This window comes from Chroicocephalus ridibundus, chromosome 8, assembly GCF_963924245.1.
Source record: "Chroicocephalus ridibundus chromosome 8, bChrRid1.1, whole genome shotgun sequence".
Lineage (NCBI taxonomy): Eukaryota > Metazoa > Chordata > Aves > Charadriiformes > Laridae > Chroicocephalus > Chroicocephalus ridibundus.
Window position 1 is genome coordinate 14,658,211 of NC_086291.1, and position 144,179 is coordinate 14,802,389.

The window sequence follows — 144,179 nt, forward strand, 5'->3', positions numbered from 1 at the left end:
TATCTTCAAGCAGAACAAGTTCATACACCTGTAAGAGTTCCTCTTGGGGATGTTATTTTTTCACACCAGAACAATGGTAACTGATCATTGGTGTGTATGCAGTTAAAGAGCATATCTAAAATCAACGAAAAGTTACATGACCCTTGTAGCAAATACAAATTTGTCTTGATAGCCAGTGGAAGCTGTTGGGCATCCACTGCAAGGTCACAGATGCTGTCACCTCGCTAGGGACCTTGGTGAAAGAAATAAAATTATAAACATGAAAATCTGTCATTAAATCTTAGCTATATTTTTAAGTCGACTGAAGTGGAAAATACTTCAAGAATATACTCTTTTAATAATCCAAAAGAATAGAAAACGATGACTTCTATCTTCATCTGTCCGTGCCAAGTGTCATTAATGCCTGCATTTACCAGTGGAAGCATCGCCCAGAGCATATAGACTTACTAAAGGGGCAAATGCCAGAATAATTCTCCAACCACCTGCTTGCCTGGGACTGGCGTAGGAAATGTGGCCAAACCTGCACTCTGCCCTGAGATTACTGGTTACCGTAATGGCTGTTTGGCACAATTAGTAGCCAAAGTAATTTGGAAAAGCATTCAGACTTCTCTATCTGATGCCAAGAATCTGGCCCAACACATATCTGGAGTAAGACTGGAAGTGTGAAGGTGACGCACAGCTAACTTTGAAGCCTACTGTCAAGTTGAGCTGTGTGTATGTCAGCAGCTGATAACCAGACCCTCTATCAACCTTGTACACTCAACACAAACAAATATTCCTCTTCTGCAGGTGGTTATGGTTGGAAGGAAATTAATCGTATTCAAAGACTTAATTACTTAAATACTATATTCTTCATTTTATCTGTAAAGATTAGAACTCTTCTGTGCTAGGGTTAGAGAAATTAATCTGAATTGAAAAACTACCCCCAGAGCATATATGCTACAATAGCCCTTTGAATGTTGAGGTCTGGTCACAGAAGTAATGCACCATTAAAAAGTAAGAGTTCACAGTAAATGTTTTAAGAAAAAATTGGAAACCGTATCTTTTTTTATGGACAGTTTATAATTTTACGTACTAAGATCTGAGAAATCTTTCTTCCCTAAAATCAATGCCAACACCATCTTTGTGAGTTAAATATCCATCTACCACAACGTTCCCTAATTGTGTAGCTCTGGTTACACAACTTTTCTTCCACTTGTGCGTGGGGTACAGACTCCCTCCTTGATTTGCAATCTGTAAATTTCATATTCATGTTATAACAGGAGCAGTTCCACCTCCAACACTGTAATGCCCTAGAATGAGGACGTACGCTTCAGCATTTCACTTGTATTTGTATTGCAGAATGTAGTGCCTGAATGGGAACTCTTCTCAAAAGCTAAGTAAAAATAAAGTTCTTAATGCATTCCAACCTCAGCAGATGATGGACGCTATTCAGCTCTGTGTTAGCAGGAAAACTTATGTCAATAGTTTCCCGATTTGGAATCTTGGTGGGTAACAGTATTCATTTTTAATTGGAAAGAAAATCAGTTGGCTGGTTTTCTAAAAGAAATTACTGAAGAAAAATACAAGACTTCTCCTCTAACAAGGCCCTAACTGAAAGCACCATTTCTACCTTTTCATATACAAATTGGTAGGAGGTGATTCACTAGTCAAGAATTTAAAACCTGAATAACACCATCCCTTTCTGCCACCAGACTGGCTTTTAATGTATTAGTCAAATGCTTATTTATGAATGTGATGCTTAGCATTGTGGTATTCTTACAAAGGAAATGTTTTATGAGTTGTAGAATATATAGTACCATCCCTAATTAGCTATGTACTATTTCCCTAGTTTGCTGTTATTACGTTATACACATGTATGTCTCATGCATGAGAATAAGAACTGAAATTCATCTCTGCCAGGGTGTGTGTATAGATATACACATATGTATATATCTGCATATATATTTATGTATACATATATACCTATGTATACATTTTGAAAACTGTATAAGTAATACACAGACTTCAGCTGAGATTTTATAACAATTCTTGGTGGAATATGTCTCCAGTGGCAATCACTTTGAGAGGTTACAGGGTCAGTACAAATCAAAGATACGGAGGTTAAGAACAGGAAATAAGACTGAACAATTGTTCAAAGAGTATCCTAAGGTGATGGAATGGTTTATGTGGTAGCATACAACAATATTAATGGTGCCATTACATTGTCCTATTAAAGGCATAAAACACAGTAGCCACTGTAAAGCAGAATAATATCATCTGTTTTTTTACTGAAAGGATTTACTCAACGATTACGATAAAAATATACTTGAAAAAGATATCTCTGTCCTATGCGAGCAATAAAAAATTTAGATAGTTCACTCATCCAGCATCGTCCTTAGGAACAGCTCAAACTCTTGGCAACATAAACTATCCCCATTTCCTAGGGAGTAGGAAATGTCTTTATTTCGCAGAAGAAGAAACTGAGGAATGAGTGAAAGCTGATGTCTTCAAATTTGATAATTTAAAATGAAGGACTTACTTTGGTAATCAAACACCTTCTTCATTTTTGTAGGTTTTTTAATGCACTGACCATCATCGTTTCTGACAAAGTTTGTAATGTGGAGATATATTATTTTTATTCCTTCTTTATGATTTTAAAGAACAGACAACCAGTGAATATATATATGTATTTAAACGGTGTGTATATATATATATATAAAAAGATATACTTTTCAAAAAAGCACCTGGTAATTGCTTGCAAATCAGGTATTATTTTGAGGTTGACAGTTCACTAAGATTTAAAAAGTGATTAAGTATTAATTCAAATAATTAATTATATCAGGTAATGCACCAGATATGTAATACAGCACTCACTTTCTAGGACATCAGATTAACTGGAGGAGACTAGAGACAGTTTCCCTGTTGTGCTGTGGTATTTCATTATGCAATTTTGTTCACCTTTCTCTAAAAGGGAAGACCACATATTTATTTACAAGTGTAAAGATAACTGAGGAGGAGAATTGCATGAGGGTTATTGATTGCATTATTTCTATCTTATCATTCTAAACTGAATAGTTGTATTCCTTCATTATTATATTTCACGTTGTCTGTGTCTCTAAGACATTTGCATTCCAAGAATGTGTTTCTGAAGAGTATCCTTAAAATAGACATGCTTTCCCAATTTTTGAAGAAAAATCTTTGAGTTTTTTTCAGTTTCAAACCATGATAATGTGGGTGTGCTTTTCAGAAGATATATGTGGCTAGCAAGACAACAGGTCCATATAAGAATAATTAAATTAAAGCTGCGAAATTTGTATTGAGAGCTTCAGTTTCTCAAACAGAATTTTATCTAGATTTGGGAGTATTGTAACACATGTATACAAAAGGAGTCAGGCAGAGTTGGAAACGCATAGATATTTTTAGTGCATCATTATAATTTCAATAACATTTGTATCACTTTCAGTGGTAGTACCATCATATATCAAGTACAGAAGCAAAAGCAAGGCTATCAGTCTCACTCAAAATTCAAGCCTTGAATACAGCACATAGATCAGGATGTAAACTTACTTCTCGTAATACATAGTGAAATAGCAAATGCATCAGCAGAAGAATAGATGAATATTGAGAAACCAGTCTTTACATATTAGTAAACAATTGTTTATTATTTGCTCAATGGTTCTTAACCATATTCATGACTTGGGTGTCTCTATTGAAAGAAGATATGGGGGACAGAGAGGAAGAATGCAGGAAAGTGGCTTGTTTCTCTTTCCTTTTTCTGTCTTTCTGAGTCTCCTCTCTTGTTTCCTTTGATTCACTTCCCTACCTCAACCCATTTCTCAACCACTTCATAATGAGTTCATAAGAGGTTCGTAACCCAGTGGATAATGCACTACATTGCTAACGTGGTTTTTCCTATCCTTTTACAAGAAAATTCACCCGCTTTGTCACTGTTTAATGTTTCACGGCTGCAATATCTTTATTTCCAATGTTGCTGAATGCAACCATGACCAATCATCAGCGACCAGAAGACTGTTACTTTATTTACCCAACCATTTACTTACTCTCTTTGCTCCTTTTCTCCATTCTCCTGCATATGAACTAGTTCACTTTCCCAGCTGTTACTGTCTGTCTGCATTGTACCTATTCTCATGTGGCAACTTAACTCTGTGATTGTCAGTTCACATTTTCAGATGAGCTTTCTTGGTATTGGAATACTATAATCTCCCTCTGATCAGACCAGATACCACGTATATATAAACAAGCACCTTTATTCCTTTTCCCATGCAACCATCTATATTTAGATGTAATTAATTAGAAATTTTTTCAATACAAATGCATAACTTTCCCTCATTTTACTTTTTTTTTGTGTTGTTGTTCACTGAAAATTTACAATGCAACTCTGCAGTAAGGCCATCGCCTGCCTTGCTGTTTTCTAACCTTTTTTGTCTCTTCCATCCTATAGTGTTACCCCTGTTCATAAGAAATATTACAATAATAATTGCAATAATCACAGAGGTAAGTATTTAGTATGTAAATGCCATGATCAAAATTATGGCATAGATGAAATGCCATAGATCAAAATTGCAACCCACCACAGCATCTCTTCCAGAGAAGACCGCTGCTGACTACACCAGGACTGCTGCTAATGACCTTTCCGCTCCCTTTTGCTGTGGGGAGGACAAATGACTTAATTTTGTGACATTTGGCTAAACATCTGAGTAATGAAGTAGTATGAGGTGAAAAACTTCATTCATTTTAAGTGAAACAATGCTTGGCAGCATGGCAAGTTTGGATACTTATGGTCTGTGGAGAATCAAATACATACAATTGATATGCTCCTCAATTAAATTGTGGCAGGTGAAAGTTTCTCACAATACTACTTACACTGTAAGCTTCATATCTGAAGCTAAACTTTACGCACCAGGTAAAATGCGAATGTTAACTAGACTTAATAGAAGCCTAGCTGTTTGGCTAGCCATGCTTCCAGGACAAGTGAGAAACTCAGGGGATGGCAAACACAAGAGAAGAAGAGGAGGTCTGTACAGACGTTTGAAATGTGTGCTGCTGTGTCTGCTTTCCAGTGAACGTTTCATCTCAGTCCACTGCGGAGCAGCTGTTGTGCACAGCATGCCCCACATTGGGATCTTACTCGTCTACACCTCAGTGCCTCTGGCTGGTACCAGGCTACATACCATTCCTTAGAAGTGTGATGGAGTGTGTGGAGTGTGGGGCAGCCAGGGACCAGGGCATGTTGTGGAGAGCCACCTTCCTACGTTCGGGGCACGATTGGTGTGTCTGCACTGGGGGACGACCAGGCTGTCTGGTCTGGAATGAGCACTTTGGGTCAGAGCACACAACACCGCTGCCCCACAGTGTGCACATAGCTCTCAGTTGCTCAGACTGCTGGTGACACAAAATCTTTATACCAAAGACATTAATTTAAATAATTTTCTGTGAGTGATTCATTTTAACTTGGAGCCAGATAGTACTGATGTTTGCAAGATGGCCTTATTAGATGCTATTTATTTCTGCATTGGAAGGAACAATGTGGACTGAAGTCACAAAAAGAATTACAAAACCTAATTTATGGTTTGCTCCAACTGGAATCCGCATTTCTTCCAGGCAGACAGACTTTTTTGTTGTTGTTGTTATTAGCTTAATGAGGAGCATAGTCTTATTTCATCTCCTTTGGAACTCACTTCTTACAGCTCGGTCAGTTTGTTTTCATAATGCTGGGTCTCATCCAGCTGGATTTGGGCCCATTCAGGCATCATATTGCTCAACTAGTTTTATGGCAGTTTATGGGTCTTACAGTTAAAAGTGCCACCTCTTCTTTAGGCGCTATAATTTATGATACTTAACTTGTTAACGTGGCTTCTAAATGTGCCATCATTCATCCTCTTAAGAATACAGCAACGCAAAACACCACTAATGTATACCTATCCATATGCACACTCACATATTCGGTATTTGTATTTTGACTAGTGTGCTTTGCAGTATTTTGAAAGTTTATTCAGCTGCATGAAGCTGGGCAGAGGGTGTTCTCTATAAAATTGTCTTTCCCTTTATGGATGTTTAATCCAAAATTCTTCTACCAGAATCGTCCTTGACTCTTTCTTGCTACCAGATGCTTATCACTAGGGAAAAAGAAGTCTCTTAGCTGCACTCATATAAACCTTAACTGAAGGTGTAACTTAAAGCAAAATTTGGCCCTTAATGCTTAATTCTCTTTCTTGGCTCTAAATACCTAGTTGCTCCCAGGTCTCTCATCTGATTCCCAGTTATTTCGCTTTCACACACATTTTCTCTCTTCCTCCAGGGCTTTCTCTTTTCTAGGCCACCTCCTCTAAATACTGTTTTCTAATTCTTGACTCTTGTCCTCATCATCATGACTTGTCCCCACCAGACCTGACTGAACAGCATTCTGCACAACCGTGATTTAAGAGAACGAAGCACTAGGGACTGTAATTACTGGTGTTCTCAGCATGTTGAGATGTGCTGGCACGTGTCCTGGCAGCCCCTAAAACGGTTAACCCACTACATACATGCCGTACAATTTAAGCAACTTAGATCACAGGCAGAGTCTGTCAAACAACTAATTTGCATAACTAATTTGAATAACCAGGATATTTGATTAAATATGAAATGTACACAGAAGTATTTTCTATTTTAAAAAATAAAAGATTAAGACATTCTCTCAAATGTCAAGGAGAGTTTCACATCAGGGACAGAGGTACATTAGCAAACTGTGCAGAGACATTTACAAAGCAGCAGTTATTCACACTAAAGCTATGAGAATATGCCTCAAATAAAACTGTATGTGATATAAATGACACGTATCAGGAGAAAAAGAAAGAAACCTCTTAAGCAGTGCATAGGTGTGAGCAGAAAACACTTAAAGATTGTGAGGAAACCTGTGCTGGTTTTGTTCGAATGACTTAACTTAGATTGTACACAATCTGGATCAGGGCAAATACTAGTGATAACTTTAAAAGAATATACTTTAGTAAAATTACGTCTAAAGGACATAAGAAGAACATATCAGTAAAACAAAAATGTATAGAAACGGCAGTCTTTACTCCGAATTGTTTTGCCTAAGTGGCGTCAAGATATGATCCATAAGTGAATGACAAGGATAGAAATAGGAGAGAATATAAAAAAATAGGAGATAAGGCTGTGATTTACTGAGGCTATGTATAAATTGATTGAGAAGGGTACTTTTGAGATTTCGGTCCAAATTTTGATATTAAAATAGCCCTTCAAGATATACATCACCACAATGAACTCTGTGTATAGATTATGCTGGAAAGGATAACCATCAAACCAGGACAGAAAACAGCTGCAGTGGGAGTCCTGCTTGGACACGATTCTGGGCAACGGAGGAACCTGTTGGGCACCCATCTCTTAATACAGAAACAGCCCAAGTGACTGCAATTTTGTCCATATTATCCTGTTTCTGTTAATATTTTTCAGTTCTTGTGATATTATCCCATGCAAATCAACTTGAATTAATGTTTTCAAGCAAAAATCTCATGAGAAACATTATTAAATATTCTAAGAAAATATCCAAAATATATTTACTGAGCTTCTTTCAACTATTTAGCATGGATGCTTTATTAAATAGCAACAGTCTGCTTAGTGCTGGAAGCATATAACACTGTTAGATGATCCTCTACCTCAAGAATCTTGAGATAGCAGTGCCCCAGTATTTGCTCATTTATATACTATTAATGTCTAGGGATTGTTGAAACAGTGTCTCAGTTACAGAGAAAAATATGTATGTCACTTTGTAGCAGGAGTAATCTACAAAAACTATTTTATAATCTTGGAATTTAAGTAATAAAATATCCGAAGAACAGATGAAGTTAACCTAACCTGCAGCAAGGTTGTAATTCTTCATTCTGTTTGTCTCCTTTCCATCAGATCTTGATTTTCAGTTAAAGTATAACATTTAACAGCTGGTTCATCACCAGTTCATGAGAATGCCTGATCAGCTCCCCCCTACATATTAGAAAATTAACTTAATCTTCTTGAGCACTCAGTGAACAGGCAAGAAATAAGTCAAACAAATAGGTTAACCCAAGCAGCACTGTATTGTCACACCTATTTTCAGCTAGCTGATCTGTCAGTCTATTTTAGGCTGATGAGAGGAAGGAGCCCTTACCAGCTTCATAGGAAACTCCAATTCTTTGAGCCCCCTTTGCTACTAGGTTCGTCTGTATAAGCCACTACTGTCACCTCCTTAATAACTCCCGTTCCGTAACAGGGAAACAATTATATGCAGGATTTGCACACGGTCGTTAGAGAAGAAATATTTTCCAGACAGTCTTGTTGCCCCTGAATTTCTGAAGCAGGAGATACTGAAGAGCTAGCATGTCAACAAGCAACTGAGCTCTTCAGGTGTGCATTTCACTATATAAGTGCCATACATCCCTCCGCTTCCTGACACAACTATATTTTTAACAAATTGACCCAAATTTTCTATGCATGCGATGTAAACCGAACATATTTAAGCCTGATGTTGTCTTTCAGCACTTCTCTTTACCTAATACAGATTGTGAGCTCTTATCAGGCTTTCAAAGGGAATGGGCCTTTTAGGCTTATGCATGCAATAGGCTTCTTCACCATGTGTAAAAAGGCTGCTAATTTCTGTTCAGTTCAGTCAGACCTTTCCAACTAGGGAGTATTGACAGTTAACAAGTACAATGTAGCCAGCAAAATTATGTAGCTAGAAAAGTACAGTATCTAACACTCTAAAAGCTCATATATTCTAACTTCATGTATGTATGACTTGCAGCATAGTTAACATTTCAATTTTGAATCTCTTTAGCTCTGTAGATACTTTCTGCTGGTTCCTCTAGAGATGTGTTCTGTATTAATTCAGGGACAGCCGTATCAGTGATTCCCTGGTGGAGAACTCTCTGTTGGACTAAAGGTCTGTGTAACCAAGACAATTCTGAAAGAGTATTTTTATTTACAGAAATGCTTTGTTTGCCTGATCGGAGCTTGTAATTGCTTATGGTAATCTTTTAGAAGTTTTAATAGGGAACAGTATATTTTTTACAAACATTTGGAACAACCCAAACATTTTAGGTAAGCTCGCTCTTAGGCATGCTTCAGAATATTTCTACAGCTCACATTGAGGGGGAGGTTCTCTTTTCATTTACTGTGTAATATACCCAGAAGTCATATGGAATCATGCAGACATTACAATAGCTTTACACATTTGTACAGAAACCTCATATTTGCGGTAGTGGCAATTGTTTGGGGCTTGTAATAATGAATTTTTAACTTTAAACTTGGGTGGCTGTGATGAACACTCTTACATTTGCTGAAAGAAAAAAATCGAAAGAATGACAAAATGTTCTATATTCTTCTAATATGCCCTCATTCTTTTTACTTTAAAAGAGTCCTTCTTTTTAGAACTGAGATTACAATAGGGGCAGAGATTAGGTTACTGGCTGTAATGCTATGGACTGAATACCTACAGGGCAATTTACAAAAAGGCTGGAGTAAACTTGTTACCTCTGCCTGCCAAAGTGTACACACAGGACAATGACTTGTGTTATGGAACAACACAAATGATGAGATTGGACCAGGAAATTTACAGACGACCAGAACCGTTAGGTCAGTTTTCCATCCTGAGCTTATTGAACAAACATAGGAGACTTCTGTTTTTCCAAGGGGACCTAGAGGGTCTAGTCTGGCAGCAACTGGATCTCAGACAGCCAGGCAGTTCCTTTCTCCCCTCTGCACTTGCCATATGAGTAGAAGTAGTACTTAACTGCTTTGTGCTTGGTGAAGAAGATAACTGACTTGTTTGAAAAGGAGATCTATTAAACTGCTAGAATGAAACTGGAATATTACATACACCTATAAAGACTTTTGAATTTACTGTCGTATTGAATACTGATTTACACACAGTCCTTGGATGCCACTTCTACATGCTATACCTTCAGTGCATCCTGCACTACTCTGTTGATTCTTAAACAGTGGGATCCCAATAAATAATGATCAGATGGATATCATGAAAATTGATTTTTCTTATATTTATTAGCATACTGAAACTAAATAGACTATAAATATTTTAATGAGTATATTTTATACAAGTGTGGCTTTCAATAAATTTTAGATTTTTTTATTCCTATTTTGCCTTCTATTGACACACAAAGAAATTCATTTGATTCTTGAACAATAAATTTATAAAACTTAGTGTTTATATGCATATTTCAGTGTTGGCTGAGATTGTCAGAAGTAACAGCTAATCTTCTTTATGTAGCGGGGTGCTGAGTAGGCTTAAAAGTCCTTTGCTTCCAGAATGCAATGTAATTATAAGACGTGATTACAACTGATTATAATCAATCAGCATAGTCTTAAGTGTAATTTATATTGCTGCAGCTGTGGTTAGATGAAATCATCATATAAAATACAATTTCTCCAAGATATGTAAAATTATTTGAACAAACCCAAATACAGTAAACTCATAATGCCATAAATATAGAGTAAATGATGCCAATTACATAATAGTTGAGGGCTGTGTGTATCACAAAATAAGTTTTCCCTCACAGAGGATATTCCTGATTTGAGACACAAAATTGTCCTTTTGTTATAGTGACAGGACAAACTTTCTAGCCTTCTGAACTCTTTCTTACACCACCTGTCACATATAATGTGTCGCTACCAGCACCAGAACTACCGTGGACAGTAAGAGCTCTTTCGAAACAATAATAGAAACTAGGTATAGGGCTTTAGAGAACAACATGTTTTAGTAGGATAACTCCCATGCTAGCTGTCAAAAACCACTGAGTTCTCATTGCAGATGTGCCAAATGGCTTTGTTTGGTTTCTTACCCACCATCTATAAGTCCACGTTGTAGCTGGGAAGCATGACTGCAGATAGGTGTCAGCCAGCTTTGCTGCAGCTGGTCTGGAGGGCCCCAGCAGTGACCCAGGGCTGAGCAGGAGTCAGGGCTTGCTGCAAAGGGCTGGTGCTCCCATGGGCCAGCCAGCACAACTCACCATGGCTCTGTTTTAATCCAAACGCAAGCAACTTTTCACTATCTGTATTTCGGTTGTGTTTCTGATATTGCTGAGAGTTAACGTCAGTTTTGCAGTCTGCAAAGCAGCAGTAAACAATACTTAGTGCCTTTGTTAGGACCATGTGTTCAGGGATAATGGAACGGTTTCTCACTTCTTTCATTTTTCCACACAATTTCATGTCAAAGAAAATCTCACCAAAGAATGTCTTGTCTGGCAATCTGAGATTAGAAAAACTACAGCAGTCTAGACTGATCAGAATATACACACACACACACAAAAAGAAAAGAAGCCAATTTACTGTTCTTTTTAAAGATACAACTTCAGCTTTTGTCTTTAATGTCAGAGGAAGGTAATCAACAGTTTCCTCCCAAAAATGCCATAGTATGAAATTTATAATAACTTAAACAACTGGTGCTCAGAATAAAGCTCTTCTCTGTTAGCTCCTAAGATTCTGCATTCTTGCCTGGAAGCCCCTTTGCCCAGTTTACTGAGAATCTGAAATAAACATGGTATTTTCTGTTTATAACATGAAACCTGATTCAGATCTGCCTAAACCAAAGTATACTTCTCCCAAAATTTTCTCAACTGAAAGGAAAATGCATCTGTTCCCACTTGAAAAAAAACAACCAAACAACAAACCAAACCAAACAACCCCCCCCAAAACCCTGTGGCTTCTAGTAGGAGATATTTTATTGCTCACTTTCCTCCAGAACTAGTGTGTCATGACATCAGTATAAAATTTAAGAGTGGCACCCTACAGCAGTAGGTTAGTTAAAACAGAATCTAACCCATTTTTAACATTGAGGATTTTTATGTTTTACGTATGAGCTTCAAATTTCCCTAGCAATTAACTTCCTTAGAAATAAATTGATATTCTTGCAATTATGATACATCATTAAGATTCTGTACCCTAATTTTTTATGGTTAATGAAGGCACATTGAAAAGAGTTTACAAAAATGTGTGCTTAATAATCTGGAAACTGAGCCTATTTAACCCATATATGTCTTAACAGAAGAACAAAGGGTCTGTGAATCATAAAAATGTATAAAATAGTATAAAAATGTATTGTTTATATATAGATCATTTTTTAAACTAGTGAAATAATTCAGCAGCTGGTAGTATGTTTCGTCTGTATTTCTGTTGATGCTCTCACTGTACCCATAAGTTGTTTATTGACATCTTTAGTTCATGGACTTGATCCTTACAATGAATTCCTGTGACGCTAAATAATTTTACTTTGAAACTTAGTGATTGCTTTAAATCTTCGCTATTCTATTTTGATTTGTTCATAATACTTCTCAGAGCAGTATCTGAGAATGACCAGTAGTGTATCGAGGAGCATAAAAAATATCTGTTTGACATGTTTGTTGTTAAGATCATAAATATTACAGAAAAACAGATACAAAATTAGAAGGTAGGTCCCTAACCTATGACGAATTTTATCAAAACATATATAGTCCATCAAAAAACAACAAAAGCCAAAGAACTGAGGATGTTAGCTGACATTGAAAGAATTAATCCATGTGTTTAAATATGAATGGTCTGTACCCAAATGGTATTTTTCATTCAAATGAAGTATTATTCTACATTCCACAAATTTCATGATCACCAGCCCCCGTATGATTGTATTTTAAAATAGTTTTAATCTAAATATTTTTTAACCTGCCACTTTCAAACTCAAATGCCTCACTATGTTTTTTTTTAATTTAACTACACAGTACCAAATATGGCATAATTTCAACATCTAAATTTGAGTGTTCTTCAAATTTCCAGTTATAAAAGTTGTTTTTCTTATTCAGTAATGAGTCTGCATTTGAGCCAAGCAGCTGCATATGAAGGCTGCCAGAGTTGCTCTTCACACACTTTTTGGTTAGCTGACTTTAAATTACTTTAGGTACGGAAAAATCTATTTTACTGCTTTAAAAGGGGAGGTCAGTATGATGTCAGCCAATAGTCAGAACCCTTATATATGAAATTGTTTTTTGATGCTTTGCATTTTTAATATTTATGGGTTTATATTTAAGATATTTACTTTGATAAGAGCCTAAACAGGAAAATTCAAAAATTTCTCTCATTTATTGTGAAAGCTAATTTAGCTATTGCAAATCTCTTTACCTGCCATTTTAAAACAAATTCTGGTCAAATTAAAGAACTTTAAAGTACATACCGTTCCCACATGACTTTCCTACTCAAAATGATCTCATAGGACCCCAAAAATACAGCAGTTTTTGAACCAGATGCTACCTTTAAGCATGTTCTTTTCAGCAAGGGGGCACAAGTACGTGCTAAGGCCAAATTGTCAAAGTTTTGTAGGCAGTTAAGAATGCACATAGGCTGCTAAGAGCACCTTCAAGAGCAGATGGCAGGCAGGGTGCAGGAGCAGACATGGGTCCACTACTGATAACAATGGTCAAAATAAGGATAAAGGACATATGGCCATAGCCTACTTATTTCACTTTGCCTATTTGGATCTTCAGTTATCTAAATACCTTTTAAATCTAATATCAAGAGATGCATTGCTGGATTGGAGCGGGATGTATCTCTTGACTATCAGTACTCAAATATTTATCAAAATTGAGTCAAGAAGTACCATTCACTACATCTATTTGTAAATATTCGACTGGGGACATATTTATTAAATGTACTCACTAAGCTGCTAGTTTTTCCAAAAAAATAGCCCAAGTTAATCTTCAAATAATTTAACTGATCTCAAATATGGACTTGCCTGCTGTAATTATAATAATGACATAAAATAGATTATTTCCCTTTAAGCATTAATATTCTGAGTGCAAGTCACAAGTTAACGTGACTGCAGTAGGTGGTTGGTGAATTTTAGGCTTAATATACCTCACTTACTAAGAAGTAATAAATGCCTAATAATAAAATTCACAGTGAATTATTTCAGAAGTTTTTTTGCCTAAATCAACACAAAATATTAGAAACCAGATACTTCTGTCGTTTAAAAAGGATAAATGACAAAACAATGAAACAACAACGGAGAAGAACAATGTAATTTTAGAATTGTTGAAATACTCTTAGCTAAAAGTACATCTTCAGTTATCTTAAAACAATTCCTATTTATCCATAATAGGGTCAGAACCTCCTACTTATTAATTATATTAAAAATCCCTTAATTATCTTTCACTCAATTATCTGAACAGTTTCAATGTCCAGCATGACATTTAGATAATGAACATAGCATTTTAACGGTATCAGTAATACCCACGTGGATTTATTTAGCGTGTGCTTAAATTTCTAATTTTCAGGGGGTTTTAGAACCTTAAAATCAGCAGGAGCTATGCATTATCAGTATCGCCTAAACCAGAAGTAGAAGGAAGTTTTCAAAGCGTAATAGTTAAATTCTCGTAACCAGTTTGTAGACCAGTAGACCTTATATTAAAATGTGAGGAGCCAGATACAAAGTCCATTTGCATTGACCCAGACTTCTGTTAAACATCATAACATTTAGGTCAGCCCTTCACACCCAATTATCTTCAGAAAACTGATCAAGAGCAGAAATTATAAAAGTCTTAGTTTCCTTAATGCATCATCTGTATTTTTGTTCCCAAGAACTGCTAACCAGTAGGAATACTATGAGCACCTTAGATTTTGATTAACCCATATGCAGTAAACTCTGTGATAATCAATACTCCAGCTCACAATTCTACATGTAAATCTGAAGTCATGCGCCATTGAATTAATTGTGAAGTTGTATAGTTGCAAAGGTCTTTCCTGGTGAAGAAGACTGCAGATCAGTGGGCTTGTTGTTGATTTCGATAGTTATGCATAATGTGTGTCCAACAAATGTAAAATAAAAAATAATCCTCGTATTTCAATATGTGCAGATAACTAATGAAATGCTTGTAAATGTTTCAATGATTGAAAGTTTTAAAGGAAACATTAAAAAAGTAAAAAAATATTTTAAATTATGGGAATATTTTTTAAAAAAGAAAAATATTTTAAAATACAGGAAAACATACAGATTATTATGCAAATATGTGGCATACAATGTGTTGTAATTTCAGAGAAGTGCCAACACTTCAAAGATTTAGTAAAATACTATTTTATTAGTTTAAAATACTATTTTCTCATTTAATTATAAATTAGTGTGATTTTTTTATCATTACTCTGTTTCATCCAGAGTACCACAATACTTAACACGTGAGAACTTAACCAATAGTTCTGTTTTCTTCAAAGGACCTGTTCTGATATCATGGTTGGTTGGGACACAAAACAATGAAACTAGAAACATGACATTTCTCTCAGCAGCATAATGGTGAATTGTGCTCATTATCTTAGTTTTGAGCTTGATGACAGTTATTTTATGCCAATAATCAGCTAAAGTTAAGAAAATCCACTCGTCATGATTTTCATGGCATAAAAGTAGAATTGCGAATTCCAGAAATGGGTATCTTCATCTCCTCTGCCAAATGTGGAAAATTAACAGACTTGGTCAATTAATTTAATTTTCTGTATTTACTTCTTTTTTTAGAAATACTCCATGTAAATGTTAAACTTCATCTTTTCTAGTTTAAACATTAGTTTATTAAGTTTGTCTAGTACTTATAAGCCCTCTCTACGGTTATTTAGGATTGGTACCAGTCTTATGACTTACATACATGATTATTAGATATCTAAAAGAGATGTCAATGATCAGTAAGAAAATTTACATTGTTAGACCACTAATTCACATCAAGAATGAAAAAGAGGGAAAGTTAGACAAAAAGACTCTTAACGTATGTGTTGTTCGTCATCAGACGTGCCTATTGCTAAACCAAAGAAATGATACAATGAAAAACATGGCAATCTGATTTTAAGAATATAATAATCAAAAGGATTATTCTGAAACTTTGCGTTGTAAGAAGGTGTAAAAACATGATGCCTCACACAGGTATAATGCAGTCCAGATTTATAGATGAGGATCTGTACATTTTTAATATACATTTAAATTAATTTAATTTTTTTTAAGTACATATATGAAAACATAGGCAAACAGAAGTAGATTTTTGTATGCTTTGTATTTAACTTTAATTTTAATTAAAAAAATTCATATCAGGAAGTCCGATTTTATTTAAAACAATGTTGAAAAATATGGTGCTTTACAAAAAATAAAAGTAACCCACTGTGTGGTATTTTCCAAACAGTCAGTATTTTTTCTACAAGTTCCTCTATTCCTTATTATAAAGGTCTTTTTCCAAAGTGCATGAATCATGGGATATAATGTAAAACTTGACTTCCATTTCTTTGTAATTAAAGCATTGTCTGCCATCGTCACCATGATGGACTGGTGACTGCTTTATTTACAGTGCAAACAGCCCTAAATCCTCAAGCCATAAGATTGAACAAAAACAGAATTAAAAAGCGGTTGGGGGAGATATTACTTAACCTAGGGAGGCAATGCCACTTCAAAACATATTCAGACCAAACTAACTCCATGTTTAGTTTATCTGTCTTACATAATTAAGTGTATAAAGCAGTTTTGTTTTCATGAACATGAGTATGAAGATGATGGGTGATGATAATTGAGGTCATAAAAGGCTTTCCATTCCACTGCTGTTTTATAGTTCAGACAAGTGTAACAGTCACAGTTAAACTTTCCACTCAAAGGTGTTTGACCAGTGATACTAATTTATCTTGAGGAGCATCTTCAGATTATTTATGATTATTTGTTATTTGCAACACATCAACAGTGGAATGCTACAAATATAGCAACTTTCCTCTTTGTGTATGTAGTCTTAATTACTATGATGAGTTTTCTCTACAAATCAAACTCAAAGATGCGTAGCCTTCATTCCTGTCTTTTCCATGCTCTAGTGTTTGTTGATAACAATTAAACAACTGATGCGTAGCTACATATTTCCCTAAATCCCAAACTGCAAATGTGACAAGTGCATGTAACTTCTTAGTCTATTTTTCCTTCCTTGTACAAGAAGTGTTTCCCACCAAGCACTAAGGCTCCTCACCAGCCCTTTAAATTCAAATCAAATTGTTATTTTCTGAACTGTAGCAACTTATTTTTAAAAGAAGTATTTTTGAGCTCCTTCAAAATGATTCATGAGCGTCTTTCACTAAATACGAACATTTGCTTTTAAGTCTCTTCAAACACTACAACTTTACCACCCCTTGTAAGAAGAAAGAAAGAAAAAAACCTGAACTTTGTAATTTCATATAAAACAAATCTAAAAATACCTGTAGATTTTAAATCAGATAGATAGACTGATTTGTGTGAGGAGCTGGTTGTACATGGCCTAATTCTCTGTAATGTTTGTTTCCAGTTATTTCCTAACAAGTATCTTTTCCATCAGCTATTCACTTGCAATAAAAGTTCTTGAAGACTGTTTTCCACAAATGTAGATCTTTAAGGACCAAAAGTATCATAGATTCTCTTATATGAAGGATGTGGTTACCACTTCAACTTCATAGCTGGCTTCCTTGTTTCATTTACAGCCACCATCCAATACACAAACATGGTATAATGGAGAATAAATAACACATTGATTGCATTTCACTTCCTAATTAATCTTCAGCCGGTGATGGGCATTCCCATGAACATGTTTTCCATGCTTTCCTGAAGAATATAGACAAGCATTGGATGGCATAGCTGGAAGAGTCACTGGAAGGTTGGGGAAGGCAACATTAAACTCCCAGTGTGTCCCTAGATTTCGTGTAAAAGCGGCAAGCTAAGTGAGGCTGTTTTATCTGCAAATTCATGGGGCTTAAATCAGATGAAAGCCTTTAAAAAAGCTGTGGATTAAGATGAAAGGAATAAGTAAGAATGAAAAATAGTAATGCAGTAAGAACGGAAGTATAGTATTAGCAAATTAGTTATTTCTACCTATGGTTCTTAGGAACTTCTCTATTCTCAACTCTTTTCTCTGTTGAGGAGCTCAGTTTTTCTCTAAACCACAAACAACTTTTGAAGTGAAGCATCGTCTTCACTTTATGGCTGCCAACTCGTACATTGTTGCAAAAGTATAGGCCAGCTTGCTCCCCTGAGGTGGAACCGTTTTATAGCCCAGTGTGCTGAATATTTATTACTGAGCTAAATTATTTTGTGGAAAGGCTTCAGATTAACTCTTTATGTTAACGCTACATTTAGGAATAGTGGAAATCTACATCAGAGTGTACATTCAGGCATGATAATTTATTTTAATCCCCATACCAACCATATTAGGAGATTTTGTTTCAGCAGCTTTCTTGTCTGAAAATGAACAGCACTGAGGTCAGTAATTGCTGGAGTAGCAGAAGGTTTCTGAATCTTAGGGTATCGAATGAAGGCTTTGCATGACAGAGGATATAGATCATGAGAAAAATGAAATGAGAAGATATTTTTTTTTGCTTTTTGAGGGAAGCTTGTATCATTTAAGGTGGTTTTGTCTGTAGAGTAATTCTGGAACATCAATTTGATGTCTCAGAGCTCTCTGTTTAAAGACTGGCACCGTCTGTTTGAAGATGTCTGAGGCTGTAGTCATTAATTTTAAGGAAGATAGCATTTGAAAAGATATGGCTGGTGAAACTGAATTAAAGCTCTGTTACTAGTTGTTCAGAAAACAGCCTGAGTCAAATGTGTAATCAAACCTTCATTTCAGCATTGTAGGTAGTGACAAGATTTATGTTTTTTTAAATATGTAACATTTCTACAGGATTATCCCGCTTTTTTTTTTTTCTTGGAAAGATCCTCCTGACTCACGTCTTCCTCCTGCTCTGCTAAGGGGTGGCCGTCTCTCTGCTAGGCGCTGACTGGAAAGCAACGTGAAAAAAGGACAGGCTTTTCAGAAGGACAGCTTAAGAGCGCAGCACTGTGAAAGGGGCATTGAAAAATCAAGTTTGCTAAGGAAGCAGCCTTTCTTTGCCCTCTGTCATTTGTGGCACAAATCTGTTTACAGGAGGTATCAAGAATAAATTGAAGGGATGGAGACATTGAGTTCCATTTCTGAGCTACTAATGGTGAAGAATTTTTGACTTCCATGCTTGTGCTTAGTTAAATATTTGAATCATACTAATCCTCATTATTTCGATTAAAATTAAATTTGCTATTGCATGGATTACCTTTTAGTTCCCTTATTTATGTAATTTGAAATTAAATAATTTGTTATTTAAGAAGTCACTAAAGAGAAGAGAAATGTTTCATTTATATAGGTCTGGAACAATGAAAATTCTGGTAAAAAATTAACTTTGTACTGATAGTACCCACTTGTGCTATTATCTGTATTGCTACTTCTACTTCTTTAATACCACCCAGTCCTAAAATAAGACATAGCCAAACAATATGCTTATTGTCATTATACTTTGAATTTCTAAAAGTGAAACATTGCTGTGTAGGGTATGTGATTCTTTGATAATGCCTCTTACTTTAACAGCAAATTTGTCCTGGCTAATCAGCAAATCCAGCAGGATGACTTCTTTATAAAAGAAAAAAAAAAACAAAAATTGAAACTCTCTCTCCTCTGTGTATCTATAGGAAATGCATTACTGATGCTCATAAAACTATGCACTAGATAACAGTGTTGTTCTATGGTAGAATTCTGTTAAAAAACCAGAGTTGTCAGGGAGAAATGGATTTAAAGGATATGGCTTAAATATTAAATATAAAACCATTTTGTATCTGCTTCCCTAACAATAAGTGGTTGGATTGGAATGAACAGTAAAGAGTAACAGTGAATGGTAAACAAATATCAACTGAGAAGACTAATTCAAGTACCAAGCCAAAGATAGTCCCTTCTCATAATTTCTGAAAGGTGTGATTATTTCACATTATGATATATTCTGTATCTTCTCTATATATTTTATACGTATTTTATACATATATAATATAAAATACATATTTCTGTGATTATATCCTATTGTTGGAATTCTAGGTTGAGGCTACATACTGAGGCTTATCTGGGGAGGGGAGGTGTCAGAATGTCTCTATTCTTCACCTGTGACCTGAAAGAAATTAATTGTTGTTATGAAGAAGGCTGAGTTTGTAAAAATACGCAATTACAATTCAGTATTTCTCTTTACTGGACAGCTTAGTTGATTTCTGATTATTTTATGTTTTCTTTTAACTCTTAAATATTACTTCTGAACTAAGCTGCTTATGTGCATGTGGACATCTAGTTCATTATACTTTTTCCCAGACCAGGTGAATTTGAAGTGATCATACATATTTGAACACAGAAGATCCTATGAGAACATGAGCTAGTATTACATGAATGAGGATAGCAGAGTGCACTAAAAACACAAGCATTTCTCAATGATGAATGCTTCCAAAATGTAAACAACTTCTCACAGAGACCAGTCCCGCAGCCTCCTCACCCCACTACCTAAACCTTGCCACATACACCCAATACAATATTGCATACACAAATCTCACTTGATAGTAAGAGGAAGATAAAAACATGCATGGCAGATATCAGTCATACCAATTCATGTTCCGATGGAACATTATTGAAAGTGATAGTAATTAGAACATTATGAAAAGTAAACTAGAATAGAAAATTTGCCAGTGTAGATTTATCTTCTTGGTTAGACACATGCACTGACATAACTTCTTTTTAAATTTTCTCGGACTTCTTACATGTAACTGCAGGTGAGAAAAAAAATCAGGATGTTACTGTATCCATATATGTCATGTGAAAAAAAAGACAGATAGATGAGTTGAAACAAGTTTTCACCTAGGTTGTGCTGTTTCTTTTCTATATATTTTGTCTATTTGTTGGGTTTTTAATCTTTCCCATCTTTTGGAACAGAGACCTTTTTCAGTGTTCGTATGTTATCTGCTGTACCATGCATGTGACTAAAACGTGCACATAAATACCTAAAGTCTTAATGCCTTAGCCAAAGCAATATTAATGTTTAAATGATCACTACATGTACAAAATGGGGCAAAGCTGTAGATAATTGTGTTCATGAGGCAGAGTGGGATAAGGAAGCCAATAATTTTTTTATCTCTTTTTTTTTGTGCGTGTTTTTTATGATTAGGTTGCTGCAATTCATGGGCTTGTCATCTACCTTCCAGATTCAATACATAGTCCCCAAGAAAGTGGAAAAAGAGCAGATTGTAACAATTGGCCCCTGCAAGCAGGTAGGCAATTCAATGAGAGTATACGTAGTTTTTGTGAATACACTTCAACACAAACTCAGAGCTTTTGTGGTCTTTGAAATGCCTGAAAAGAGAAGAACTGCAGAAGAAAGACGCTGTAAGCCACAGTCACCTGAGATGGACCAGGCATTTAAGAAATGCGACCCCTGACCAAAGAGATAATCCCTATTTCCCAGGTGTCAAGGACAAAAAAAATCAAAAAAGAAGCAAAAATCGTGCTCTTATAAACTCAGGAAACAAAAATTAACAAGTAGGGTGAATTGTTTTATGTTGATTACTGGATGTAATGTTTTAATTTTTGACCCTCAAAAGAGAGGTATAGCAAAGACTGGCAATTTTTTAAATTTTAGCATAAAATGCATCATATATCATCATGCACACATTTTTATAGATATATTTCCTTGTAAATAACTGTAGACGAATAATGGTGCTATCTTGCTCTGAAAATGAAAAATCTTACTGGGGCTGTAATTCAGACTCTGGTTTAAGAATATGCTGTAGTGGCTGTCTGGGGTGTTTAGAGGTCATGCATTTAGTGGCCAGCTTTGACCACTGATTCTAATGCAAACAAAACAGCACGATTCATTACTAGCAGCCCCTTTTGCTACTCTGACAGTTAATTTTCCAGCAGACATACTTAAGTAAAATAAAAGTAATTTTACTGCCCCTGACACAGTTCAAATTATCAATGGAGTGTTTTTAGCCCTCAAACAATGTCCTATCAATAGAATATACTAACCACAAGTCATAAAATATTTGAAAAGTCATTGAGGCTGTATCTTATAAAATTTTAATGTGAAATGTGCTGTCACATATTTTGTTTAGATTAACATTGATCTAAATTGCAAAATAGCATAGACAGTAAAATATAATTTGTATTTATGTTAATTTAATTTATTTAAAAACACTGAAGCTTACGGGACAGAATCAGCGTGGGTAGAAAAGCAAATTACCCGAGATGAAAAAGAAAAACATTCAGCATTTAAAATGTTAAGAAAAAAAGACAGAACACATTGGTGCTTCTTATTATTTTTGGATAAGATACCATTTCAAAGGAAACATCAAAATACCTCTATGGGCTAGTATGCTAAGGTAAGATGACAGCTGCTCTTGATTTCTAATGCCTGAAGTCAGGTCAGGAATACCAGCTGTGATAAATTGTAAAGCAAGTATGTATAGTTTGACAAGCCAAGCAAGGATTTGCTTTCTGGAGTGTTTTAAATCTTTTGTTCTTTAGTTCTGTCCCTCAAAATCTCAAAGTTAGCTAAACAGAGCCCAAGATCAGGCGTGGGGATTGTAGCAACACTAGAGCTCGTGCTGCACTTTGTGTGCACGTTATTCTCATCCTAAATCTTTAGCTGCTGAAGCTAAGCAGAAACTGTTGAAAACCATAATCCTGATTAGGGAGGAGGAATATGAATGCAGCTCAGCAGTAACACTGTATTACCAGTAACTAAAACATGCTTTTCTCTCAAAAATGTTTTTAATATCTGCAGATAGATTACAATAATTACAGTCTATTAAGATTCTTTTATTATTTAAATCTTGCACTATGATAAAAGAATAGAGTCATTAAATGTAATTATGAAGAATTTAGATAAAGAAATTATTCGGAAGATATGTGTTTCTGAGAACAAAAACAGTAGTTTGTCTGAGTATTTTCCATATAAAAAGAAAGCATTTGTGTTATTACTATATTTACTCGTGTACTACATTATTGTTATTGCCAGTATTATTTTTAATTCTGTAATGTAATGGTACCTTTTCCTTTTGAAAGGACAATACATTAGGAAAGATGGCTTCTAAAAAGTTTAAAGTTTTCAAAATACATATATAGTTGCACTTAAAGAATATCTATCTCATCTTCTTGTGGGAGATCTGTAGAACCATATACAAGGTATTGTTTGCTGTGTTAACCACATCTGGCTCCAGGCGCTCGGCAAGTACATCTGTCCAAATATAAAGGGCCACAACTGACAGGTATAAGAGTTCTGAATGTTGGGGAGAGAGGAGGTGGGACCTACGCAGGAACTGAGTGTCCCACACATCAAAAATCACAGTCACAAAGTTCAGCTACTGGAGAAGAGGCTGAGAGAAAGCTCTGCCACAGCATTGATGAGTTATCTTAGGCAATCAGTGTATGGGAAAACCTGAAAGAGAGTTTGAAAAGCATTGACACGTAGACAGGATTCCTAATTTTAGCATCAGGGTTTTGCTGCAGAACATTGGCATCATTTTTTTGAATAACCTCTGTAAGCTCCTTCTTCATATACACGCTTTTGAAAATTCACTCATAGATCTATAGGAAAAGCAAAATCGTCTGCAAGTAGTAAGCCTTTATGACACATTGTTATTTTTGCAACATTGGGTTTAAAAATATCAGTATCGTAAGGTGGTTTAGAACTATAATGTTTGGGCTACACCCTGGACTTTTTAAGTCATTGTCAGATAACATATTGTTCTTTTAATGGTACCAGAATTTGACTCAAGTTTGAGAAGATGGTCTAGGCCTCTATAGTTTTTATATAAAAATATGAGTAACAAAGTGTATCCAGATTGCTATTCAAGAAATGAAATAACTTCTGGAAGATGGAAATAAGCCATTCCCTTCTCTCCCCTATTGCTTTGCCTTTAATGTTGAAGCTATGTTCCGTGCAAAATAATTTAAAAAATGAATGCATCTTTTGCTTGGTGTTCACTTCATCCACTTATGTATTTATCATTTTCTCTTGTGCAGTACAAACAACAGAGTATTTTAGAGAGGCTATTGTTTGATGACAGTGTGCGTGCATAGCTCTGGGAAAACATTTATAATGTTCTACATATTATTGCAACGGTTGGAAAATCTTAAAAAAAAATCATATTGAAAAGGCTGCAGAGTCCTAGGACCTGAAATATATTAATGAAATACTGTTTCTTGTAGAGTCAGGTCTTCCCATGTCTGTACCTTATTCACCCCCTAAGTAAGTGTCTGTGAAAAAGACTATAGTAGTCTGAGGAAAGCACTGAGCCGTCCTGGCTATATGTACCTACCTCTCTTCCGTATGCTGATTTTACTTTCCATGCAAAATAAATTTGATTATTTGGGAACACTTAGGTTTTTACCTCTGAAAGGCTTCAGTGAACTTGCTTGGACATGAAAGAGATATAAAACTTTCCCTTGCGTGGTTTGGAGGAAATTCCTGGAGGCTGAGCTCAGTGCAAATCAGGAGTAAAAGTGGTTTATTAGTGGAGCTGGTGGAAGTGAAGCATGTGGCCACTGATTTGGATAGCTGACATAAGGCAAAATCCTTTTGCCTTCCCTAGACGTGCACTTCTGCTGCAATCAGCAGGAATTATTTATGTGATTATTATTGCATTTAGATTTGTACTGCTTAAATTCGTGCGTGTAAGCACATTTGGAAGCTCCTTGTGGCAATGCAGCATTTTGCCACCTTTCTTTCAGTGCTGTTTTGGTTGTGTTACTTTGATTGCTTTCTTAAAGATCAGTCATTCTTAATCAACTGTATTTATATGATTATTTAAATGATTCCTAGTTATGCAATTAGTAAAAGTGTTTAGTCATCATCTGTTTTGAGCATTGAATTACAATTTGAAAATTGAACTTGTTTATCTTATGGATATTTAAACATCTTTCTTAGGTACATGTCCCCCTTTTTTTCTGGTTCTGCTAAACCATGACAAAAATGACAAAAATGACAAAAATTCTTGAGGGAGTTTTGATGAAAATATATCTACATAGAAAACAAACTTACAGAATGGGTCTGGGCCAGAATGCTCAGATGTATATTGCACTTTCCACCTAGACACCATGATTCAAAATCATGCTGCAGGAACTCCTGCCAAATTGATTTTGTTTCAGAACTGCATAGAAGTGCCCTTATAATGAGTCAAAAATTAAAGTCTAAATATTTTGATGAGGATAGTTTCATTACATTAGGCACAGTTTAACTTATCCTACTCAGTGCAAATGAGACTAGGATAAGATAAGATGAACCCACTCTATTTCCACTGTTTATTACAGTCTTGAATCCGATAAAATACTTAGCATTGATCACTGGGGACGTTGAAAAGCACACAAAGGAATACAGGCAGTAGATGCTAAATGATTAGAAATTTTTCTGCAAATGTATTACATTTCAGAGGTTAAGTGGGTAAGGGAAAAAATGCACTGAATATTCACCTTTGAGAGTAGATAGCAAATTTTGTTCTCAATGTAATCATGTCCAAAAATCATTCTATTTTCACAGCTGCATGCCACTGCACACCATTTTAAACTTTACATTTTGGCACTGGGAAGAAACAGGAGGTTAAAACGTGTGGAACAAAGAGATTCTCTCACCTCCTTGCCAATATTGGAATTGAAAGAGGCCTCACAGTGGCTGGACTGTGAATTTAATTAAGCATCCTTTTAAAGGGGATCATAAGAGGGAAGAATTTCCTTTCTATTCCTGTGACAACTTCTTGGACTAAAGGCATTAAATATTGGTTGGGAAAGGAAGGAAGTTGAGAGTGAGTGGATATATGTGTAGTTCCATTCTTACTGCTAGCTGACCACAGCATCTAACCCAGAGAAGGAAAAGGTGGAAAAAAAGTAATTTATTGGTGGTATAACCCAGCTACAAATCACTGTTTCCCAGAACTCAGAAGGAGATCGGGATGATTCATATCCACAGCTCTTCTTGGGACTGCTTCTACAATGATGCAGTCCAAATCCCTGTGCTTTATGGCTGGGATGAAAGTCTCGGTCTAGCCCTAAGCCATCATCGATAAGTTATTGAAAACCTGACAGTGAAGAAGTCACTACTGTTTCTGAGTTGGCCCTTGTTCTGTAGGAAGAGCTGTCAAGGTTTTACAAAGATTAGCATACAAACGTAAGATTAAAATGGCTCTGTCTTTGCTGCTGTTCAAAAGTCCAGCTGACAAAACAATTGCTTCTTTTCAACTTTATTTCCAGCAATATTTTGTAAGTCAACTTGACCATTTCCCCTTTTGATATGAAAGTAATTCTGTAAAGGGAAGTCACTGAACCAGAAAACATACATTTGGTCTCTCTGATTTCTAGTATTTACGACCAATTGAATGCTTATAGAAGTCAGTGAAAAATAATCCCATTTGATTCACTCCTCATTTTAAGTTATTTACAATACAGAGTATGCTGACTAGCACTTTCTTCTGCTGTGTGAAAGTATTAGGTTTTGACTCACAAAGATAGCTGTGGGAAAAAACGCTGTAAATATTATTGAAAATGTGTGCCTTTGCTCCCTTTCTAAAGAGGAATAAAGAATTTAGTTCACACCAGAGATGATACAAAGAATATTCTTCCAATTCATTTTTTATTTGTTTGTAAACTAAGATTTTGAAAGAAGAATGTCCTGTGTAAACTCCTCTTGTCACAAGACATTACATTTTTTGCAGGTTCCATTGCAGAGAACACTATTTGAAGTATTTGTTTTTCTATGCTTACACTAATTTGTTCAAAATACTGACTTTTAAACTTATTTTCTGGGTCACATAGTATCTCTTTTCAAAGCAAATCTGATCTTCCTCTGTGTGCAAAGCTAATGTACATGAAGTCAAATTCTGTGGCATCAGTAACGGCCAGGCATCAGTTGGGAAAGGGAAATTATCCCTTGATTCTGATGCTTTTCTTGCAGCTTACATAGATTTCTCATTGAACTCAAAGATTGATTTCAAACAGAGCAGAATATCTTTGAGAAGTACAACTATGAATTGAGTCAGAGAAGAAAACTAAGATCTAAACATGACAGATATTTGAACAAATTAACTTCAGAACATTGGCACAAAGATATAAGAATGTATGGAAATGTTTTCCAGGAACTGCTAAAAGATAGAGACAGCAGACAAAATCATCTCCGCATTAACTTTTATATTGTTGTAGCCAGCCTGCCCTAAGACAAGTTTTTGGATCAGAGCATATTCATGTTCATTCCAGGATACATTTTTAAAATTATGTTCTTCTATGTTACCCCTTCTATTTCTGCTAAACAAGTTTCTTCTTTCCCAGACATCCCAGGGAGAACCAGAAAGCCTAACTGATCCTGATATTGTGCAAAGGAAGTTGGTTTTTTTAATTTGACATAGAAGTGTCCTGTGTTCAGTTAATGCACAAAGGCTGTAAGAAATTATGAACCTAGCCCATAGCATCTTTTAAAAAAGTAATTTAACTCAGGAGATCTTTGCTGTAATTTTCTGATACACAGTCACAGTTGGAGAGATTGCAGTTGCAGAGAAGATCATGAAGACTATTTTTTAATTCAATCGTGTTCTTCTGTATTGATATCTTCTTTGAGTTTTATCTTTCCTCAGAATTATTTTGATGTTTTGCACGTTTTGTATGGGTAACTATTTCTCAATCTTGTTACTTTTTTTAACATGTTTTTCCTAGAAATTGCAGAATTGAAACTTTTAATATCCCCATTTAAAATTGGAATATGGATTTTGGAAGATTTTGGAAAATATTTGTAAGGAGTTGGCAATAATGATCATGGTAAACCACAAAGCAAAATATTAAAGCAAATACGAATTAGAGTCATAAGAACTTGGAAAACCTGCCCAGCAAGCCAGTGTTTAACTTTCAGAACTCATAAACTCAAGTAGGAGCTTAAATAGAATTCCATAGCATTTATTACTTTGTCTTTAATTTTATTCTTTGTGTAGTTTTAAAATAGCAACAACAAGGGTCCAATGTTTCCTTTGCAATTGTAAATCATATGCTGAATTATATCAATGTACATCAGATGAAGATCTGTCAGTTATCCTAAAGTAGTATAAACAGTTAATCCTAGGGATTCTCAATGCAAAGATATTGGGGGGGGGTTCTTCTTTTTTGGTATGTGTTTTGTTTTGTTTTATATCTTTCAGATATATATATATAAACCAACCTGCTAATTAGATTTTTATAAGATTTTAAGATTTGTTCATATTTGCATTGTGAAGCTGCCTGCTTTTCATTTACCCTGCACACACACATTATTAAGTGTAGCATTGGTGATTTCAGCAAAGTTGATGTACATTTTCATGGAAAAAAAAGTTCCAGTAGTGGCAACTGATACCTTTTTTGTTGTCTCTGCCTGTCTGCTTGCCATTTTTACACAGGATGAAGTGGAAAATTATTCTTCTGAAATCCTTAGTTTACTATGATTGCTGTTAAACTTCCAGAACTTGTCTTCTCGCTATTAATGATACAGTATTCATCAACTGAAACTTGTTTCTAAGGGAACCTGTCAGGACTTTTTCTTTCATTGAACAGCACCATTGGTTTAATTTGAACCAAGAACAGACATAGCCATTTTGTTCCCCAAGCCACAATGTGATGACTATTTTTGAAAACCTTCCATTAGTTGTTACAGCCTGTTACCCAAAAGACACATACTATGCTCTCTCGTTTTTTTCTTACTGTTATCATTCTTGGTCTAAAATAAAAACAGTTTTAGGCTGAAAGTGTGTGGATGGTTTTTGTGCAGGAAGAAACAAAAATCCAAGTACTCTTGCACCCGGTCAAGGTGATTGCTTGGTGATACTGGCTTCTAACTGAAATTTAGTCAAAAACCATTTATTGCTTACCAATAGCAAAAATAGCTATATATATTCAAAACAGCAAGAAAGTTTGAAAAGCTTTCAGATCAGGAATGCTTAGATTCTTTTTTCTTTTTTATAAAATATTTTTTTCTTTCAGCACTTTTTTTTACTTTAGTCAGAAGCATTAGGCAAAATATTACAGATAACGGAAAACTGAGTAAGAATTAAAGGCCAAAGCGTAAGCATTGCTTTCATTCTTTTTAACTTCTTTGTTTTGAGGATGAATAATTGGATATTCATACAAATAATGAAAAGAACCTGTGATAAGAATACTTGAAGAAAAAAAATAGAAAAAAACCACAATTTAGATTATTCCAGTTTGTGACGGGAAAATTTTGTGTGTGATTTTGTACTAGTGTCATTTGAGAAGCTGTGCAAAAGCATAGCCACACATACTGACATAGTGATAGTTTTCTCTCTCTTATACTGACAACAGACCCAGTATCAACTACATGACAGTAGGGAAAAAGATCACCTTAAATCTGAAATTATTCTTTTTGGAATAACTGTGACAATTATAATGCCAAAATTAGCCAGAGGTAGAGTGGCATAGCAATGCTCTTTACAGAGATGAAGCCTGTTCTTCAATTATTTTTTGATGTCTTTTTTTTCTAAGATTTACTACATATAGAGCTATAATTGCTAACAGCTTGGTTATGAAAGCAAACTAAATTATCTACAGCTGTGTAAATAACAGTGACTGAACCAAAAAATTAGGGGGAAAAGCAAGTTTGGGTCAAGCAGAAATGGAAATTTTAAAAATCTAGATTAATTTAAACAGAAGCCAAAAATATTTCAGTGGGTTTGATGGAAACACAGTATTTCATTCAAAAATATATTTAACTCTTTAAAATGTTCCTAGCTATTTTCAAATTTAACCAAAATTGTATAGGCATGGTCTATTTGCCAAAAAATAAGTAAATTCACTCTTCATATTTAGTTCAGACCATTTTGAATCATGCTGTAGCGAAAGCACATCTTTTGCACGCAATCTTATTTCCAGTTCCTTCAGAAATAGGAATTTCTGTCTTCTTATGGAATAATACAATTCCAAACATCATCTGTCTCCTGTCAGAAGGTATTTCCCTTAACAGTTAGACATTGCTACAGTTGTCCATTATGTTGGCATTTCATTTTCTTTTGAACTGTATGATGCTTCCAGTTGCTACAACTGTTTCCAAATCATCAGACAGTTTTCTTGATTAATGTGGTCCATGGAGGGCAGGAATCAATTATCCTGGTTCAGAGGTCCTGCATGTATCTGCATTGCAGGATTGTCAGGTGCAGATTCGTAGTTGTTCAACATTACATCCAAAAGGCATGCAGAAATTGGAGAGCTGAAAATGACAGGGACAAAATGTAAATACCGTGGTAGCAATGGTGGTTATGAAAAAGAGGACTGTCGTCCCATAGGAAAATATCCTCCAAGTCTCCTACAATACATCCTAGCCTGCATTAGATAGGTGAACGGAGAGGGACACAATGCAAGCTGGGTTGTGTCACTGCTGTCTCTAATTGTCGCCTTCCTGTGTTCAGCAATATGTAGTTCTAAGAGATCTTGGACTGCATAAATCTAATATTAGTAAACTCAGAATGATGACCAAAGAAAACCTTCCAGGGGATGAAAAATCTTTTGACAGAGCTTAAAACCTAGCATGTAGACTCTGCACAGGTTCAGGAGCTTAAAACCTCATGCATCCAAGCACGCGGGACGTATTAGTAGAGACTGAATGAAGGTTCTCTGCAGGGGAAGCCAGGCTGGAGCTCAGACACGGGAATTTGGTATTGTCTGGGATGGAATCAGGGTCTTAGTCTTTACCCTGTTGACTGAATCCCATGACTTCGATCCTCTCCAAAGATAGTGTCTATTTTTATAGAAAAATAAAGTATTCATTTCCCTTCCTAAGAACTCAGCTATTAAATACTTCAAGAAAACATTTCACCTTAAGCACTAACTTTCCAGTTTACTATGAAAAACCTCCATTTATGTTTCTTCTTTAATTTTTTTTTTTAGTAGTTGCAAACTAGTGCCTGATATCATAGAACTGTAAGGTATTTAAGGGAACAGAAGAGTTATGAGTGAATGAAATGTCACCAAATTTTATTTAAACAGCTTTTGCTAAACTTTTACTAAGACTTAATGTTTTTCTATCCAAGCCCTAGCACATAGGAAAAGGATAGTAAACCTAACTGTAATACTAAATATAGGTGTTCCTTGCAGGCATTCAGGATGTCAGTTAAATTTCACAAAGTTTACTTATTCTACCATGAATTCATAGGATTTCCACAATATCCTGTTTTATCTGCGACTTTGCATCCAAGAGAAAAATAAACCTAATTTAACAAGCATGTTTGATCCTCCAGAGTACTTGTGCCATGGTAGTTAATTCACAAATATATTTGCATTCTCCTGCATAAGTTTATGATATTGTATCAGACTTTGCCTTTAAAATTAATGAGCTAAGTATTTCCAAGAGATAACCTTCTAGAATTTTATCATATCATCTAATAATGTCTCTATGGCCTACATAAGATCTCTTTGGATTAGTCAGTCTTTGTTCAATAAGATCAGCTTGATGAGAGTGGACAATACATTCGAGGCAAAAGGATACACTGAGGGACAGTTCCTCAAAACTACTGACTATAAATATAAATACCTTTGAGTTTGTATTAGCCAATTAGGGAAATATTTTATCAAAACTGGATAAACTTGTAATTTTCAGTAGAATGAACATTTAATGACATTGAACAAAAGTGTTTGCCTTTTTAATAGTTTCATTCTTTAACTACTTACTTTTTTAGAATATATAAATGATTGTGTAAAACATGGTAGCATACTTAAAAGTCTTCTTCTAAATACCTGCAATACTGCATCCACTTTCAGTCTTGGAAACACTTCTTTTGTAAAGACATTTCTTTGCCATCTGTTGAACAAAAGACTAAAGTATACATTTGGTCTGGTTTTTTGGAGTTAGATTTTTTTATATTCTTCTAGCTTAAACTGTACTGAGGTGGTCACCAGGGTTTTATGCATGGTAGTATCAACTTGCCTTTGTAATCAAGAACAGAATCATATGCTATGTACTACACACCAGAAGCTGCCTTTGAAAACAAATATTATAAAATTTTAAGAGCTGATAGAATTCTACAAGGTATGGAGCAATGTGGACAACTTAACACGTCACAACATCAACAATGAAAACTGCATGTATTATATTCTACATGTGCGCTTTTACCTTCTGGAACTTTTGAGACCCAGAAGAAAATTTAGACATAAGCTACTATGTAGGTAAAATTCAAGATATCTGACACTCATTTGGAATCAGTGTTTTCTGTTGAAATTTGCTGTACAAAATTCAGATCATGTCCAATATTCTTACACAAAATTCTGGTATTAAGCTTTTATATTCACATTTCTGTTAACACCTATGTTTTTTATCAAAAGCTTGTTATCATTCAGTTCCACAGAAACAGTGATCTAACGCCTGTCCCTCCTCCGCTTTCTCAAGCTATCAAGAATCTCTTGCATTTCGCCTAGAATTTTTTCGATTTCCCTGACAGAATATTTTTCAGTGCTTTGGCAGTCTGAAAAAGTGAGATTTTATTATAGAAAACACTACTTACTTTGAATAAATTTTATTTTATAATATAAATAACTTTTACTTTAGCCCCAAAGTTCCACCTCCCGATTTACACCAAGGAGCTCATCTGCCTGGTGGAAAATGCTTTGTGGGGATGGAGACCTAACAGATTTCCTACTACAATTTTAGAGTTATGATCACGTAGAAATCTATGTTCAGGAAAGGCAACTCTTGCAGAAGATGTTTGTATAGGTGAATATTGATAGCTTGCTGTGAACTACAGAAAAGGGATGCATATTTCCACTTTTTCAAGTATTTATGTGAAACAGAAAGTAGACAGCCCAGGGAGGTCCAGGAAAACATGGGACATAAGAAAACACAAGGGACTTCAGGGCACTGAGAAACCTGGACAGCTAGTCAGACTTCATTTGGGGTTTTTTATTACGTTTTCTGTGTCTGCCTGACATTTCTTCAAAGTCCTCTTGTGCATCCCTAAGGTCTGCTTTATGTTTTGTTGGATTGCCTTCTTGCCTTTATACAGAGAATACATGGGTTTTGTTTTGTTTTGTTTGTTTTATTTTTAATGAAGTTTTAAATATCTATTATATAGTGTACATTATTTATCTAAAATATAAAATAATCTGTTAAGCCATCCTTAACCACTCAGTATGTCTTTACTAAACCTAATGAATAATTTGAAACTTTGATATGATATGACAGGAACGAAAAGCGGCAGTAAATTGATGAATGAAGTTGGGGTAGCAGGATTTTAGATGCTTATGTATAGAAGTAAATTCACATATTGAAAAAATAAGGGCTGTGCAACAGAACACCAAGAAAAAGGCCCTTACTGCAGTGCAATTCTCTTTTTGTTATTGTTTTCCTCCTCTCACCTTTAGAGAGTTATAAGGGAAGCTGCCACATGTTTCTACTATATGTCTTGTTCTGTTCTGCCTTAATTCAGTGGGTAACACATCAGCCAGTCTTCATTTTTACTGTGTTTGTACATCAACAACAATGTATGGAAAATAGGTTTATGAATTTTCTGACTTTCATAGTATTACCAGTGCCACTGGCTGCACATTTCTGTAGCTAGTAGACGAGCCCTGAAAGTGCTGAAAAACATAGAAATAGGCAGCAGTAGTGTCAACACACGGTGGTTTGTTATGGGAACACATTCTCTTCAGTGCGGTATCTAAATTCTTCGGATCAATACGTGATTTGTGGTTCTTCAAATACTCAATTATCTCAGGTTTTGAAGATCTTGCCTGAAGATAGCAGAAAGAGTATTGATTTGTCTTTAATATAATACTTTTTGAAAGTGGTGCTTGAAACAATTTCAACTTTAAATGTCATGTTTTCCTGTAATTATTTTGATCAAATAAGTATAGCATTTGATCATTATAGGCATGGGTAATTTTGCCAGTTTTTACAGAAAACATTGCAGGATCTTTCAAGAAAATACTTGTTTAATCCTTTCTATTTTCTCCCTTGCTTACAATGTAAGACAAGTGATAGTTACACTACAATGATCTAACGTAGCCCTAACACACCGATACATTTTGAACTTTTGTGTTGTATGTTTAACTCCAGCAAAGATCAGGGTGGTGAAACACTGAAGAGCACAGTCAATAAAGGACACTAAAAACTGGGCATTAAATCACTGATAGTAGTTAAATATATGGCAGTGTTCATTGTTTCCATTTTGAGAATGAGAAATACTACAAATGTTGCAGTAAATTGAAGCGTACGTGCTGTGATAAATAGCCATTTTTCAGTTCTGCTTATTCCATGACAAGTGCAGTAAAAAATACTCTGAAAGAGTTTCTTTAAGATGATTTGGGAGATGGGGGATCAGAAGATGAAACAGTGTTTCATTATTCCTTTCTTCAAATACAGCAGGAGCAAACATGACTGTAATTATGAACCCTTTAAATAAAACGTAATTCATTGTACACTGGTACATACATAGAAGTCTACTGCTATTTTTTAAAGATCTCCTTCCTTAGATTCTTTACTTTTATTTCTAGTTGGAAAAATCAATAAAAGATTTTAAAAAGCCAGGTCAGTGACACTTGGACTATGTTTTCTGCAGAGACCTGCTGCTCCCTAACTGGTCCGTGACATGTGAGTCTCATGGCCAAAGTGTATTACGTGAATTGTGACATATAGTCAGGTTAAGGGATCTTGTAAATCAAGTTTTTCAGAACGGCTTGTCCATTCTAGACAACAAAAAATATATTAGCTTAAATATCCCAAGTATTTTTTACAAATGGAAACAAATTTGTGTGGGACTGAAAAAGGCAATCATTAGCAAACTGCAATCTGCAAGAGCGTCCCATTCAGTGTTACCATATTTCAACAAAAAGGTCTTACCTAAAAAAGAAAAGATTCCTACCTCATTTATTTTATTTGTATAATATCACATGCAAGTGAACACTTGCCCTCATCATACCTTGTGCTGAAGTTATAGCTACTTAGGGAAGTGGGTAACACCACTCAAATTGTGAAAAAGGATTAACATTGTTTAACACTACAAATTATTTTCCTTGGTTGAAACTTCCCTCAGCCACTTTTTTGAATGGCGTTCGGTTTTCCTTCAAGTCTCAGAGGAAAACTGGAACTGATAGCATTTTTGTTCCTGCTCTGCTGGAGATAAGCCAGCGCAAGGTTGAAGACGTAGAAGGATACTTCACTGCCTTGGAAAGGCAGCTGCAAGTAATGATGCAGACAGAACAGCATAGCAGGAAAAGATTTCACCTATGACCTACTCAGTTTTGGACCCTATTCAGGAAAACACTTAAGCACACATTTCCTGCTCCTTATTATGTCCCACTAGAACTTAAGCACGTGCTTAAGTGTCACTTGGTGCAGGAATGCTTTCCTGAACAAACACATCAGAGAAACAGACTTTCCTCCCACCACCCAGCTCCTTTCTGCCTTCCTGCCTGGTGCCTCTGTCAGCACAGCTGCAAGGATGGAGTTCATCTAAACACACGGGCAATTACCTGCACCTGAGGATCACCACATCAGACAACACAAAAAATGTGTTTCCCACAGTTTTGCTTAATGACTGTGCAGTCTACTCAGGGCTTAATGAGGTAAAAGAGAAAAGCTGTTGGGAGCTTCTGCTTATTTTATATCAACAATTAACTTCCATGGTTCTTGATCTATGCGGATGGGTTGAATCTTATGGATTTAAAGGTATCCTCATTTGGCAGTAATGACTGAAATTTCATCCATGCTATTAGATTATTTTCATGCTGAACAGAGGTTATTTGCAAACATGCTCCTTTCCATTTTGCATCTTCTGTTCTCAGAATCTGAACTGCATGCATATTGAGCTAAATACTGTATATTCCACATTACTAAGCATTCCTGTCTTGATTGTATGCAATAATACGAAGTAAGGGCAGCTCCATTGCTACTCTTTGCTAGAGGGCTAGTTCCACTGGAGATGCTAAAATGATTTAACTACTATACATATAATTCATTGAAATGTTTTAGTGGTCAAAGGGAAATGGGAAAATGGGCTGTACAGTCTAGATGTCTAAGTGTAAGTTCGTTACTTTTTTTCTTGTCCAGTTTTGTCTCCATAGTTTTTTCTGTGCACACAAAGATTGTCGTAGGAAGAAGCTTAATTTCCAAATCTGATTCCTTCTGTTCATAATAAAGTCTTTATTAGAGGAGCACTGGAATAAAGCTAAATTAATCATGAGCAGCTAGATCCACCAAAGCATTTATGTGCAACAACGCCGAGCCGAAAACTGCAGCACATAACAGTTAGGCATCTGCTCCCTGTAGCTGCTCCATGCCCTGAGCAAGATGCCCGGGCTCCTGCTGGATTTTATGGAAGCAGTTGGACCTTTTGGAGTGAGGCTTATAACGGGTTGACTGCTGAGGGGGAACAGGCTAATGTTAGCGGTGAGAAATTGCTGGGGACAGCAAAATGAATCTTAACCCAGTCCTTCTCTGAGATCAGGGAGATCTAACAGAGTAATGGATGATAAACGCGGCAGGGAGGGTGGAGCACATCTGTAACCCTTCAGACGCGGAAGGGATTCTCATGACACCTGCTTGAGAGCTTCTTACTGCTTCACCTTGTACCAAGTGTGTGGTAGATGATAAATAAAAAAGCCCCTTTCCTTACTGGCGGCTGCAGAGTCTGTGCACAACAGCCTCGCTCATGTAGAGAGCAGCGAGGTGCAGCGAGAGCAGGAATTGTCCTGCTGCTAGGTTGTAAGATCAGGTGACAGAGTGTGTGCTGACAGCTTCGTCAGAGATTTCTTCCTTAGGACTGGGCAGTGACCTAAATTCTACATTTACTCCTCTGAAAAAATGAAAATAATGATTGCATTTACCTCAAATGCTAACTAAATGCAAATTATTGTTTTCCTGAGGATTGTACTCACCATACCATAAAATAAAACCACACCTGATTTTACCTTCCTGTCAGCTCTCTCCAGTAAACACCTGAAGGTTTGTTTTGCTCAACTATTCATCACTTTTCTTCTCTTACACATTTTTGGGGTTTTGGCTTAATTGTGGATTAAATTGAACTGTATCAGTCATCTGTCCTTGAACAACTCAGAGAATAATTTGCATAATCAAATTCAAAATGCATATTCAAATCACTAGGAATTAACAGACCAAGTATTAATTACTGATTTCTGTGTAGATGTATATTTGTATATATTTACACCTATTTACCTACATACATTTCTATATATGTATGTGTATATATCTATAATATGACTATCTGCTCTTAAAATACTTATCTGCAAGCAGAAATTCGCAATCAATCAATATTATCAAATAAAATTAAGCACATTAATTAAATAAATTAATATAAAAGCAGCCACTGCATCATCACAAATGCATTTTGCTTTCATTTTAATAAATACAAATTATTTTTACTTCGATACACCTATGATGGGAAAATAGAGCCATGGCTTTAAGCCAGTAATCCATTTAAGAACATGGGTGATTTTAGTTTGTGACAGGTGACAAACAGGTGACATCCTGCAAAAAATGAGGCCCATGTGCTTAAATTTAAGCACTTGTTAAAATAATTTACAAACTAGGAACTGAACTCATGTTTTCATCCATCTCCTTTTCAAAAATTATTAAATTTTATTTAAATTAAGCAAATGTATAAAATTTAGAAATCAACTTAGTTGTGCAAACTTCAAGACCCGACCTTACTGAAAATCAAGTATTTCAGTTTTGAGGGTTTTTTGTTAGAAGGATGTCAGAGAGTCTGAATCATTTCTGTGTAAAGAAGAAAGTTTTCATGTTAGTTGTCTTATTTTACTCAATGGAAATGTTTGTGTTAGAGTAATGTGACAGACGTTTGTGGAATTACATCTAATATTGAAGCGTTTCGTATTTTTGGCACTGTGGACGTTGATGTAAAATATTAAACACTAGTATTTAGAGCAATGGTAATTTTGCTACATGCAAGGTGTTAAATAATTATTATATGATTTTAAAAAATATGGTTAAGAACAGCACAATTCTCATGCTAAGACATTTTGCAAAAAGAAAAAAACCACAAAGCTGTTATGAGACTATTCCATCACCAAGCTACAAAACCCACCCAAAATATGTTTTTTAATAGAAATGGAAGCAAGTATAATAGACGAAGGACCTCAAAATGTAATCACAAACCCTATTACTGCTAGGAGTGTTATACTACCAGGAAAAGAAAAACAATATGCACACAAATACAGGTCTAAAATTCAGCTTCCTTAGTCTAGTCACCAAGGCAGGAGGTAAAGATCATACTGCAAAAACTTTATAACCAGACAACAGTTGTTGGTTGGTTTGTGTTTTGGTTTGGGGTTTTTTTGTTGGTTTTTTTTTTTAAAGAGGAAATAGGATGAAACAATATTTTTTGGTCTATTTTACATTTATAAAAATGACTAATGGTAATGATGATGAAGTTGTTCCATGAAAGGAGAACTTCAGCTTGAAGGTGTTTAAGGATCACTAGTTCATGTGCAAGGAAATGCAGCTGCCATTTACCTAAATCGAAGGAGATACCAGAGGAGGAGTTTTCCTGAACCCAAGAAACACCTCGAGCTCTGAGCTCTTTCTGCTCCAAGACGGGCAGCTGTGGGCAGGACAGGATTAAAAGATGAGCACAAAAGGCAATTTTTTGACTGTAGGTTAAAACACATGGCGTACCCTTCTTCCCCCTGGGTTTTCTCTGGAGGCTTCATGGGATCAAGAGCGGGATGGGGCAGCACTGTCAGGCCGGGAAGTGGATGGAGGGTGGCTGTGCCAGAGCTCAGGGAGAGATGGGCTTTTGTAAGGGGCTCCTACTGCGAACACAGTACCCATGGGTTCGACTTAGGCTGAGGTTGGTGTTGCTGTGCATGACCAGTGAAAGTGGAGGTGCAAAGACCACGACCCCTGTTACCCTAGTGGCACCACTTGCCCTGGGGCAATGGACCGCTCAACTGGTCTGGTGGCCTCTGTTCTCATACTGGCAAGTGTTAATTCCTGGCAGACACCTGGTGGATGTTTCAGTTAAAATCCTTTAAGTGGATGGAAGCAAACTGGAGACATGCTGAATGTTCAGCCTGCTACCAGGCATTGATTTGTCCTCATTCTGCAGTGACTTACAAAAAAAAAAATATGTTTTTCTGCACAAAACTTCACCAGAAGTTCACAAACTGATCTTTCTGCTGCAACAAAGGCAGTTTTCATATTTAGTATTGCACTTTTAGTATTATTATCAGCACCTATATTACAGGGCAAGAGAAATAAAAATATTGAAAAAGAGAAAAAACAATAATAGCAAACATAAGCTGTTTTTTCTGTATACTTAGAAAAAAATTGAAGTTTTTTATTAAGCTTCACCTTCCTTTTTAGTACCCTGTTTATGCCATGTTTAAACATATGTTTTAAATAGACTCTAATGAAAAGCCACAACAGTTTTCTCTGTTGCTCTTATATTTCACTCTGTAAACCATTGTATCTGTTGAAGGGTAGAAAAGGAAAAAGAAGAGAGATGTTTCCTCAAATGAAGAATAGAAAGAGCTACTGTATTTTTTTGATTTTTTTTCTCATTAAGATTGATCTTTGTTGTGGCTTGTACAACACACTAAATTACAAAATGAGAGAGACATGTTAATCCCTAGAAATACTGGAACTTGCTTTTCACTTCTTTTCCAGTTTTACACTAAGTGAACTACAGTGGATTTGAAAGAATACGGAGTTAATAGGCATGGTATTATACTTTGAAGAACCAGGTCCATCCTGCCCACCGTATCACTTAAAACCGCCCCCCAAACTTGCCGTTGTCTGAGAATGTAAAAAGCAGCAGCACTAGTTTACACAGATTTTGTCTATCTATTACTGAGAATGTAAAAAGCAGCAGGACTAGTTTACACGGATTTTGTCTAACCTCTTCTAACTGCTTTTGAGAAGATGCAGAAATAGAGACTCAAGAGCAATTGTAAGATCAAGATACTGGCTAGTCATGGAATTCTCATAGGTGATGATAAAGGCTAACAGTAAAAGAAGAGTTTGTTCCCAAACATCAAGACTATACTGAATGAATTTTTAAAAGGGTAGACTAACATTACTGGAATTTAAAAGGAAGTTTGTCAATAAAAGGGAAAATTAAATGAGGCTTAATTAAAAGATCACAAACAGAACTGATGGCAGCTTCTCTTGAAAATTTCTTAACTACAGTTTTACAGGGATCAGTTGCTAGGGTGTGATCAAAAGTAACCAAGCGTTTGGATCAAATATTTTTGAAAAATGATAACAAAAATATTTCTGTTTTTTTTCAGCTCATATCTGTAGCTCAGGCTTGCAGATGTATTTTTAATGATGAGGAATAGTGGTGTCAAAACATATCCAGAGAGCATAATCTCAGCAAAGTGTTCCTTCAAGACATTGTTTCTCTGCATGGACCGCATTAGGCTGAATGAGTCTGAGTACTGTATACCCTCACACAGGCTGAGGGGAGAGTTGTGTGTTTCACCAGTGACATGTGGAAAAGCAATCAGACACTGGATTACATGGCTGTCACTGTCCATTTGCCTTCTTTATCTCTACTCACTCTAAGCTCTTGCAAGGCCTCACTGATAATGACATTGCTGCATACAGCAAGACAAAAATGTGCAAGAAATAATGGTTTTGGCATATTTGGACTTCGTGTTCGCCATTTATTTGCAAAGCAGTTGATTTTTTTTATTCTTGATAAAATTCTTCAATTATATACTTGAAGAAATATTTGCTAAGTATAAAGGTTACTCCTGTACTGTTGGAAGGTTTTTGTTATTCATGAATCACTCTTTGCTGAAGGTGACTGGCAACCTCTATGTATCCCATTGCTTCATTTTCCAGTCCCTATCTTTGTATACAGTCTTTGTATTTATAAATACAAGGGACATCTAAATAAATTCGAGGAACTGGGATCTTTAAAGAAGTGGAATGCCTGCTGGCTGGGGGACGCAGATTTCCTGCGCACGCTTTGCTGCAGAATCTAGGTGTGAACCTGCCAATTCGCCTGCCTGCAGTCTACACCTTCATACAATGATTCATAGAACACAGATTAATGCTAGTCTCCGTATGTTCGTTTATGTTCCTTCAGCAGCAAAGTAGATGTATCCCATAGTGAGAAAGCAAATAGCTGAAGAATTTTAGGTAATCTGTGCACTTTTCATACTCCCATCTGCACAAGAAAAAACATTGTTTTGGCTACACCCTTAGATGTCTTACCTTACTGAAGAACTAGAAAAACATAAGCCCCTATGTATTATATTCAGAACAGATTTTTCCTCACAGTCAAAATATGTCATATAATAATCAATTTTCATACCTGTAGATGCAAACCCTGAAACTGATTGGTTGAATTTTAGTGTTTTGGGGACAGAATTCTGCCATTGTTTATCATTACTTCTATCCATAAGTAGGTAGCGCTATCTTTGGAGAACATGGGGGGTGGCTTCTTTTGTTTTATTTTGTTTTACTGTGACCACGAACAACCATGAATAGGTCTAGTTTCTGTTTAGAACAGAATAAAACTCTGTGTATCACTGTAATTAATTTAGATTCTGTGAGTCATTTTACATTAATTTTAATAAAGATGACATACGCACTGGAGGGGGCCTTCAGAGTAGCAACAAATACAATAAAAGAAGAGAAAACTAACATGCTTGTAACATACAGAATCTGTTGTGTCTCCTTTTTTCTTACTGAGCTTGTAAAGTTTATAACTTTAACTATAGAATACTCATTAGAATGACTTTAATGGTCATTAAATTGGATATCCAAACACGCAGAAATAATTGCATAAATATCTAGCTGTGTCTTTTAGCCTGTTCTATAGAAAATACCATAAGCTGCAAACACTGGTTGGTAAACACTCCAGCTTAAGAGTCAAACAGCTGACCTTTCTCAAAGCTTTTCCCATTGACAGCACAGCATTTGATGGAATAAGTCATAATGATTTTAGCTTTGTATTCATAAAGGAGTAAAAGATAATTACTTTCTGTGGAAATAAGCAGATAAGCACTCAGTGTCCTCTGCAGCTGATGAACAACCCCCCAAACTGTATAGCACTCCGGGGACTGTAAAAAAAGACAGGATTATCTGTTTCAGCCTCTTTCCTTGTACTTTCTTTACTGACCCTTAACTAGTAAGGACCTTTGACTGCAATATAGGGAGCAGCTTAGTAATGTATCTTTCAGCGCCAAATCTGCTACTTTGATCTTTTCCATTTATGCTTTGCAAGTTCAAGGTAACAAAAACCCAACCAACAACAAACCAAAACAAAAAACACTCAACAAACCCTCTAAGAAAGTTATCCAAAGCAAGTAACGTCTGTTTAATATAATGTTTTCCCTTCTTTAATTAAAACATGATACATTGCTAACTTAATTAACAAACCAAGAAACAGGGTATTTGAAAGAAATGCTTTTTCTCAGGGTGCATCTGAAATTATGCAGTGGAAAGTTCCTTACTGGAGAGATAATAAAGCTCCAATATGGATTTTTAATATCTTAGACTGAGGAGGAGCAGAGAATAAAATATATCTTAAGCGATATATCTAAAGACTTTGTATCTTCTATGTATGTGTCAAGAGAAAAAAAAAGGAAAAGTCCCACGAGGAGAGAGCCTGTAAAACAGTCAGTTTGCTTGTCAAAGTAAAGTTTTCTACGATGCTTTTTCTAATGCTTTATTTAATCTCATTTTCATTATCTTAACTGAATGTGCTTCTTCATTTTGCTGGGAGGATTCACGTTGCAGTAAATCACACAGCTCATTTTTATTTTTCCTCCTGATTCTTATTCTACATTTTTTTTCTTTTTAAAGTGACCATTTTTCTTACATTTCGCAGGCCAAATCCAACTCCCATTTAAATCAAAGCCTCCCACTGACGTTAGTGAGAACTGAATCAAACCTATATTCCTAATGCCATGTCAAATTATTAATCTTTCTCCTTAAAATTTTCATCCTTCTGACACTTGCAAGACCACTCTTTAGTTATTCCTTTTTGTTCATACACATCTTCCCGTGAAAACACCTGCTGTCATTCTAAATACAGTACTTAGCTCTTCATGTAGAAGACATTGTGGCAACAAATTAAAAACCAAGGAAGTAGTTTTCGAGCTACGTGCATCTTTGGTCTCATCTAAGTTATTCGTTCTGTAGTTTACATGATTAGAAAGCTTGTTAAAAAAAGGAATTAAAATAATTGTCATTTGTAATTACGTAGGAGAACATGCACTCAGGAAAACTTCAAACTCACTTTGTGGTACCAACATCGGCAACACAATGATGAAGAGGAAGTCTTTCACAACCAGACATTACCCCATCAATCAGTTTGCAGTCAGGAGAAAAATTGACTTTGTCATGATATGGTTCTTAAAGCAAAAGTAATAAATTCTATACAAACGGCAAGCCTACAGCGTAGCTAATTTATTCATTATCCACACCAGAAAAATAATTAAGTCATGCTTTCTTTCCTGGCTCTTCATTACAGTTTAGCCTTTTTCTGCAGCAGTCAGTGACTGAATGCTTATTAAAATAAATTAGCTGCAAAACTTTTAACTCTGTCTTAAAGAAAAACTAATCCACTTTTCTCGTGGAAGCAACATTGATTAAATAAACCTAGTTTCATGCCGAGCCAACTAATTCCTTTAACCACAGTTTCCAATCTTAAATCATGTTGTATCTGTATTAGTTTGAGAAGTATATAATGAGCTGTGAGTTTATAATTGGTATTAACCTCTTTCTGTATGCATTTTGGTTTTTTAGTCTGGGTGATTTTAGTGATGGAACGAAACCACCGTGCAGCCTATAGGTATTATTGTACTCATGTATTTTTTCCAGCATGCACACTTACACTCACTCAGACATACTCTGTTATTCCTCTGATCCAGCTGTTTCAGGCAGGCTGCCTTGACATGAAGTCACTTCAGCTGTATCAAACTGCTTCACAGTTACTAAATAGGAAGATCACTTTAAGAAAGAAGTGTTTGAAAACTTGCTCATATCTCATATCAGAAACATGGAATACTGGGCATTTAAAATAACATTTGAACCTGATGCACAGACAGGCTGAACTGATGGAAACAATTCTCTCAAACTCTTTGGGTTTTGCATAAGTAAGTAGAACATTGTACAAGGCCAAATGCTGCAAATTGGGCAAATAAAGCTGAAGGGATTGTCCCTATGTGACCTATGTAGAATTGCCCACATCATTACTTTTTAAAATATATAGATTCATATTTTTAAAAATAAATATTTTCTTTAATGGCACCAGCAGTAGTCAACCAACAGTTCATGAAGTAAAGTAATCTAGTGGCGCGTCAGTCAGATCACACACTCACCAGTTCCCACAACAAAAAGAGATAATAAGAACCTGATGTGAGACAGCGATTAAATTAATACAATAATTAAGCCAGGGACAAATCCATCACCCCCTTCCCAAGACCAACCTTGTCACAGGGCATCAGAGGGGCTGGCTGATGCAGAAGCACAGCTCAGCAATAACTGCAGCCCGAGGGTGCCGACATCCTCTGCTCATGCAACGATCCCCTGTGCACTGGTGCACTTCCAGTGGCTCTGAATATTTATAAAACTCTCAGCCTCATCTTCAGCATCCCATTCAGCTCCTCTGCACTGGGAAGGGCATTTTTCTAAAGAAGCCATGCACTTCATGGATCTTAGTCCCTGTAGTGCCTCATTACCAGCTGGCAAAGCTGCTCAGGATGGCACAATGCTGTTGCTCAGAGCAGCCAAACAGCCTGCTGTTGGAGGTTGGCTTTTGTCTCAGTGCACAAGATGAAACAGGGGAAAGAAAATACAAAAACCTCCTCTGTCACATACATTGATGGGGCCAACTGCATTGGACAGGAGGCGAGAAAATCTGCAAGAGGCAACTCTTCCAGGTTACAAAAGGTATTCATGAGGCAGCGCATGCTCTCAGCTACAGTTAATCCATCAGCAAACAACAAAGTACCTGATGGTCCTTGGTGACTGCTCGATTTTCTGGGCTGCCTGAGTGCTATGGGACCTCAGGCAGGGAGGACAGGGATACGGGACCTGTCACCTCATGGGGGCAGGAGGGTCTGGTGCTGCCCAGCTGCTTGGGTGGACCCTTTGTCTCCCAGAGTGGGCAGCCATCACTCTCCCTGCTGTAATCTGCTAGACCACAACACCCCATCCCACACAATAACACCTCAAACTTCCTATTGAAAAATCCACAGGTGCCGCAAGACTGGCAGAACAGAAGGAGAACAGAACATTGTCTTTATTGTCAGTTTCCCCCCGCCCCACTTTCATTCGCTTCCCTTCCCTTTTTCTGTTCATCTCGTTTTATCTTAGCCAGGCTGCAAGCACAAGGGTGGGAAGGGAATATGTCTGGTCTGACATAAAACTCTTCTTCTATAGACAGGAACCCACCGAGGGACTCTGGCTAAGAAAGTGTTCTACATCTTGTATTGATAATATCTTTGGTCTTTTCTTTAGACTGTGGTTATAGCTGTACCACATAAATTCTACCTATCCATAAATTTTTTACTTAACAGCAATCAGAGAAGAAACCAAACACTAATAATTCATTGAAAAGAATCCTTAAAAAAAATTAAACTTTTATACCTCCTAGTTGTAAGCAGATTATTTTTATGCAGTTGTCTGACTCGGCAACATGCATATTCAGGAATTTATCTTGTTTTCAGTTATTTTTGTATATTTACCTAGCTATGCCAAAAATTGTTAGGTTGCTCTATGTTTACACCAGTGAATTATTCGGTGAAGGTATGTTACCTATTTCAGTTGAAAAGCAGGAGCCATGATGGAACTGCTTCAGAATTGTTATAGTAACATGTTTAGTTCTTCAAAGAGATAATTAGAAGAAAAAATATTTCATCTTCTATTGATACAGTGGTGAAGAAATTTAGAGTTTTCTGGAATTAATTTGTTGTTAATATTTTCCAGTGAAAAGTCCCTGATCTTCAGTTATATGTATATTTCCATAGGAATATTTAAGGTTTGTTTGTGTGATATACTTTTATTTAGTGGCAACTGAAGGCCTCAAATAAACTAAACAGAAGAAAAAATGTACTCTCTGTAATAGTTCTCCTAGAGATTCTCACATCAATGACAACTCATTTCATTTGATATATGGCACTGGCTTTCTGTTCCTGAATTGAATAATCATAAATCTTATAATTAATTAGGTTTCAAGGTGAAAATATTTTTATTATTATGTGTATAACAAAACAATGATGTGAAGTATAATCTTCAAAGTATTCTTTTCAGAATGAAGTAAAAATTATTAGTTTCTGGTAGACCTACATATTACGTTTTTCTCAGCACAAGTTCTGTGTGGAAGCAGATGTTATAGAGAGAGCAGTACAAGACAGCAGGGATTTTTTGTAATACTTTAGTCAGAATTAGGTGTTGAAAGGGAACTGGTTCTAGCGACTCGGTTATTGACCCTGGGATGAAAGTCCTGAAAGAAAGGATTACTCTGCATGCTAAGTGACCGTTTTGTTTTCAGCCTGGTTTATACACCTAAATAAAACAAGTTACAATATATGCACAGTTTGCCTGAGTTTCGGCAGCTGTTTTAAGAGCTGTCAACCGTGTTGGTGGACCAAGCCATCAGGGGAAGGAAAACAAATGCCTTTATACACTCATTGTTAACTAAATTGCTTCTTCCGTAGGATTTTAATTAATACACAAATTTGCTACAAATAGTCACAGAATGGAACTCCAAAGAGGTTTAGCCAAGTCTAAGAAAATGAGTGCGTAAGTAAAAGCATCTGTGTGCATAGTTATACATATGTACAAATAGACACACACGTCGCACGTGAACCTTTTACACAGAATCGTGGATAAGGAGGGACAGTCTTTGGGTCAAGATTTAGGGCTCTGATAAGACTTGAGGAGCTGAGATTGTCTTCTTACACCAAAAAGTGTCCTGTGAGCTCATAAAAGCAAAAGATAACATGATTGTTTTTGACATTTTGCTGTTCATAAGGCACAAAAATTCACAGAGTACTTTACATTTATATTAGAATATAACGTCCTCCCTTATAAAATTTGTATTGGAACTGAGCAAATAAAACACGAAACAGTGAAGTGCTGCAATAAGAGAGAGGATTATTGTCTATTATTTATTCTGAAAATTGTCAACAAAGGACATTTCTGGATGGTCCAGCTTGGCCTATAACTTTTGCCAAGATTTTTTGTGCCGTCTTTCAAGCATACATTACATTTCATTAACTTTTTCCTCCATATATATGCTATGCTCCCCTGTTGATGAAGCATTTAAAATATTATTATTTTTATATGGTAGTTGGAAATTTATAATTAGCTATTAAAAAGGAAGGTGAGGGAGCACGTGTTTCTTTTATTACAATTTCTCAGATTTTACCAAAATTATAGAGAATAAAAGAAGTATAGGGTAAAGCATGAATACATGGTATTTTTGTGCTGTGTTTATTCTTACTCTTGTGTAGCTAAAAAAGTTTTTCAAACAATTAATTCATTTTTAAGAAATACTAGAAATCCGACAAATCTGATACAATTTGGTTTTCTATGTCACATTGTCCCACATGCATGTCTGTTCCTCAATACTCTTAAAGAATGTTGAGAGAAATGAGATCTGGTGTTCATGAAATTATATACTTAACTAGAAATTTTACTGTAATTCTTCTACATCCAGTGGAAAGGCAGGAGCCACTTCTCAGAATCAGGTCTGGGGAGCCCAGAGCTTCCCTCTGGAGACTCTGTGATGACTCAGAAGGGAGCGTATGGGAGACTAGTTTTCCAAATTAGACACTTCAGACTGAGTGACTCACTCCCATTATGACTCAAATTTTGTGCAAACACATTTCATCAGTTTCAATATTATGATTTCCAAATCATAATAGCAGTCATATTTCACATAGAATGAAATCTCAGCTGTGTTTCTAAAAGGCTCCAGTAATTTACTGACTTTGGGCTCCTGATCTTCAATGCTTGAAAGGCCTGAAGGCTGGCACACGTCAGTCTAGGGTTTTAAGAGAAAGAAATGCAGATTCTTCTTCCTTAAGAAGCTTCCTTTCATATCCATGTTCCCCTTCACTGGATCCTGCCTCCATATGCCAAGAAATGTATTGAAAGAGGTGCTCAAGGACTGTCCCAACAGGCACTCAGCTACTGCTGGGTGTTTACTTCTCTTAAAATTAGGACCTCTGATCTTGTTCAAGTGGATGCACGTCCTGCAGCTTTGTAACTAGCTAGGTAAGGCAATCTCAATACTTGCAAAAACCTGTCCTTCACAGTCTTATGCTAGAACTCATTAATGTCATTATCTTCGAAATGGAAAGGATTTTCTTTTTTTTGCATGTTATTAGAAATTAGAATTAGCTGTTTTGATACTGTAACTTAAAATTCTAAATACTTTCAAATTAAGAGACATGAGGCACGTTTTCAATGAACTAATGTGCAATTTGTAACAAGTGAAATATATCACATGAAAATGATTTTGCAGTGATCTAAACCCAATTAACCTCAAAGAATGCTATACGAATATAGACTGTGAAAGATTTTAATTATAGCTGGAAATGCTATGCAATTATTGACCAAGTTTGGCAGAGACATTTTATGTTACCTACTGTTACTACGTACTGTTAGCTTTTTAATGTGGAAGCAGAAAAAATGAATATCAAATCAGAATGGTAATTTGAAGAGTCACAGATTGAATACTTGTTGACCACTTGAAATAATAATTTAGGCAGTCTTTTCAAAATAAAATTTCCTTTTAAAAAAGGAAATAAACCAGAGCCATTCTACTACAGGTATGTGCTTGAAACAAAATTAAATGAAAATACATTAGTAAAGGACCAGATATCAAGAAGTGCCAATTGCTGTTTCTAATTATGAAAACGTTTGCTATTAATCTCATGAGTCTACTTAAAAGTCTTCAGTCACATAGAGCTCTCTTATAGCCTGGAACTACAGTTTTGGAACAGAACTGTAATCTGAAGTATTTATGATATTTTTGTAGTAGCTGGATAAAGTTCAAAATTGTTCCAACCGTTCCTCAGTACAAAACAGTGGAATGCAAAGACTTGCATGTTTGCAAATACATTTGTGATGTTTTCATTCCGTTTGGAGGTTCAAACATGTAAAACAAATAATCTTTATGAAAAATGCAGTGGATACAATTGCAGCTATAGTGAAACAGAGTCTAAGGACAAAACTTAACATTTTGTTTATTTTTTCAAAAGAAAAACAAATCACTTTTCCGCGTTCACTTGTTGTTTAATTTAAATGCTTGCAGAAGTACAATAATATTCCCATTTTACAGACAAAAATGAGGCAAAGAGAAATTTAAGCACTTGAAGAAAGGATCTGCTAGGCGATTCACTATAAAGTGATGTTCTTTCTATTAAGAGGCTGTGAACATAGCACGTATTTTGTGCTTTCATGTTACACAAAGCTCTTCTTGGACTGCACAAGGTAATGCTGCATTTGACACAGAAACAGAATAATTTAAGTTGTAAGGGACCTCTGGAGATCATGTGGTCCAACCTCTCTCTCAAAGCAGAGCCAGCTTTGAAGTTAGAGCCAGCTTCGAAGTTAGACCAGGTTGCTCAAGGTCATATTCAGTCGAGTTTTGAATATCTCCAAGGACAGAGATTCCACAACCTCTCAGGGCAACCTATTCCAGTACTTGACCACCCTTATTTTGAAAAAATACTTTCTTATATTGTGATCTATAGTTAGTTATATACTCTTATAGTAGAAAAGTCTCAAATCTCATGAGGAAAAAAAAGAAACCCTTCATCTAATTCAGTTTGTTCAGGTTTTTTGTTTTCTTTTTTATTCAAAGCTAAGTGAAATTGAGTGCGGAAGGCATAAGAAATTATTAGATAGACAAGACCTGCTATTAATTTGTGGTATGCTACTTTTGGAGAACAGCTATGCTTGAAAGCCACTTTTTCTAGCAATTGTGTAGAGTCTGTATTGCCATTATCCATGTATTCCTGTGATTTTACAAGTTAATTAAATCCAGGAAACAGCATTCAGAAGAACTGAGTTTGAAAATATATTCATATAGATGGGTTTTCATCCCTTATCCAGCAGATTTTTACCCTTGGAATAAGAATGGAGTCCTAATGATCACAGAAAACTAGTTGTCTGCAGGGCACAAGGTTTGATTGGTGTAAAATCATCAGCAAAGAAGAAACAATGGAAAAGGATATTAAGAACTTCTGTTAAAAAGGGGCAAACATGATCAATAGGCAAATTGACTACCAGACTTGAACAGATTTATATCAGAGGGAAAGGCCTGAGCCTGAGGGCTGAACAGAGAAGACCACAGGAAGAACCTAGGACCCCTGAAAGGACTGATCACAAACCGAATCATTCTGTGGATGATGAAAAGGAAGGAAGTTGCTTGCAGGGTTGTGCTTTTCCCTGCTCTGATCTACCTCCCATGTTATGCCTATGAGAAAAAAAGTAATTGGTTAAAAAATTTATTCAAATTTTGCATTTCATTTAGTTCACCTACCTCTAAAGAACAAATCATTCCTCAGGGTGGAATGTTGCAAGGAGCATACTTCTATTACAAGGATTTTACATAGATGAAGTCTTGGTTGACTGGGGAAAGAAACTTCTGGCATGAATTACTTTTATAAATGCCCAGCTAGTATTTACAAGAATATTCATCATACTATAAGTGACATCCTCCTATAGTAAATACAAATCAGCTAATTAAAATTAGATACTTAAATAATGCCATTAAGTCCCCTTTTGTAGTAAGTCAAAAGCTGTGGAAAAGGCACAGAAGATTTCTGGTGTACCCAAAAGTTAGAGTTCCTCCTGACTTGCCTGAAGTGGGTCTCAGTACTCTGCAAGACTTCTGTAAAGGAAGACAGCCTTAATCCTGTGCCACATCTTCTGTCCCGAATCTCCTAATTTCAAGAAGCCTGTCACTACTTTCTTTAGGGATGCTATGTCTGTCTCAAGAGACTGATTCTCTATGTAAAGTTTTTGCGTAGTTCTGGACTTAGTCTTGGTATCCTGAGCTCTTTCTGAAAGGGATATGAAGTTAGCTAGAACAGCTTTTTATTTGGGGTTTATTTTGCATTCTCTCTTTTCAATAGATTCTTGGGTAATTCATAACATTTTCAACTGACATACTAACTTCTTCCATCCCTGAAGCAGTTAAAGCTGCTTGCACCGTTTTGCTTATATACTCCTTAGAGTCCAAGGTTTAGGACCTTAATTTAAGTTTGACAGTTCAGCTTAAATTTTACTTTGAAGCAAAAAAAAATCCAAACCAAAACCCACGAACTATATGAACATTATAATAAAATAACCTTGAAGAGACAACTTAATTAGTATTTAAGTGATCCTGAATTACAATGAAAGTCCTATGGAAATGTGAACACCCACCTGCATATCAAATAAAGTCACAAGATCATTGCCTTTGCAGTAAATATAATTTCAGTTCATAACAACTGGATTTCTTAAAGAATATATCATCAAAAGATAATACATCATTTCAAAGATTTAACCACATAGGAATGCATATGTGATGCACTGGTTTATAGAAAGGACTGGGAATAAGCAAGCCCTAAGTGCTGGTATGAGCTGAGTTCATGCAGAATGACCTTGGAAAAGTTATTTTCACCTGTTTGTGGTTCAGCCAGCCCAACTGGAATATTGCATAAAAAGCAAAAGCCAATTGATAAGCAGATGCTGCTTTTAAGCTGGCCATCAAGTGACATACATGAATTTCTGATGGGGATAATTTCGCATGGAAAGCAGAAACAGCCATTTGTTTTGATGTCCCTCTCTTGGTTGTGCTGTTTGGTTTGTTGTTGTTTTTTTTAAATACATACTTAGGTTAAAAATAGGAAAAAAATAATCTATTTAATGGAGAGCTGTTATTCAGTGTTCTGTTTCTGCACCTTTCTTTATTTCCATAGTAGTGTGTTTTGCTAAGTATGGAGAAACAAAATTCTCTCAATGTCAGGCTGAGCCTGGAAAGCAGCCTGACATTAGCACAAGCACGATGATTCACGCTACAGATGAAGCCTTGCTGCCCAAGGGACTCTTGCTGTTTTCTCTTTTTTCCTGAGATACTTCAGCAACAAGAGTGCGATGAACTCTGAAGTGAAAGTTTGAGATAACAAAGAAGAAACAAAAAACCCTTCCAAAACAAAAAAGCTGGTGGAGAGACAAACCTAAACCCATTCTCCTTTCAGGTGTCACTGGGAGGTTCTGCCTTTCTTTCCCATAATCTGCACATGCTGCACTCCTCTGCTTACTTCAGTGACTATACAGTGAAGTAAATCCTAATCTTAGTGGCTAAAAATTGGTAGAAATAAAGAGAAACTACAACATATACTTATTTTTTAACATTTTGGTGAAATTTGTGCTACTACAATAAATGTTTTAGTGTCCGTCCCCCGTGTCCCCCCCCCCCGCCCCCCGAAAAGAAAAAAAGAGAAAAAAAATGAAAAGTGAAAGACAAGAGGAGCAGTGGAGACAAGCAAGAACAATAATGGAGGTCGTGACTTGAAATTAAAGAGCTGCTTAAAAGGACTTTCTAGACTGGTGGCAAATGGTTTCGGGTGAAACATTTGGAGCAAAATCAAGGAGACTTTAGCAGGTTTATTCCAGGACAGAATGGATTTTGGTAAGGGTGAAATACATCAGTGATCCTCTGGGGATAGCAAAAAGAAAGAGTGTGAAAAGGTAACTCAAAAGGACCTTCCAGTGAGTTCGGGAAATGATCTTTTAATATGTGGAAAGGCAAATTTGATCCAAAAGAATGTGTGCTATAGGTTATTATGGAAAGATAATAAGACAATCAAATAGATGTGGTAGAAAGTGTGTGTCATTCCCCCCGTCCTCCTCCCCCCCTGAAAAAATCTCTTTCCAAATTTTATGTTAAAACAATAACAAATGCATAATTGGATCACTCAAAAAATAAAGTAAATGCAAAAAAAATATGAGAGAGGAAAGAAGGCAATGATTGTCAGGCAGGAAAAGAAACATACTGAGTTCAAACCTACCATGACTAATTTAGCTATGGTAAGATACATTATTAATATGAATTTTAAATAAGAACTGAAACTTCATGTGTTATTTTGATAACAAACAACAACAACAAAAATCCAAGTCACTTTAAATAATACATTTCCGAAAATGTAGAGATCAAAATAGCTGGTATCTACCAGTACCTATGATATTTTTTCACATTTCCAGTTCCATACCTTTGGACTGAGATGTAAACCAATTTCATTCCTAATGACAATGTTTACAATTATCTCACAGGAGCTGCCAGCAGCTCCTTTCTGCTTCTGTGATGTGGCAAAAACTAAAGTTACCTACAATAGACATGAATCATTTAGTAACTGGAATAACTGTGTGACCTGTCCCAATTATTCACTTAAAGAATTGGTGGTGATGATGATGATGTTGAAGATGATGATGATGCCCTGGTGGTCTACCTTACATTGAGGTCCAATATTGCTTTCAATTACAATGGTTTACATTAGGAAAATTCTGTTGATGTCAACATAAAATGACAGCTACACTGCAGCGCCAGTCTCTCTAGAGCTTTCTGAATCTGCTAAAACTTCTTTTAGATGTGCTACGGGGCATAGTGCAAAGTGTTGTAACAAAACACTTAATCAAGTGCTTAACTTTAAGCATATGTGTAATACCATCCCCATTTAGCAAAGCAGTAGCTATGTGATTAATGTTAAATAAATGGGACAAAGTAAAACCATGTGCTTAAAATTTAAGCTTAAATGCTTTCTTGAGAGTAGAACATATAACTCATTTCCTTAAAAGAGCTATATTCCAAATTCTTGGCTGAACGGTGGTTGCTATATTTTGAACAATGTCACACGTGGACCTCTGACAGCATCACTTGAGTAGGAAGTGTTATTTCTCAGCAGATTAAGAAAATACCTTGTTTCCAAATAGTTGTATGACAAATAAACTCATGGATAGGTATTCTTTGTTTTTCCTAGTGTAACATTGTGGGAGACTCCTCATGTATTAAGTTTGGCCATAGAGAACGACACTTCAGAAAAAACGGTTCTCTCATAATAGTGAAAAGTTGTGCTGAAATTCAATGATTATAGAGACAGGGTGTAACAATGAGACTCTTACATGGGACCCAAAACCACTCATGACTAGTAACCACTGGTAACCATACTGTTTCTATAATAAAAACTATAAATCTGTAAGTATAACTAATTACCATCTGAAGATTTGTAAAGCAAAGTGCTGTGTTACAGGATCCAAACTTAAGCGTTAGGTATCATTTGCGTGTCTACTTCCAGTAATGATTTTTCTTTTGCCTTGCAACGTCCACTCCTTAATAGTGAGGAGTTGGTCCATAATTTGGTGAATTGTTCTAACTAGGTTTAAGTTATTCTATAAATTGAACGATCATTTGGAAAATATTATAGTATGGCTACATTTAGTTTATTCTTTAAGCTAAATCTTATTCAGTACAAATGCTAAGTTCTCTCTGAACTGGTGTCACATTTTTCCTAACTTTACATACACTGTAATATGCATAAGTAATGCATAACTGGGGAAAATGGAACACGTCTCTGCCACCACAATCTCAAGCACTTAAAACGTGCATCTACTTGTCTTAAAAGTACTCTGTGAAGTAGTTCCAAAGACAAGCCACTAAAAAGTTTGGATGCTTACTACTTGGAGTGTTATTAGGTCCATTCAATTATCCTTTCATCTGAAGTCTACAACACTACTTCAGCACCTTCATTGTATTTTGAGGCTCCAGCCTCTTTTGTGCAGAAGCTTAATTGCACTCCCAATACTGTGATTGCTCTCACATTTTATTATTATGCAAAATAAAAGAGACAAAGTACAGCTAGTATTTTAAAAGAAACAAATGAATAACAAGAGATTGTGAAGTTTTTCCCTTTTTTTTTTTTTTTGCTTTCACTACATGGTGATCAAGCATTCTTAGAATGTATTTTGTTATTGTAAATTCTATTTGAAGTCCTCCTTATTTATTTATTTTTCAGTTCATTACAGTCCAAAACCACCTCACTTCGAAATATGGATGTGCTGTAAAATTAATACCAGAGGTGTTCTATGTATGTGAACGTATACAGGTGCATAAACATGTGTCCAAATTACAGTAAGTGACATCAATAATTCCAAGAATTCCCCTTTAAAATCTGAATAGTCTGAATAATAAACCTTATTTTCTTAGTGCAAGAAACAGGAGTTCATAAAAACCTTTTTTATTCCATCCTTCCTTATTAAAATAGAAGCGTGCTACAAAGAACTGCAGAATTCTGGAACATATTATGATTTAGAATAATACACCTATACTGTCTGCAGCATTAAACTTTCATTCCCACTGGACAGAAAATTGTTTTTTCAGAGATTACAAACACTGAGAAGTAACGGTTTCATTCTTATCCCAGAAAAGAAGATACGTGTATTTTCTTTAAGACTGGAAAATCTTCACAGTCTGTCATTCCTTAACGTGCTGAATGACCCCATTGTAGCTATACTTTAAAAAAATATTATTCTTTACACAGTGGAGAGTGGAACAATATTAGATTGAAACATTGTCTGTTCAGAATTTCCCTTTATTTTAGGGGTGGGAAAGATTCATTGTCCAAATCCTATATAATAGTCTAAAGGACATGCTTCAGGGAACACAGTGGGTTGGGAGACGTGTATGCGATTCTGTGGTCACTGGTGTATAACTAAGTAGTCCAGAACTATAGTTTGCTTCTGCCCTGCCTTACAAACAAATGGTAGGCTGGGAACTGCAGCACATCCGGTACCTTTTGGAATTTTCAAAGAAACACTTTTCCCATGTTTTAAGTAACAATGGCAGATAAAGACTGTCAACTTAATGTCATGGCAGATTGGAGGTGTCTATTGTTCTGCTTTCAGACAGGCCTGGCTAGTCCAGCTGTGGAGCTGCTTAATCTCTGTATGATACAGCTTTGTTTTTCTCCATGATATAAACACATTATCAGGTACAGACCTTGGCATCTGTCAGCTATAATAGGAGCATCTCAGAGGCCCCGTTATGTTTAATTCAGACATTTCTTAAAGCTACAGAAGTGTGAAGGGAACGAGTTTCGTTGCCTTATGCTTTTCTGTAATCGTCAAAAATTGTACTACAAATACTACAAATACTTGTAAAGATCATGGTTTATGTGCTAAGTACATTGTTTATGGATTCTGGACAAGCATAAAGTAAGAATGAAGAAATAATAATATATTCATTTATTTTATTTCCAAAATGCTTTGAAGTATGATCAAGCAAACTAAAGTTCCTGAGGTAGAGAAACCAGCCTGATTCTTAGATCACTGGGATGATAGAAAAAGTACCTAGTGAGCGTAGGGGAAGCTGCTGCAAAAAATGAGAGGAAAATAAAAATATAGTGAATATCAGCTGTTTCATAGGTGTTACAGTGAGTGCTGATAAATTTGTCTAACAAATTCATGCGAGGTTACTTTTCAATTATGTTATGAAAAGTCACTGGGCAATTTTATTTTTACATTGGCCCACAGGCTCAAACAGTGAATCGGTTAAAAAGAAAAGAAAACATTCTCGTGAAAGCCCTGTAACTGAAACGGCCAAGATTTGCACAACTCTAATTGCAATCATTGCACGGCAGGTTGCTGATTATTTTAGACTGATTTGTATGAAACATAGAGATATTCTGAATATATTGAGAACCGTGATTGATATAATAAATTGATTGATATAATAAAAGATTGCATCTGCTTCCATGAAGAAAATACTATCCAACTAGCTTCCGAAATTACTCAACATATTACAAAAATATGCAAAATAAGATTAGGATAGGAAAGTTCTTGTAAACTAACAAATAATTATATTATTTCAAACATTAAAATTGAAATGGATGTTTTATCTGCTTGACAGTCTCCATAGGCATCTGTGGATGAGGGGAAACACCCTCACAAGTGTTTAACTCAGTGCTTGGAGAAGATCTAAGAAAAAAGTGAAAGCTTGTGAGACTTAATTCTTTTTTATATCTTTTCCCAATACAGATTATTATTTTTCCCAGTCCTTTAGGCCCAACTGTCTTTTCCTTAGTTTCAAAACCCCTAAATATCGTCCCCTCTTTTGTGTTTTGAAATTCCTCTTCCTTCATTCTCTCATTGCTGGAATTATGCTCCATCCGACAGGACAGAGTTTGGTACTTCGTGATGTAGACATATTACCCCACATCCTGAATGAGGGTAGCTGCATTAGCACAATCATCTCCCCAAGATAATTAAACATTTCTGCAGGTTTGACTGGCCTGAGTCAAGGATGTTATAGGACTATGAAGCTGCAGTCTTCTCCAGCTGCTTGTAGTTAATGGAAATCTACAAAAATCTGTAAAACCTTCATTTTATTCATATGCATTCTTTGGCTCAGGGATCCATTCTCTTACTTTATACGAAATCAGGTAGGCTGCATCTATACTATACCTTAGAGTTGGGCCAGAGGAAGACGGCTAAAACCAAACCTGACCCTTGGCCCAGCTTTAGTCATCACAGTCATAACATGGAGTGGTCACTAAATTACAAATGGAGTCAAACTTCAGTTGTATACAAGGTTTATCTGCGTTTTTTTTTACATGGTGGAGGAAATCTCTCAAAAGACCTGCATTCAGTTCATCCATCTGGTGTAACAAGGGTCCGTGGGCAGCTGGGACAGTGACAGGCAGAATAAATGGCCCAAGATGAACCATATTCTACATGTGTGTCTGGGGTTTTAGCTCCTGACTCTGTGGGATCATCCACTTATGTTAGCTCAATCATTTTGTCCAGAGCTTGTGCAAGATGAATTTGAACTTCACTGAACGTCTGGTGTCAAAAAAGTTAGTATAAAAATACCCACAGGCTTCTCATCTTTGGCAAAGGAATTCAGGGCAGCTGTGGCCTTACACCCTACCCAATTGGACACGAAGATCAAGTGCTTTGTTTCCATACAGACATATCTTTTCTTAATAAGCGAAAAGATAAATTATGTACAGTTGGTTTCCCCAAGCAAACAGGAAGAGAAAACACTTTCTATTTCAGCCCTTAAAGAGGTAATAGCGTAGATTTTCCATCAGTCACTCAGTATTCCCCAGATATACTCTGCCAACACTTGCATCTGCTCATCAAGTTTTCACCAAATGCCAGAACTCTCTGTTCCAATATACATGACTAAGCCAGAAAGGTTTCTGCTGATAAAAGAGGAAATCTTCAGTGGGAACCAACAGAACTGGTAATCTTCCAATATTGGAACCAGGATACCAGGCTTTCATCCCTGCAGAGCTGATGTAATGACTTTCCTAACCTCTTTATATAGTACAGATCCTTCAAAGTTTCTATTAGTTCTTATCTTCTGGAAAGATGCCAGTAGACAGCACATTTAGAGATAGACTCTTAACAATATACAGGCAATGAATGAAAAATCGTTAGCAGATATCTGTTTACAAAGTATCTGTTTCTGTGTTAGTGCACAAGAAGCATCTTGTCTGTGTGTGCCATAGTGCAAAGATCAGCCACAGCTGTGTTTCTCAAATACATCATGAATTTTGTCCTCTGTACAGAAGCAGCTTCCCTAACGGAAGGTAAGCTGTGGTCCTGCCGCTTTCCTGTACTGACCTGGAGACCACGTCAAAGAAGCTGCATCAGAGCTCAGCCAAGCTGAGCGGACATGAGGAAATCTCAAACGCCCTTTCAGGAGGCAGCACGTTTCTCTCAGCCATGTGCTCCTCCCCAGCCCTGGCAGCGATCTTGAGTCACTACAAATGATTTCACTGCCTGAAAACCCTTCAGTACCCTCTCACTCAAATATGATTTTTTTTTTTCTGAGGGAACAAGCTACTTTTTGTTTATTTCAGTTGAGAAAACAACAAAAAAGATAAATTTAAGAATAGCAAGAAGCTTTTAATAGCATCGAAACTAGCAGTTATTTCCCCTGGATTGATTCAATTGGATCATTAAATTTCTTTTGTTGGGTTTAATAGAGAATGATTGAAAAATCAATGTATACATGCTTGAGATCATGGAAATGATGATATGTCAAAATGTCAGAGGGGTTGAAGGGGTAATGATAGAGTGTGGAAGAAAAGTCTCCCTTTGACTGCTGTACTTGGAAACTGAAAGGCTGAAAGTTTCTCACTAAACACTATCTTTTACTTTTTGAAGCATTTGACATTCATTGTGACTCAATACACTTTTTTTTTTCCAAAGAAAGCATTCCCCAAAGAAATCACAGAAATTTTTCTTCCACACCTACATGAAAGTGACAATAACTTCGTAACTCTTCTGAGCATATTTCAACTACACGTGAAGTCACATATGATAGTCAGCTAATAAATTCAGTGATGAAAAAAAAAAGTTTGTGGAGTTTACATAGTGGTTGCTGTCAATGGCAGGTATTTCTACAATTTTAAGATAAGCGAGTGTATTTTGTACTGTAGATTTATAAAAAGATATGTGAATGTCAAAGCTCTAACAGAGTTACCAGCATATCATTCCCTTTTAACCCACAGAGTGAGTTGAAGATTTTCTTTAAGCTTTCTCTGGGAAAACTGAAAAAGTATCTAAAAATAAGTATCAGGAACTAATTATATTTCACTTATTTGCACGGTAGTTTAGATCTTTTTTCTTTTGATTCTGGCTGGTTCTTTTTGTTTTGCAGTGTATTTCAAGAAGATAATTAAAAATGCTAGCAAACCATTTTCAGAAACTGTGTTTCTAATTTGTCTGAGCTTGAACAATTGTTTGAAACTTTTGAGACCTCTTTTGTGACACCATCGTGGTTTTTACTTCAAGGTGTTGGTACCAGCCATCACAGTTATGGTTAACCCATGCTATGAAGGAGCTTCAGATGCCCTCTTAAGGTAGTTTACATTTCCTTTACTACGTGCAAAAGGAAGAAGTGGTGAGTGGAGGTCTGCCCATTGAAAATTATCCAGAAACTGAGACTCCACAGTTAACTTTAAACACCATATTAAAAAAAACAAAACAAAACAAAACAAAAAAAACCCCAACAAACAAAACCAAAACCAACCTAAGAAAACAAAAAACTCCCAATCCCATGTACATATAAATGTGCACATATGAAAATATTTTTGAAATGATAAAATTTGGATGCTCAACAGCCTTACGTTGATTTATAAATTGTCAACTGTCTCCTACAGCCCATTGTCCAAATTACAATTTGGGATATTGTTTCAGTTCTACTTTTACAGAGAAGAAGTACAAAGATAAAGGCATTTGTCCTTTTGTATCAGTCTAGGCATACTTAGTGTCATGAGTGTTCTTTAATAATTTCCCTCTTAATAACCAGGCAACTCATATGTCTGTAATTAAAAAATGCATTACTTCCAATTTTGAAAACAGAAACTGTTGTCTTACTTCTTATGGTTTGTATTATGATAACATTTAGGAGTCTCAATACTGAACTTGGACTCCACTATGATGTGAGGTAATGGAAAAATAAAAAAACAGGTTTTGCTTGCAAGGGGCAAGAGGTTGATAACAGACAGAAGGGGCAAAGGAGATCTGATTTTCATCACAGTTATGGGCCATGGTTCCTGCAAGACAGCAACTGAATTTTAGTCAAACATTTTGTAGCCAGGTGACTTTTTTTCACCAAATATGATATTTACTGGAAAGGAGAATTTCTGGGTTGAATTGAGTATGTTCTTTCGTCATATGAAATATGCATGAGGGTAAGAAAGTAACAAAAGTAACTGCATTTCATAATGAAAAGTCCATAAAGCCCCATTGCTGGCCATGATAGGTACGTGCCCAGACCAGACTGACAGTGAGCTAAGGATGATACTGAAAAGCAAGATGAACAGATTATGTCTGATAGAAGAGAAATAGAACAATGAGAATCATTCAAAGAAAAAAAAATATTACCAAAGTAACAGATGATGCATTCCAGGGGTATTACAAGCAGATATGCAATTAAAAATGTGCATTTTAGTGACTCAGATATAGGATGATGAAAACATAATGAGATTTTGTTTTTATCTGTGGGGTAGGTCTACAGACCATGTGAAAGAGATGGTATACAGCAAAACCGCAGATTTGAATATTATCTGCATATGAGGATTGAGAGATGTTTTTAAAGAGAGTAGTATTTCAATTCAATACACAGAGCTTTTCAAAAAGAAGAGAGGGGGAAAATCGGTTTCCAAACTGGAAGACTGTGCTGGATTTAGATCTGTAGCTTCAGATCATATTCATCTTACTATGAGAGTTCCAGGATACTTTTGGGAAGTGTGATGTCTGACTGATATAATACTTTCACAAGTGGTTTGATTCTGTATTTGTAGACTTTCACTCTGCTTCAGATGATACAAAAATTCAGACATCTTTCAGTCTCAAAAACCTGATTGCATTCTGTCAATATCAAAGTGAGGCCCAGTCCTACACCTAACCTTGATTCATATCTGCATGAGAACATTCCTGCTTCTACTGCTAATTAAAATTCTGTCCTCTGAATGAGAATGATTCCCCCACCCCCAGTCTGTGTGCGTACTTAGAAATGCCCATTTATCTCTGACTACAGAGACATGGCTCTTAAACTGAAGCTGTTGCAACTCAAACTGTTTTAGTTCAGGAGGTGGCTGGGTCAATACCTGTTGTGGCAGCCACAGGTGTTATTAACATATTCTCTAGCTCATGACAGATTCAGTAGGAAGGCATGATTAACTTTCTCAGCAGTTTTTTGGGTATTTTTTCTGCACCGGATCTGAATGTATGCATAATTACTCCTTATTTTACACTCCTGACAGACTTAGTAGTGATTTTATCAGGTGCCTACCTGCCATACGTTTCCAATGTGGCTTCTTAGTGCTGCTGTTTCCCCCCCCCCCAAGAAATATGACATTACCCCGACCTGCTGCTTTGATGATCAGGGGTACCCAAGCATCTGTACTGTAGCCTAGGAAGATATTCTTTAGTGCCAAAGTCATATTACTCTCTTGGATAGCCACTATCTGATCTTCTTAAATTGTATCATAGAAAAATGTCTACAGCCTGGCAAGCTTCTCTTTTAAAGACATGTAACTGACAAATTCATAAGACATGATCCTGTTTTTTTTTATATCCTTGGCAATTTTATTATTGATTTCAATAAGATCAGAACTTGAGGACTTACGCCTTGTTCCTGGTCATTTAAGTGTAAATTAAAATTTTATGGTAATTTCAATGAGATACCAATTTTAACTTGCTTTATATAAAGCAGTTTAGACTGCTTTAAAAGTGCAATAAAAAGTGATCCAAATAAAGGGAATGAATAATGAAACCTTTTGAAACTAGGCATGATCAAAGGGTAAAACTGTGTTTGGTCCCTCTTAACCTCAATGAATTTTTTTATTTGGAAGTAGTGAAGTTTGTGTTCCTCATGCTGCTGTCAGTTACAGTAGAGCTAAATTTGGCCATTTCAGGATAAATTATGAATAAAAAAAGCATAAAACATTAGCTGAGTTGTTTAAATAGGCTTTTCCATCTCTCCTTCAAGTACTAGAAGAATCTTGTTAATTTGGTGATTTCGTCACTAAGAAATGGCTCAAAACGTTCTTAAAAGGTTCTTTGGGCAGCTGTCCAAAAAACCTTTAAAAACACCTTATATTTATCCTTTTTTAGTAATTAATCAGACCTATGAGTTGTCATCATGTCTAAACATTTGCAACTTATCTCACATTTTGCACTCAGCAGTAAGTCTTCACAAAAGACTCAAGAGCTCAAATCTTGGACAAGCATAATTGAAAGCTACAGTCCTGATTTGATTACAGTTGGTGACAAAAATTGAAAAAAGAAAAAAAGGTTAGCTTTTAATGTGCACTAAGTTAAGCAGGAGTTCAAATTCAAATAATTGAATGCTAGCATGGTTCATTTACCAGGGGTTGTAATGGCAACAGATTTCTTAAAATTCTTTTTATTGAGCTTAAAAGCAAGAATGTCTGATGTGAATTTGTTTGACCATGAGCTTCCTTTTGGGCAACAAGCTACACAAGCTGTAAGTTGCCCGAAAAAACAGAGTTCATAGCTACCCACATTTAATTCATACTGCTGTATGCAGCCCTAAGGTGACAATTATTTTTGAATTCCATAACAAATAGAGGCCTGATATGATGGCTAAAACAGAATAGCTGTTTTTTTCCTCCTTACAGCCTGGAGAAGACCTCATGGCTGATAACAATATGTCACCTCTAATCTTATTTCCCATTCCCAGACTATATTTTCATCAAGTTGGGTTTTGTTTTTTTTTTTATTTTATTCTGCATTCTACAATCTGATAGAGCACTAGCTTTTTCCATGAAAACAAAACAAAACAAAACAAAAGAAAAAGTGAGTGACTTTATCAGGGATAAAATGATTGTATGAATTATACTTCCCTTGTGTGAGTTTTCTAACAATATTACTGGGGGTGGTATGGTAATGGTTTTACTTAAATGTCAATACATTTTCAGGGGGCGGAGGGGGAAGAATTTAAGGGAGACTTTGTAATACTTTTTGAAATTCAATAGAAAGACCTCACCAAATAAATGGAATGTATGGTTCTATTTTGAAAGATACAGCGGTGTACTATGTTTTAATAACATAATTTTCAAAGGTATGTGGAAAACAAAATATAATTTATTAATAGCATCTTCATATTTAGTAATATCAGTGAAAAGAGGTCTAACTTCAGGACAAGTTTAAAGGCTGATTTGTATCAAAAAGGGCAATTTCAGCACTCCGTTTTAAAGGCAATTATAACATTACAACTGACTATTTTATCGTAATCAAACATTCTCCTGCCTGAGTAGTCTTAGAGTTCCAACAGTCTTAGAGCTGCTATGAAGATCCACTCATATATGTATTGTTCACAAGCCAACTTGGACTTTTCATGGTCTGAGTGGCAGTCTAAAACAGACACTTCACCTCTATCTTGTACCCTCCAGGTCAATCCTGAATATATGGCAGATCTAATCAAACATGTAGTGCTCCACTTTTCTTTTGAAATTCCATTATGGCACTGCTGCCTACCTTCACATAAGATGATTCCTTAAAAAAGCACTAAAAGAGCATGAACTTGCATTCACTCTCAAGAGTAGAAGCAAAGAGAACAGCGAAGCCCCTAAACAGCTAGTTTCTCCTTGATAGTTTAATTTTTAACATCGATAAAGTGTTCAGCTTTGTACAAGGTATAATATGAAGATAATCCTGGTCCTAAATTCCTTAAAAGATAAAATAGAAAAGAGAAGGAAGCTTAGAAATAGAATTACTTCTTGAATTTTTGTGTCAAGGTGTTTGCAAACATTGCAGAAGTGTCTCATCATGAAAAAGTAGTTGCAGAAACCTCTAAATTCATTACTGCTAACACAAGCTATTTATAAATGGGTAAATAGTATGGCTGTATAGATTTTTGCAGAGCCTCTAAACCTATCAGGGACCACATCCTCCATTAGAATAAATTGTCACAGCACCGCGGGTTTGATGCCCACTCACCAGAAACAGCTTGAAAAATAAACAATTAAAAGAAAAAAAAGGTGTCAGCGGTTTGCACTGTCACAGTTCAGAAAAATCTGAGCCAGCACTGTTACTTTAGAAAATTTGCAGAGTCTATCTTATGACTTTCAAAAATGGAGCTTTAAATTTCTGTTCTCTTAGGATTGACTAAAATTGAGTTGAATTTCTTGAATGCTCATGCAAGCTTATTTTTAATCTGTGCATAGAAATAATCATATTGAACTCATTCTATATTCACACAAGCTCTATATTTGTGCCTGTTTGCATGCGTATGCACAACTGAATTGTGACTGGAACTTTATGGCTCCAAGAGCCACAAGAAATGAGTAATACCTTAAGAGTACAGGTGGAAATTTGAATCTTCCTGATGCACTAGTTAGTACAACTGGCACAGGTCAACAGCGAATGACTGCTTCTTCCCCAAGTCCCAGATAACACAAAACCAGATGTCAGTTGTGCCCCAGAAAAATACCTTCAGCGAGGAAAGCAAGTACGGTAGTGTTTGGCACCACTTTTTTTTATATTTATTTTATTTATTTATCCTATGTAGAAGCATATAGTTTAATGCTTTAAACAAAGACACTCGCCAAACCAGTCACCACTTAAAATAGGTAAAGCAATTATCAGTCATTGCCAGTTTCTATCAATCCACAGAATTAAAGAATTTATGAGAAGTGTATCAAGCCAACTGTAAGTAAAGAATTCCATTTAGGATCTACCAATCTCCTTATGGATATGCTGGCTTAGAAAATGATGTGTGCTGGCTATCCAGTGGGTTAATAATTACAAAAGACTCACCTAGAAACTGCTGACTCAGTTTACCTGCCAGTGAGGATTTTTGTCTTGATGCATTACAAGTGTAAATTGATGCAGAGATGCACAGACTATATACATACGGGGCTGACTTGGTTTACTGAGGCACAACTGATCTGACCTACGCTTTCTCCTCAAATCATCTCTCTGAGCATCTCAGTGTGCCTGTTGAGCCGCTGCAGAAGGGAGCTCTGGAAAGCCTCAGGTTACAGCTTGGTCCAACACCGCTTTGTTGGTGACTTGTACTTCATTGGCTAGGTGTTTCCAAAGGGAGCTGAAGTGAGCAATACCCCGGGCTATATACCAGCCAGCATTCTTTGTGTATGAAGGGAATTTGTGATAACGCTGTATAATAAGCAGGCATTATATACCGCTAAATTTCAACAGAATTCCTGTGGTATCACATATTATATTCACATTAAAACCGAATGAGCTCATCATGATTAATGTTACTACAATGAATGCTGAAGGAATTAAAAACGATTATCCACTCATTGTAAAGGGTTGCTGATAATTAGGGCTATTACACAAAAAGGTACATTTTAAGCAATCACCACAGTTAATTCATTCAGCATTATATTATGCAGTGCTGATAACAATGAGTTCTCTTGGCACTCCTGTGGTTCCCACATGTGTGTCCATCAATAACCCATTGTACTGTACCTTCACTGGTTGAGCATCAAGTCACAAACACTTCAGTAATGTGCTACCTGTTGGGAGCATTTATTGTGCTTTTTTAAAGTTATTTTCAAACCGTTAGAAAAACACAGCTATAGAAACCATTTTCAGTGCTTGGATCATGGTGCAGAGATAACTTTAATAAGTATTTTATTTAGAAAAAGGAGAATATGTGCTTAAATATATACAGACACTTGTGTGTATAAATAGGCACATATACTTAAAAGCCAGAAGTTAAACCAACCAAACCACTCCTTAGCTCTCATCTTTCATCTTCTCCTTTATGGGTTCCCTCCCATATTTGTTCTCACCACTTGTTGCTTTTTTTCTGATGTTTTGACTGTAGGCAAGGCAGTACTTGTGGTTTGTAGTGACTGTGAACAGGTAATTCAAAAATATCAATACTAATATCAAGAGCTCCAATGTGATAACAACGTTTGTTTAAATTTCAGGTAATGCTTGACATGGCATAGAGGTTTGATTTTAGTCTTTCCAATATATCTCAGTCGTGTCTGATCACCTGAGCCAAACTCAAAGTCTGAGGATAGCTGCTATGTAAGATACTGGCTCACACTTTCTCATATTATTTTAACAAACAACAAACTGTTTCTTTGGTGGTAATCATCCTGTAGTCACCCATGAACAGACTACAGAAGGCAGACCCTTTGGTGCGTCTGCCACTCAGTTGCTGTAACCTTCAGCTGGTTAGTTGCTATTTATTGCTGGTAACAGTGAGCTCGTATTACCAAATCTTTCCTAAAAATAAACGTATCGAAACCCCACCAATAATGTAAAAACTGATACTTTCATCTAAGTCTGGGTTTAATGCAGTATTTAAAGATATGTGCCACCTAATTGCAAGTTCTCCCAAGGAATACGGAGACTATTATTGTGTTTAAATTTAGGCATATGCTTAATGACTTCGCTGAATCAGGGCTTTAGGAGTTAGACAAAATTTGTAATACGTTCAAAAAGCCTTTCTTTTCCTAAGGACTGTGGGATTTGCCCTTTAGGTAGGACTTCTTTGTTATTTAGTGGAAGTATAAATCACTTTTACAAATGTCCTTTCACTTGCATAACTGTCATATATTTCTCTCTTCCTTTGTATTTTTGACAGTTTTAACTTGCATAAAGCATCTAGAAATCATGTTTTCAACAAATGTATTCACCTGTGGATGATAAAATGAAAGAGGTGGAGGCTAATAGTACTGAATTATAGGGTGGCAATTCAAAGCTATAAAAAGAAAGTCTTGAGGTCTGCTGAGTGCTATACCCATTAAAATGTCTATTTTCAATAACTGATAAGAAGTGGAATGTCAGCACTCTGTTTGCTCTTGTCCTCGCTGATGCTGACAAAGATACATCTTGTTGGTATTAAGCGTAGAACACCTATTTTTGAAGGCTGGTTTATTTACCGGGCATGATAGTTCCCTGTGAAAGAACATAATGTTATGGGTTTCAACATAACATTAAATGGACTCCCCGTATTTTTTTCATCAATAAACATTGCATCCCTAACAATATTTATTACTGATGGAAATGCAAAATTTATTCTCATTGTAAATGATGTAGCTGTTTTCTCTAGATGAAAGACAATATCGTTTAATTATAATTCTTAAAATATTTTTCTACTATTATTGTAAAATAAAATAGTAAAAAATCCCCGATCAGTGATATGAAGTGCAACCTATGGTGATACAGTTTGACATTTGTCACTCAGATATGTTTATCTGTGCAGTCCGCATACTATTCAATCAGAGCCAAAATATGAAGCTTTTTGTCTATGAACTTCAGTTTTTAATTAATTCCTCAGTTTAAAGAAAAATATGGATTACTCTCTAGTTTTTCTAACTTAGCCTAAGATTCCACTGAAGCCAGGGACAAAAGGTCTCTGATGATAGCAAGGACAGGTTTTACGCTCACTATTTGTCAGAAAGGGCTGCCCATTTTTCAGTCTTCTGTGTATACCAATATTAAAATAAAAGCAGAATCCCAAAGAATTCCACCATTTCCCACAACGCTCGCCCAGTAAGCTTTCTGAAGACATCACAGGGGAGCAGGCTGTCTCTTGTTCCGTACTGTCAGTGCTACTACAGACATCACCTCAGTGTTTATTTGCATTTTTTCTTCAGTCTTAATGTCTCCTCCAATGTTTGTTGAAATCAGTGGAGTCAATGGCTTAAAGGGGATGTCATTTTCTGAGCCCCGGAGCTCGTCAAAATGCAGTGTTGAAGCTAGGAAGGAGTGAAGGTTGTTTGCTTGACGGGCTTTGGTTTTCACTTGGTTAAGATGATCTGTAAGGAGGAAGGGAGATTGGCCAGTGCTTTAACTTGAGTTGCTGATTTACTACGTTATGCTCAGGACCCCATGCCCTACTTGAGTTAGAAAAATGTGCTTTACAACTATTGGAGTTAGGTCAGAGCAAGGTAAAGGAATCTGCTTAGTGCGAATGAGAGTTGCATAGTTTGCAGTAAATACATTTCTAGACTTCCTAATTAAAGAGGAACAACACTCTTGTATAGCAAAATTTAAAAGCAGGCCATTTATAAATATGTATTTGCAGCAAACCTAATTTTGGGAAATACTGCAATTTCCTCACTAAGGATGCTTTGTCACTGTGTGCTTAAATGCTCAGATCTTTATTTTTCTCTTAGTACATTGTTTTGAAGCTGAATTCATTCCAGCCTTGTACATTTCAAGTGAAGACATTTTTGAGGCATTTGAGTGCAAATTAAGTGTCTGCAAAATGACAGCAAATGAGAACACTACTTCATCCTGCTTCAATAAATTTATAAATGAGTGAATACAAATTTTGCCAACATTTACATATACATACCCATGCAAGCACACACAATCGCCTTCAGTGTAAGAATATGTATGAGCAATTTCAACAGAAAGAATAGTTTATTCTGGAAAATAACAAATTCTTGAAATGAAAGGCTGTGAACAAAAACATTTCACATCCAAATAGAGGGGCCCTCTGTCTTGACCACTTATTCAGCACCAATCATTCGTGCAAGTCAAATTTCTGCCTGGACTGTGGATTTCCAGCAATGGATATTGAAACAATGCCACTCACTGCTACAGAGCTGTAATATTCTGGTACGCTTTGTAAAGCAGCTCTTGCCTCACAGAAAACTTTGAAAAATAATCTCTTTAGAAACAAATCCCTTTGCATATGATGTTTTCTTTTTCTTCATAACTAAAGGCATTTGCACAAGAACAAGGTCTTTGTTTTAGAAGAATCCAGCTACTCCCACTGTTTATTCCCCACTTGAAGTCATAATCCCCGCTTTGTGACATCATGGTTGGTTACAGTGAAAATGGCTACTGTTGAGGAAATAGAGGGATTAACCACAGTCCTGCTGACTGTGGGATGCGGGGGGAAAGGAGATGTAACTTCAAGTAGGTACGCTTTTTCACTTGCTAGCATTTCTACATGGCTTCTGCTTTGACAACATTGCCTTCCAGCGCACTACATTCAGCCTCCTTTAAATGACAAAGCTTTTGTATGCGTAGGTGGGAAGCGAGGAAGGAAAGTTATGTATAAGGAAAATGTGTTCACAACTCTCTCCCCAGTGTTTATTAAAATAAATATATATATATAGACACAATTTGCTCATTTTTCATCCAAGGCAAAATGAAACAGAAAGAGACAGACAAAGAGAACATAGATCAAGCATTGAACATAGTGATGAATTTTGCTGTAATTCTGGATGTCACCCAAATGTTGACGAAGCATTCTCTAAACTAGAGTTTACCAACATGTTTATGGCAATTAAGTTACCTGACTAGTGTTGTCCTTTTAATTCTCTTCTTAACTTAGATTTTTTTCAAGATTACAAATGTTTCAGATCGGTTGCAACATTTTTAAAATATATGCTTGTCATGAACTGTCCATCTATTCTCATGACAATGGCTGACAAAAAGTGAAAATCCTCCCTTATAAACAAACATTTCTGCTGATTTGGAAACACAGATATCTGTTCAGCATGTTCATATTACACAAACTGCATTCATAGGACTATAGCTGATAGCAAAAGGCTAACATGCACTGTACATTTTGGCCTGTTTTGAGGGTTTTGCAAGGCACATATTATAGTTTCTGCCTATAGCTGACTTCTATTAATGCCACATACTGTTATGTCGTCAGTGAAGGACTTAAAAGAAATACCCCAGATCATCCTATGCAGCCTGTCGTTTCAGTCATTAATGTCATTTAGTCCCATTGGTAAATGGATCACATTCGCTCTGAAACGTAGGTATTTGTTCTTTACTACTCCTAGTTGGAAACAGATCAAAAATGAGAAGGCTCTAGGCCTCCCTATTCATCTCTTGCTAACATCATTTAGTGGAAATGGCTCTTTTCCTACCATCTGCCTTTCTAGTGTACTCATTCAGAGCAATTGCACCACGGATTCCCCATTCCTTTCACAAAGCCAGGTGTGATCCTGCAGGCTGGTGCATCGCTTGCAGGGTACCATGGAGCTCCTGAGCAGACACTGTTTGCATTCGCCCCTGAACTGGAAGCAGTGTAGCCACACAGTGCTCTGCAAGGGTTAATGAAGCCTTTTTAGAGGCAGGCTACCTAGCTGAGGTAAAATACCATGTTATATTTCTTTTTAACATCCAAGTTATTACCCTTCGATGGATCTGCATCATGATGTGTAAAAGTATCAGCCTGGCTAGAGGTAGACAGAGACTGTTTCCATTGTACTTCATTTTACTGGATAGACATGCCATCAATCTCCTCTCATGGGTTCTCTTTTTCCCCAGGCAACTATTAGTTCTTCTTTATGCCTGTTTTAGTTTAAATTCATGTTTCTTCACTGATGTTATGAATACTTTCAGAATACTATGAACAAGTGCTTTGTGCAGAGACATGTACTTGTTTGGTAGAAATAGCTTTCTCGATGTATCCTGGAATTATACCTGTTTTTTTCACAGCCATCTCACAGCTATCTTAACTAATCTGCTCAGACCTGTCTCCTTATGACCATGATAAAGTATTCAAAATTCAAATTACTGTTGTTAAACACTGATTGTTATTTTAAAAGGCTGCATACAAAGATCAGTCATCAATGAAGGCACAATTTTGGCAAATCTAATAAAGGACATCTCAAAGAAGAGAGAAACAATGAACTGCAAAAATATTTGGTAGCTAATGTGTTTATAAAATGAACTTGAAGAAGCATTGTGAAATGCCCTGAGATGCAGGAACAAAATCGTACTGTTCTTGCATGCAATAACTGATGATCCTCATTAGGAAAAAGTAAGGAGTAGGGAACTTGAAAAGGGAATCAACATTCCTGGCACAGTTTGACAGGAAACCCCTGTATCTTACCTGCTTCATTGTTGCTTACTGAAATCGTTAGATATGGGTGCTTTTGTGGGGAGGTCTGTGGTACTTGTCAGTCTCACATCATTAATCAGTGACAAATTTTTCACAAATCCTTAATCCAGCTCTCCCATGTTAATTCTAATAATTTTGCAAGGAGCTGCCAAAAATTACTTATTGTTCTGTTAATCGTTACTAATAGGAACAGAGGACTGCCTTGAATTTCTTCATGAAAACCATACTAATTAGAAATGTCTGAATACATACAAGTCCTCAGAGATTAATTTATTCATCATAATCAGTTAATCACTTTTCCTTTACATAATTAGACAGCTCCTGGTGGAGAGGAAGACCCCTTAGTTTTCTTGGAAAGAAGAAGACTACTGTAAGCTGACATTAGCAGAATTATCATTATGTTTTCCTTCGAGTGCATACAGATTAGTGCAGGTGGGTTTTTTTGCCCATTCACCACAAATGAAATCACAAACCAGAAACGCTTTTTAAAAATGTATTTTCTGAAGCTGCATCAGAAGAAGTTTTCTACAGTTTTGCCCTTCAGCTCTCCACTGGGACTAGGCTCAAAGATTGCTGAAGAAACTGGTAAAGTTTTAGTATTGACGTGCCCAAACAGAAAACTGCTCACTTTGCATGTAGAGGAATACAGAGACAGTCCAAATATTTAACCCTCTTGCATATTTCACAAGCTGAGCTTTTCTTATCCCCACAAGAGATTTTTATATGCCCTTCAAAATGATAGCAAAAGTGTCACCATCATTTACCTGAGTGGATCACTTTTTAGGTCCCCTGATAATCCATTTTAAGAACAGTCAAGTACGGATTTACTAAGAAGGAGAGCTAACAAGGAAGCTGTCCCATTAACATTCTCTTTTAGAGAATGAATTCTCTACTTTTTGATGTGGAAAAATCCCAAGAATTGAATTAACCAGGACCCTGCGTGCTGGGGTGGCAGGTGCTGTGGGTTTTAATGTCCTTTATTGCACATTGACATACCTGATTATACTGACTGGTCACAAGCCCCTGCGAGAGTCTAAACGCTTAAGTGCTCTAGAAATGCTCCTGTACTCTTTCTGCTTTCTGCTAACTGCCCAGCTGTCCTGTAGAATAGAGAAACATTCCTCCCCTCTCCCTTGTATTTCCATAGAGCAAAGCACACAGTCTTCTCTGATATTAATGTTTTAAAAGATAACTACTACAGTATGTCTCATTCTGTCAACCACTGTACTAAACTGCAAGGTAGAGCAGTTGCAACATGTGGCAGATGTGTACTGTAGATACTTGTTTAAATCTGAATTTTACCCCCAAATGGAGTGTTATTTCCAGCAACTGTGATACCTTCTAATGTCTTCTAAATAATTCTACATTAATTTTAACCTCAAAAGACTTCTTTTAGAATGTAACACCTTGCCTATTAGGCAAGTTTGAGACTGGCATATCAAGGGCAACGTCTGCAGCCAGATAAAACCTATTCTGCTCCATCTTATCTTTGTTTTTTTCTTGACAGAAGGCCCAGGGAAAGATGAGGAAGGGAGTTCTGGGGCAAAATTTCATGCACTGTTTCTGCGATTTTGCAAATGGCATTAGTTAATGATCACCTTTTTCTAAACATTTCTACGATGTGAGCTTATGGAATGAAAGAAGGTGGTGCATACGTACACATATCAGGTCCAATAACAGTCTGTCTAAAATTATATTAGCAGAAGATGACAGAATTTTCTATTTAGTGACTGATGAAGAATGAAAAGAATTTAAGGTTGACACTTGAAACACCTGGCAGTTTCCTGAAGGTTTGGGTGCTCTTCAAATTCCAACGATTCATGTAAAGAGTATCAGACATTTAAAAGTGAGAATATGGAAAAATACCTCATGACAAAAAAAAGGAATTGTCTCCAGGTATTTTTAAATTTATTTTCCTAGTAATAACAAAAATAATTATTTTTATGTGATTTCTGGCTACAGCTATAGCTTTTGTGGAGTTATACTGTCTTTATCAAAGCAACAGAGACAGTAAAAGTCAATTAGTCCATTTTTCAAAGATCTCTGCTTGTGTTAACTGCACGTTTATGGTACTTGGGGACTACAGAGCTCTAAAAACCTATTTAGCAGAAAAAGCAAAGGAATAATAAAGGATCTTCCCAGTCTTTAAAATATCCGTGTTCAGAAAGCTTCCATGGGTATTTCAAAATAGGCTATCTTTATAAAATATCTGTTTTGTAAAGCAACGGGAAACAATTCAGATCAAATCATTGTCATTTTTGAAATGTTAGCAAGTATGCAGTTATAGAAAACGGCTTCAGCAGCTTTGCTGTTTGCTGTGTTTCACTTAGAGTGTGTTACATTACATCAGCTTTCCTTTTGGATAGTAAATGCGATAAGCAAGTGCAGAAACAAACACTGATGCAAAGAAGATGCGTATTAGGAGCAGTTAAAAATGATGGGCATATAAATCATTAGAACAATCTGGGAAAGTATGATAAACTTATAAATCTATAATGAAATAATTCAAACAAATCTCTTCTTTTCTTTGATCATCTTTACTTTTTCAGTAAACGTCCCAAGATTTTAGTGAAATCATTTAGCAAGGTAGGAAGATAGGTAAATTGCTTGGATTAACAGAAGAGCAAATGAGAATGTTTGTCATACACCCATACCATTCCCATTAAAGAAAACCCAACCAAACAAAACTGGACTATTTCTCCTTTGTGCCTTTATTTTAATTTCGTGCATTTCCTGGTTCTCATGGGATTCAATGTCCTGAGTGGCTGTCCTTGTCATTTGATATTTCCATTTGTAAACATGAGATTTTCTGATCATTCAGATAAGGTTAGGTATGTACCCAAGTAATTGTACAGTCATTCAAGCCCAACAAAAGTCAGAGCATGTGGAGTTTTGTGATATTGAGAATGATCTAAAAATGAAAGCATTGTGTGCCTATGGTGAATAAAGGTCTTTTGACCTGCCAGATTTTGAGTCTGTTTGTGCCTTTTTAATGGTTTGAGTCAGTTCATGCAATATTTGACTCAATTTCTGCTCACTTTCTGGGTAAAAAACTGCAGTGCAAAGGTGCAGGGTTATCATAATATTCCTGAGGAGATAATAAACAGTTGCCTAAGTAATCTAAAGAGTTCTTATTCCTTACCCTGTTGATCTTTTTAGTGACTTGTTTTATATAAAATATTTAATTCACTTTCACTCTCCTACTTTGTCATGAAGAACGCTAAAACCAAAATGCATCTATTTTCTGTGCTTGGTTAGAGAAAATTATCTAACTAAAACTGACGTAAATCCTCATATATTAGCATATCATATACTGCCTATATCTTGCTAATACTTGCAATTTTTATAAATAAGGGCTTTATAGTTCTTCATTATACTATTTTCCTTACAGAAATAAAATTCTTGATGAGATGATCCAGATTAGGATAATGACAGTCAGTGCAAAAAAACTTCTTAAAATTGGCTCTTGAACTTAAAATGTTATTTAGCATATTTTGTATCTAGTCTATGGATTTTCTCTTTACAACAGTCCAGAAAGCATCCTGAGCACGTAAACTTCTGGAGATAACTGTATGTTGCTCCAAACCTGTATTAGAAGAGCTTTTGGAGGAAAAAACCTTCAGAATGACCAGTGACTGGCACTTACTCACAAAATAGTTCTCATGACCCCCAGTGTGAGGAGGGAGAGATGTGAGCTTTCTTTCACATCAACAATAGTGTTGTTACCCAACCAATGTGCAAATGGGTAAGAAACTTCTCATTCATTTGAAGCATACTTTTTTGGCATCATTTCAGGAAATGCTTGAACTTTTCACCTTTGTTTGAAGTGGGATATACTCCGTCTCTGTCACCACTTTGAGAATCTGTTCATTTTTCTGCACCTCTGCTATCATAAGCACCATCTTTCTGATTATACACTAGATTTTTTTCAATCTCATTTTAAAGTTAACTTGCATAAACTGGGCGGGGGGGGAAGCAGTTACTGTAGTATAAAGAGTAAGAGATCAGAAATATGGCATTTTATTTGTCTTTAATACAAGAACACCCACAGAAGCAGTGATAAGAGAAAAAAAATACTGTGCCAGGTGAATCTTCAGTGGGTTGGTGTTGGGGAGGTCAAGACAGACCAATTACCTGAAAATAAACCTTCATAGAGATGCATTGAGAGGATCTGATTTACGAAGAGGAGTTTTTGCATAGGAAAATATAGATTATCCTAACATTTTCATGAGCATACTACATTTTGATGATGCTTTCTTTGGCTCAAGGATGGAATTTATTGTTAAAATACCATAGAAACAGAGAATATCCAATAAAGTACATGGTGCTTCCCTGGGGCAATTATGTTCCAGATTTTGCTCTACCTGATTTAGAACAGGGACTTAAGTCTGCCAAAAAAGCACTCTTGATCTCTTCTACAGCACTTGCTTTACTCATGATAAGCCGTTCTTCTCTCAGACAAAGGCCACGGCCTGTTAGTTAAGGCCCTGCATCAGGTGGGTAGACAGCTTCAAATCAGGTATTCATCTTATAATTCTCATCTTTTAATTATGCATAATTTTCTTAAACACTGTCTCTCAAAGATTCCTGGTAATTTCAGTGTACTTTTTACATATTTTGTATTGCTTTCGTGTTTCTGTAAAACCCTTGAAATTTTGTGTGAATCAAAATACCTAATTTTTAGCCAGCCTATTTTTCTGCATAGCTGCTGGCTCCATGCTCACTTCTATCCACAAATGCTATCTGCGCTGGCAGACATGCTCAAAAGCTTATGGAAAATCACGTTATTCAAAGAGGAATTGTTGCTATGAAGGGCAGGATCCTGTACATTGTGGACAGGCAGTATGTTCACCTTGGAATTTCTCCCCTTCCCATTTTCAGTCCCTTAGGCAAATAGTTTACCACCTCCGTTACCTCATTTTCCTTCTAACCTATGTGTTTACTGTGTACCTCTTGGGGTAAGGACTGTCTCTTATTATTTGTATGAATACTGACTAGCATAATAAGGCCCACTCCTGGTTAGGGCCTTCCAGTGCTAACATAATTCAAATAATAATCTCTGCAAAACACTAGAAACTATCACATCAGTGATTCCAATTATTATTACCGCATTCACCTAGTTCCAATGATGATACTTTTAAATACACTAATTCAGAAAATTCCACTACCGCATTATGTAATTCAGTGTCTTCTTAAAGAATATGACTTCTGAAATAGCAGAAATGTATACATGCAATAAAAATAGTATGTATTTACTATATAATACTGTTACATTTTTTATTATATTTGTCTTTATGCATTTTTGAATATTTGGTGCAGCTGTGTGGGTATATATTGTTGTATATACATACTTAGGAAGTCAGATAGCTAACCTGATGCCTGAATTTTGTGACAACATCCATCATCATGAGTTAAAAGAAATAAGAGACTAACACAGAGCAACAAGTGTATTGTTCTTTGTCTTCTTGCAGAAACAGGAGAATATGCAGCACACTTAAATTTTAAAGAAAAAATGGATTTGTATTTCCGGAACAGGAAGCGTGTGTGGTGAAACAGAATAGATTTGACTTGTGGTTTTATTCCCTAGCCTACGTATTACTATGTAGCAAAACCACTGGTATAAAATAATCTGATACAATCTGTAGAATGAAATATTACCCTCACTCTTTTCACCTTTATTTTGTCTGTAACAAAGAAAACTTTTTTTAATCTTTGAAAAAGATTTTAACAAGAAATCTACCATTTTCTGTGATTGCTTTGCACTATGAAATTGTTGGGCAGCACTATAAACTGATAATACAGAAGTTTTGCAAGGCAACACCAAAATTGAGGTGCCAGTATTAAAAACAGTTATATACATGCTTTACAAACATCCCGCTTCGGTAATTCAGTGTAATATTAGTAATCTTAAATCTCTCTTAAGCTGAAAATGCCAAAAAAATTCAGAAACTGGTCATCTATATGGTAGTTTTGTTGCATAGTTTTTCTCAGTGGACCAATCTGTCTGCAAGCCAAACTTCACTTCAGATTTCACTTGGCTGGAGTCTAAAGCTCCTTGGGAAAGCTCAGCATTAAAACATCTTAAGATGGTCAGCTGTTTTTGAGATAATTACATTTAGAGCAAGGTTTCTGTCTCTTGTTTAAAATACTAGACATTGTATTGCTTGAGTTAAATGTTATTTATATTTATATTTGTATATATAAAAACTCTCATTGGCTTTAATGAGAAATGGCCACAAAGTCTTTTAATATGAATTAGAGCAGTTCTTTTAAAATGCTGTTTCTGCTAAATTGTTATGTGATTAACCACTGGTCAAAAATACAGAGATCTGATGTTCAGCATTTTGTGGAAGACTACAGTTAGCTTGAAAACTTTTTTTCACGTTCCCTTGAGCTCAGCCTGGTATCAACAGAAGCTAACAATAGTCTTAAATTTCTGCAACTAATAGTTTACTCTATCCTCACTCAGAAACAAACTTTCCAGTCCTGAGCTTGTCCCTGGTGAGCATCAATGCTAATTGCTGGAGGCAGGAAGGAGGCTCTTGGCATTAAAAAACACATGGTGTAAAGACTCCACAGAATCTAAGTGCTAAATGAAATACCAGCTAAGAAATCACAGCACACAAGGTAATTTATATTTTAGTATATCAAATGATGTACTCAAAAACTGAAATCCAGACTACTGCTTCCTGGATAAATGCTATTCATCACTGGTCTACAGAGTTGTACTTATATTTCTGCTGTCTTTCTGGTCCAATTAATTTTGCAGTCCTTTCTAAAGACTGGCCAATGTAAACAAGAATGGCTGCTAACCTCAACTATATGTTAGTGGGGTTTTTTAAGAGCTAAAAAGAGGGGAGACCAGATATGCAACTGTCGTGATTTAACCACAGCTAGCAACTAAGCACCACACAGCCATTCGCTCACTTTCCCCCACAGTGGGATGGGGGAAGAGAATTGGAAGGATAACAGTGAGAAAACTCGTGGGTTGAGATAAAACCAGTTTAATAGTTGGAATAATAATAAAAAAAAATAATAATGATGTTGTGATGAAAAGGACAATAACAAAGGGAGATAAATAAAACCCAAGAAAGACAAGTGATGCAAATGAAAACAATTGCTCACCACCAACTGACTGATGCCCAGCCAGACCCTGAGCAGTGGCTTCCCTGACAACCATCTCCCTAGTTTTATTGCGGAGCATGATGTCCTGTGGTATGGAATATCCCTTTAGTCAGTTGGGATCAGCTGTCCCGGCTGCGTCCCCTCACAACTTCTTGTGCACCCCCAGCCGACTTCCTGGTGGGGTGGTGTGAGGAACAGAGAAGGCCTTGACTCTGTGTAAGCACTGCTCAGCAGTTAACTGAAACATCCCCGTGTTATCAACACTGTTTCCAGCACAAATTCAAAACATAGCCACATAATAGCTACTAGGAAGAAAATTAATTCCATCCCAGCCAAAACCAGCACAGCAAGCTGGCTGGTCTCAGGCTGTGGAAGCCATTTTCATGATCACTGTAATCATTTGGCTGCTGCATATGTTGCAGCCATTACCACCATCCTACGTTCCTCTAGCAGTCCTTTAAAATTAGAATAATGCACCTAAGCAACTGTAGAAAGCAAGTAATCAGGAGGGAGTACTGGATAGACAGATTTGAAATAACCAAAGAGGAGGCAGGAAAAATGATTTACCTTGTGTTCAGCAGCTGCTCTCTGTTTATCTGCTCTCACTAACATCGTTCTCTGTGGGTTGCTGGTTTTGGTTGTCTCCTCACCTGATGCCCCGCTCTCTCCCTGCAAGTTACTGATGTGTCTGTGTGGAAACGGTTTTCTTTTCTTCTAGTTTAGGGTCAGGTACCTGCTTTCTCAGTATCCAAGTTTTTCTTTGGATCTAGGCTTCAGTTGCTTAATCAAGTTCACATATCAAAACAGTGGTAGAACCAGAAATAACCTGGGATTTCTGGATAATAGTGCCCTGTTTAGATTTTTACACTATGAATCCAGAGATACATGCGTTATAAACTATTATCTGCTTCAGTAGCCAAGATACTGTATTATTTTTTTTCGTCAGTCCTGTTCTTAGTGTTCATTACAGAAATATGTATTGAAAAAGTGGGTTTTCTTTTTTTCGTCTTGGGAATAATAATTATACATTGTCACTTTCTCTTCCTCCATATTATGCTAGGTCTAGCCTTTATACTTTGGCACTACATCTTATATTTGTCTTAGTCTGTTAAAGCCTAGGGTTCCTATTGCTAGTTTAGATTTCAATTAACATTCTTAAACAGAACTAAAAATAGTAGCTGTCATGTTATATTCTTTTCCACCAGGAACCAAATGTCCTCCACTGTCTCTAAACCATAGTTCGTAGGACAATAATCACATACTTTATTTCTCACTGAAAGAACAGGCACAGTGCTTTGCTCTTTCCTCCATTCCCTAATTGGCACCGGTGTTTACTTGCAGATTTTTATACTAGATTGTGTGACTGATATGATAATAATATACTTCTACAGATCTGAAAGTTTATAGTTCTGCCTAGGATCTCAAAGCACTTAACCCAAGGTAGTTATGAGCTGCTGCCTCTCTGAAAGTCTAACATAATTTAAGCTCCCAGAAACAGATTTCTCTGTAGGTATAATTATGTTTCATTTCCATAAGAGAAAAATGAACCTAAGATCATGACAATGGGGTTATTATTGTCCATTCAGGCTCAGTGACAACTCTTTTATGTGTAGTTAAAACAAGTGTGTTTTAACATTTTGTGACACCGATGATCTTGTCTCATAGAAGAAAATAGGCTCAGTGGTCTTTACCTTTATTGTGCAAGGAGAATGAAAAGATGCAGCTGAAAAAGAACAGCATTGTTTTTTAAAAAACTACTGTACTTTGTTCATTGAATAATCTCCGAGTCACGGTATCTGTTAATTTATTTATGCCAAGAGTTCATTTCTTTCTGAGGTTGCAAAAGTTAAGCCTGACACTTTACAGGAAGCACAACAAAATGTCCCCTTTCTTTTTTTTTTGAGTTCAAAGTCAAAGTGGAAGCATCTTATTTTTCTGAAACATTTTACTTGGAAATAAAGAACAACAAAAAAGGAATATTTGATAGCTTTTTGGAAGATTTGGATGATTCATTTATATCCAGCCTCTCTTGACCTTTATCAGAACTTAATGGATAATTTGAATGGTTTGAAGATTATTTTACTTGGTACTTTTTCTTTCCATATAAACATTCTGTAGAAAAAAACAACCCTAAACCATAGTATCATCTTTGGGATGTTCTTTTGGATAATTTATTATCACTCCCCGAAAAGTGAGAAAGGTCAAAGGTTCATTGTAATTACACGTTTGAGTTGGCTTAGAAACATCTAAACCCAGACTAATGGCTTAAAAGAGTTTTAAACAGCTGCAGCATTTTGAATTTGAAAAGACCACTGGCTTTGAAGAACAGTTCTCTGCATATTTTTCTGACTACAGAAAGGAAAGATACCTTAAACTATGAACTTATTATCATTGGGAATGTGACTGGACTGACAGCCCTGAAAAGTGAAATCCTCTGTTTGTCCATCAAACAGGTACAGCGGTGCCAGCATCCTCCAGCTTGGGTGGGACCAGTGTCTCAGAGCAAAGAAACAGTCACCCTGGCTCTGCTCATGGAGATTGAGGAAAACTGTAAATTTTAAGGGCAGAAGCCGGTAGAGGACTGAGAATGGAAATTTGAAGGTTGTTCCTAAGTTTTTCCCTGCTTAGCTTAGCTTATTCTGCACATTTTGAATCTTAAAATCACACTCTCTCAAACAATAGCCTTTTGTTTTATGTTCACATGCTCAGTTTGTAGTAGTTAATTCATTGCCACTGCATAGCTCCCCATTAAATAATAATACAGTACCTGCAGACATTAGAGAGAGCTTTTCAACTGCAGCTCGGTAAATCTGGCACATGAGATGCTAATCAAAGTCCACTGAATTCAGCTGAAAGGCTCCCATTGACTTCACCAAGTTTTGGATCATGCCCTTGAGGAGTTACATACACCTACACACACACACACGTTGATTAAGGTATTGTTTATGGGTTGTGAGGATAACTTCTGTTTAAATTCATGAGACATTTTATGCCCTCTAACTCTACTCCTGGACAGGTGAAATGATCAAGGTTTGCTGGCATTTTTGAAGTTCAGAAAAATGCTGCAGCTTCTTCAAATGGCTTTTTTCAAGGAACAGTCATGCACTCAATCAGGCAAGGAAATGCAGTCGTTTAGAACAGGCTAATGCCTATATCTGGCAGTAATCAAAGAAGTCTATTGAAAAAGGAGGGGGAAAAATAGGGGCGGGGGGAGAGAGGGAGGCAGAGGCGGAGGAAAGAGGAAAAGGGGAAATAAATGTGCCTACTGTGGCTTAAAGCACAATAATTTAATTGTCACTAAGCAATCAATAAAAATGTAACAGTGTGAAGGGAGCATGACAAACATAGATTTGCTTTGTCTTAAATGGTATGTACTAAATGAATGTTCCCCAAACTGAACAAGATAGATTGACTAGTAAATTAGAAGAAAAATTGGTGTTATTTTACATTTTCTGCTTACCTACAGAAAAGACACTCATTTGCAAGAAGAAAACTGGAAAATTGCTTCTTTTTCTCTGGCAGTTATTCTTTCAGGTCATCCTAAACAGAGGGAATAGGCATATTCTAAAGTAATAGTATGATTCAGTAGGCGGCCTGCCTTAGAGAATCAAATCAGTGTGGTCATCACATTGATGTGAATGGATTTCACAGGATCAGGCCTTACCATTAAATGTTCACTTGAAAAGCAGAGAAATATGAGAAATATAAAGCAGTATAGACCCTAACACTGCACAGATGGAGTCTTACATCCTCACATAAATATGCTAAAGTTAACAGGGAACCATGAGACAAATGAGTTCCATCCTTGCAGACACGGGAAACTCAGCCAAAGTTTGCAATTGGTTGTGATGATGCAGACAACCTGTAGTATGTTGGTTTCTATATGAATTTTAAATGAAAATGATCAAACGGTGCAGAAAGTGCCATGAGACAACAGTACATTCTCATTATTATTCCAGCCACTTTATGGGCTTGTATATTTACGATATTGTTTTTTCAGTTGAGGCCAATTCCCTTCTTCTGAACATGGTAGATGAGGAGATTTAATGAAAGAACATCTACACTCTAAACAATTTGGGATATTAGTTCTGTATTCTTTTTGTCATCAGGAAATCATTGTTGAGGAAATAAAGCATAAAAGTTATACAGGCTACCCTAACTTTTGCCTTTTAAAACTGAGTAAACAGGACTTTGTTCGCGTTCCATTTGGCTTCACTGAGAATATATTAGCAAGCAGATATAATCTAGACAGAAGAGACTTAATCCTAGAGAAGCTTATTTATTAACATAGAATAAACAAACATCTTAACCTGCTTGTGTTTATCTTCACTTTTGCTTGGCCAAGCTCCAAATTCAGAAAGAAATTTTAATTCTTTCAATCTGGGGACATTCTTTTTGTCTGCAGGATACTTAACTTTTTTCTGCTGGACTCTTTAAGTCAGCAGCCTTAAAGAAACAACAGGTTTTTTTCTAGAATTCACTCAGTGGCAGGAATCTGAGCAACTATCCTTCCAACCTTATACCCCAAAATACCAGCCATGCATCTGAGCTCTATTAGTTTGGATAAAAAAGCAGGAGCCATGTGTGAAGGACCAAAAATTCAAGCCATACTTCTTTAAAAACAAAACAAAACAAACAACCACAAAAATAATGTGATTGATACACTGGCACATACTATTGTTTTTAAAACAATTGAGGGAAGATGATAGAATTTTGTTTCCTTAGATAATATTGGAATGCCTCCTTTCTCACATGCAAGCCTAAAATGCTGTGGAAATGGGTTTTCTCGGCAAATGCCTTCATATATGAGAATGAGATTTACTGAACATTTCTTGTTAAGATGCAGCTGCTAATTGTGCTGTTCACAGAAAAAAACTGTAAGGTATGTGCATTTGTGCTGAAAGGCAAGAAATTCAAGTATGAGTTGAAAACTGCTGGAAAAGATACAGGATGATTGAAGGATTTATCAACCTGTTTTGGCACCTCTACTCATCATTTAGCTTAGTATTTTGAAAGTGCTTTCATGTGAGTGCTTTTTTTTTTAATAAACTTTGCATGGAGTGGACTGTATTTTGCATTCTTACAGTTCAAAGTCCTGCTTCCAAAACAAAACTGCAAGTAATTACTGAAGTCAACGGGAATTCAAAAGTGCAAAATAGTGGATTGTGGAATAATTGGATGATAATATGCTCACAGCCTTGTTTCTCATTCTTGAGGTGAATTCTGTGCGCAAGGGAGAATCTGTGCTGGCTACATTTTGTGAATTCTGTTTTTCCCGCAGGAACAGTAAAATGAGCTCTGACCAAAACTGTAGCCATTGTTTACAAATTCTGAAACAATGTCAGCTGTTACAGATAGTTGAAAGACTTCTCAGTTTAAATTTGTTTATAGGACATAGTTCACAAAATTCAAAGCTTCATATAGAGATTTCACATCATACCTGTAAATAAACAAAGTCCAGGTCATATTTTTTAGGAACATACGTATGTAGACCTTTAGTGGTGAAAAAGTCTTTTCCATATTTCCATAAACAGTTTGCATAAATCTCCATAGCTAGAGAATCTTAAAATTTCCCCGATGATGCTAAGTTATTCAATTGCATGTCAAGTTTCTGTAGTGAATCTGAAATGAAATAAATGGGGTCTCTACCACAAAATGAAAACACATGTATTTTCAAGTGCATATATAAGTCAACTTCTTTTGTAACAGACGCAGCACATATACATCGAAAAGAATGCCTATATTTTCTCTGTAGTACAGTGATTTCTGACTAGTGACATGTAGATTATACTTACCTACTGTATATCTAGATATATCTAAATGTAGAGAATAAGTATAATAGCTATATTATTTTGTCTGAAAAATAATATGTATCTTGATTTATTTGTTTGGTAGTATTCTGAATTTATGGTGCTAAAGGAGGCTGTAAGCAGGAATGAAACACTGACAGGGATAACGTATCTCCAGGGACAATACCCAAGGTCTTTAGGACTGTGAACTAGTCCCTTGGTATTCCCAAGCTACCTGTCACCAGCCCATTTAACAGGCCTTTTTTTCCAAGGTCAGTAACTAAGATCACAAGTATACAATGATGTTAGAAGTCACGATTTGCAGGGAAAAAGGTGTTCAAAAGATGCCAAAAGGCAAACACAGAGTAAGTATGTTTATTGTCTCTGTCAGGGGTCATCCTCAGGGTTTGATTAACCTTCAATTTGCACAGAAAGTGTGCAAGTGTGAACTGAAATATTGTTTTCTTTTGCCTGTGAGACCTAGTTCATCTCAAATGCACAAGAACGATGACAGAAGAGGTTTCTGAAACCTGTTAGAAAAACATAGCCAAGCATGATCTTGTGGCCCTGCACAAACTTTCTTGCCCATTCTATGACGTGCCTCTTGGACACGGCAGAATAGGTCAGGGTCAGGTAATGATCCTAAACAGGGCTCCTCTAGAGATGCCCAAAAATTCCTTCATATCTATTCTGAATTCTACCACCTAACAAAAATATAGAGGGAAGGTGATCAACTTTTGTTTAAGTATATGTTCATGTCTCCTTTGGGCTTTACTCAAAGAATGAAGAAATCATCTTGGAACTTGGTGAAAGAGATATCCATTGTGACTGGTGGAAATATACCTATTGGTTAAATTGATGGAAAATATGTAAAATAGTGCAAGCAATTCCTGACCAGAAAATACGTGTGCTAATACTTTTGCCACCGAGGCAAAAGCACATCATGGGTGTTTCATGACCAGCTGACACTCAGAACAATTAGCCAGACAGATACTCAGGAGAGAATAACAATAGCACCTGCAGGTCTTCAAGCTACTCTGTTTGCTGGGCTTCCTGTTGCCCTGATCCACCTGAGAGAAAGAAGATGTTTCCTTTATGTCCTCACAAATTTGGCTGTGTGGTCCTCTGTCCTTCAGATAGCAGGCATGTCTACCTTTCTGAATGCACAAGAAATGGGAGGAAAGCTTTCTGCAGATCTTTGATAGCAGCTCATTAATTTAGGCTATCTAGCATTACTGGAATAAAATTGGAATGTCTCAGATGTTCCCCTGGGGAAGACTCTAAGTCTACTGCTCCTCCAGGCAAACCATGTTCCTCTGATGCTGCAATTCTTACCAGGGTCTGTCCAAGGCCTTGAGAGGGAGAGGCAAGGAATAATATAAATCATGACTGCTGCTGCGTCTTCATGTTGTTAAGATCCATGTCAGACTGCACTGTGACTAATGGTGGATTCTATCTAGTAGGAGCATTCATCCCTCAGGACCCAGACAGGAGTCCTCTAGGCCAGATTCACGGCTGAAGTCTCTGACAGCTGCAGTAGGACTAGGTGATGAGGCTGCTCCCATCAACATGTGAAACAGCGCTGGTTTGCATTACTTTAGCCTTCTACATAAGGAAGATCCCAGGGGGAAGATGAGGGAGAGCATGCAGCTGGATCTTTTCCTTTCCATTTTGGCAATCCCCAGCCCCTACATGAGCCCCTACAAAGCTGTGGCTGCCAGGACAAATTAGAAGAGGCAAGAGGTGACCTCAGAGGTGAGGTTGGGTCTGTCTGAACTCTGCCCATCCAGCTTTCAAAAAGCATGTTGGCGAGCAGTATTACCAAGGATCTGAAATGAGACCGAACAAAACTGTGGAAAATGTATAATGGGGAACAATTATGTGCTACTAGAGGATTGGATTAGATGACTGAATGGGACATTTCCATTTCTGATTTCTTTGATTCTTTGATTTACATTTCCAAATGCTTTGGTCCCTGAGGGAGAACAGTGAAAAGGAGTTGACATGATCAAATAGTTAGTAACACTGCTTTTTTAACTTTTAGCAGAATATTTTTCTGTAACTGTTTGCCAGATATGTAAAAAATGCCACAGAACTATGCATATTACATTTTGAAATATTAATGCTGGCTGGAAGTGCAAGGCTGATGTTGGAACTAAGTAAAAAACTGTGCATTTGACTGTGCCAGTGAAAGCCAAGATGACAGGTTTTATTTTAATTTAATAAAATCTGAAGGTAGCACTGTGGAAATCTGGCCAAGGCTGCCTGGCAGACTGCCTTGAAGGGAGTCATTGATAGTCCCCTTCCCTTTTACTTTATTAGGTTTGCCATTTTCCCCCATTTAACATAAAAAAAGTAATTTCCCAAATAGCAGGATTCCTCAGTTGTTTTATCCTGCTCATCTAACATCCACATTTTATAAAGCATTTCATTGAAATTAGGGTCCCTAAAACTCGCAGCATGAACAATCTGCATTTTACTAAGAGATTTCTTTTCTAAATTCAATATGATATTGAAAGTCAGAAGCACCATTTAATTACAGGCCACTAGGGAGAGGTGAATGGAGAGTAGTAAATACTCTTGAGACCTTGAGGGGACATATATAAAAATGTGGGGTTTAAGATTTGTGTTTTTTTTTTCTTTTCCTTCTGTAAGGTTGTAGGGATAGGAGACTATCTATCAAACTGAAGGGTGGATTAAGAACCATTTGTTGTTAAACCAGTCGACCTTTCAAGAAATAGTGTTTCATATCCATTTTTAGTTATGAAATCAGCAGTACAAATTAGCAGGAATACTAATCCAGAATAATCAGGGCCAGGCAAAATAGATTTTAGTTCTTATTCATGTCTTACCTGACCCACTTCATTTTATTTCACCTAAGAGAAGACTTATAGCACCTTCCCACCCAATGATGCTGATGCTACTCATAATCTTGTCCCAGAAATTTACAACTTCCTGTAACCCTCAGCCGCATTACAGATTTATTTTCTATGTCAGCAGTTTCTAATCTACCTCGTACCCAATATCTGCTATATTAAGTTTCCCATCCTAAAATCCATGTGATCCTTCTGAGTTTCCAGTCAGGAGCATTGTTTCCCTTAAGTAAGGAAGCTCATATGAATGTGCTTAAGAAAGTCCTCTTCCCTTTTCAAATACTTCATCTTAGAAAGTCTTAGGAACCATATAAGATGGTAAAATATTTGGACTGGTCTGTCTCACAGACCTTTACATCATTCTAAAACCCTTTTTCTTTAATATCCTTTGGCAAACGCACTCTCACAAGGCAGTGTCCAAATGCCTTATACTTATCTAACCCTTGTGAAAGTGATAATTATGGTCCTCATTCAAGTGGGTTTTGTTGCTTGGAAAGTGTGTTCCACAGAAGCATAAAAAAGAAAGTGCAATGGCGTTTCCAAAGTCTCTGGACAATCCCTAGTAGTAGATGAGGATGAAGCAAACCTGCACTCTACAGCCTGGAGTACTGTTCCAGTCACTTGTTTGGCAGCTGTAGTAAATTGAGTAACTGGAATGGCTGAATCAATTTGTTCATACTGTGAATTCATTAAGTCTCAGAAGACAGCCTGTGGGCAGGGTCCTCAGTCCTGTGAGGTTTGACATGTTTATTCATATTGATGGATTCCCCAGTGGTGAGCAATTTTACTATTCATTGCAATTGTTCTTTGTAATAAAAAATAATGTCCTTCCTCAGATCTTTCACTTTGTTTCAGTTAGCCAGAATGTGTGGATTTGATAACCATTTACAACATTGATTCCAATCTGGATGAAAATCCTTACAACCAAAATTGAGCCATTGCATGGCATTATCTCTCCGACATCATGATCCATGCTGTATTGAACATTGCAATGCTTCATAGCCAACATAATGGGATGACACAACTAAAATTGAATAAGGAACAGACTTCTTGTAATTAAATTGCAGCTATCAGTGTGAATACCATCTATCTAATACACAGCACACAAAGTGAATGGAAGCATGCAAACGTGTTTGTAATGTTTACAGCAAACCAATTAAGACTTCAGGTTCCCTATTAGCAGCAATATCACTCATCTATTCAAGCCATCAGCAACTTCCTTTGGTGTTCTGTATTCTGACTGCACACAGGAGAGGACTCTCTATCTGGTTTTGACCGTATCAGCTAGCAGCATATGATTACAAAGATAATTTAATTCCTTCATATCTAAATTTTAATTATTGTACTTTACTTTCCAGTAACTTTAAGAAAATAGACCCTCAGTCAATATAAATTTTCATAACTCTGCTGATGTCAGTAACATTTCCTAGTGTCTGAGAACTTGGCCCAAGGCCGCAACTTTTAAATTACAAGTTTTAGACAAATGCAACCAGACTTTAAGAACAGGTAAGAAAATGCTATACTTAATAAGAGAAAAAAACACACATATTATGATTTAGACATTATAAAGCTCCGTAGAAGCAGCAAGGTGATATAGAACCTCCACCACTATGGTCAAAATCCAGACTATATAAAAAGCAAAATATTTTCCACTATAGGCACCAGAGCGTTTACAATAATTGCCGCCTTCTGTTCTTCCCCCAAAAATGTATAAACAAAGTGCTACCCCAGGAAAGAGCCAAATTAATATAAATTGCTATCTTAGAGTGAGTCTGTTGGGTTGGAAGGGACTGTTAAAGGTCATCTAGTCCAACCCCCCTGCAGTAAGCAGGGGCATCTTCAGCTAGATGAGGTTGTTTGGAGCCTCATCAAGCCTGGCCTTGAATGCCTCCAGGGATGGGGCCGCCACCACCTCTCTGAGCAACCTGTTCCAGTGTCTCACCACCCTCATTGTAAAGAACTTCTTCCTAATGTCTGATCTAAACCTGCCCTGCTCTAGTTTAAAACCATTGCCCCTCGTCCTATCGCTGCATGCCCTTGCCCTTGCTACATGCCCATCTTCAAGTGCTTGGAAGGGATAAGAGATATTGGGATGACACAGAAAAACAAACAGGTACAACTTCTGATAATGCTTGGGTACTTGATCTGATCAAGAGTATCCAAGATGAAAGGATCACTCTTATTACCTGTGTTTGTGAGAAGTCAAGGTAGCTTGAGAACTAGGTATTTTGTGCACCCAGGCTGTGAAAGACAATCCATAGTAAGGTGTAACATGCTGACTGTGATACATTTAGTGTGGGGAAGTATTAGGTTTCCTGTAATAACCATCTAGAATCTTTCATGACTAATAATTTCACCTTGAAATGAGAAAAAAAATATTGAATTCTGGTACTTAAGAAAATGTTTTCAATAACTGAACAATAGGATGCAGAAATCAGACCATCTTTCATTTTAATCAATGCTGAAATGTGTTAAAAGCAACCACTTTTATGCAAGAGAAAGCAAGAACCTTGATAAAATTTTTGCAAACTCGGGGAAAAAAGTCCTGAATTCAGCTTTTAGTTTACAACATATAACTGAATGCAAATATATATTGCAGATAATCAGTTCAAATAATCCACTTATTTAGTTGTTAATCTGGATGAAAGGAATGGACAGCCCAATTATTTTTTTTTTGCCTTTTGAACTTTAATCTTATTTCAAGTTGTCCCTTAATAAGAAGAATGATTTTTCAGCAGTGATGATCTCCAAATTATCTATGATCAATTTATTTCGAAAAGTGAAAATGATAAAAATGAGAACGTAGTAATTACACTACAGAAACTATTTTCTTTAAAAAAACTTGGGAGGTTTGACTGTAATAAATATTAGTACATTTTTCGAGATACGCTGCATGACTGTACATTTCAGGAAATGGATCTGACAAGCCATTTTGTTGCTTTTTCCTGCAATGTAAAATTGTCTGTTTTATCCTTTGCTAAATTAAAAATTCATTCTTTCATGATCGTACTGCACTAGTAGATACTTAGAGGATGACAGCTGAAGAGGGAAACCCTCTAAAAATGTAATTCATATGGCAGTTTATTTTTCACAAATTATCCATGAACTTGGATTGAACTAACCAGTTTGGAAAACAACTTTAAATTGCCCAGTGCATCAAGAAATAACTGGCTTTCTAGTCCACAGAATTCTTTGAACCGGTATATTCACAGATATCTCCAGTCATATGAGAATGTTCAAAAGGTTTCCTTAAGAATGAACAGTTAATTTGAGAATAACAGAAAAATGAAGGCATTATGTCCATTAAATCTGCCGTTTTGTTTATTTTTCCTGTATCTAGACATAATTTTATTTATTTCTCTATATATCCAAGAAGGAGTCTGTTCATTTCTCCTGTCCTTATTCCACTACCCCATATATTATCAAAGCCAATCTGACTCTTTATGTACAAGACTGGGAACATTCATGATGAAAAAATGAGAACTTCTATAAAGATTCTTTAAAGGTTTTGATATTTTTTTATATTGTATATGGGCAATGAGTTCCACATTAATCATAAACTTGCATCTTTAATAAACATGATGTTTTAATAAACTAGTAAGAATGTTTGAGTTTATATATAGAACATAAAGAATGTGGCATGTATTTAATGATTATTGTTGTGGCCTGTTCCAAAATGTTTTCTGCAAAATATAAGAACCATGTTGTAAACTCTTTTGCCCGAGGAGCCTTATTAAACTCAAATGATTCAAAAGCATGCATATGATGAGAGTGAGTTGGATACTTTAGACAACACAGCAATTGGAGCATCCTGATATGCTGAGGTAGGCATTCATTAGTTCGTGTTAATGTGAGGTCTCCAGCTGCAATAGCTTAGAGATATCCTGCTAGTGAGGAATCTCTGTTCTTAAACAGAGAGGCAGAGGGAGGCCTTTTTTGTAGCCCAGGCTAAGAAAAGCTTCATCAAACTTGCCCGCCATTCCAAACTATCCTTACTCTGAGTTTGATTTTACTTAAAACCTGTATAAATTTACCGTTTTCCATATGGAACAGGCATCACCGAGGAAAATGGGCAATTCTACCCTAGTGTTATCTTTGGATATGCTAAGCCAATTTCCCAGCTGGTGGAAGTTAAGTTATGGCATTTATATTAAACGAAGCCAATATACACTAATTTAGAATGAGTTCCTTCATCATTAACATGGGTATTTTAGGAAACCAATTTAGAACCATACATTATGTAGATTCTCTTCTCTACTCATCATCTCCCATCTGATATTTGATTAGGGTATCGATTTCCTCTTATTAAAAAAAAAAATAAATCAACCCACTCACCTCCTTTTACCCTCTGCATCCTACAGCTGCAGAATTCCACCTGGATTAACAAATTGATTTATTGATAATAAACACATTGATCTTCTTTGCCCTTCTCCAAGCTGCATAGCTCCAATTTCTCTATCCCCATTTTTTCCTCCACAGAAATTTTTAATATTAGCTCCTCTCTACTACTGGCACCATTTTTGTGAGTGCGCTCTTCAAAGATTCATCTACTGTTTTTTCAGTGTTAAATTCTTCCAAATGGCTTTCCAGCATGGAATAAGACATACATGCTCATGCTGATGTCAGCAGAAGTCTCCCTGCTTGCCGAAGTGCTAAGATAAACAGGCCAATGCAAAAGTAGATATGATCCATCAGTAGACTTTATGAGACACTTCTGAAAGGGCAGGACATATAAAATCTCTGGGACACAGCTCAAGGAAATTCTATTGATAAATTGCTCTGTATATGGGTTTACTTGGTTGGAAGAGATATGTGACACATCCAGCCAGGTGTTACTAACTGATGATGATGACAACATCAGAAGAAATTGCTGGAAATTTACTAAATTATAAAAAAAACACACAACCCTGTGAAATCAAGGTCCAAGACAAAGAACAAAATTTAGACACTCCATTAGAAAGACAGTCTATATACAAAACACCTAATATTTCAAAATGTTATGTTTTCTATGCTGATCATCATGATTAAACATTCCTATCTCTGTAGCACCTAGAGATCAGCTGGGTTACAATTCTAGTTGTGGTACAAACTAAGTGACAGTCCCTTGACAAAGACGTAACTTAAGAGCTGTTTCATAGCATTTTCTGAGATTTCATAATTTGCTTTCACCATGCATGGGAGCAAAGTGAGATCAAGAGAACGACACTACATCAAAATGTCCACTGAATATGCATGGAGTTACTGCAGGGGTGTGGGGATCCTAGATGTGGTGTTATTGCCATACTCCTCCTAACCAGTATGGTGATCCTCTCACCCTTTTCTTGCTATTGCCTTGTTTTGGATATGCCAGAGTGATGTTCCATCCACCCCTCTTCACTTTCTATAGATTTTCACCTACAGTGATTTATCTAAAGGAAACATTCTGACAATGGCGCACTTTTTTCTAAAATCTAAGCATAGCAGCCCAATTTATCAGAGGTGGATGAAAAAAAGAAAAACAAACAAACAAACAAACAAAAAACCCAAACAAAAAAACCCCAACGCAAAGCAACCGGACGACAGCAAAAAAATCTAGCGTACAAAGATCTCTTAATATGAAGAACCTTTAAATTTAAGTTACATGAGCCGGCAAATGCCTTACAGTCCCTGAAAGGGAAAAGCCTTGTTCCCCTTCCCTGTCTCCCACTGCCTTTGCACTTGGAGCTGCCCTGCTTTGTGGTGGTTCTGGTGCTCGTCAGACCCTTCAGAATAAGATCAGTGTTCAGCTCAGTGCGATGCAGATCACTAGCTCAGTGGAAACCTGCTTGTTTGTCCTTTGTGGACTGCCAAGCAGTAGAACGGAGTCACTGCAGGGAGGGGCAGAGGGGGCACTGAGGAGTGTGAAGCACACCCCTGTTTCGGTGGTTATTATTTCAGTTATTGGGGATATATTGCACAACTTGACCCATATCTGAGGTCACTGTGGTTTCCACAGGCAGATGCTGATACAGCTATAAATGAAGTACACTGATATGTTATATGAGGCATTTTTCCATAGTTTGATTTGGTAAGACTTAGATGATAAAATGCACATATTTAAAGAATTCAGCATCTGGATCCAAATTTTATCACTTGGAAACATTATCAGGGAAAACTACAAGACAGATCTAAGGCCAGAGAGTCAGCTGGTGTAACTCAATGCAGTATTGCTTCCTGATCCAGAGCATATAAAATAAAGCAAAATAAGATATAAAGTTCAGCAAAATGAACAGAACTAAGATGCTTAAATCTCAAAATGTTTTCATGGAAGTGTTTTCATGAGAAACTAATGTACAGGGCCATTAAGTTCTGGAAGGGAATGAAAGTCATGTGAATGTGTTCCCCACCGTCCTTCAGAATTATTTTAAGCAGTTATTGTGTTTGTTCATGAAAGATGTATCCTATGGGCATATAAAGGGTGGCTTGGATTTGGTTTCCTTTCATAAATGTCTCTTGCATGAGTTCAGCGAAGCAAAGGCATGGCGAGAGGAGGCTTAGAGAAGTCTAGGAAGGCAAGGGTATAAGATACAGTTGGATTAGCACTGAGTGTTAGCCAGAAGTCTAATATCAAACCAGGATTTTCTGTTACAGATGAAAGGAGGCATTCAGCTTTCTCCAGATGAGCATCGCACCCTCTCAGCAGAAGTAGAATCGTCAATATCTGTCTAAAGTGAATCAGATCTACAACAGTGACAATGCCTTTGTGCACTGAGGCTACCTGGGTCCCTTGGACAATCGTAACAGCAAAGGGAGAAGTTACCTTTAGAGGGAGAGTCAGCCCATATGTAAGAAAACCCATCGCTTTTACCACTATAAATAATTAATAAATAATGTTACAAATACTTATAATTCCATTTTATATAATTCCAATTGCCTAAAAAAGTTGGAAAGGCCATGACAAGTGGTCACAGTGTTTAAAAATGGGAAGCACCTGTTTCTTTTGGCATGAAATGTTGAAACGGATATTGCAGCCACTTTGTGAATATATTTTTTTCACAGTTTAATGTTAAAGGGAACGACAACAATATAGCCAAGAGTGTTCTGTAAGAGTCTTATCAAAACCTGTGGATAACAAGGTAAACCAACTCCCTTCCTTTGGATAAACCAACTGGTTATAATAAGCTTGGAGTGAAGCAGTGAGATCTACTGAGAGTGGGTACCAAGAAATGAGCTGTTTTATTCAACGCTAGAGAAATTTTCACTTTTATGGATCTTTCAGTGTTTCTTGTTGGCCAGCTGCAAGGGATCAGTGACAAAACTGCTACAGTTTTCAGCATCTCCCATAGGTAGAAGACAATAGCTGGGGAAGTCTCTCAAGAGCACAGCATGTGAATGGTTCGTTATTATACAAAGATGTGTAAAATAATCAACTTTCCATTTGTTCAGGTGCAATGCCAGACTAGTCCATGAATTTTATCTATGTTAAAATGTTACATTCCAGACAGTTCATATGGTTTCTTACAGTAAAAAGTTGTTATATTCTTCCTATGTACAAAATCAAATAATTCAGTATTATGACTTTGCCAAATGTAGAAACTCACTTCTTGGAAATATTTTGCTGTGCTGAAGCTAAACTTTTCAGTAGTAAAACACCTGAAGCTAAACTTAAACTGCCATATAAGTATGAAGCAAAAATACATACACCAGGAGAAAGGGTTTTATGTTTATCCTCTCTCAAGCCCTACTTCAGGAAACATCTAAAATGTGGGAAGACATTTGTAATTTGTTTAAATCCAACTGAAGTCAGTAGAACTCGTCAGCATATAGTAACTGCTTTTGTCAACAAGAGGATGTTTTGCCAATGCATTTTCCTAACTAAGGACATTCTCACAGACAGCAGGACAGAGGAGAAAACTTAAATGTTTTATCTCCAGATCTCTTATTCTGAGATGTATCATCATGTAGAAATGCGATAATTTTTCCCCACGTTTTTCCTGCAGATGAGATCCTAACTTCCCCTGGATTAGAATCAGAGTTTACATAGAATATTCTTTAATATATTTGTTACGAATCACATCATTATATTCTATGGGCTATCTCACAGTTAACATGAAATAACACACTGATGTAAACAGTCAATATAGTTTTTTATTCTCAATATGGTCCTTCATGATTTCTAGTAATGTTTCTAGCATTTTATATTGTCTGCACTATTCTAAAAATAAACTTCATAACTGGCCCTTCAGTTCAACTTGTGATTTCACCTAGGAAATTACGAAAACATGATTGTTACCACTTACAGATAAACACATATACACACATGCACACAAACACATAAAAGTATTTTAAAATATATATTTTGTGTCAGTGAGTGCATGAGAGTCGGATGCTTTTAGCAGAAAGTGAACCTCTCTGCAATGCAGACCTCTTATTCTGGTTTTGTTACAATAATCATAGGTTGTTCAGCTGATAACAGAAATGTCAGAAATTAAAAAAAAATCCAGGAACTTCTGATCAAACAAAAATTTACCTTAAAAAATTGCTGCGACTGAGGATGGCATGTCAACCTGGAATGCTTCTTTTTCTAATGCTTCCAAGCATTTGCTCATGATCTTAAGACTCTCTATCTTTCTTAGACCCAAACCTCTTACTATATATTGATCTACAAGACGCTATTTATTAACATGTTTGCATCTACTGCAATGTGTCAGCAGAAATATCTTTGTCACTAGAGGGCAGCCATCATCTTCTGCAGAGCCAAGAGAGCTTGTCACGGAAATCAAGTTCTGACTGTAGTCGCAGAGGACACGATTCTGGATCAGTGGGCTGTGTCTCAGCTGTGCTAATTTTCAATAGAAATAATTAGCAGCATTACGGGTTTTTATCTAGGGATCAAATTATGGCTGGCTGTTTCAAAGGCAGAATACGAAGACTTTGACCAATGACTTTAAGAACCAAAATTTGGAGGTTACTGATGCTATAGAGCCCAAAAACCCTCCTACGTTTTCCAGTGAAGGAAATTCCAGAGCAGGATGATGAAATGGGACCATTAAATGTGGCCACAGTGCCACTGGAAACCCAATACTGTCTTATGTCTCCTGCATGATGGACAAACGGAGAACCGCGTGCGTGTTTGGTCTGTTTGCTGATAAGCACCTTTTAGGTGGGTATGAGTTAGTTGGTAGGTGAGGCAGAGAAGTGATGAAGTTCAACTCCGAAACACTCAAACCCTCTCTGATATCTGGCATCAGGACAGAGGTTCATCCTGCCCCGCAATGAAGAACTGATGACTAGGTGAACAAAGCCCTGTAACCAAACAAGCACCAAGGCTTTTCTCTTACCCAAAGCTTCACACTGGCTGTGGCAGCTTCTGAGGTTTGACTGATACAAAAATCCTGCATAACTAGCAGAGGGTTCTCATGGCCTTCTTACTTTTCAAACTGTACATTTCCTTCAGTATACCTGTGACAAAACAATCCTCAGTTTTTCATGTACCTGATGTGAATATATAAATAAGGATAAAAAAAAAGCTGGTTTATCAGAAACCTATACTTATAGCTCTCTTGCTTTGCACTACTGACAATTTTTTGCGTTACGATCATTTTGCAAGGTATTAAATATTTTTACTGCTATCTGCTGTGACAGGCTGCTCATACTCCATCCCAGATGCACAAGTATGTGCATGAACAACAGAGGACTTGACAAGATAAATAGTGATACATGCCTGCACATCAGAGACCAAAATTAAGTCTGTCTCAGATCAGATGGAACTTGGCTAATCCCAAAATCTGCTTCAAACTCTCATTAAGCTAAACTTCTGAAAATCTAATGTATACATCAGTTTTTGTACCCAGTAATAAACAGGGCTTGAAATTTTCAGATCTTGTGAAATAAGAATGTGCCTATTTAAAATCAGTAAAGAAGGCTGAAGTGAAAGGAGAAAATTAGCATATTGTATACACATACACATACACATATATGTAAAAGGAAAATCTTCACAAAGAGCATCATCCCATGTGTTTGTTTTCTTTTTCATTCAGACAAGCTAGTGGAGTACATCATACTGAAAACGAATGCTAAAATTGTTGGACTAGGAAAGGGTGGGAGGTAACACTTGCAGAGGAAGACACAGTATTTGTTTTTGCATTCTTGCCAGTGTTGTTAATCAGCAAGTAATCAGCATTTCATCTGGGTGGAAATGGGGAGGGAGAGGCCATTTTGCACCCTGTTCACATTCTGCCTTTCCTGTCGTTGATCTGCGGTCTACCCTGAGACATAGCGATAACCTGCATTCAGACACCTCAGCAATTCCATAGGGTAGAAGCATAAAGGTCTCCCCACCTGAAATAATAACAATTTTCCCTATGTAGGAAAACATAAACTTCATCGGGGCCTTGACTCCCCAGTTTGTGTTTCCATCCCCCCCTGCAAGAAGCAGCCCTGGCTCCAAAGGAAAGCCTTTGTTCTTCAGCTACCGTGGCAGGTGTCTTCCAGAGCAGGCAGGGCTTGGTCTCGGGAGGGAGGACAGGTTCATGTTTCCTTTGGGCATAGCTGTGAAAACCTCGTATCTCCCTGTATCCGCACAAGCAGTTTTCTCATGGTCTTGGAAATAGGGGAAGTGCCGTCACTGGCGTGGCACACAGCCGTACGTACTCTTGCACTTCTTTTAGGAGGGACAGAGCCCTTCCCTCCCACTCAGGAGGAGTTCCTCTATGCCGAACCCAAATGTTAATTCCTGACACGCTTCAAAGTCCTGGAGAAGAGCAGAGAAATACTTCAATGCCAATAATCAGTAATTCAAAGGAAAAGTTATTTCAAGGGCTTGGAGAATACTGCAGGAGTGAAGGGTGAAGTCCTACTGTCTTAAAAGAAAAGCACAAAGAAAGCATGATCACTTGATAAATAATTTAACTGAAAAGAATGTGAAAGAAATTTTCGTATATTTGTCTCTAGTGTTATGAAGTGGGTTCCAGAGTTGAAATGTTCCTTCCTTATTATAAAAAAAAACTTAGTCAAAAATATAAAGAAACAAAAATATCTCTCTTTGGGAGCAAGGGAAAAGGTTTCACATTAATTTTTCCCGTTGCAGGAAAACAAGCATTTTTAGATTCCATGGCATAATATGATGTGTTTTCTTTTATTCTTTTTTTCATTGATATATTATTTAAGCATTTTTTTATTATTCTAGAATTCCACATGTATCTTCTCATACACTGAAAGCTCAATGCTTAATACATAATATAAAAGCACGAAAAAGCATGCTTGAGGTTTTTATTTTTTAATGTGAATCAAGTCTCACATGCAATGACAAAAAGTAGGGTTAGGAAGTTATTGCATTTTCTATCCAACTGTCACTTTAAAAGTAATTGAGAGAGCTGTATTTTATCTATAATAAGAAAAGATGAACAATTCACAATAATTTCTGCTTGAAATCTTTAATTCTTTTTTTACCTCAGTGATGCCTAGCTTAAAAGAAAAACAAATAAACAAAAAATTTAAATAGTTAGTGTTATGTCCAGATGCTTAATGACATTTAATTCTGGCTTCTAACAGAAGAGTGTGCTTAAAAAGCAGATTTTAAAGTGAAGGAACAACGAATGTGTGTTTTATTACATCATCATAATGACTTTTTAGTCTGTCTTTAATCCTTCCACTCAACCAATAAAGTAATTCAAACAAAGAAAAACCCTTCTGTATGAGCCTCTATTGGTTTCAAAACCATGTGACACACTAGACTGGCACCAAAATATGAACTAGAGGCTTATGATAAATTCAGAAGATCAATGAAGTACATTTAAAATGCATTTCATAAAATTTAATTTACACATATATTAAAGATGGGCAAAGGCTTCCCATAAAACCTTTGGCTGGCACAAAACTACAAGACATTCCTACTTGTCTGTTATGTAAATGAACCTTTCTATATATTTTTACTAGTTGCAGATTAGGTGCAACTATCTGTGCTATTTGTATCTTTTTCCTGTTCCGGAGACATTATAAAATTGTTAGTAAATGCCTTGCCCTCTTTATAGAGATAGAGAGAAGGATAATACTACGCTACATGAACATTTCTGCTAGGTATTTGCAAGCTGGTTCATTGTGGGACTTTGTGCGCAGTAATTGCTGCCCTTGAAAACGTCCACCTTATTTTAAGGTGACAAGCTTTAATGATTGACGCTTGATTGCAAGTTAAAGCAGGTATGGAGATTAATTCAAGATCTTTGGGGGTTTGTTTTGTTCCAAATGGTCAAATGCTTTTTTGCTTTTAATATTACCAGCAAATGATGTGCACTTAGTTTTTGAAATAAGATATTCTTTTTTTAAACTAATTTTCAATTATATTTACACATAAATATGGTTTAGAGGCACTATCGGTACAAGTACAATAGGAATGTAAACAGAATGAACATACAGTTTCACATAAAGGACAAAGATAGCATGGTGCTGGCTTAGCTCGGTAGGTTTATAACAGTATCCTAATGTAATGCTTGAGTTTGGGTCAGTTACAGGAAAAAATGTTTTGTTATTAATATATGCATTATAAAAACTAATAATGCCTTTTGCAGTCAAAGAAATCAAAATTCGTAGTTAACGAAGTCTTCAAAATGTAAGCCTATCATGTGAACCTCATATTCTTATATCATATTAATTTTAAAAGAAATTTTAGACGTGATCTTTCTCAAGTGGGATGTTGCACTTACTCTCACATACTACAAATAGCTGTACAGCCAGATAAGCATCGCATTGTATTATCATATAGATTTCTTTGTTCTTTCAAGCGGTCAGCATTTTTGTGGTAACATTAATAGATATTACAGATTTAAATGGGCACTCTGTGTCTGTAACTGATTGACAAGATCAATAATTTTAAGATCAAATACTAACAGCAGTCTGTTTTTTTCTTTAATCACTGTCTTTTTGTTTTATACCCATGCCTACAGCAAGATCCTGTTTTCTGTATGTAGACAGAGCTTCCTGCTGTGTGCTGTCGAAAGAATGAGAAGACAAGATGGAGAATCAATTTAAGAAAAAAGCTTTCGTTGACAAAGCTTTGCTGTAGATCAATGGAGTCTAGCTAGTTAAAATATCTTTGGTAGCAGAGATTTTACAATCATGAGCTTGGACATAATCAGTTTGGTTTTCCCTATTCCATTCATACAGTATTTTGCCAGATGAAAAAAAAAAATAAATTGTATGCAAATACCATTATTGTTTTGACAGCTGAATGTCTTTTGGCTTTGTTGTGAAACAATAAAAGCAGCTTTAAAATATATTTCCTTGATATACAGAAAATCTAGGCCTTTATTAGATCTGTTCTTTTAAAAGAGACAGTATTTACTTTAGAGGGAGCTTGTCCGTTACAGTAGAGCAGGCAACACATTTACCCATGGAGAGATCTAATAGCATACAACTCACAACTTGGTACTTAGGGGATTTTTTTCATTGACTCATTTAGTCTTTTATCACTTATTTGTTTAAACAGGTTTCATAGCAAACACAGGATGTGTACAAACTGATATAAAGCACATGTCTTCGCTAGCAGATTTATCCATATATCTGATATTTATTTAATTGGGTTTCACTAAATTTGCATACCAGGAGTAATTAGTTGTTTCAAAATTCCTAATAGCATAGAGTGAAAATATTATGAAACTTTTTTTGCTTAAATACATATTTAGGATTATTTAGAAACAATCTAACCACTTCCATGTCTGCAGTTAACTCATTCCTGGTTGCAAGAAAGTCACGAAACGTACCACCTTAACAAGAATTGTACACTTAAATTACTTAGAAACAAATCAAGCCTGCAGCTGGTTTGGAAAATGAGTACTCTGATACAGCGCTTACTGAACTTTCTCGTCAATGTACTGGAGGCATCAAGCCCTTTACATTGCAAATGTCTTCCTTAGATGCTTAGGAATTATGTCTGGATTAAAATATTGCCTATTGATTTTATCTGTTCAACGGCATGGGGAAGTTTATGATTCAAAGTATAACAGGTTCAAAAAGCAAGTGAAATGGATTTTTAAGAAATCGGGAAATAAAAATACAATACATATTGTATGGATAATGGCATTGCTAAATTCTGGACAAGATTTCCACAACTAACTGGTAATATTAAGCGTGTTCATTGTGGGGTACCAAAGCAGAGATAATTTAAAGGGGTCCAATTCGCAGGAAGTTGAGACTGTTCCTCTTCTGAAGATCAGTTTCTTATCAGACATTTTTTCAAAGTTGGATCTCTAAAATCACTAATCCCTTCCAAAACCTTGGCTAGCAATTAGCATTAATCACTGCAGGCTATATCCCATTGGTCTCCGAGTCTGTTACAGAATGTACTGCATCTATGGGAATTTTGTCTTTTGAATGAAAAGGGATGCTGTGGGCTCTTAAATATTGGATTTATGGCATACTGTATTACTTCAGATCCAGTTCTGTTTCTGTAAATATGAGGGCATTGATATTTAAAAGGCCTCTCCGTTTAAAGTGAGCATCTGTAATTCCACTGAAAAGGCAACTAAAATTATAGAAGGATGTCAAAAGAGGGGAAATATAAATATTTATATAGAAAATATTTCCACTATTTACCCTAGTTATTTCAATTCAATAATGTTAATAATGTAAAACCATCCTCACTGTGATTGAATAGGCCAGAATATGCCTATATGTACGTGCACAGATTTTTGTATATGTGTATACTAAGGCAGTTATAGGTTATTCTTATCTTGTTATGCCCTTATCTTAGAGCGATCATGACTAACCTGGAATTCTCTGTATCTACTTTATCTCAAACCTATATGGCTTCAAGCAAATGAAAATAGAGGCAGTGAGGTGTCATGCAAACACATTATGTTGACACCCTGGAATGCCTGCAGTTGTATCATTTGATAAATATTGGCAAATTATCAGACCGTTCCCTGACTTCCTTCATCAGCTTAATTTGGATCATGGTACCAGCCTCCTTGGAAAAACACATGAAAGGTCCACTGAAGGAAAATCATTTACCTGTATACAATATGTATTTTTTTTTGTACAGGAGATAGAGGAAAAGGAATCAATCCCACTTGCACTAGATTTTATTATTAAAAGCACAACTGTGATTCTGCCTCTAGGTGGGCTTTAGATCTTTACTCATTTTAATACTGAATGTAAATATGGCCATGAGGGAAACATCTGGTTTTCCTCCTTATATGGGAAGGGCTTAGGTCTCACTGAGTGCACTTTTACAGAACTGCACCTGTATGAAATAGGTATTTTGAGTAATAACATTTCTCTTATGCCATGAAACCTGACAGTGGAAAAGAGTGGGTACAAAAAGATCACGAATCCCTTGATGTTTTGATCTTTACACTGGCAAAAGGTTTTCTGCAGAACCAGAGTTTCATTAAAAATACAGTCACTAGTCATTTCTTTTACAAAGAGACTTCCCTATATAAATTAATGATGCACTCTTGTACTCTTTAAGCCTGCCCTCCAGAAACAGTAGAAGGAGCCTGCAAGCCATATAGCATAGAAGCAACAGTAAAGGTGCAAACTATATCCCCCATTCATCTTAATGAGGTGTTAACTTCTAATCCTAGTTGGGACCATTAAAATACTAGCTTCGTTAAGTGGAGCAGTTGAAGAACTACCTTAACTCTTTCATTGCATTTGCTTTGGTATCAGATCTCTTCATGTGCTTGCTCATTACGTAACATGCATTGTTATTATCATTATTGATATTATTGTGTAATATAATACACATGAGTAAGTCTTGAGTGAAAAGGTGAGCTATGAGTTAAAACAAATTGTCTCCTCCAAGATAGAAACCTTAGTAAACTAGGGAATACCTTTTGAGGAATAAAAGGGTAATGTTCTGATAAGGCAGTGAAGTGGGAATTTTAGATGCTTTACTAGCTGGTGGATATAAACTTCTGCAGGTGACCTTGGGAAGGTCAGCTGGTCTCCCCTTGCCCTCAGTTGAGACTGGGCTCATAACAAAAAGAATCAGAATAATAAATACCCTACCCAAACTTACACATGTGCTGTGGGGAAAAATGAGGCTCCAACTACTTGAAGAATGCTGTAGAAAAGTCCATAGATAAGAGAAATAATCAAAATGTGAGTGTTTAAGTAATTTTAAGGTGCAATTGGCAAAATAATATAAAATGTATTTAAAAAGCAGAGAGGTGAAATAATCTGAATTAAATAAATTGATTCTGTATGAGATATTTGTGGGTTAAACATGAGATCCTTCCTTACACATAGAAGTTCCCTGGCTCAAGGCCTTAAGGATCTATACTAAAATGAGATAAATTCTTCAGTAGCGCTGATGAGAAACTATCAGATGTTGACCTCTCCTCATGCCCTTAAACCAAGAAAATCCGTTGAGTCTTGAACAGTGTCATGAAATGAAAATGGAAAGCAAATTTTGGATAATACCAATCAAAAAGTATCATTAAGATTTAGACCAATGTTTTAAAATAATTGATGTTGTCCCCTACTATCAAACTGCTTAAGCTCGTAGTTCAAGTGAAAATCCATTTAAACCTTATGATATGAGATTGTTAGACTAAGATTAGGAATACACACACCCCTCCAAACCTGAAAGTCTGCTCAAAGCACACCCTACATGTATTATATATTCCCAAGCTAAGAACGAGGACATGGTGGGGTAGCAGCAATAGGTAACAGAGCAAGTGGGGAAGCAGAGGCATAAATGCTGGAGAAATCTGCATGTGAGAGGGGGGAAAATAGGGTTATAGCTATAGCTATATCTTAGATAGTCAATGTGGCTTCAATATCTAGCCTGCTTACAAACACAGATCTCAAAGAAGAGGTATCTTGCTCTGGTTCATCAGCAGAAGCAATAACAGCAGCTACTTCTACATCTAAACCTCTTCCTCCATTACCCAAATTTTTGCTTTATCTGACTTTCCTTCGCTATTCTCTGAGTGGCTTAGACACCTCATTTAGCTACCTCCCTTCAATTACCTCTTTAAGGGCTCAGCTCCCACCAGGCACATTATAATCAAGGTTTGACACCTAACTTGGGTGTGAAAATCCCACTAGAAAGAAATTCCTATGCGAATTTTGGTCTGGATATGTATGCAAGTATGAACAGTTCAATTATTGCTATAAAATATATATAAAATAATATGAAATTCTGAATTCTGGTAAACAGAATTGGCACAAGGTAATGAGACTCTCTGTATAAGTTCCCATCATCAGTTAGAAAAAAGCATAGGTTTTATTCTCTGAATCTGTTCTTCCTTGCCTCATTAGGTCTGATGGGTTAGACAGAGATTATTTCTAACATGCATTACTTAGTGTATGTCCCTTTATACTGTTTTGTGTTTGAACTTGTTATGTTCTTCTGCGTTAAAGTAAAATTTTTCATTCATCTTTAAGGTTGTCTAGCCAGGATGTGGGTTGAGATCCTCAAAAAAATTTTGCAGGCTGCACAGTTGGAGGACATTTCCTTTACTGCATATATTGGTTATGGCTTTGTTATTTGAGGGGTGTACTGAAATCCTCTACTGTGTTGGGACTACCCTGTTCACAGCCTGGCTTATTTATCCTCGTCTTGTACATAATAGACAGTCTTGGGCTGGCCCCCATTTATGTCAGGAAGGACTAATTCCACCAAGTCAAAAAAGTTGGGCATTATATTAATGGTATAAGTAAAACTGGGATCAGTTCCTCAAGCACACAATTTCTTGAACGTCTTATTATTTCCCACAAAACTGTTGTGCTTTCCAGGGAGTGCAAAGGTCATCTTTGTCACCTGAAAGATTTTGAATCAAATCTTATTCACCTGAACAACCCTACTCACACATGTTCTGAAAGCTGATGAGTCTTTTTCCTTCCAACTACTGACATCTTGGCAGGGTATGAATACTAAACTACATTGGCAGAGGGTTTTCATCTGATATATCTGTTCCTTTTAGCATTCTCTTGCTTGATACATTTTTAATATGTTCTTTTTTCTTGGACTCACTGAAAAATAGCATTTTCATTATTATTTACTAATCGTGGTTGAGTATGGTGTTACACTTCAGCAAGTAGGTGTAAGTCTGAAGCACTACTTAAAATAGTCATACTTACCTACCAAGTTTCAGCGGTGGAAAGGGAAAATCATGAAATGACTAACCGGTTTGCTCATTTTGAAACATTTTCAACTGGTGTAAGACCAGCATGAAATCTTCCAGGATGAGAAACAATTCATGCTGTATTTGATTACATGACCATTTCCAAAACACGCTTTAGAAGCAACATGCCTGGTTGAGGGTTGATATTATATATCTTGGGATGCTGTTGCAAAAGAGAAATCCTGTGGAAAGCAAGAAGTGCATTCTAGTCTTTCTCTGGGTTACCGATTCCTTCTGCATGTATTTAGACACTCTAAAGTCTTTTGATGAGCTTTGGTTAAGGAAAACAGGAAGAAGTTATTGTTTGGCTTTACTCACCCATCAGTATGAAGACAACGCTCGGTTCCCCTTCGTAATTAATTTTGTGACAGTGATTAGGCTGTGATTTTAATACAGAGATTTTAACCTTTTTTGATGGGAGGCTATTTTTATGCTTAAGCACACATACCAAAGCAAAATCAATTCAAAGAGAACCTATCACCAAGAGTAAAAAGTCCTGAACCAGAAGCGATTCCTCTGATTTTATTGCAATTTTTTAAGCTCTTTTCTCTTTTATATCAAATGGTTGTGCTCCAGGAAAAGATAGACTACATTTCAATGCCTATGAGATAATGTTTTATTTAACTACAAACTAATTAACTGTACAAGAATTATATAAACAAAGGATTAAACAATCTCAAAGCTTGAAAGAAGTTCTCGAATTATTCATGTGTTCTTTACTTTAATGTTAATCTAGAAATCTAGAAATTTAAGAAAAAATACTCCACTTGTTCTCATATGACTTTTCCCTGATTATGATCTTAAACGTATCTTTTTCACTAACATAACACCATTTAATTCAGAGTTGCACTGTGTGCAAGTGGGAGCAGAATTAAGCCTCCGAGCCGTCTCGCTTTCTGGAATATTACCTCTCAGGGTTTTTAAAACTGCTTTTCTCAAAGATCTTTAAACAGTATCTTTCAGTAAATAAAAGCTCATGTGCCCTTGCCTTCCAGTTATTGCTTCAGGTGTCTAGACAACTCCTTGGAGGCATTTGCTGCTCTGTCTAGTACAACTCAGTTCAAATCAGGAGAGTTATCACAGCAAACGTACTATGAAAATAGATCACATAACCATGGCGTGATCAGCTTAACGTACACCCGAGTGTGCCCTTGTTCAGGGGGACTGGTCCCGTGAGGAATATCACCTCAGTGTGAATGAAGGTGACTTGAGTTGAGCAAGGTGTAAGAGATATCCATTGATTAATAAACGTGTGCAATATTTGTAAAACATGCTGAGCAGTAGACTTGGGCAGATACTGATGTAATGCCAAGTTATTTTCATTTACAGAAATGAAACAGATTAACTCATGACTTTTTTTCTATGGTTTCTTTCAAAAAAATGTCATGAATATACTACTGTAATGTTTATCCAGATTTTTACTGAAAACCTCTTTTAAATGCTGGTATAATATCATTATTAGCTATTAATGTCCATAAACATTTATGAAAAAAGACAATCTTTAGATGATAAAAAGAAATCCCCTAGTTCCAATGAGATTTACAGCATATGCACAGGTAGAAGAAAGTTTACATATGAATGTTCACACTTCAAGAAAAACAAGGTTTCTAAATAGGGAGGCACAAAATTACAGACATTAAAAACATTTTGGCTTCAGTAAAAGGTTCTGAAAAAAAACCACAAGGGAATTTCAGGCTGTTAATCAATTTGAATGTGATAACAGGTATGTCCCTAGGGAGCATTTCTGAAAGACCTACCCAGGATATTTACTCTTCCCACTGTAAACAGCATGAATCCTTCCACTGACTTCAGTGGGAAGTGACAAAGATTTTTACTCTCGGTAAGAGATAAACTTTTCAAGGTCTTGAAAACAGAAAGGTCTGCTTTTCTGCACCCTTATAGACCACCACGCTAACTAAGAATGTTTTCTAAGATGTAGCTTTTGCTGTTTGATTTTGTTTCCTGAGACTCATATCACCTCATTACCGCTGCCTGTTTGTTTTAAAAATAAGCAGGACTGGCAGGTTCTGGCTAGTGACAACTTTGTCAGACTTGAATTTACTTCCCTTTTCTCTTAGAACAGAGGAGCCACTTTTCTTTTTGATGGCCGCCTATAGATATTTACCAGATTGATTTCATTTTCTTTTCCTACAAAGGAAAAAATGAGTATGACCTTCCAGTAGACAGAGGTGAAGCTTCTGGGATTTTTTCTTCTTTCATTTTATACAGAGATGCTACTGCTTTGGGAGAAATTCCCTATATGTATATAAAATGGAAAATAATTCTGAAATGAGTAGAAAATGTCAAAAGGAAAAGAACTGTTGTACTCTACTACTGCAGTAGCTTTCAGGAATGCAGAGAGTTACGGTTACAGCTATTTACTGGTAGAAGTTCCCAGTTCTAACCAGTCATCTGATGCTGTGGATCGATACTTTAAAAAGTTACCCCAGATAATGAAAGATTACTAGAAAGTGATTCTTCTTGCAAACTCTAGGTACAACCTGGTTTGATTTGGTTTGGTTTGGTTTCAAATAATTTTCATTCACATCTTCTGCTTGATTTTTTAAGAGCTAGCTCCCTTGTCTCAGAATAGCTACTTAAGACCAAGCTTTTGTTTCATTTCTAAGTAATTAATCCGTAACCCATATTCTGTTTCTCTGAAGCATATTATAGGGTGAACTTCAGATGGTATTACAGGAATAAACTGTTCTTCATACACATTTCCAAACAATCTGATGCTGCAAATTGGCCTCTGGAAGCTAGCCAGGGATTAAAAAGACAAAAGTATACACCTGTAAACTGCAAGAGAAACAGTAAAAATATGAAATCAATAATTATATTTCAATAAAACTGAGATGAGACACCCTGCAAAAAATACAAGTATATAGCTCTTTCCAGGAGATTGCCACATTGATTACAGGAATGATGTTAGTGACAGAGGTTTTTTGTTTGTTTATTTTTTAATCATAGTGATTCAGACACAGCTTTGAAATTGGAAGCTGTTCTTCGTGAAACTAACAGGTTAATATTTGATTATTTTCCACATCTAAGGCTCAGCATAACTTCAAGCCTTAGGATTTTTGATAACATGTACCCTGTAGCTGGAGGATACGAATGACTGAAGGAAACCTACAACACAAAAAGATATTAATGTGTTTGGAGACAAGTTAAGCACTAGAGATACTGCAGTGGGGTGACAAACTTTACAATGAAAAAAATGGCAGGTACAAACTGAAATTAAAGGTTTCTCCTGGAGTTATGAAAGTTTATGACTGCATACTGCTTTGCTTTTAAAATATATTTTTGTTCTTCCCATATACAACTTCTGTTCCACAGATAATGTGCTTATTGAAAAATTGGACTAGGAATGCAGTGTTAAGTATTGCTCATACTCAACCACTATTTCAACACAAAAAGGAATTAATTTAAAAAAATTCTAATCCGTCTTGATTGCCTAGAAACTGAGAGAAATGCTAATGAAAAGATTATGAAAAAAATACAAAACCATAATGGCTTTGGATTAAAAAGTTCAGATTTCTATTTGCCCAAAGCTCCCCTCTCCTCTTCAAATAATAAACTTTACTTTTTAAAAATATTTTATTTCTTCTCTACTATAATAGCAATAATATTTATGCCAAATATTTGATTTCTAAGTAATATATTTTGGTCATTGATCAGAACAAGATCAATTTAATTTTTACCAAACTGGCTGCCTTCAAGGTATCCAAACCAACTCAAGAGGGAAATAAAAGAACTTATGTAGCTCATTATCAGTAATATCTTTCTTTCTTTATATTGGCTGAGGATGTATTCGGGAGGTTTCTGTGCTGGTTTGTAAAAAAACCAAACCAAACAAAAGAAAACAATGCATGCTGGGTCTGGTTTCATTGTCATTTCCCCTAGGAGGGCATGGTGCCAGCATCCTTCCAAATTTAGTCACTAACCTTATGTTCGAGTAACTCTCCCAGTACTAGAAACACTTTTAAACATTTTGCTCACTGTGACCGTCCTTGGTGTGAGTTAGTAAGCATATTAAACCAAAACAAAGGAGGTGTCACCTAGGCACCTTCATATTCTTTTTCCTTTTTTAGCTTGGACAGGACCCAGGCTACGCCAGTCTCACTGGCTGGTGGTCTCCAGAGGCTGTACAGTGATGGCCTTTGAATTTTCAAGTGATCTTTTGGAGAGAAAAAGGTTTTTCATACCTCAAATTTGATCACATAGGTCACAGCTCAGAGAAGCTCATGTTAAACATGCTAACACAGGCACCTGATTTTAAGACTGAAACTGGTTCATGTCTATTAAATGAGAAGGTGAATGGCGAGCCGTATCTGAAGCCACCTCTGGGAACAGGCCTGCCTGTGATGGTGAATCGAACAGAAGTGTTTGCAGTAACAGGACATCAGGACAAAGTTGCTTTCATAGTAAATTAATCTATCTTGAGTCTAACAAGGGCACACATAAGTCTGACTTACTGATTGCTACCTGGATTTTCAACTGATGGTGAAGCTGGGAACGTGGCAAGAGAGCTTAGGGTTGAAACTCAGTATTTTGGTCGGCGCATTTCAAAGTAAGAAGTAACTAGCAAGATTATCAAGTAACATTTTGTACACCACATTCTGGCTTCTTAAAAAACGGTTGTATGTCACTAAATCTTGTCTTCAGTAAAACGTTCTTATTTGAAGATGTCAGAAACTGGAGAATAAACCCCTCCCTTTGTTATTCATTTCCAGTGGATAATTACCAACACAGATATATTTAAAAAATTTAAAAAAAAAAGGGGGAAAAAGAAGAAATGAAAAAATAACATGTCTGTAATTTCTAATCTGAATTATCCTCACGTAAAATTTCCACCACTAGTTCTTTCTTCACTCTTCTCGCACAAAAGAGCTTGTTTAGCTCTGGAAAGTACATGCATGCTGCAATCAAATCAGCTTTCAAACTTCTTTTTGATAAACTAAGCAGACGAAGTTCCAGGCATTTACTCAAAGACTTGAATAATTTCTGTGACTTTTTTTCTTCTCGTTCTCCAGTTTTTAAACATCCTGTTGTGCACTTAAACTTGCATAATTTCCTGTCTCAGACTGGCTCCATGGATAAAAAAAAAACTTTCCTGTTTGCATGCTCCTGTTTAATCATGGGCAATATCGACTACTTTTGCCACAGGATTGCTTTTGTATTTCATGTTAATTCTTTATAAGGTCTCTGCTTTCCAGCACACGCTGTGTTTTTCACCCTTTGTTCTTGATGAATAACTTTCGCATAACCTTAAACTACAGTTTTTCTACAAAGCCCAGGTCATCAAGCAATCCTGATCACTGTTTAACTGCTCTCTTAATTATTCACCAGTCTGCTAACCAGGCTGTCCCTTGTAACTTTGCTCAGCAGTGATTCAGACACGACCTCTACAACCAGATGAATAAGCATGAATAACCTGCTTTCTGACATACCAGCCAGGTCTCAATTCACGTCCTGTGTGTGCTGCTGGTATCCTACACAGCTAACATTCGACCAACAGCGTTGCACGGTTGTGAGTGCAATCTTTTCACACTCCCAGCCACCTTTTGCCAGCCAAACTGGTAACCTTTCGTCCCAGGGCCAGAGCAGGGTTGGCAGGTCTATAGGTGGCGCCTTCTCCCTGCATATGGCTGCACCCACACCTGGGCGCGCAGCTGCCAATTAACAGTCTCCAGGCAAATTTTGATCCCCTATTTTGTTTGTTTGGGGGTTGTTTTGTGGGTTGGTTTGTTTGTTTGTTTGTTTGTCTGTCTGTCTGTCTGTTTTTATCCTCCGTGCCTGATTTTTTCCAACAACAATCCGTGATATTTACAAAATTTGATCACTTTCTGCAACTGTGTGAAAATGTCAGCCTATCGATTAGTCATGGACTGTTGATTGCAAGAATTCACTCAAAGGCTGGGTATTCATCATTCATTATTTGAGTGGTGTGGCGAGGCTTCTGAGTCAAATAACATTTTTACTTTTCCCTGATTGATTAATTGACCTTTTAAAAACTTCTTAAAGCTTCTTTCCAAAACAAAATTTTGCACATGAGGGATAGAGAGGTTTCTTTCTTATGTCTTGTCTGCTTAAGAGAGATGGCTGTGAAATAAACTGTCGGGCCACACCCACGGTAGATGAGGCAATTAACTGTAAGTAACAGCTCAGATGATAGGAAAAAATGATTAAGAAGGGAATAAATCAAAATTTTATAGAAAATAACTTGTTTTGGCAAGAAAATAGACACTGTTATTCAGTATTTATGTTATCCCAGCTACATTTTAAAAAACTAAGATAAAGACATTTTTGGTAGAACTGATTCAAAACAGGTTCCCAGAAATTTTGAAATTGTCCCTAAGGTCTCTCTTTTTTGTTCTTTTTTCTCCTTTCTTACATCATGTTTAAACTTAATTGCAGAAGATGGTAGAAATCTTATGGAATTTATTCACACAGACATTGTGTACTGTATCAGACCCCATTTTTTTTAACACTTCTACCTAGCCGTGAGCTAGCGATGAAGACCTATCCTCTGGTCCGTGTCTTGCGCGTATGAGAGACACATGTAAATGTAAGCTTTCTGAGAAAACACTTCATTTTGCAGTCACACTTGATTAGGTCACTTGGTTAAAGATAATGCATTATGAAAGGCCATTAACGAATTGGTCAGTATGTACCAAAAGCATCTCTCCTTTTTCTCCATGTTCCTTTCACATGCCTAATAAATTATCTTAAATGGATCTTCATGATTTGCTTACTGGTCTTAGGCTAGAATTTAAGGTGTTAGCATCCTGAAAAATCATTAGTATCCTGGGACCCTCTACCTGATGTATTGCCTCTTCTCCTGTCCTGATCTGCCTCGGCGATAGTAGAAAAAGGCACTCAAGATGAATTGCTCATAATAAAACAGAGACAGCTGGCAAGTCTTGCCCTATCCGGGGTAAGGTCTCAAGCTCCTACAACAGACACCCTTCCTTGGCTCAAAATAACCCACTTTGGGTCCCCCTGCACTCACTGTTAGAGCTTATGGAGAGTGTATGGAGAAATGCAAATCCCACAGTGATGATACGATGCGAAGGTAGAGAGGATTTTTAAATGCAGGTTGGCTTAGTTCTTTCTTTGAAAACATATTTAATGCAGCTGATAAGAAGGCTTATGGATATATTTTATTATTTAAATCTACATAAATAGCAAAGCAATTCATAATAATGCATTACAAATCCCCAGAGTTCCCACCTACATTCCGGCTCTCACAGTTCTTCCCATTTTCTAACTGCCTGGGGAAAAGTGAGTCTTGCCATATCAGTAATCTGACGACAGAAAAGTAACATCACTGTTTCTGACAACAGAAGAGATTATCCTCTGACAAACCTGAATTATCATATCTTTAAAATGCCAGACCGAGTTTTCACCAACTTAATTCATTAGCTAGTGTAAGTGCTTAGGAAGATAACTTGATTAGACCTTTCCTATGTGTTGTTTACATTGCGGTGTAAGCTCCTCCTATGGAAACCACTGTATGCATTCACAAGGAGAGCCTGACAAACTATCTGGGGATCCAGTATGCTAGAAATGCTATAAATCGAGTATGCAACAAATGCTGATTTGTTGACATCTCTGGAAACATTTTTCCTTACTGCACGAAAGCTTTCTTGACATATTTCCATGACCATTTCCTTCTAAGTTCAGACTAAATATAAATATACAGGTTGATGCGTATCTATTTATGAGACCCTCTCAATGCTACGAGAACATTGTTAAGTGCTTAGGTATGCTCGATGGTGGCACAAGTTACTGAAGAAGGTTATTAGAAGTATTTTAACTTAAAAGTGGTTGTAAATGCCACAAAGCTAGAGACAATTTATGGCACTAATATTTATAGTTTATAGTGCTGCAGTGAATTCCTAGGAAGAATATGTTAAAATTGTCGATTTATATGTTGCTCTGTTATTTTTCAGAATTTTCTGGTCAAGAGGAATTGTCTATGTCTTTGAGAAATCTTTGAAAAAGACTTTGCTCTGGCTAATCATTTCTCAGTGGAGATAGCATAGGATTTTTTTTATATGAATACTACACCATAAACAATTCATTTTCAGTTCACTATTGACCATTACTAAATCTTTGTTATTAAATTTCTTCAGTGATACAAAAGGAGGTGGAAAGCCTGATAATTCCATTTCTTAGAGATTCCTTATTACAGAAGGCCTGTGCAGGACCCAGGTCCAATTTCCAGATGACTCAGTGGGAGCTCATGCAAATAGATATTACTTAAAAAGTTCTGCAGTTGCTTAAATTGTGCTCTGGAGTTAAATTTGGTGCCATTAAACCTCAGGACTAGGAGAGAAAGAAAGTTTTTCTCCCTGAAGATCAGATCAGGAGAAGGGAAGACTTACCATAATATTCCTGCTCTACATGTGAAAAATTGAAATCCAGAACTTGTTCCTACGTCATCTATCTTCATGGAAATGTGTTTTCCAGACCTGCAGGTAAACTGTTGCCGCTGCTGTTTGAGATATCTGCTAGAGGATGCATTCATCAAGATAAATGGATTGTTATGTTTCTAGAGGTGTTTAGTTCTGCGTATAAGAGACCATCTGTTTTCTGATAAATGTTCTTGCTCATATTTGTGGGCAGGTTATTTTATTTACGCTTTTAAGCTTTGCTTCATTTTGGTTTTTTAAAATGCATTTAAATAAACATCATAACAAATTACCACAATCTAAAAATGGGAAGCAACTTCTGTAGCCTTTTTTCTTTTTTTTTTTTACTATTTGAAAGTTTTCAGTTGCTTAGCTCTGCAGGTTTTTGTTTGTTTGTTTGTTTGCTTCTCCCACGTTTATGGGTGGAAAAGGACGTGTGCTGTCTTTTCCAGAGCAGTCCACGAGCTCACTCCCTGTGGTTATGTGGTTAAGGGCTGTAACGTTGAAGCTCCAGTGAAGTTCTTGCTCACCAAGTCCATTAGAACTAGACACAAGGCACAGGCTGCTGATGAGCATGGAACAATCACCAAGCACAGCAGTCCCAGTGCAGGGATGGCATACAAGTAAACATGGAGGGGATAAGACCACCCAGCTTTTCATGATGGATAGAAGAGAGAGGAGTCTTGACATTTTTTGCTGTCAGAACACAGGGCCCCAGGAGGAAAAAAGCTGCAAGTTACTGCTGTTTGCTACATGAATGAACCATGGTCTGCACAAGGAGATTAAGAATGATGTATTATGGCCATTGATTCTACTTATTAAGGATTTCTTTTCATGAGCACCATAAGCACAAAAGAAAAAAAAGAAAAAAAAATCAATTTGTGAAATTAACTTCTCTCTAGTTAAGACTGCAACAGAATCATATACTCTGTAGAGGGAGGCCGTCAGGAACCTTAACAGATCAGTAGTGAAATACTTATAATATCTATCACCTATGTCCATTAGTTGATAGGAATCACTACATGCGTATTAAGAAAATATCTTCTTAGTTGATTACATTCAAGCAGCTCATTGTTGACAAAATCTGGTAGTTTTACTTGGGTTAATTTTGATTGGATAAAACATTCTTTGTGTGTCTTAAGAAGATAAACATAATTCATAGGTAAATCAATCTTCTGGAATGGTTCTAATATTTATGAGTTCAAAATTTACAATTTGAGAATGTCCTCTAATATCCTCCTTAAAATGAACATTTCAGCAAACATTCCTGTGAGAATAATAATCCAAAAGAACATTTGCAAAAAGTAAACACAAAAGAAGTAAACACAGCCAAGTCAAGTTCTCCGTGAACATATTGTCAGTACTTATCAAACAAACAAAGAAACTTACTTATTATCATTGCCATTATTATTATAACAAACGTTTATGGAACTTTTCTGAGGTATTCTTCCAGGGCAATTTCTGGAATTTATCCTGCCTGAATATGGGAAACATTTAAAAAAACATCAGGAACTTACTTTTCTTTTGCTTTGGAACCAAATTCTGCAAAAAATTTAAAACCTTCCAATTTTTAGAAGAGGGTTTTTTTTTTTTGTAAACTCTTTTGAGAGGATTTCACATTCCCACTTTGAACTTCAGCATGGAGAAATGCCTTGAAAAGATAATTGTATTTCTTCAGCGAGGTTCTATGCAAGGATCAATATTTGAAAACTGGCATTCCTCTCGTCACCCACACTTTTCAGGAAAATACCAATAGTATCCAAAATAATAACTAAATATGAATGCCTAAATCCAGGCTCACCGGGATAAAAGACAGTATTGTAAAGTACATGAAAAAAGAGGCAGCAGCTAAGAGAAAGCTTTTAACTTTGTCTCTCGGTTTACCTGAACTTCTCTGTGTTCAGTTCTGCAATCTATATCATATTCTTTGAAAACTCATTTGATTTGTTTTAGTGGAGAATGACCATACATATATTTTCTCCAATGCATTCCTTTCTATGGACTTAAAATCTTGACTGATCTAATACACTTGATGTGAAGGAGTCATGTGCACTGGAACCTCTTTCCTTTTTACTTCCCTGTCCCCATTTCACATAATAACTTCTTACGTTTAATTATACTTCAAGCAGGCATAAATTAACAGTCATGCAACCTACACGTAGACACATTCAAGTTTTTTTATTTTCTTCTTTATTTCAATAGAAAGAATGTGGTAGATAGAGTGGTTATTGGTTTTGACCGTTCCACGTGTTTTATGCCTGACAATAATCCCGAGTTTGCAACTGACAAGTCCCTTTTCCTGAAGAAAAAGATTAGTTCTGTGAGTGTGTGTGTGTGAGAGAGAGAAAGGTAGATAGAGAGAGAGATTTTGGTTACATACTGTAATCTAAAGTCAGATATTCAGCCAGGATAAAGTGTTCATACGCCCATGGGATTACAATTGAAAAATCTGATTTACTGTAGTGGCAGATTTCCTGAGAGTACTAAGAAGGTGGTGGACTTGGACTTTGCTCCCTGCTTTCCTCCATCTCCTAGCATTGTAGTGGTATCGTTCATTAGTGATATTAAATGCTTCTGCAAATCACAAAGTATTTTTTTTGTTTGCAGCTTGGACTCTCATATTCTTAAAGCCATCTGAAAGTCCTCCTCCTAAAATGTTGTTACAATGCCACAGTAGTGCTATGGAAACAGTAGATACATGAGGCAATAATTATGTGAGAGGTTGGGATCTGTTCTTAGGACACAGCAGCTTGAGCCCACAGTGCTCACAGACATCAGCACCACCAAGTAGATGCAGAGTATTTTTCTACATAGTTGGCCCTTGCATCTATGTCATATAAACTTCGTCCTCCCTAAGCTATTTTAAATAGTTCCAATTTTAAACTCAGCGAAGCAGTTGCATCTCTGGTTCTTACAGTTTGCTTTGCATATAGTCCTGAACCTCCAAGAAAACCTTCAGAGACTGGTGGTTGCTGTTCCTTGTAGGTCAACAAGACCCAAGAGTCTTCATTTTCAAGTACAAGTGTTAAAGAGAAGTTTGTTCTAAAGCTCAGGAGATTATTGAATAGTACTGAACACACCAAAAAGAAAAAGAACAAGAGAAATAGCACAGCATTTACAGTTTACTGAAGCTAAGACAAAAGCTCTCTGGAACAAAAGCAAGACCCCAAAGTAGCAGACAGCCTCAGTGGACTTCAGATGGCCAGATTACATTAAATATGTTCTTTTCATATCCTTGGGAGATTCCTTAATAAATCTGGTATGACCACTCTTTCCATGGTGCATATAGTGCAGGTTTTCAGAAAATTGGCTTGTAAACCTGAGTTTTCCCCTAGTTCACTACCCTTGAGAGTTCCTGATTTCCTTTAGTCTGAGGCTGAATAACACTGGGCTACTGGGACTCATTAATTTGAGCTCTAATAAAGAATAGTGCAATGTTTAAATTGAATCAACTGTAAGTCAAATACGTGGCACTCTGTTCTTTTCTGGGATCATCGCATATGGAGAACACCATACCTCAGACTACAGTTTCACTCTCTTGCCTCTTGCCTCCAAAAATCCCTACATTTTCATAGCCTCAGGCATAGGCACAGCCAAAACTATTTCTTACCTCTTATTCCCATGACAGGGCAAGTATGTTGCTTGCTCCTATCAATGTGATTGCCCCGGCACTAAGTAGAGCACACATTGGCAGGGTTTTATTTTCACGAAATCGAGATGCAAAGAAGCGTTTGCAAAAGCTTCCTAATGTGTCTCATTCTCAAACCTGTTATTGCTGTTAACCAAGGCTAGTTTCAGTCCATGCTTTTGTTTACAATTTCGTAATGATTTAAAAACTTTTAATTTTGTTTTTAATTAAAGGGATTCTTCATGAAACATAAAATGTGCTATATATGCTCAGAGATAAACAGTTCCTCAATTCAGTCATGAGTTTAAAAAAAAATAAATTCATGACCATTTTTGGAACTCAAAGCATTTTTGAACTTTAAAATGTGATTCTTAAATCACATTATGTAGATTAATTATTGGTATATATTGAAAAGGCCTCATTTTATGAATAGAAACTCAAATGCATGGCATGGGACAATTAGGATGCATGGCCCACTGAGTAAAATACAAACCAAATCATCCTTTAGCACAAGAGCTAGCCAGAGAAAACACAATCATCTACAAATAGGATGTCATAAATATGTAAAAATGAAGTATACAATCTCAGAATATTGAAAATGAGTGTAAGAGAAAACCACAAGTAATTTTTCACATTTCAGAGAGCCAGGTACTTCCTTTTGATGAATTATAAGGTACTGAAAAGATTGAAGTTAGATTCCTTGGATAATTTCTGTGCTTATTAATGTAACACTTGGCTTATACCTGAAAAAATATGGATTTCCTCAGTTTTACTAATAAAAAAGCAAAACAAACTTTAAAAATTGTTTCATAAGAGTAAGGGAAACAATTAATTAGCTTTTTGTTATTCCTAAAAAATGAATAGCTGTTATTCTTTCATTATTGTAGTATACATCTTTTACTTCAAACAGAACAAAACTGATTTTATTAATCCTTATTTTTCTCCTTGTTTTCAAAGACATGCCCTAGTATTTTGCTGAGAATTAACTACTCTAAATCAATTAGTTAGTATCAGTCGATATTGGGAATATTTTCTATGTCCTTATTCTTGGCATAACTTTTGCACAAAAAAAAGGCCAAGGGTTTTGTTTTGAAAGCACCTACGTTATAAATTTTCACGTATCCTTTAGGACTCTTGTTTAACAAATGTTTTGATAATGTAAAAGTAACCACCTGTACTATTCGTTCAGAGAAATCAACACTGTTATTACTAAAGAGCTGGTTTAAGTACAGGACAGAACTACAAAATTGGCCTCAGGTATTCAGCTACTGAGTAAGGAGTGCCAAAACAGAGATGTGCTGAGAGAAAATGCAAAGGCAGCTGCACTGGATGAGAATGTGCCTTAAGATACAAAGATAGAAGTAATGAAAAAAGTTCAGTCGTGTAAATTGCCGACGTGATGATTGAAAATTATTCTGATGAGCAACTCCTGTCCCGAACATCCAGTTGACATACTCCAAGGAACACAATACAAGTCTAACATTCTGAAGATCACAGTGCAAATCTGCCTGCTATAGAGCCAACAAGAGGTTTGCAATGGGGCAATTTAACAACTTGGTAGTCTTCCCAAATCTGCCATTGGCTTGTAGTATGGCTAGTTAACCCAGCAAGACATTTCAATGAGCTGAACAACAATTAAATTGTGACCTAAACTGTAATTTCTAATGTGGAGAATGGGGAACTGTAATCCTACGACTGTGAAACTTCAATGTTAATAACTCTAATAGGGATGTAATATCTCTATCCTTCTTTATCCAAGCTGCAGAAGCAGAAAATTGAAGGAACAGAAGTGTGTTTGCCTTGGAAAAGACTCATATTGGCAGTTATAAATCAGTAATATCAGATTTAGTCTCTGTCCTTAGTTTGGCAAGGCTCAACGGAGTAGATTAGCCCCAGGAAAATGAAAGGCTTAAAGTATAATTAATGCATTAAAATCACCCAAAATTAGTCATTGACACGCAAGTATGTTTTATAATTTGATTTGTATATCCATACAAATTAAAGTACACATTTGTTCAGAATGTCTGTAAAAAGCTAGGCAGAGCTCATGTTCCACTTCATCCTTAAAAAAAGACATGTATAGAATTAAATGTTGAATAATTTTGTGCTGTTCTCTGAGCAGAGAGAGCACACGTGCTTATAACTACTCACTTCCAGATCAGGAAAACAATACTGTGTGTGCAATGCTAAGACCATAGAGGCAACTAAATCTAATAAAACAGTAGTAATAGGGGACTTCAACTGTCAGCATATAAACTGGTCATATGTCATATTGGGACGAGGTTTAGGAAGCAATTTCCTGACATTTTAAGCAATTGTTTCTTGGAACAGCTTGTTCTAGAGCACACAAGGGGAGAGGTTATGGCCCTAAGTAACACACAGAGAGTTATTTCAAGAACTATAACGGAGCCACTAAATAATAGTGCCCAAAACACAATTACATTCAGATCCTTGTGGGAGGGACTGTACAATAACCTGACATTAAACTTTAGAAAGGAAGAAGTATGAAGTATAGGGAAATCACTACAAAAAACCCGACCAAAAGTAGAACCCTCAGCCCACTAAAATAAAAGGCAAGGTAGAAAATTGCACCCTGGAATCTGCAACATGGCAACTACTTACACACATTGTCTTAAGGGTCTCTGAAGACACATGGCCTTAAACAAAATTGGAAGTGGAGAGGATGGTACTATTAGAATGAAAGTCTATTGCTGTGATATTAAAGATGATATTTCCTAAGTGTTGACATAGCTACATCCATTTTTAATTGTGGCACCAGATTATTCATAGATCTTTGTCCAAAATGTGAAATCACTACTCATTAGTCATTAATAATACATGTAGACCTGCACAGTTGAGTTTTACAGAGCATACATTCTATTTTTCTCATTAATAAAGAGTGAGATTTTTGATATCCCTCATGACAGTTTAACTAAGTTTTAAGACAAGCTATGGAGTTTCGCTATTTATTTCAGTGAGAGAAGGCTTAGGAGGTTTAGGACAGTGCAGGACAGTTTTCCAAATCCCATGCAAAACATTTTTAAGGGTTTTATTTGAATTCCAGTTCTTGCAACCAAAGAACACTCCAAATCAAATGCTAAAGATTTTTTAACGAAGGCTATCATTACGACTGGACATCTTTTTATCATTGACTATATTTAAAAATAGGAAAATAATGGAAGGTATAGGTACAGATGATGTGGTTTGGGAGTTGTGATTTGTTACTTTTTGAAGAAAATAATACTGCTTGTTTTATGATGACAAATGCATATCATGTGTTTCTAGTTTTCTATCTCCATCGCAGTTCACTTCCATTCTAGAAACAGAAGGGTTTTTAAACCTTTTTATGACGTAACGAAACATGAGCAGAATAATAACTGCAAGAAATCAACAGAACTCTTTTTCTTTTTGGATTTTTTTTTTTCTAGCTATTTCCATGACCCACCTTTTCTGTCTTAGATTCGTGCTGTGTTATTCACTGGTTCCTAATTGCTTACATCCTTTCCTTAGGAGCTTGTAGCCTGGTACCTTCATTTCACTTTACATTTAAAGGTTTAGTATCCAAAACCTGGTATGGGTCATTTTCTCTTTTTTATTTTCTTCTATTCTTTCTCTAACCTATGGCATTTGTAATAAATATACACTGGAATGATGAGTGGTTCTGCAGCATAAAAGAAGGCACTTTCAGGGCAATGCTTTTACAGCTTTCTTGCTAAGAATTTCCTTTTGTGATCTCTTTTGTCAACTAAAGAAATCATTTTAACCACAAATGGTACCACTAAATTTCTGGGGGTAACTAAGAGGTTACAGATCCTATCCACTTGATATGACAAATTATTAGTTACCTGCTAGCATCTGAGAGCTCAAAAAGATTTCCATCAGAACAATTCTCCTCTTCACAGCTGCTCAAACAGAAAATAAAACAAATCTATAAAATGACATTGTGAATAAACATCAGAAAAGTCAGTTCATCACTCTGCTAATACTTATGAATGTTGTTCTCCTGAATTGCATCATAATGTAGCTAATCTGTGCCATACCACTTTGAAATGTCTACAGTATATGCTGTATGAAAAGGAAGAAATATGTAACATATCAATGGGTAGAATAGAGGCAAAGAAAACCATCCATCTATGTCTCAAGGTACAGATTCCTTGACCTCTTGAACATTTCATAACTAGTGGTAGGTGATGGTTTTCTATTGGGAATGCTGGAAAGTTCCTCCAGCTCCTGTATTAATATTTCCTCTACAGGCCGAGAGGACAGACAAACTTTGAGCAAGAAAAGATTGCATCAAGTACTCATGTTTAATCATGTTTAATCAAGGTCTTCTTTTTGAGAAATGTATTTTCAAACTAATTATTTTTCCTGTGTCAGAAAATGTAGAAGACCTTCTGCTCTTTGGACATGAATAAATGGAATAAATATGAATCAAAACCCAAAAATATATCTTTTCTATATACATAAAGTCAAGATTATGACTTTCACATTCATAAATATTGAATTAATGACACCTCAGATTTACCTGTACGTCATATGTTTACAACTATAAAACACCCTAAAATTTGCCTATTATTCATTTTTATTTGCTACATTTTCTTTAAATTACATACAAGGAAATTGGTTGCAATTTTAATATTGCAAAACCACAGTATTTGACTACATATATGGGTTTTTTCCATATTGCAGTCAGCACATACATTGTTTAATAAATCAAGTATATCTATTAGGCTAAGGGTTTAAACATTTGTTTCATGAAGGACCATTAAATATACGAATCAGGCTTGCATATGCAGGCCTAGAACATATAAAATTAAGTATGATATATTAAAAAAAACACAGAATGCCTTATATAAATAAAACATTTCAATTCTAGGCAAGAAAAATCATACAACACAAGTGATTATTCCAAGGATGTGCTCTGAGAAAGCAATGAGCTTTCAGGCAACTACAAAAGACCTTTGAACAACTCAACTGAATTTTTAACATGTAGACTACATGGATAACATTTTTCAGGATCATGACCTCAGATACACAAGAGTCGGACCCGTTGAAGCTAATTGAAATTCCTTTCTTCTGCCTACCTGTACAGAAGTAACATGGTGTGTATTTAAGGTTAAATGAATGATCACTTCAAGTCAATAGCAGTTCACTCATGTAAAAATGATACATATACTCAACTTTGTAAAAGTTGTACAGCAAAAGTGGGACTTATAGCACTACCTGCAGATAGTGGTCATGGTTTCATTTCTTGAAACAACTGAACTTTAAATATTTATGTTTAAAAGGTTTATAATAGGTGGGTTCATCAGGAAAATATAGCAGATGACCAGGAGTCATAGGTAGGTGAAATATCATAGATACGTGAAATATCAGTGTCTGATGAAGAGCTATTGAAGGAGGCCAGGGAACATGGCCAGGCAAGGAGACTGTAGATTTACATAGGAGGAAGATACATGAGGACTCCAAAGTGTAGAACGGTCTTGAAAAAGAGACTGCAGATCGGTTGAAAATGTGGGATTATGTATTGGGAAAACTGGAAGAGAAAGTAAAAGAGTTGATGGCATCAGTAACAGAGTTACAAAAATCATCAAAATTTAATGGATGGCGGAGGAAAGATTCTACTTCAGGGCTGATCAGCCTTTCACAGACCCAAGGACAAGAAGATTAACACAACCAGCAGTTGCAATTTCTGCGGAGTCAGAAATTTCTGACTTGGGGTCATCGCTTCTCAGAACTACCCTGCCATCTGCTCTTCAATCCCAGATCTATATCCTGCCGCTCATTCTAGTTCCTTCCTGCCACTAGCGGAGCTCAGCCCTATTTGTCACTATTCCTATTTTTCAGTTATGTTTGAAAAGAACCACTGTTGTCATGAGAGATCTTAGCAGCAGGTGATGAAGTTTGAACAGGGTTGTTAGGCTATCTCTTGCCTACACCCGTTAGAATATACTTTCTTGCCAAGTCAGGAATGTAGCCTAGGATTCCTGTAGTCTGCTGTAATAAGTGTAGGTGAAGCCTAAAGAACCGAACATGTGTCTCATTCCACACTAATGATGATACACATAGAGAATGACAATCGTGTATTACTAGAAATCAGTCATTTTGTGCAAATATTGTGAATCCAAAAGTTTTAGTTTTACTGAGCAGCCCTGCTTGTTGTCAAAATGATATTGCATAAAGGAGTTTGTTTGCTATTTAAAAACCTAGATTCGGTAGCTCATCATTAGGAAGAGTACACATACGCAAGTTGTTGTCAAGAACAATGAGACTGTGATATCACCATTGAGAAGTTAGGGACTGTCTGTTAAAACTGCTGAACCTTAAACAATTTGTATTATAATTCTATTCTGAACATCTGTGGTACTATGTAATAGTGATTACACTGAAAAATCAGTGTCAGACTGAGCTCCCAACTGACTGTACAGATGTCAAAGCAGTGCTGGGAGGGTAAGTTAATGTTAAAGTATCACTCAAACACTGCACTGAAGACAGACATATAAATCTTCCTAAAAATACAGCAATTTTGTCTTCAGAGCAAGGCTGGACAGCGTGCAGTAATAAAATACGAAAATACCCATTGAACACCAGACAATATGTAAAATAGCGTGCTTTGCCTGAGTAGAATTTATCCAACAGACTAATGAAAGAGTGGGCTGTGGAAATAAACCAATGTGTGACAGGGTAATTAAAGACTATATCATAGTGCAAACATACCGGGGAAATAAATAAGGGTTAAACAGCTGGCCTTAATTCTGCTGCATAATCATTTAAGGATGAGATTTTGAACTCAACATGCTTTTAACCTATTGAAATGTATATACAAAAATGACGCAAACACATTGCAGACTATACACAGCTGTAATGACTAATAACATATGAAATTTTTAAAGCATAGCATAGATCTCTTTCTATGTCAAAGCAGGATCGATTCTGTCTATGTCACTCCTGACAGATATTTGTCTAACTGTTTCTTAAAGGCTTTCAGCGATGGACATTCCTCCCCAGGCAATCTATCCTAACATTTCCCTCGCTATCCTCACTGTTCAAAAATTCTTCCTAATATATAACTTGAATCATCTTTAATGCAATTTAAATTCCTTATTTCTTTTTCTATCCATCACAAACATGGACAACAGATTGGTCCCTGCCTCTTTGCAGCAGCTTTCTATGTATCTGGAGACTGTTATCTTGTCACACTCAGTCTTCTCCTCCTTAGGTCAAGCAATCCAGTTCATTCACTGTGTTCGCCAAGGTCGTGTTTTATAAACATCTGAGCCTTCTTCTTATAATCCTCTGACTAGCTCTAATTGGTCCACATTTTTATGAAGTATGGTACGTAAAGCTGGATCTAATATTCTAGCTGCAGACTGAAGAGTACTGCTCTAGCCAAGAAGAACAAAGACTTACTTCACATGAAGCAATTAAATAAAGTATGTCTGAAAGAAGTTAACCACCATACACTAATTTTTAATCTGGCAGATTGGTTTGGGGGGGCTAAGTCTCAAATTAAATAAAATGTTTTTCTTCTGAAACTGTGCTTGCTTAATTGCAATTACTGGTGTATTACATAGTTGTAGAGCGAAACACATCACCAGTGATGTATCGTTCACTCTAGCTCCTTCCTTTGGGTCGCTCAAGAATGGCAGCTACAGTGAATAGACTTGTAGTTGTGCTAAAAAGCGTTTGGCTATCGAGCCATGTTAGCTGTCATCTCAAGTGAATCCCTTCAATCAACATAATAAAATATGTTATCAAAATCCTGTATGATTAATTCATCGTAATCTATCAAACCTGAAGGAACTATTAGGATGAAAAAGTAATGGATTCTTTTTATTATTGTTACCAGAGCCACAGCTGTTTCAAGAAGAATGAAGAAACAATAGGGCAGGTTGCGTGCGGCACTACACAAATTTACACTGTTGGAGGATTTTTCCCTCAGGTTGACTCAAGTAAGAAGGAATTTGGTGTTAGGAAAATAGAGGCATTTCCTATTTGTAAAAGCAAATCTGTGCACAGAATTCCAGGCAAATAAAGAGCATATAGTTTCTGAAGCAAAGGAGCTCTATACATGTTACAGTATATTTGATAGGACCAGCACTGTGTACTGAAGAATTACTCCAAGCCTTCAATAAATATTTACTCTGCTGTTTAATAAAGATTGAGTAACCCTTAGAAATTGACAGTCACGTGATTGAAACAACATTCCTGCAGAAGTACCTAGCCCCCACTTGCAGAAAAAGACTCTATTTTAGTAGGCTTAGTAAGCAATATCTTCTTTGCTTTCTTTCTGGATGGCTGAGACAAGTATTGGAGAGCACAGAGCTGCAGAATGGCTCAGAATCAGCAAACTAGGAAATGTGTATTGTCTTTCCATACTTCTTCCAAATAACATTTCTGTGACATCAGAGTAGCCACCTTCCCACATTATCTTTGTCCTGCCTATTCTTTCTCAGATTCCAAACTGGAGCATCTCCAGATTGGCTTACGTTGGCTGTACTACACCTGAGGTCAGAGTGCAGCACATCGATGCTCATTTTTGGTCGGCTGTTTCAGCTGTCACCTGTGTTGAGCTGAGGATGCCACATTTCCAATCATGCTGTTAGTTTTTTAAGCCGGAGTTTTTCCACAATTAATGTCAGCTGGTGGCTGGGTTATGTCCATGCAGGGTGTGTCTCACATCCACCATCTGTACCTACTGAACTGTCTGTGATTGCCGAACACCAGGGTCCTTCCAGATTGCTGTTGGTTGGGACATGGCACTTGCCAGTGTTGCGGTCACCCACACCAGCCCTCGCAGGGCACCTCACTCTTGCCTTGCCGATCCTCGGCAGACACAAGTCATCCGGGAGTGAGAGCTCTGTGTTCATGTCAGCTTCACACTTGCATGTCTCTGTGCCGAGATTTTTACAGGCCTCAGTAAATGGGGTTCTTACTTCTCTGACATAAAATGTCTTGCACACTCAACCCCTATGGGGGAAGAGGGACCAATAAGTCTCAGGTGACAAGCTTGCATGGGAGATAATGTGATTCATAGTCAATAATGATGGAGATGGCTTCACCCCCTTTCCTGCAGCACTGCTGTATGTGTACTGTCATATATGTCCTTAGGAATTTTTTACGCAGCTCAAGCATATGAAACTGAGGTACCTCGATAAATTCCTTGATAAATAAGTTATCTGCTCATGTATTCTTTGCACGTACCTGCAGTGAAGGGCTTTCATTCTCCCAAGAACACAATAAAGCTAAAGACAAGCACTTGATACCATCTGTAAGCAGCTTGGTTTTTAAAACTGTTTAGGAAGGAAGTAACTGTCCAGAGATATTAACATGTGCTGAGCATGGCATGCTGTTTTATTATTTTTCTACTATTTTTGTGTTTATTCATCATTGAAAAGGGTCTGTCTTCACAGTCTTTAAAATGTGGTAAACGGGTGAATCTACATTAACATTTTGATTTAGATCGGGAGTGCAGTTTTTCAAGTAAATACCTCCTTTGTTCCCATTTGCTGAGATTTGAGTCATATCACTGAGTGGTCTTGGAGCTTATGAGCTGGATTCCTTTCAAATGAAAAATAAACCAGAAGCAAAGCTCCAGGAGCAAATCCAATGCACTCTGGCTGCTAATGGGCATACAGTTCACTGGAACTGCCAAGAATTAATATGAAATATCTCCCCCTCCCCAAATGTAGACATCCGCACCAGCTGTTTTGTTCTATAGATCTACTATCATGCTGGAGTACGTCTAACATAGACAGAGCCATTATGCGTGATTCATCCTATTAATGGAAATAAGAGAGTTTTCTTCTTAAGCTATATTGCAGAGTTTATATTTGTGTGTATGGATTTCAGACAGACTGCCTGTGGCAATTGTACAGAATTAGTACACTTTTCTTCAGCACATGAACAAGATACAGGGATTAGTAATTGGTTTAATTATAACATCTAGAGTCATTTTGAAAGGCTTCAGTCATTATTACGTCTCTCTCACTCAGTAACACTAAAATAAAGTGACACGGACACAATGCGAGGAAATGCATTGATAAAAATTATGCCTCTCAAATGAGTATCTGCAGAAGGTGCTTAAGCAATATATAGAAATACAGTCTATTTTAACTTCAGTTTATGAAACATTTTCATTGGATGCCCAGAAACCTAACTTCACTATTTTCTATGGTTCTTAAATTATGTTTCTTCGTTGGCGTCGGTGAGTAGTGAAAGATGCTATAAGCCATGAGGGAAGACATCTTGTGATTTATAATCCTGATCTCAGTCGCAAGACTGCTTGCTATCATTGTAACTTAAAATGGTGATTTACTAGTCTCAGTCTTACTCTTCATTGCGACACAAAATCATGAACTATTAATAGCAAATTAAAATGAAACATCAAGGCAGAACCAAAATGCTGACGAGTTTAACACATTCCTCTAACTCTCTGATAAATAAAGTCCTGGAAAATAAATCTCTCAGGTATGTAGTTTACATCAGTAGCCTGTAAAATGAGCCACGTAAGTGTTAGTGGGATCTGCCTATTTGGGTTTAGGAGCATGATGGGTTTCTACACACGAAATCCAGTTGAGTTGGTCACATGCTGAGACATTTGCAAGGCCAGATCCCAGATGAGGAAAACTCTACAAGACAGGAAGCCTAAAAAAATGATGCCGGATGCATTTCTGAGGGAAACCATTTAGGAGTTGTGGAATCAATCAAGTGAAATCACACTAGGAGCCAAGATAAATGTATGGTGTTTTCCTTTGATTGCAAGTTTTCACATTCTGATCATTTAAAAAGTAAAAATAAAAATAAAAAGTAAAAAAAAAAGTAAAAATCGCAATTGCAATTTATTACAGATTGCAAATGATTTTGTGATACCAGGTTAAACAAAGTCCTGTCAGAGCGCTCTGAAGTAAAAAGGATTGCAATTCCGCCTTAAACAGCAATACACGATCCTGGGAAAAGTCAGCTAGGTGACTGTTCTGTGATCTTTAGCTGAACATGCAGAAATGTTAACATTGCCCTTTCCACTTCTGCAGACCTTCAAATACAAGAGTTTTGCCCCTTTTGACCCAAAAGGAGGAAGTGGTATGCAGAGTGCCAGAAGCTCAGTAAGGTACTTCGTTGAGACCTAGTCAATTAAGGGCTTTAAATGTCAAAAACAATATTTTTAACCCAATCTACAAAACCAGTCAGTGAAAAGAGGGGATAGACTTACTAATGTCCAGTTGCGCAAAGTAAATAAGCGAAGGTTCTTTAAAGGAACCTTTCATTCTACGTTTTTGATGTTAAAAAAAAGCAGAGCCTGGGTAGTAAAAGGTCCTGCTGAAAACAAGGAAGTCAGTGTGCACAGGCACACTTAATTTTAGAGCATAAGTGGGATTTTTAAAAGGCTAATGTTGCTGAACAACAAACGGGTATTTTCAGCAACGTTTTCCACGGAAGGAGAATCTCATCTGAAAATGCACTCATAATGACGATGTCGATTAAAGGAATTCACAGGGATTTTTCAACTGCTTTAAACTTTCTGTTACTCTCTTGCAAGCCTTCCTTTTCTCTGTGGGCTGTTTCTGGATAAATCCCAGCCTCCCCAAGTCAGTGGCAAAACTCATCAGCATTTCACCTTTCGAAGTTTGTTGCAAGCTTTCACAAATGGAAAAGATGGGTAACGGCGTTCAGGGAAGGCAATGTGCAAATTTCCACACACTGTGTGAGAAACAGAATTAAGTAATTATTCTTTTCCCTTTTTTGGGGCACATTTTGAGGGAGGAATTTTTCTTGACTTATTCTTCAGCACTCGTGCAGACTCCCAGCCATGGTATGGTTTCCCTTCTTTGACAGCGAGCTGGGGAAATGACATGCATAACATTCAGATCAGGACACCAAGTGACACAGCAAGCACTCTTACAGCTTTGACCTTCAACTCCTTTTCCACACTGACTCACACATTACATTACCCATCAGGCAGCAAAAAGCACTTTGCTGACAAAAGCTGCTTTTCACTTACGGCCAAAGTGGTGAAAATATCCTAGGTAAAAGGACTTTTTTTTTCTTTCCTTTCCCTATGATGAATGCCGAAGAAAAATGAACAAAAAGGGGAACAATTTCTTAGGAGTACCTAATTTTTGACACAGCTCTGTTTTCTGCCTGATTTAATGGGAGGCAGGAAAGTGGCAAATTTAAGAGCAAACTTGAAAATAGTCATTACATCAGTTTGCTGACCAGTTAGTTTGGCAGTGAGTGACCTAATTTGCTCCCTAAGACTCTCCTGTTTGATATCACAAGAAAAGGCCCGTGTGTTAAAATGTGCATCTCATTACATTATGCAGCACAGGCCTCCATAATGTGATGAGATACGACATGAAGTTAAAAAAAAAAGTCTTTCGTGCTTCTGCTAAGACCGTGTGTTGCAATATTTTAAAAGTCTGTGAAGATAGGTGCCTGAGAAGTCACACTGCTGTCTTAGAAAGGCACAAGTACTCCACTGACAGAAATTATCCTCCTAATTCTGGCCTTATCTAGCTCTCTGTTTTAGTTTTTAAAACATTCCTAGTTTAGTGCCTGGTCCATATCAAAGGGAAAGAAATCACTCATTCAACCACAGTTAACTGTCTTTACCCCAAGAATGCAAGACTCTGTGTCAGTCCCACAATTGATTTAAAGTGGGCAGAGACCCACTGACCTCAGATTAATGACAGCTAAGGACACGGCCCTCTCCGTTTCACAGCCTCAACTTCCAAAGATATTGTTCAGGGCCAGATTCTGATGCTGGTTATTCTTCTGTCAAATGAGGATAACTCAGCTGAAATCAATGTTACTTAGGCTTCCACGGGTAAAGTTAAGACTTACCCTGCATCTTCAGTTTTACTCAGAGGTTAAAATCCTACTGCCTCAGAGCTGACGGAAAGTTATGTAAAGACTAGCAAGGCAAACCACGCTAAGAATCTCTGTATTTCATCTTCTGGGAGATTTGCCAAGGACCTCGTGCAATTTCTTATTTATTCCTCCATCAGGTGGGTGAAGCCAGATTTAGGCTTCCAGCTCAGCACACAACTACATGTACATACATTTTTCTGGATGTCTTTTCAGCACAAATAGCACATGTGTTTATTTAATTGAATGGGGCAGGGATGGGTTTGAATAGAGAGCTGGACGAAAGCCTGCAGACTTCCATGGAGAGCGGTGTGTGTGCACGTGCGTGTGCGTGTGCGTGGCGGAGGGGTGGGAGGGCCCCAGGCAGAAGGGAGGCCCTGCTCTCTGCAAATGTTTGGCCAGCTGCCTCTCTGCACCCCACGTCTGCGGGGTCTGGCTGAGCCCAGCAGCTCTGTGCACGCCAGGAGATGACTTCCCTGAAATGCTCTGCGAGGAGATAGTTGGGAAGGGCAGGGCTGTGGGTCCTGCCCCTCCAGCCCACCCCACTCCTTTTTTTCTTCCCACAGCACAGGAGAGGTGGAGCCCTGCCACGAAAGGTCCCTTCCATGTGGGGATCAGGAGGCAAAGGCTATTATCCCACCTATTTTCTTTCATTCAAGTTGATTTAAAAATCTGATGTGTGAACACAGCTGAATCCTAATCAGGCTGTTATTATAGAGCCAGCTCCTGACGCCTGGACTCAGTCCTTCCTCAGTCAGGGAACATTAACTGAGCGAAATATGAGTAAAGGCCCTCAGTGTTTATATAAAAACCAGTCATAAGCAAAGGCATCCTAAGAGGGAGATGCTAATCTTGATCTCCCTCTTGGGCTTGTCCCCTGCTGCCGCCCACCGCACAGTGCCATCCCAGCATCTGGCCACAGACAGCAGAAACCAACCTGGGGCACGAGGTGGCCACGGCTCCTGGATTGAGCACCAATGCTCCATTCCTGCCATCTGCGCTGCTGCCCAGATGGGCAAACCGGCCCCACGCAAGCAAAGGGAGAAGGCTGGAGGAGCAGTTTGAAGCAATTTTATGAGGAAAAAGACAGATTAAGAAAGCCCTGAAATATGCCATCTGTATTAATGGTCAGATTGCGCAGTTCAGGAGGAGCTTCAGGGTGGCGGAGGTGAAAGCAGTGCAGGAAGAGATCTTTATCTCACACTGTTATTTAGCACCAAAACCCTCAACAGAGTAATGGGTCCGGAGGGGATATTTCGTAACACGGTGATACGTATGTTCCATAAAACAAAGCAAGCTACTAACCCACTTTTGCTCTCTGAAGTCCCCGTAATTAAAACACGTTATCCTGGAATGAAGCAATCAGCACCAGGGGAAGAGGAAGGTGTCTGACAGAGGCTGCTGTAAATTCCTCTAAGTTATGGCACCATCCGAATTCTGCATGTGGGAGTTTCATTGAGGGAGTATTTTTCAATCATGATATTATTCTGTTTTGCCTATGAATGGTGGTGAGTCTTTTCTAGTAGGCTGTCAAGTGACTTCAGGAAGCTGGAGAAAACCCAAATGGAAATAAAATCTAAGCAATCTCTCACTTTCTCCCGCTGTATGCAGGAGTGGCTTTTCCTTCCAGTTAGTTATGTGTTTATCTTTTCTTCATTCACCCTCATAAAAAAAGCCCACTTCTCTGCTGAGATCCAAAAGCTCTAACTTCACTCAGTTAATGCCTCATTATATACTGGAGAAAGCCTAGTGTCTGCAGTCCCTGCTCTACTCCCTGTGCTGTTTGTCTCTGGGAGTGAAAGATGAGGCAGAGAGCCATAGATGAAATCCTGGACCCATTAAAGGCAAGAGGAGTTTTGCCATTGACTTGTATGGGGTCACAGTTTTGCCCTGAGTCTTTTATTTCCATCTTGTGCAATGTCAGGCAGCCTGTCAGAGCTGATGCCTAGTCGGTTCATTAGGCTGACATGATCAGATACAAATTCACCAAATCTAAACTGTTGGGATCTGCACGGAGTTTAGACCAGAGAAAACAGCCAATTTTAACACAAAACATTCACACATTTATGAAAGTATGCAAGTCATTTCTAGTATGAATAGACGTTAAGAATGCACCTAACAGTTCTAAAGCCAGTTCAGTTTTGCATGATGATATAAAGTAAGGTGAGGTTGCAAATTGTGAACTATGAAACCTAGTTGCTCTCATGGCAATCCTTCACGATGCAGCCACCATGATTTGACTATCAGTACCTTGAATTTATACCAAGGCAGTGTGGGGCTCTTAATCTTTTCTCAGAGCAAACACTGAGCACGCACAAGTAATAAGAAGAGTAATATCTGCAAAGGTTTGGAAACAGTGAGCATTATGTCAGCACGTCTGTGCATCTTGTTTGGACATAGAAATTAATTACTTGGAATTGACTGACAAAGCAAGGGCAGTTTTCAGATCCTTTGTTCAACGTAATGTGCCATTGTAATGGCTATTCAAGCTCAACATGTTTTATGCAGTTTCCATACACTTTGAAATTTTTACTGCAACATCTCTGAAAACACAAACCTGAGCGTAAATTGTACTGTTTGTTTTACAAATAACAAAATAAAGCCTGAAGTAAATTTCTTTGTTTTAGAATTATGCAACTTCAGTGATGATATCCTCACTCTAGTATTATCCTCTTCAGAGGATAACAGAGATTTAAATACTGTAAGTGATATCTTAGCAATAACAACTCCATCCTGTAGAAACTATAAAAGCAAAGGAATCTCTAAAACCTGAAGATGTAAAGCAAAGTTTTATTTTAGCATTGTGCTCTCCCTCCTGCTTTTCCACTCCGAACCAGCAAAATAAAACCAGACATTCCCCAGCACAATTGACAGAACAGCTCTGAAGAAAGGCTGAGTTTTGCAGGATGTGTCACTGCAGGAGTTTTTAATAAAGCTGCAAACTTCAGTAAAGGTGAGATAAAACTTTTCACAACATTGTCAGCCTTGATGCAGCCACAGCACACGGTCCTGTGTCGGGCAGAGCTACTGACTGATGGGAGCGGGGGCTCGGACTGGAAAGGGTCTGCAGGGTTTGGGCATACTGCCAATAAATCCGCATAATGCTGAGAGGCTAAAAGCCTGAGTGTGTTCACGTTTACCCTCATATTAAGCATGAGTAATTGCCTTCCAATGAGTGGAGTTTCATGAATGTAAAACTAATGCAACAGGGAAGACTCTGTCCATCAGATGGAGAAGGCTGCTCGTATAGAATAATAACCCCCCACTGATGATTCCCGTATTTTTAGAACTGAACTTGGGCTGAACCTCTCTCAAGGTTACCAAACTTTCTGGTAACTTATGACCAGGACTCTGCATTTTTGGCTCCTGGCCTAGATAAGGACTGAAAGCACAAATAATCAGTCTAAGGGCTGTTCTCACAGTGTTTCCCACTCGAATGAGAGAGGAAGCAGGGGGAATCTCACCGAGCCGCCTGTTTTCAGATGAGTTCCAGCCCTATTTCCAGACCTGCGGGATCTGTCAAAAAACCCGGCAGTGCCTATTCAACTTCTCCCCACCTCTTGCATCAGCTGGTGCTTCTCCAGCAGCCTGTTCAGAAGTAACTGGTGGGGCAGAGACCTGCCTGGTGGCTCTCATTGCAAGGGCCACAGGTCTGGTCTCAAAGAGTGCCCTGTAGACATCCTGCATATCTGACATGACTTCAGTGAAATACCCTGCTTGGCACACGTCCTGTCACACATCACTGAGATCGCAATCTGGGTTTGTTCAGAGGAAATAAAAGTATGTGCTTGTGCACTGTTCTAAGCCAAATCCCAGCTACAAGGGCTTTTAATAGTTGTCCACAAACTTTTATACAGTCTGCTTTCTCTGTGCCAAGAGTTTTTAATTCTTTCCCCTACGTGCCTTCCCTTCCAATCCCTTTCTCTCCCAGTTTGAAAACTGCATCTTATACGTTTTATTTATTTGTTTATTTTTATTTTTTTTTGTTGGTGAAAACAGGGGAACATGGGATGCAGATTCTTATGTGGAAGCAGGCATGGCTGCTGCAGAAAGTCAAAACAATCGGGGGCAATTGGAAGTCCCGAATGTGTCTCACTCATCTCAGACACAAAATCCCGAATTCTGCTCTGGGTCCCCTCTTCTGGTCTGTCCAGGAAAGGGGGGCTGTGGGAAGAAATCATGTTCTCCAGGAGGCCACAGGTGAGCAGAGGCACCACTTCCGCTACTTCTCCTCCCCACGGTTCCTGCCTCAGCCACCTCCCCTCACCCTTTTCTGCCATTTTCTCAACACTTTCCCCTGAAAAAAATCTAGAATATGCATATCATACTTTGTGATCTGTTCTTCTGTCTTGTAATTTCCAAGGAATTTGCAAATAAAAACAGTAGTTGTTCTTTAAGAGACAGAAAGATACATTCTTTAATAGAGGCACAGAAACTTGTGCCCATCAATTAACTTTTGGAGCCCTCTAAATCTGTAATACTAATGTTAGGTATGGTAGTGCAGTTAGGATGATAGAATTGCTAAAATTGACTCTAATGATTAAATTGTAAATACTTATGCCCAAGAGCAACCCTTTATTGGGTTATTCGTACAGGTTGTGCAGGTCTGTGTGACCTGTACGTGTAGGAAAAGCTATTCAGTACTTTGGCCGTGTACTTTGTGATGGACAAGACCTGTTGGTTTTACACAGCCACTGACTAATGTTTATGCCACAACTTTAATTTTTCCCCTACCGGCCTGCCTTATAGTTTCTTTTCAAGCCTGCTTTCTGATCTCACTGCTGGCCTCAATGGCCAGAATGCTGCTGGAGGCTGAGGCCAATGCGATTATCACTGCACGCTATTTCAAACATATGTTCATTATCACTGTTTTGCACAGAGCACGCTTGATGAGAACCAATTGATTTTATAGCACCAACTGAGGCATGATACAAATGCCTCTCAATGGGAAAACTGCTGGGTGAATTCTTTTGCTGATTAATAAATTGAGTTTCAGGAGGGACACTGTTTGTTATTCAACTACTACTTTTTGCCCCCTCCTGCAACAAAAAGAGAAAGTGCAAAAAGATCTTTTACAAAGCCCTAAAACTTCATTGTTTTTCATTAAAAACAACAGCTTTGTTGTAAACCAACTCAAATTTAAAAAGAAACAATTTAAAGGCATTAAAAACAAAGCACTTATTTTCAGAAAAAAAATAAATAAAGTTCGCCTAAAATAAGTAATGGGCTTTCCCTCCTCCCCTCCACTTCACTGTGTCCCGGAAAGTCTTTTTTTGAGTTTAGTACGGAAGTATTTTTTCTTTAATTACTTGAGTTTAAATTTTCAATTCGTCAGCGTATGGTGTGTTTTTTTGTTTGAAGTTGCCCTACTATTGCATCCTTTTACTTGGATTTGTCCCACCAAAATACATCTACTAGTTTTAAATTGCTAAAATGTATTCAGTGTTGTAACACATTTACTTAAACATACCAGATGGTAAGTTAGATTCCCTGAAAATCTATACTGTTTTTATCTCTGTGTAACTCCTTTCCTTTCGGTAGAGTTCCTCTAGGTAGGAATAACATAGGTGTCAGGAACAACATAAGCGTCAGGAATAACATCAGGCCTTCAAAACCCTTTTCTTTGACGCCTGCCTTTAACTTCCCCTCAGAGCGGCACTTCACAAAATGATGTTGACTGTTTTTTTTAGAATAATTGAAATACCTGGGTGTAGCAGTGTTGTCCACAGTAGATATTCTGTAGCTGGCACTTCATTATTAGCATTTTGATTGCACCAAATTTATCTTGAGATGAAAAGTAAACATCATTATCCTCGCTGGAACGCAGTATACTTACTTTGCTCTGTAATTACAGGTCTGATCATTACCATTGCCTTTCTTCAATGACCCAGGAGTAGTAGAATATGGAGGTAGGATTAGAGTAATGTGTGATTGATGATGGCTGCTTTCACTACATTATGTGATATAAGTGAGCACCTAACAGATGGATTTCATCACTGTGTAACATATAAATTCCAGTATATGATAAATTTCTGTACCTCCAGTGTACTGCAATATTCTTTATAAAAGTAATGTATTATTCTAGTCAGAACATTCATTAAATTACAGTTTATGCATTTCATTACACAGAAGAGTCTTTTAATCTTATAGTAAATGCTTTTTTAAAAACTATTATTATGCAGTAATTTGGTTTGTGTTTTTTGTTTTGTTTCGTTTTGTTTTGTTTTGTTTTGTTTTGTTTTTTAATGTTACAAGATAACCTAGCAAATAATTTTGGGTTCAAAATGCAAAGATAGAGAAGGTATTGTTAGACTTTTCATGTTCTCATGGCTCAGAGATGACTGTCTGACCTGAGAGCTTTTCAAGAAGTTTTACTATTAGTTGTTACACACAAGTAGACATTTTTCTTTTGCCTAATTATAAAGGACAGATCCTGACCTCTGCTCTGGGAAAACCAAATTAACTAGACAGCTGAGGATTCTCCCAATGAAACAGCTTTTATTACCCAAGGTTGTTCCTAAGTTCTGTTCTGGCATAAATATCTGTACTCAGCTCTGTAAAGATGGATCAAAGTTCTTTAGTAGAAGAAAAGCAGACTCTGTGTTCTCCAATCTGTTTCCAGACTGTGTGTATAGATTAAAATGTGCAATAAATACATATTAAAGATTGTTAAAACAGCATACTTACTGATCTGCCAAGATCTGATCCCTAGCAGTGCGGTTTAAAACTATCCTACTTGTTACTTTAAAAAGCCTTCAATGTCTAAAGAGGATCATTCAAGAAATGCCCTTTGAGGTGCTGAGGTACCACTTTAAAAATAAAAAAAAAAATCTGGTCAGCATATTTTTAAGATTTCCTGTATTAATGGCTCTGTATACATCATGATATTTTTACACAAGTGAATCCTTGCCCTTTTTAAAGAGACATGTTTGGTTTCCCTTGTGCCTCTCATACAAACCCAGAGTCTCACTAAATCTGCTCATTATGTAACCTTCTTGCAGCCTCTAATGACAAAATCAATATATTCACTAGCCATAAGAGTAGGTCTTTTAGTTCAAGCTGTAGAAATATGCACATTTACTGGTCTAGGATTTCTTTAGAAGTATCTGAGTACGTTAAGATTTTTTTTTAATGTAAAGACCTTATTGCCCTTATTTTAGCAACTTCAGTCTTCAGAGTACCCCAATGAGAAACACCAGGCCAAAGCACCATTAAAACTTGAAAAACAATTGGATTTTGGTCCAGCAAATTTCTACATTAGACATTCTACATTCACAGCAGAAGTTCTGTTTCATTCCTCAATGTAGACCAAGACAGGAGTTGCCAGACTTCAGCACAACCAGAAAGGTTCTGCTAAATAATAATGGGGACTACTCAAGGGTGACTCGGTAACTTGTCTGAAATAGCTAAACTCACATCAGCTTGTTCATCTCTTCATTAGTCCCTGCCAATCTTGAGAAAAAAGTAGGCAAGCAGACAACAGCCTGCTTTTGATCTAGCCCAGTACAGAGAGAGACAGATCCATCCCCACCTCCCCAGGTATCTTTACCAGAAAAAAAAAAAAAAAAAAAAAAGACCAAAAAAGACCATTGGCAGGGCGGAATGCAGGCTGGCATGCCGTGCAGCACAATGCAGTCCCCAGAGGCTGGTTATCGTCCTGATCCACAGACCCTTCCTATGCAACCTGAGCAGCAGGGGTACCTCGCAATTTAACACGAAGGCAGACACAGCCAGAGCACACTATGTTGCAGAAGCGTGAAAGAGTTCCCAAGTCTGACAACACAGCCCTGCTTTTTATATACAAAGGAATCACTGATGTAATAGGGTACCACATATTTAAGTTAATCGGATTTTCTTTATGTTTCTAGGAAACATATTTTATAAGTGTCTTTAAATGAATCAAAGTTCACACTGGAGTAAATTTTACTGCTATTAATATTTCTACACGCTTTCCAAAGTGGTGATGTTATCCAGCATAGTGTCTGAGTCCCTTCTGAGTTTCATCAGAAAAGACAACCTCAAGTGCTTACATGTTCTCCTTAATGTTGTTTCTTTTACAGCCCTTACAAAGCTCTTATGACCATTAGGAATTCTACACAGAAACCTTGCATAGATTTAAGCTACTTTTAATGTACTCAGAAAAAATACATGGGCATCTTTTATTCCTCCTGAAAATGAATCCATAAGTTGTTGCTGACTTTAGCTGACCTTCACGCAAGTGTTTCACGATCAGTATGGAATGTGGGATGTCTATGTCTGTAAAATGTTTTGTTTGAAAATATAGTCCAATAACATTGATTTATGGTGATGTCTACTCTCTAAACCCTTATGGATACTCCGTTTAAAATGAATGAAATAGTGACAGTACATCACTCTGTGTGAGGTGAGCAGTCTTGAAGCATGAATCACACTTACACATGTCTAAGTGGAGTCATTTTAGAGACATTAAAGTTCAGAAATGCAGTTTACTTTTCAGAATTCCTTGTAAACAAGTGGTTTATTACTGGCTGCAACATTTGTATCTTCTGCTTGTGTATTCAGTATAGTAAAAAAATAGACCATAGTTTAAAAGAAGTCTCATGATGAACAAATAGATTTAAAATTACAGTTAAAAATAAGGATTTGATTCTTTGCAGTTATGCATGTTATTAATAAAGTTAGCTAACTGCAATATCCTGATGTGCACTCTAAAAATACACAAGATATTAACTGACAAATCTGGGAGTTAAAATAGAGATTTATGTCATGGCAGGTCTTATTTATTTCTCTGAGAATGTATGTCTCTGATAATTGTATTAGATTTTTTTTTAAAAAAGAGAAACCATAAGATACATTCCTCTAAGTTCCCCTGGCTTTCACAGCAGGCATCAACAGGGTGAAATTCTGTTGAATACTGATGAATAGCTCTCCGCTATATGTCCCAAGAGGAGGAACAGAAAAAACCCCACTAGTGTTACGCTGCTGTCTGAAGGCCATTTAAAAGCAGCTTGTTAGCTGAACTGAGCAATGGAAGAGCTTGCAGTTAAACTCTTTTGCTAGCAGGTGTTCCCACCGCAGTGGTAAACTCCTAAGTGGTTTAACCCACAACAGAGCCGTAACAAAATGTGGTGATACAAAAGGATCAGTCGTTCAGGAGTCACCCATTAGATTGGATTTTTACAAGTACACCACTATATGTATAATAGCAGTGTTTTATTTGTGGAAGGTGTGTTAGGATGAGATTCAAAATGTGACATGCAAACGCACTGGACACAAATCCAATCCTGCAAAATCTTGCATACATGGTTAATCTTGCTGAGAGTCCACATAATGAAGTCAATCAAAAAGTATAAAGTTGAAACATTTATTTTCAATTCTTCAGTTCAAAGTTAGAAGAAAAAAAATAACATTCATATGTGATTCTACTAATTTGCAAGAATCTGCCAACATCTGCTCGTAAATTGTCCTTCTAGATGACTGACTGGATGAAAGAACAAGAAATAGGCAGAATCATCACAGGTTTCCCAAGGCCACCTCGTGTTCCGCCCTGTCTGAGAAGACAAGTAAATGCTATGAATAATCACTTGGCAGACTTTAGCTCAATTTTTTGTGTGGTTTTTTTTTTTTTTTTTATGTAGTCCATAGTCTATTTCCAACCTGTTCTATAAAAAATACCAGCAGGCAGTTACTGCGGACCAGACATGAATGCCCTGCCTATGAGAGCGAATCATAGTTCCCCACTGCAATGTCATTTCAGTTTCATTCTTTGAAATACATTATAGGTGACTCTAGATTGATGCTGGATGGAATATCATTATATGATAAAATAAGGACTCCAAAGATATTATATGTCATTTAGTATGAAATTCTTACTCAATCTTCAAAAGAGCTACTTTTTTTCAGACTCCAGGCTACAGTGCCAGTAGAAATTGTGATGGACTACTCAAAGAAAATTCTAGTTATCTGGTATAATTCCCACAGTACAGTGTGGGAGGTACACCACAAGTAACCAATTCAAGAAACTTATCTTCTTTCTTTACTAAAAGCAGAGCATGAAGCACAGTCATTTCATGAACTCTGTCTTTGCAAGTAAGTTTTAGCATATTTTGATTCTTTGGACTGGGGCTGTTTTGACATTGGTTTTTTTTGGAGAATGATCTCAGATAGAGAACATAGAATACCATGCAAAAAATAGACATAATTTATCACAGAGGACATTCTTTTCTTCCAAACATGCTCTTCCCTTTCCTCTTTCTCACATGGAATCTCTTAATGCTTTGTTTAAGATCATTAAGTAAGTACATAGGACACACCCTCCTGTATTCTATACATTTATCTTTGACTGTATCACAGGCCACATACTTAATGCCAAAGTTGATATTCCTTTAAAAAGTGTCAAGAGGCTCAGTATGTCCAGCCTGAAGGAAATCAATTTTAGATATAAATGGGAATGTGTAAGTTGTAAAATTTTATGCAGTATGTTGAATATGTTCTGTTTAAAGTCACTTTAAATGTACAACAACAAGGCTTGGTGCAAGGGGAACTAGGAAGTCGTGTAATGAAAAGAGGAAAGACAAGAGAAGACAACACAAACTTGGAACATAAATGTCCTTATCTGAATTTGTGTTTCAGCTCCCCAGCTCCCAATTATTTAAAAAGTTTGGGGCTTAATATGAAAGAATAAGGCAAAGCATGTTGTTGTTTTTAAGTTTTGTTCTTGAAGTTTTCTCCTTGCTTAGGTCATCAGTGAAAAAAATAAGAAAACCAAGTTCAGCCCAATGCCTGCTAACTTACAGCAAAGAAAATGTGAGTTTGTCATACCCTAGTAAACCAGTAATATCACATTTTCCAACCTGATTCTCTTTCCAAAGTCTAAATATTGTTTGTCTATTGACAAGAGAGATAATAAACTGGTAAGATATCTACTATTTCTGGGTTCTGGTCAAGTGGACTACTCTCTTTAGGGCTTCCTATTGGGACTGTGTGACTGTGGTTGCAATTACAGCAGGTGATCTTGAAAGAATGGGTCTTTGGAAAGATTGAGACTGTGAAAGAGTGAGATCTCACTGTCATGGTTCGGGCATGCAGAGGAAAAGACAGAGGATCAATAAACAACACACAGAGACCAAGAAGACACATTGTCATTTTAAAAGATGTTAACTGATTTACAGTAGAAAGAGAAAATATGGAAATTTTAGCCATTGAAAATCAGTACAAGAAAGAAGTTACATTTTAATGGAAGATGGATGTTAAAGTAGCTAAAAAGGAAAAGAGCAATAGCTAAGCAAATTTGAAAGTAAATGAAATTTGTTAAAAACATTGGAAGCATGCAACTTTCCAGATAAATTGAGGAATTTGTCAGACCTCGAGGAACTGAAGGAGCAGCACAGAAAACAGACTGGTTTTCTCTGCATCCTGTTTTAAACCGAGGCTATGGGGTAGATATCCCATTCAGACATAGATCAGGTTTGCTTGTCATGGTCTTGCAGCCTACTGAACGGCAAAGTGTGCTTTGGGCAGCCTCTAGCTTCAGGTGTGAGTCACTATATCCCTAATGAGTAAGCCTGGGCGGTATCAGTGTTTCTCTGAGTTGTGTCACAGCCACCTGCTCTGCCTGCAGAGCCAGGGTTGCTCTGGCCATCCCCACCCTCCTCCCCACGATGCAGTTGTAGGACTGTAATGCTGGGAATCTCGCAAAACCACCCGCTCACTGATCAGGGGGAAAGTGCAGCCTGCTTGAAAAAAAATGTACGTATAAATATAACAAACTTTTCTCAACATTTGGGTAAGCAAGTCAACCAAACACTGTTTATTTCACTACCAAAAATGTCTCCAGGTCTATATGCAAAGAATGGCATAATGTTATCGCACTAGAAGGAGTCAGGAGCGGCCAAATTTATGGTAAGTAAACCTACCCAATTACAGACAAAGCTGTATGGTAGTTTCAAAGTATTGAACCACTCTGTGCAACCACGCGCTGTGATTCACTGGTCACCGTCCTTTATACTCTAATCAAAGCAAATATAGCCATCGCAGCTTGTTATATCCAAACACGTAAAGATTTTCTTCTAGTTATAACCTCCTTACATAATAATTTAACACAATTATTTCTCACAAGTATCCCAGTCATCAGTTATTTCAGTGCATTGATAACCTGAGTAGAGTTTTCTGTTAACGTAGTAAGAGCCATAACCCAGCTTAATAAACCCTTTTGTGGGAGTTACTTAGCTCAGAACACGGTTATTACTTCACCTATTTTTCCTCTGAGTAAATCCATATATCTGTCTACCTCATTAACAGCACCATTTAGAGTTTGTTCGGAACAACATGTGAAAAAAGTCTGTTTCATTAATGTCAGAGGGACGTAACGGGCAAGAAATGGTACTCTTATTGTATAGAAACCAAGCATTTGCCTGTATGGAGTGAATTTCATGACAGAATATTCACTTTACAAAGTCTGATGGATACCATCAACTCTGTAGGGCAACACAGGTTGAAGAATTTGCTGAAGGTTGCTCAGTAAGGAGGTGACAGAACCAAGCAGAATTCCTAGGTATGGTATAGTAACTCATGTTTCTTTGCTTCATTTGCGCCATTAGGCGCTGTTTCTCAATTTAATTTGCTATTCTCTCTAATACTGTCTGGAGTAATCAGAAATTAGAACAATGAAAACCTGGTTATTTCTTAGCTAGTAATTATGATTTTACTCCATGAACTAGTATATTAATCAGTTTCCTTTCCCCCAGCTACTTTTTCTTTCATAATTATGTTTGTGCTGGAAAATGGTGGGATTCTCAAATTACTTCGGAGTCTCCCTCCCTTGGGAAGATAGAGTTAGCTATTTATAGGCACCGAGTCTAGCACCACAGTTCTGAATGACTACCTCCATAAGGAGGCTGAGGTCATCACCAGACCCAAGTGTAGGGACAGAGATTAGAGTAAAAATATTCTGCCACAAATGCAGGTCCACCTTAATCTGCAGTGTAACTATGAACTATTTTTTAGCAGCCATGTACTGGAAATTTATGATAGCTGATGCTCATTTGAGATTAAAAATCAAATTAACTATTATTTTAACATGAAAATGATAGTTTAATAATATGAATTGCATAGAGTAAGTCCCCAAAGGTTTCGGCTCGGTATTGTGTTGAGTCACATGTCATGTCCTCCAACAGTAAATATTCCTAATCAGGAACTGACGTGCATTTCAGTAGCAGCTGTAGCTATTGAAATAATTGATTCGAACACACTTTCTCAAATAAAATTTTGTTTCAGTGGTGTACCTAGTTTCATTTAGGTTTCTTATTAAGATGGCCACAGAAGCCCTAAAAGTTCCCTTAAGATCCACAGAAAGTTGGAACATCAGTTGGGACTTTCTGTCATTCTGTTGACTAGTGTTTGTAATGACTACTGTCCTCCAATAATTGTCTTTTAAGCAAGGTAGAGCTAGGTTTTAAACTGTGTTGTAAATACAGCATGAATCTTTATTCAAGCAGTGTCTTACAGGTACAGAGCTTCATGCTGTGATCCTGTCATAAGGTCAGAAGTTAAGAGTTACTGGAGTTTTCATACAGGACCTACAAGGGTAGTGAACAGCAATATGGCTAATCCAACACATTGCCCTACTTACTCTCTGGATCCGTAAACATGCAAATATAGTAGCACAGTGGACACTAACACCATCCTGGTTTTAGATAAGATGTATAACAAGAACGTAATTACTTAAAGTTACTAAACAAAAACCAGCTCTAATGTTTCAGACCTAATGTCCTGGGTATAGTGAAGGTAGTTATTGCTTTGTGCTAATGCCTAAATCTGTGGTTCAAAATACAGACAGTCATTCCCATCTACTGTCCTAAACTATTATGTTGCATGCTTCAAAATAGGTACTGCAATTTCATTCCCAAAGCAGCTGCAGTTTGCTTAATTTTAAACACAATGGAACTTTGAGCCTTTAGATAATGACTTCGCTACAGATACTTGAATAGGGAAAACAGTCTATTAATTTGCTGCAACACCCTCAATTCTCCAAAGACCATAGTTAAAGGACAAGTCATTGCAGTCTTGATAATTTTAGTAATGTGTGAATACCAGCAGTTTTATGGAACGTTGCATATTTTTATGGTAAGATGTGTTAATGGCTGTTCCAAACACAACATTTGTCTATAGACTAATCATGGAACTTGTTATTCTTAACAGATATGTTAGCCTCTTTTTTTTTCTTACAAACTAACAGGGACCA